Here is a 144,179-nt window from a genome sequence, read left to right as displayed (position 1 = left end):
GTCAGAGGGTAATTGCTACAGACTCTCCCATTCAAAAAGGGGGAGAAACAGGAGGCACCCAGGAGTCGATGGACCATAGAAATTCTGAAATTCAGCTGGGCACAAGCTGGTAGCTCCTTGATTAGGACTTAAGGTCTCAGAATAATCCTGCATGATTCCTGGCTCCACTAAACTCTTGTTTCTGCCATCTAAGTCATCCTTTTTCATCCACGAAAGATAGATTGTATTTTTAACGGAATCGTTTTTTCCCCTTTCTTACTGCTAGTAGATTTGGGTGGGGAGGGGTTGCCCACAGGCCTCTTTTCATTTTATGTGGTCTTGGTCCCATTCAGTCCAAACTGGCAGTAGTTCTGCCAATGTAATAATTTAAAATTTTTTGTGGGTCTATTATTGATCTATTATTGGAATTTCACTCCCTTAGACAAAAGCTATATCCACAAGTCTTCTCTAGATAATCTTTACTCTACCTTGGGATTTTGCTGAGACTGTGGAGGATGAACGGTTATTCTATGAGATTGCTACCAAGACTACACATATGCAAACACACACACACACACACACACACACACAGCTGATCCTCACCCCCTAAACAGTTCCAACATGCATGAATTTCAGTTACCATGGTTTAATTAAATAATACCAGTGCCTCAACAACATAGTTCTAATTTTATTTGCCACAGTTTATTACCAGTGAGTAATTAATTGTATAAAGTACAAACTTCACTGCTAGCGATTTAGTCCATAAATCACCATGTGAATAAGGTGCACATCATGATCAGTGACTAGTCCTGTCACTTCTTTCAAAATCTGTTGGTGACTGGTCATTGTATATCTGTTATTCAATTCACTCACAGCCAGCAAAACCTGTACCTGCGTTTCCTCCTTGTCTCCCAGGGATAAACACGCACGATGTTTTACAAAAATGGAAAATCGAAAGAGAGAATTGGCCAACAAAATGATAGTGAAACAAAGAAACTAGAAATGAAAATGTTAGCAGTGAAACTGGATGTGATTAGATTTGAAGATAGAGACAGCAAAGCAAAGATAGAAAGAGACCTAAACCTATATGAAGCTATACTGCAAATCAGACTGAAAAAATCTTGATGAACATGAAAAAAAACAGGTAAAGGCACTTTAACAGCTTTTAGTTTAAACTGCACAAGAAACGGAGGCACCTGGGTGGCTCAGTTGGTTAAGCATCTGACTCTGGCTCAGGTCATGATCTCATGGTTCATGGGTTTGAATCCCGAATCGGGCTCTGTGCTGACAGCTCAGAGCCTGGAACCTGGCTCAGATTCTGTGTCTCTCTCTCTCTCTCACCCCCTCTCTCCATCCCCCCCTCAAAAATAAACATAAAAAAAACTGATTCTCTCTCTGCCCTTCCCCATGTACACGTGTGTTCTCTCTCCCTCTAAATAAATAAATAAATAGCACAAGAAACAGAAAGCCATTTATTTGCACTTTTTTTTTTGATGTTTATTAATTTTTGAGAGAGAAACAGGGCATGAGTAGGGGAGGGGTAGAGAGAGAGGGAGACACAGAATCCAGAGCAGGCTCCAGGTTCTGAGCTGCCAACACAGAGCCTGACATGGGACTCGAACCCTCCAACTGAGAGATCATGACCTGAGCTGAAGTCGGATGCTTAACTGACTAAGCCACCCAAGTGCCCCTATTTGCACTTTCGATTGAAGAACATAATAATTTTTTCTGAATCAGTTTGGCTAGCGTTCAGGCCAGAGCATTGAAGTTAATAGCCACACTGGAAGAAAACAATCATTGCAAGGAGACTGAAGAAAACCCCTCGACTGCTGGTAATGGCTGGTTCTACCATTTCAGAAATCAGCATGAATTGATTAATATTAAGCTAAACTGGTGAGACTACTAGTTCAGAGAAGGGTGCTGCTGTGAAATTTGCACCCCGATTCCAAGGCAGGTAGTTGTGACAAAAACATGAATGTGTCATCGAGGAAATGATGCTGGCAAAAAAGAGTGAATGTTAAGGGAGCTCTCAGAGAGATTTCATGACACTGAAAGCTCAGAGGATAAAGTGTTGGAAACAGACCCAAACTTAGAAAGGAATCGGACAGTTCAATAAGCCATAGAAAAGACGCTTGCTCTAGAAGTTACATGATTAGAAGGCAAGCACTGTTGTTTTTTACAAAGAAATAAAACATTTAAATTTTTCAATGTTTCTAAACAACTGTGTGCTAAATAAATATTAACTTTTCTTTTTTCATTTTCCTAATACACTTTTAACAGTAGCTTTTAATGTTTTGACCAAAATATTTAAAGGTCATAGAACAATCGTACTTTTTCTCACTGACTATTCAGATGGCTTTGAATGGTTTCAGCTTGCACTGTCTTTTTTACAGTCCTGCATTACCATGCAAAGCAAAGACTGCCTGTACATATTTATTACAGAGATTTGACCTTATTTAATTGTTAGCTGGTTAAGCAGTTTCTGGAAAGCTGTTGTCTTCACATCTGATGCAGCTTGAAATCTAAAGGGCAGGCATTTGGGAATGGACAATGGTTATAAAGTGGAGGAGACCACAGTAAACTGTTACTCGCAAGTGTGAGCTGAGGCCCATGACGACCGGCTGAAGCTCACGTCAGTTCTTGTTGCCTCTAGTGTTGATGGTGTGGGTGTGCTACAGAAGCCAGGGCTCTCTGCACGGAGCTAATCACCCACACCTGGCCCAGGAGTCAGAGAAGGTGAAGGAAGATTCAGGAGAAGGCAAAGCAGTTACATGCATGCCCACTGCCCCATGCTAATGAGATGAGACAGCAGTTAATTGGCAACATGTGTCAGCTACAAAATGGCTGCTGCTTCACTTCCGCCCTCTGAAGCTCCAACAAGAATCGCTCTTGTGGCCCATGCTAATTGGAAACAGACTGGAAGGGGAATTCTGGGAAATGTAATTCAGCCTAGCCAAGCCGTCAAACTTAACTCTATACCTTAAAAAGTTATGAACACATGTCCTGGAAGTCAGATTTCCCAGCTTTGAATCACAGTTCCTTTAACTCAAGCTGTGCATCCAAGAGTAAGTTACTTAGTCTTTTTGTGCCTCAGTTTCCTTGTCTATAACATGAAAACAGGACTTACCTTAGATTTGTGTGAGGTTTAAATGAGATAGTATATGTTAGCCGTTGATACTATATATCAGTATGTTATATATACCTATCAATATTGACCTTATATATTATATATCAATAAATTGTTATATATAATATCAATATATATAATATTGTTGATACATAATATATCTTGTTGATATATTATCAACAAGATTTAGCCCATGGGGAAAGCTCAATAAATATAAATTATTATCAGTTGTGTGATCATGGGAAAAATCCTTTAATCTTTTTGATCCCCAGTTTTGTTTTTTTTTCTTCTTCATCTGTAAAGTGGGGATAACTTCCTTGGCTCATTTCAAAGGCTTCTGCTAAGAATCCCATGAAATGACCCATCTTAAAGTCTTATTCAAATGTGAATATTGGTGATGGTGATGATAAGCTCCTCTCTTAGCTCCTTCCAGCCTCAGGGCTGATACCTGCCCCAAGGTGACCAATCTTATGCGGGCTCTTCAGTGATTATTCATTAGAAAAGTGGTTCTCCAGGGGCACCTGGGTGGCTCAGTGGGTTAAGCGACCGACTTCGGCTCAGGGCATGATCTCTTGGTTTGCGGGTTCGAGCCCCACATCGGGCTCTGTGCTGACAGCTTGCACAGAGCCTGGAGCTTGCCTCTGATTCTGTGTCTCCCCCCTCTCTCTGCCTCTCCAATGCTCATGCTCTCTCAATAATAAATAAACATTAAAACAAAAATTAAAAAAAGAGAAAAGTGGTTCTCCAAATAGATCATATTAATGTAAGATGTTGATAATAGGGGAAACTGGGTGTGTGTGGGGGGGGGGGGGGGAGGGGAACTCTTTGTACTATCTTCACAAGTTTTCTGTAAAACTGAAAGTGCTAAAAAAATATTTTAAAAATCCAATCTTAAAAATAAATTAAAATAAAACTTGGGGCACTTGGGTGGCTCAGTCGGTGAAAGCATCCAACTCTTGATCTAGGCTTGGGTCTCGATCTCAGGGTCGTGGATTCAAGCCCTGCCTACTTAAAAAAATAAAATAAATAAAACGTTAAAAAAGAAAGTGGTTCTCAAACTGTAGCAGGCATCAGAATCCCCTGGAGGCCTTGTTAAAATACACCTCGCTGGGCCCCGCTCCCAGAGTAGTGATTCAGTAGGTCTGGGGTGGGGCCAGAGAGGTTGCATTTCTAATAAGCAATGCTGACTTTGCTGATCTGAGGATCACACTTTGAGAACCACTGACTTCAGATTTCAACTATATGGGCTTTCCTGTGTTTCCCTTGAACAGAGGCTCCCATTCATCTTAACCTGTCATTTCTTGGCTCATTCTGCCCGTGACATCACCCAACACTGACTTACCCGGCAAGAAGAAGAAAAGTGATGACCAACTTAGCCACTCAGCAGTACAGTTAAACAGGGCCCAGAAAATCCCCTTTACCTTCTTCCCCCCTTTCTCCAACCTTTTCAAAGCTCTAGGCCATTGTAATAAAAAAACTACGAATAAATAACAAATAAGTCAACTACACTTCAATTTAAAAAAAGCTCTAGGCCATGGATCAAGCCATGCTTAAACTAATGCACACACATACATATTTAAATATATAAATTTCACTGTAAAGAAAATTGTGCTCATGGAGGAGAATTAAGAAAAAGTAGAAAGAGGAAAAAAAAAAATTTAATTACCCACGGTTTTCCCACCCAAAGATACTCACTTAATATTTTTGTATATTTACTTTTTGAATTTTATTTTAACTGTATGTTTGGAGGTTTTTCTTTTTTCTTTTTTAAGTGTTTTATTCATTTTGAGGGAGAGAGTGAGAGAGCACGAGCAGGGGAAGGGCAGAGAGAGTGGGAGACACGGAATCCAAAGCAGACTCCAGGCTCTGAGCTGTTAGCACAGAGGCTGACGCCGGGCTCAAACTCATGAACCGGGAGATCATGACCTGAGCAGAAGTCAGACGCCCAACCAACTGAGCCACCAGGCGCCCTGAGGTTTTTCTTTAAAACACTGTTGTTATCAAAAAGGACACACATTTTTGTATACTGCTTTTTCACTTAACATTATATCATAAATATTTTTATATTATTATATAGTATTTGTAAACATTAGGGGAGTCTGGGTGGCAGTGAGTGGAACAGTTAAGTGTTTGACTCTTGATTCTGGTTCAGGTCATGATCTCCCAGGTGGTGGGATACAGCCCTGTGTGGGACTCTGCACTGGGTGTGGAGCCTCCTTGGGATTCTCTCTCTCTCTCTCTCTCTCTCTCTCTCTCTCGCTCTAGCTCTCGCTCTCGCTCTCCCTCTCTCTCCCTCTACCACTCTTCACTTAGGTTCTCTCTCTCTCTCTCCCTTAAAAAAAAATTAGAAAAAATTAAATGATTGCATAACTCTGCAAAGTTCCCCTCTTAATGTTCCAGTTTTCTTAATTTTTCACTATTGTAAAAGGAGGTCCAAACTTCACAGTTACAAGAAATCAGGTGAGGAAAAACAGAACTTTTTTTTCTTTTTTTTTTTTTAATTTTTAATGTTTATTTACTTTTGAGAGGGAGGCAGTGGGAGCAGGTGAGGGCAAAGAGAGAGGGAGACACAGAGGGTGAAGCAGGCTCCAGGCTCTGAGCGGTCAGCACAGAGCCGGACGTGGGACTCGAACTTGTGAACCGCTAGATCGTGACCTGAGCTGAAGTCGGACACTTAACCAACGGAGCCACCCAGGTGCCCCTAACTTTATTTTCTTATAACTGAACAAGTTTCCTTCTTTTTAAAAAAAAATTTTTTTAACATTTATTTATTTTTGAGAGACAGAACACGAGTGGGGAGGAGCAGAGAGAGAAGGAGACACAGAATCCAAAGCAGGCTCCAGGCTCTGAGCTGTCAGCACAGAGCCTGATGCAGGGCCCGAACTCACAAACCGTGAGATCATGACCCGAGCCAAAGTCAGTCGCCCAAACGACTGAGCCACCCAGGCGCCCCCAAACAAATTTCCTTCTTAAGCCCCCAGTCTCTAGAAACAAAAAACGTAGGTAGGTTACTTCCAGGTAAACTCAGTCATACTCAGAATCTTTCTGCTCCTCTCAGCTCTTTACCTCTCAATTACTGAGACACTTAAGGAAATGTCACCAAGAAGTAAATGGGGAGGGGACAACCTCTTGATTTTCATCTGCTTTGTCCCATGGCGGCCTCCTGTTTCAATGGAGCGGGCAAGCCACTCCTGTCCTGCTCGTGGACAGGCCACAGTGGTGGTGGTGTGGCAGTGGGAGTTGGGAAGCATCCCTCCTCTATGCTGACAATCTGCTGATATATAGCCACCTCCTCATCTGTCCATGTGGCATCCTCCTAACCCATCCGGGAACCCCTCCAGCCCTTCCTCCCACGAGGAGGAGAATCTAGGGGAATCTGTTCCTGATCTCAAGCCTTGCCAGGCCGAGCTCTCATTTCAATTCCATGAAATCTGTGCCATAATGCTGGGAGATTTGTAGAGAAGTCTTATTGCCTGACAAGGCCTTGCCCCGGAATCAAGGTCTTTTCAATCCCCAATGAAAGTGGTGTGCCAAACTCCAGATGGGGCCAGGTGCATAGCCCCCATTAGTTTTGCTTCCGCTTCCAACTCTCCACCTGTCTTATTCTGTAATAAGGTCTTATCTTCTCTGGAGTGGAGGTGGGGTTTGGACATGTTTTGACAGGTCTCTTCCTACATCTCTTGGTCTCACATTTAAACACATGGCTTTGAGTTTAAAGGCTGAAATGTTGCTGAATTTCTTGTGGGGTTCTGTTCTGCAAATTCTTTACATAGCGTCAAGCCTTACAAACTAAAAGGGAGGGTGGTGGTATTGGATTAAAAAGAAGTTGGGGAAAGGGAAAGAAAACACCAGTTATCATCAGATCATTATCCTTCCTAATAAACAATGCTGCAAATGGGCACATGTCACCAGCGACCTTTGAAAGAGTGGGGCAGACAACTGTGTATGAACTAAAGCCTCATGTCATCGAGGAAGGTAGGGGAGGTTCTGGAGGCTGAGGTACACAGAGTGGCATAAGCAGGGGGTCCATCCTTTGAACATTGGTGGTACTGTCCTAGGTATGATGAGTAATCCCCTGCCCCTCCTCCCTTTGAGCAAAGACAGAAGGCCCTGACACAAGAATGCCCTTCCCAACGCACAGGGACAGTGAGGATCTTCAAAGCAATTGTCCAAAGCAATTGGTTTACTCACACAGCCCCCGATTCCCAAAATCTATTGTGTACCTACCTATTATTTATCTACCTATCAGCACATACTTCTTATATGTGTGTAGTTTAGACCCTTTCTTTAAATATTTCCCAAGAGTGGAAATACTGAGTCAAAGGAGAAAGCTTGTATAATTTTGATGTTAAAGGAGAGATGGACAGCCATGGTATGTGGCTTAATATATGGTCTTAGTACGAAAAATGCCAAAGCTGTTTAAATCCCAAAAGGTGATAAAAAAAAGAAAACAAACAAACAAACAAACAAAACAAAGGGTGCCTGGGTGGCTCAGTTGGTTGGGCGTCTGACTTCGGCTCAGGTCATGATCTCACAGTCTGTGAGTTCGAGCCCCGCGTCAGGCTCTGTGCTGACAGCTCAGAGCCTGGAGCCTGCTTTGGATTCTGTGTCTCCCTCTCTCTCTGCCCCTCCCCTGCTCGTGCTCTGTCTCTGTCTCAAAATAATAATAATAATAATAAATTTTAAAAACATTAAAAAAATTAAAAACAAAAACAAAAACAAAGGGTGATCAAGCATCAGACATTGGTACAGAGATTTAATTGGTACAATCTTTCTGCAGGGAAATTTGTCAATATGTCAATATATACCACTATTTGACCTAGCACCTCCACTTTGGGAAATTTATTGGAAGGAAGGATGTATGTGCTAGGATGTTCAAAGTAGCATGTTTATAATAGTTAAAAAATAGACATTATTCAAATAGCTAATAAAGGGTTGTTGCATAAAAATAGTACATCCACATGAACGAAGAACATGCCATCATTAAAAATGATGATAAGAAAATGGGGTGCCTGGGTGACTCAGTCGACTAAACGTCCAACTTTGGCTCAGGTCGTGATCTCATGGCTCGTGAGTCCAAGCCCCACATCGGGCTCTGTGCTGACAGCCCAGAGCCTGGAGCCTGCTTTGGATTCTGTGTCTCCTTCTCTCTCTGCCCCTTCCCTGCTTGTGCTCTCTCTCTCTCTCTCAAAAATAGATAAACATTAGGGGCACCTGGGTGGCTCAGTCGGTTAAGCGTCCAACTTCAGCTCAGGTCATCATCTCACAGTTCGTGGGTTCAAGCCCCGCATCGGGCTCTGTGCTGACAGCTCAGAGCCTGGAGCCTTCTTCACATTCTGTGTCTCCCTCTGTCTCTGCCCCTCCCCTGCTAGCACTCTGTCTCTCTTTCTCAAAAATAAATAAACATTAAAAAATTGAAAATAAATCAACATTTAAAAATGACAATAATCAATATTGACTGAGAAGAAAAAATATTCATAATGTAATGCTCAGTGAAAAGAGCAGATTAGAAAAAAGCATGTACAGTATTATCTTTCAAAAAATTATATAGCGTAGGGGCCCCTGGGTGGCTCAGTCGGTTAAGCTTCTGACTCTTGGTTTCAGCTCAGGTGATGACCTCACGCTTCATGAGTTCAAGTCCCGTGTGGGGCTCTGTGCTGACAATATGGAGCCTACCTGGGATTCTCTCTCTCCCCCTCCCCATCTTGTGGTCTATCTCTCAAAAATAAACAAACTTAAAAAATTATATAGTGTACATATGCATAAAATAAAAAACCAGAAAGAAATATACCAACGTGTTGATGGTGGTTATCAGTAGGTGGTAGGATTATGCTGATTTCTCTTTTCTTATTTACTCTTTTCCGTATTTTTTACCTTATATTACTTTTTAAACCTAGAGTGGGGGAGGGGAGGGAACACAGAAAGGTAGCGTATGTAATTAGGCTACTTGGAATATGTTATTTTATACCTTCTAATCTGTTATTCACACAAAATTCTACCTGCACTGAAATAGAGTTCTTGGACTCTATGCCTGTTTTCACTTTATGCAGCTCAAGCCCTGGTCTTCCTTTGAGCTAACTCCAGAGTTCTCTACTCTTGTCCCTTCCTTGCCTCTGCCTCCTTCCACACAGGAGCCCCTATTCTATTCCAGCCAGCCTTCCTTAGTCCACATTCTTTTGGAAAGTGGGCCTTGCCCTCTTGTGACACCACTGTGAAGTGGCTCAGCCTGGGAAATCTCCAAGGATCGTTGCCCTTTACTGACCTTCACTGCAGCCAGACTTGGAAGTCACAAGTCCCCTGCAGTGTGCCTGGCATGGACAAGTCTACCAGCCAAAGTGGCCCTTTTGGGGAGGAGGGGAAATAACCAAAGTCCACTGCCAAGTAGTCACCTGGGCTGGGCCAGTAATGGGTCCTGATAAGCTGGTAGGAAAGTTTGGTCTTCAACCCTTGGACTCCGGCCATGGGAGGACTCAGCAGAACTCAAGGTTCTGCTCATTCAGCTGGCTTTGGGCGTCAGATGTGCCAGCTCCTGCCCTTAAACCCGGAACCTGGGAGTGAGGGCGGGACAACTAGGAGGGACACCTCCTGTGAGTACAGGATGGGATCAAACCTCTCAGATGCAGCCCCTTCACCCACTGAGGGCATTCGCTTTCCCTTCTGATTTACTTCTCCAGAAAAATAGGGCTGACGCCTTCGTGGTGACTTTGGAGCGTAGGCTCATATAGGACCTCAGCACTGGAAAGGCCATCAGACATCATCTTCTCCAAGCCTCTCCCTTTACAGCACAGAGAAGCACGGCGACCTGCCCAGTGATACTGTTTATGATGCAGCACGTACAGAGCCCAGATTTCACGTCTCCTAGCTCAGAGCTCTTGCGTTAGTATAATTCCATTTATCTTATTCACAAATGGGGTGTTTCTTTTTTTTAATCTTTAAAAAGTGTTTATTTATTCATTTTGAGGGAGAGAGCACGTGCACGCATGCACAAGTGAGCTGGGGAGAAGCAGAGACACAGAGGGAGAGAGAGAGAGAGAGAGAGAGAGAGAGAATCCCAGGTAGGCTTCCTCCTGTCAGCGCGGAGCCTGATGCGGGGCTCAAACTCCCGAACTGAGAGATCATGACCTGAGCTGAAATCCAGAGTCAGATGCTTAACCGACTGAGCCACCCAGGCACCCCACAAATGGAGCATTTCTAAAGCAAACTGTCTTATGCTTTGTGTCGTCTTACTCTGAAAGATTGGGTCAACACTGACCCAATATATGACTGTAAGCCATCAAAACTAGAAAATAAATGGATCTAACCTATTTTACAAATGAGAAACTGAGGCCCAGAGAGATTACCCAGAGTCACTTGGCTGTCCAGTTTCAGAGCCACATCTCTAGTTTATCCACAGCTATTTCTATTACTGACTGCCCAGATTCTTAGCCAACAAGGACTGAGAACCATGGAAAGCAGTTCTATGTCTCCAGGTGTACATAGTCACCAGGAACTCCTTCAGCAGATAACTATTCTCTGCCCTTCTGTTGTCTTTCTTTTAACTGACTGTTCTTGTGTTCAATTCCTGGAAAGATGAGTGACCCAGCATCTGTGGATGTTGGTGTTAAGGAATAGACATCTCACCTATGAACGAGTAACTGAGAGGTAGAGCTAAAGCTAGGGTGTGTGTGTGTGTGTGTCTGTGTGTGTGTGTGTGTCTGTGTGTCTGTGTGTGTCTGTGTGTGTGTGTTAGGAGGAAAATTTAGGCTGAGTTTGAGGGTGTTATGGTGACCACATTTTCCAAATAAAATATTGAGACTGAGGTCTAATGCTTCATTTTATTAAAGGGCAGAATATTTTGAAATCAGGATTGTCTTCTTTGTAGATAGTTTGCAATTCTGAAAGATACCTGTGAATGATTTGTTTATCTGCATCATCCAGGCCAGACAATTGCCAAATGTCAGAGCAGAAAATGACAATGGATCAATACTCTGTTCCCAGCTTCTAGGCTGGTAAATGTCTTAACAGTCCAAAATAAATGGCTGTCCCCTCCCTATTTGATGGCTCCAGAGAAATGATATCACATCCTGGGGCACCTGGGTGGCTCAGTCAGTTAAGCATGGGACTTCGGCTCAGGTCATGATCTCGGAGTTCAAGCCACGCTGGTCTCTGTGCTGACAGCTCAGAGCCTGGAGCCTGCTTCAGATTCCATGTCTCTCTCTCTCTCTCTCTTTCTCTCTCTCTCTGCCTCTCCCCCGCTCACACTCTCTCTCTCTCTCTCTCTCAAAAATAAACAAACGTTAAAAGAATTAAAAAGAAAAGCTCCTACGTTTGTTCAAGGGGCTTGCTCTTCTCCAGGATGCTGCAAAATTCTCAATTTTCACCATCATCATTTTTGTGCCTTGCTGAACACCTTCATTCTTTCATTTCACCAAAAACACTGTATGCCAAAAACTCTGTGTGCAGCAGACTTTACTGAAGATTTGAGGTAAGAATCGCAACACTTTACAGTCTGGGTTCCGGCTCAGAATTGAGCATTAGACATCAGTGCCCTAGAGAGCCACCTGCCATTCCCCCAGCTGAAGGCATTTCTTGATGTCCGTGTGTTTGCCATTTTCCCCATGCCTGCCCGCTAGCCTACATGGTGACTTCATGCCAATTAGAAAAAGATGCCTCCTCTGAGTGGGGTTGAGGTAACACCGGCCCAAAACGAACGTGTGTGGGCAAGAATGTGTGGGCGACTGAAGAGTTTATACTCCAACTTACCTGGGCAGCTGCTACTCCATTCTGGCCAATTGTAGCACTGTAGAAATGCAAGGTAGCGTTGCCAGGCCTTGCAGAAGAAAAAAAAAAAAGCCAGAAACCTAGGTTTTCATTTCAAACTCCATTTGTTAATAACTAATAGGCAAATCAAACTATTGATTTTTTAAAAAGTATTTATTAAGTACTCACTATATGTCACTAATGCACTTACTTCCTTAAGCACCTTAGAGATATTAATTATTTGGTCTTTATAACACCTATGAGGTGGTTACTATCATTATCTGTACTTTAGAGATAAAAAAAAAAAAAAAACTGAGGCAGAGAGATTAAGTTGCCCAAAGTCATATGGATAATAAGTGGCAGAAGCGAGATTTGAACTTGGGCATCTGGCTCTAGAGACTACCTCTTAAACATCATGCTTTGCCACTATGTACTAAATTTCGCCCATGCTTTGCAAGTTTTGATATTTGTTAGAGCCCAGTGCAATCCAACAGTCTTCTACGATGATGGAATGTTCTGGTGTGTGCTGTCCAGTATGGTAGCCTCAGCCACATGTGTCTTGTTGAGTACTTGAAATGGGGCTGGTGCAACCGAGGAACTGAATTTTTGATTTCATTAAATTTTAAGAGCCTCAAAAATAAATAAATAAATAAATAAATAAATAAATAAATAAATAAATTTTAAGAGCCTCCTATGGCTAGTGCCTACCATATTGATCAGTGTGGCACTAGACCCTTCTCTCTCAAACTATCAGTTTTTTCAATCCCTTGATTTTTAAATTTAATGTTTCAATGCCTTAATTTCTACCACTTTGTCCTCATTTTCTTTGTTTTGTTTTTTGTTTTTTGTTTTTTTTTCAAAAACACTTTCCTTGTCTTCAAACCATGTTCTGCAGGGACAGGGGTGGAGGCAGGCAGAGGAATGGAGTGACATTTAGTATTCATCCTCTCACTCATGGGGCCCAGCAAACCGTTTTCTTCCACGAAAGAATCACCACTCAGACGGGAGTCATGCTACTCTCTCCTAGGGGCAGAAATGTAGCTGTCCCAGCCTTTGTTTTCTGGATCGTATTTTCCTCTCTTTGATGTATATTGCTATGCATGCACAAAGAAGATCAAGAAGATATATAGCAAAGTGTTAACGGTGATGTTTAGGTAGGAGAATTATATATCACCTTTATTTTCTTTCTTACGCCTTTTACATTTTTCCACAATGAGCAAGTCAGACTTGTGCAATCATATAAAATAGTTATAGAACAATTCTCTTCAGAATTTGAGGTCAGCAAAGGAAAGACTCAGGAAAGGAGCTTTGCAAACTGTCCAGGTGGGGGGAGGGGCTGCAAGAGGGGTGCACCGGGAGTGGTGGGGGTGAGCGGAATTGAGGGATTATCCGACAAGTTTGACTGTGCAGAAAATTGGATTGAGAGGGCTTTACGGAGTCCTTGGAGGGTCTGGGAAGACTCACAGATTCAAACAAAGCTGAGCGTGTGACAAAAAGAGAATTAACTCCAGGAAAACAAAAGAGAAATGTACTTCAGTCTGTCATCGTCGATATTTACTGTTCTAATAGTGAAGCCAGGATGTATGGCTTTAACCGAAATTGTGTTAAAAGACATTGAGAAGGGAGAGGAAGAGGTGGAGAGTTAAATCCTTCAAGTCCTTAACAGGGAGCCCATTCTGCAAATGAAATTTTCAGAAATAAGCTTGTTACTAGAGGTTATGTGTGTAAAGCCAGAAGAAACAGCTAATAAGGAATTAAAAGTGGCTGGATCTGACCCGCTGGACTTGAGGTGGGAGTGAGAGAGCACAAGGCTGCTGTTTTTCCTTTAAGCCTTTTTCTTCTATTTCACTTTTTAGCTTTTTAACTCTCTGTACCCATATTATTTTATAAAAGATAAAAAAATTTTAGCGGAATTAAAAAAAAAAAAATCCCTTCCATGACCAGAAAACAGGTGTGGCACTACCTTGGCTTTCTCTTCTGGTGATGTCAAATGGATCCCTGCTTCCTGCTCTAGTCCTGGTTGGGTCACATTTTTGTCAGGGATGGTGACCAGGATGGGACACCTCACCCACGCAGGTTGACTGACTAAGAGGGCGGGAAAGGACTTCCCCACACGCATCCCTTGGGTTCTGAGTCTTGTCTTGCTCAGGCAGCCACATTGCAGAGGGCATTTCCACAAGACGATCAAATCGCTACGGCTTATACAGCAGCAGGACTGTCACTCTCGGGAGGAACCCTACGGCCAGAGGACAGTGGCAGGAGTGTAGAGGAAGGAAGAAGCCCGGGTATAGTTCCGTCAGCTAACTCTCCAGGCCCTGCACACCTCACTGGGGCCCAGACAGGGTGACAGACAGGATCTAGTGCGTGTCTGCTCCCCCTGATGAAGAATCCAGAGACCAGGGCAAATTCACCACGTCCTCTCTGGATGATCCAGGCCCTTCTCCCCACCCAACCTCACTGGAGGCAGAGTGCCTAAGGAGGACAAGACAAGGTGACTGGACAGATCTTCTCTTCCTGCTTTTTCACTTTCTCCACCCCGGAAGCCCAGCCTAGGAGTCCTGCCGGAAAACACTTTTTTTTTTTTTTTTTTTTTTTGGTATGTGTGTGTCACAAAGTATGTATAACATACAATGAAGCATCGTAATCATTCTTTTTTTAAATTTTTTTTTTTAATGTTTATTTATTTTTTTGAGACAGAGAGAGACAGAGCATGAACAGGGGAGGAGCAGAGAGAGAGGGAGACACAGAATCCGAAACAGGCTCCAGGCTCCGAGCTGTCAGCACAGAGCCCGACGCGGGGCTCGAACCCACGGACCGTGAGATCATGACCTGAGCCGAAGTCGGACGCCTAACCGACCAAGCCACCCAGGCGCCCCAAGCATCGTAATCATTCTTAAGCGTGCACGTCTGTGGCATTAGGTGCCTCCATATTGTTGTGCCACCGTCATTAGCATCCTTCTCCAGAACGTGTTCATCCTCTCAAACCGAAACTCTATATCCATTAAACGATAACCGCCCGTTCTCCCCTTCCCCAAACCCCCGGCAAATAGCATTCTGCTTTCTGTTTCTATGAAGTTACTCTAGGAACCTCGTGTAAGTGGAATCCCACTGCCTTTGTCCTTTCGTATCCGGCTTCTTTCACTCGGCATCATCTCTCCAAGGTTCACCCGTGGTGCAGCGCCTGTCAGAATGTCTTTCCTTTGCAAGACTGGATAACGTCCCATTATGTGCATATACCACATTTTGTTCCATCTTTCCATGGGCAGTTGGCTTACTTCCACTTTTTGGCTCTTGCGAATAATGCTGCTGTTAACACAGGTGTATCTGTTTCCTGTCCTGCTTTCACCCCTTTTGAGTATTTTCCCAGAAATGGAGTTGCTGGATCATACGGTAATGCTGTGTTCAATTTTCGAGGCATTGCCATACTGGTTTTCATGGTGGGTGCATCATTCCGCATTCCCATCAGCCATGAACGAAAGTCCCGATTTCTCCACACCCTTGCCAACACTGGCTTCTGTTTCGGGGGGTTTGGTTTGGTTTTAAAAAATAGCCATCCCAGTGGGTGCGAGCGCTGATTTTTTTTCACTATCCCTTCCTACTTGTTCTAGGAGTGGCTTAGTTATAACGAAAGACTGTGGGTTGAATGAAGCTGCGGTGGTCTGAGGCGGTCTGAGGTGCCCAGCCTGCACTGGGGGGTGCTGGGCTGACCGGGGACGGGTGGGCAGGAGGAGTAGAGGAGGTAGAATTTGCCACTTTGCACCCTAGTCCCGAAGGGGCTTGAGTGACGGCTGGCAGCTCTGATTTCTGTGCCAGAGCCCGGTTCAAGTCCTCGTTCTGCTTTCTCCCAGCCTGTGACCTGGAGCAAGACGTCAGCCTCTTTGCACCGCAGCCTCCTCCTCTAAACAAACGGATAACCTGAAACCTCCCTTCTAGAGCAGTTCTAAGGTTTAGGTGACAATGCCTAGAACACAGCGGGTACTCAGTACATGTCATTTGTTTCTGTTAACTCTGGCCAGGAAGTGCTATAGTTTTTAGGTCCCCCCAAGCGGCACCAAGGCCCCTGCTGTGGTCTGAATGTCGGTGTCCCTCCAAAATTCATAGGTTGAATCCTAACCCCAAGGTGATGATATTAAGGGGTGGAGGCTTGGGAAGTGATTAGGTCATGAGGGTCATTAGCCCTCATAAATGAGATTAGTGCCATTATAAAAGATTCCAGAAAGATCCCTCACCCCTTCCACAATGTGAGGCTATGGTATAAAGATGGCCGTCTGTGAACCAGGAAATGAGCTCTCACCAGAAGGTGAATCTGCTGGCAGCTTCCTCTTGGACTTCCCAGCCTCCAGGACTGTGAGAATTAAATGTCTATTAATGTTCTCAGCCTGTGGTATTTTGTCATAGCAGCCTGAGCTAAGACAGCCTCCTTTCCACATTTGGTCCACAAATCCTGGCGGAAAGCACCACGCTAGGCACAGGAGACACAGTGATGAACAAAATCAGACAAGGGCCAGCCCTCATGGAGTTTCTGATCTAGTGAGAGGGAAGATTTTAGCTGAATGATCACCTTAAATTTGAGAGTATGATTACAAAACAAGATAAAGGCTACTGCAGCAGAGACTCTAGTAGTCCCTCAATACCCACTCTGCCCTTCTTGATGAGTAATAGAACTCTCCATTTCCAGGTGGACGTATAGTTACCTAGAATAAAGACTACATTTACCAGCCCTCTTGCAACTAGGTGTGGTCATGTGGTAAATTCCAATCAATGGGGTGTAAGCAGAAGTGGTGGGTATTACTTCCAGGAAATGTTTTTAAATGCTGGATGCTTGCGTTTTCCCCTCTTTCTTCTTCCTGCTTGTGAGAATGTGGATGTAATGGCTGGAGCTCCAGCTGTTCTCCTGGGTCAGTAGGGGACCTTGGGAATGAAAGTCATGGGTAGTGGAGTAACAAGATAGAAGGGCACTATGGAGCCCAAGATTTCTGAATGCAAGAGAGAAATGAGCTTTGGTTTCGTTTAAGCCATTGTATTTGGAGTTTTTCCGTGATATGCCGCAGTAAGGGACGATAGGTGGTTTTAAGCATGTATAACATGGAATCTGACCCATACTGGAGGGCTTCTCTGAGGAGGTGATGCTTGAGTTGAGTTAGCCCAAAAGAGAGTGGGATGCAAAAGGTTTTCAAGCAAAGAGAAAGTCCCATGCAAAGACCCTGAAGTGGAAAAGAGCTTGGGCGTGTTGGAAGGAAGAGAAGGAAAGCCAGGATGGTTGGGACGAAAAAAGCAAGGAGGGAAGTGACACAAAATGAGGTCAGAAAAATGACCACATAAGGCCCAATCAGTCTGCTAAGGCTTTTGTCTTTATTCCAAGAGTAATGGGAAGCCACAGAAGGGGTTTCAGCGAGGGGTTATGGGGTCAGACTTGCTCTCCCTGAGGCTAGTGGTTGCAAACACCAGGAACACAGTTAGCATCCCCCAGCCCCAGAACATCCTTGAGGTCGGGACCAAATATTGTGAATAAATTTGTTTGTTTGCTCTTTCTTTTTGAACTATTTCATTGTCGTGGTAAAATATAGAAGATAACATTTGTCACTGTAGCTATTTTAAGTGTGCAATTCAGTGGCTTTAATAACATCCACCATGTTGTGCAACCATTTCTACAATCTATTTCCTTTTTTTTTTTTTTTTTGTGAATGAACTTTTGCACTTAGTAATCATTTACCAACTGTTGTCTTGGCTTGAACCGAATCATTGTAGCCGAGATTGTGTACAAATTCCTAGAAAGTAGACTGTGGGACGTGTGGAGGAGATGACCACGTCAGAGACAGCTGGGGCCAGTCTGAGGAATGTCGCGCCCTGGGTCAGCAGCACTGCCGATCAGTCAGGGTCACCAGACAGGTCATCTGGTATATTTTACTTAATAGGCAGAAAGAATGCATCTCCTGAACGGGAACCAGGGTAGAAACTGAAGTTAACTGATGTTTGGTCTCTTCCAAGGTCTTAGGAAAAACATCGAGCGCTGGTTGATCTACCAGAGAATGCGAGAGACGCGAAGAACAGATTTTGTGCGCGACACCGTTCTCTGGACATTCACAGTGGCGCGACCCGGACACACAAAGCCCCAGGATGGACGTGATGGGAAACAGTTCGCTTGCTTTCATTTTCAAATAAATGTATAGGTATTTGGAGACAGAAAGTATGTTATGAAGTTAGAAGGTAAAATATAGGGGCGCCGGGGTGGCTGAGTCGGTTAAGCGTCCGACTTCCACTCAGGTCATAGTTTCACAGGTTGTGGGTTCGAGCCCCGTGTTGGGCTCTGTGCTGACAACTCACAGCTTGGATCCTGCTTCCGGTTCTGTGTCTCCCCCTCTCTCTCTGCCCCTCCTCTGCTCACACTCTGTCTCTCTCTTTCTGTCTCAAAAATAAACATTAAAGGGGCGCCTGGGTGGCTCAGTCGGTTAAGCCACCGACTTCGGCTCAGGTCATGATCTCTCGGTCTGTGAGTTCAAGCCCCGCGTCGGGCTCTGTGCTGACAGCTCAGAGCCTGGAGCCTGTTTCAGATTCTGTGTCTCCCTCTCTCTGACCCTCCCCCGTTCATGCTCTGTCTCTGACCCTCCCCCGTTCATGCTCTGTCTCTCTCTGTCTCAAAAATAAATAAATGTTAAAAAAAAAATAAACATTAAAAAAAAAGATAAAATATAAAGCTTTTATGAGATTATACTTGCTGCTTGGGGTCTTACTCTCAGGTTTCCAGGGATATTTGTCCCGTTCCCCTGCTAACAGTGGTATTTGAGCATAACATAGTGATTATAAATAAACCTCTCAAACCAAACAGCCCAGAATCAGACTCTTGCTCTGACATTTCTTAGCTATGTCATCTTGGGCAAATTATATAACCTGGCTGAGTCTCAGTTTCCTCATCTATAAAACAAGAAAAATGATTGTACCTAACTCATAGAGTTAGTTATGTGTTAAATACTTAAAAAAATGCTTAGCACATACAAAGTAGTCAATAAGAGGTGTTTTGTTTTTTTAGTTTATTTATTTATTTTGAGAGAGAGAGAGAGTGAACGCGAGCAAGGGAAGGGCAGAGAGAGAGGGAGGGAGAGAGAATTCTAAGTAGGCTCTGTGCTGTCAGTGCAGAGCCAAATGGGGAGCTCGAACTCCACAAGCCATGAGATCACGATCTGAGCTGAAATCCGGGGTCAGGTGCTTAACTGGCGGAGCCACGCAAGTGGCCCTCACTGAGAGTTTTCATTATTGGTAGTAGTGGTAGCATCAGATGGAAATGCTTCAGACCTTTGGCTCTTTTTTCATTTTTTTTTTAATTTTTATTTAAAAAATTTTTTTTTTAACATTTTACTTATTTTTGAGACAGAGAGAGACATAGCATGAACGGGGGAGGGGCAGAGAGAGAGGGAGACACAGAATCGGAAGCAGGCTCCAGACTCTGAGCCATCAGCCCAGAGCCGGACGCGGGGCTCGAACTCCCGGACCGCGAGATCGTGACCTGAGCTGAAGTCGGACGCTCAACCGACTGAGCCACCCAGGCGCCCCTCTTTTTTCATTTTTAAACTTACGGCACTAGCAGTCTTATCTGCTGATTGTAGAACATTCAAACAATGTGGAAGTAAATATTGGAAATGAAAGCAACTGTCCCCATTACATTCCAGTGACTAGACCAGAGACAAACACAGATTACTGTTAGGTGTATGTCCTTTCTTCTAAGCATTTAAAAAAAAAAAAACCACAAACGTTTTTAACTCATTCATTTTTTTTGGGGGGGGGGAGGGGCAGAGATAGAGAGAGATACAGAATCCGAAGCAGGCTGCAGGCTCTGAGCTGTCCACACAGAGCCCAACACGGGGCTCCAACCCACGGACCACGAGATAATGTCCTGAGATGAAGTCAGAGGCTTAACCAATTGAGCCACCCAGGCGCGCCCCCCATTTTTAAAAAATTTGAATCATTCATTGAGCACCAACCATGTACTTTGTATCATTACATTAAAAAAAAATTTTAATGTTTTTAATTTATTCCTGAGAGAGGGAGAGGGAGAGAGAGCATGAGCAGAGGAGGGGCAGAGAGGGAAGGGACAGAGAATTTGAAGTGGGCTCCACCGTGACAACAGAGAGTTCAGTGCTGGGCTGGAATTCACATGAACCATGAGATCATGACCTGAGTGGAAGTCGGACACTTAACTGGTCGAGCCACCCAGGCGCCCCTCATTGTTACATTTTCAATGCCGTTCTTCTGTTGTCTTCTAGGGCGTTTTGGCCATGATGCTGATCATGGCCTTCTTCCGGAAACATGTGACAGGTGGCATTCCTGAGAATGAATGAAAAAGACTGTGCTCCAGACCCAAAGCTGTGAGCAGTAGGCACTCTGTCCACAACCTCAATCTGGGAAAATCACTTCCACAGAGGATCTTTTATGAAGAATGTGATCTGATGAGACTTTGGGAGACTGGGGAGCCTCAGGAAAAATGGCCTTGTCATATTTCTTTTGTTCTGCTCGACTTCAGAGTTCTGTCTTGATTTTGTGATTCCATGTTTAATGTGTGAAAGGAAGCTGATTGGAATTTGAAAACTGATTGAAGTTGGTAGGTCTTTGACTTCGTTTCTCAGCGTTCCCCTCATCCTCCCCCTCCCTTTCTACCCATTGAGAAGCCACAATAGAGAGAGTCGCAAGACTCCTTGGCAGTCACTTCCACCAGGCAGTTTTGCCTATGTTTGTCACCCAGTGTGCCTCATGCGTCCCCCCACCTGCTTGCATGGTGTCCCCTAAACGTTGTTGGGGCTCCAATTGCACCGCATTGTGCTGTTAGCTTCGCTGTCTGTGTGTTCTTCCCTACATTAGACCTTCTTGAGGACAGAAAATGTTTTGTCTTCTCACTAGGTCCTAGCATATGGCACTTGATATTTACTAAATAAAAAATATATTGAGTAGGTGGTAGGGGTGGTCATTTGTTTACAAAGATGGCTGCAATAATTTTTCCCATCCTACCTGCAAGTCCATTTGCAGTGACTCTGCACTCCCCGTCGAGGGGTGGGGGTTAGTCCTTCACTCCTTGAATCTGGGCTCGGCCAATGGACGTTAGCAAATGTGATGCAAGCAGAAGCTTAAGAGCCGCTTGCACAAAAGGGCTGGCCCCTTTTCGTCTGTGTCCGTAACCCTGAGACTGAGATGTGAACAAACCCGAGCCAGTTCCACAGAGGCCATACGCAGGAGAACTAAGGACGCCGGACAGCAGGCCGCCTGTATCCAACTGGCCAACTGCGGACAAGTGGGTGAGGCCACCTTCGACCATCAGCCCCATTTAAGACCCCAGATGACTACAGACAGATGAATGACTCCAGACGGGACCAGCAGAAGAACAGCCCAGATGATACCAGCCCGAGTCGCTGACCCACGGAATCATGAACAAGCCAGTAAATTTAGGGGTGGTTTACATTGCAGCAATAGATAACTGCCATTGAAGCGATTTTATAAGTGATTCTTCCTTTGTACAGGTTCTCTTCCTACTTTACCTTTAATGGCTACCTCTTGGTTTTGCTGCCCAGACTATTCACTTTCTTCTCGTAGCAGCAAGTAGATATTTTCAGTGGCAAAAATTCTTAGAAACGAAAATTCTGTATCAAAGTGTAGTAGACATTTTGATTTTCTTTCCAGCCCAAAATTTTGATAGGCTTAATGGTGGTAATTTTTCTTTTTTTAAAAAATGTTTGTTTATTCATTTTTGAGAGAGAGAGAGAAAATCAGAGTGCAAATGAGGGAGGGGCAGAGAGAGGGAGACACAGAATCCGAAGCAAGCTCCAGGCTCTGAGCTGTCAGCAGAGAGCTCGACACTGGGCTCAAACTCACAAACCGGGAGATCATGACCTGAGCCGAAACCAAGAGTCAGCTGTTTAACTGACCGAGCCACCCAGGCACCCCTATGGTGGTAATATTTTCACACGCACACATGCACACACACATACACACACACATGTCAAAACTTACAAAATTGTGTACTTTAAATTTGTGCATCTTATTTGTATGTCACTTATACCTCAATAAAACTCAAAATTTGGCAGGGCAAATAAATATAAGCTTTGATTTTACTATTTTAGGTGCACAGGTGTGCTGGACTGGCTCATCTAGCTTGTGGGATATAATATAATGTTATTATATTATTAATCATATATTAAATATATAATGGTGTGCTGTTGTACCTCTCTTCCCAACTCCATGTTCAGTGATGTCATTTTGGAAGCCTCAAATTGGCCATGATGGGAGTATTTATACCGTAGAAATTGGAAAACACTACAAATCAGGGCATCCCTCCCACCCCCAAGAACCAACTAGAAAAGATTTGCTAGCACTGTGCTATTTAAGGGTAACCACAAGGAAAATAAAAATAGATGCATCATTTATTTATTTATTTATTTATTTATTTTAATTTTTGAGTAAGAGAGAGAGAGAGACAGAGTGGGAGCGGGGAAGGGGCAGAGAGAGAGGGAGACACAGAATCTGAAGTAGGCTCCAGGTTCTAAGCTGTCAGCACAGAGCCTGATGCGGAGCTCAAACCCACTGAACAGTGAGATCATGACCTGAGCCAAAGTAGGATGCTTAACTGACTGAGTCACCCAATTGCCCCAATAGATGTATCTTCTAAATCAACAATAGAGAATTTAGTCTATACAACATAAGGCACTAACAATAAGAAGAAAAAAAGAAATATGATAAGTAGAAAACACAAATTAAAGGGCACCTGGGTGACTCAGTAGGTTAAGCATCCAACTCTTGATTTCTGCTCAGGTCATGATCTCAAAGTTCTTGAGATCGAACCCCCCATTGAGCTTTGCATTAACAGTGCAGAGCCTTCTTGGAATTCTCTCTCTCTCCTCTCTCTGCCCCTCCCCTGCTCACTCTCTCTCTCTCTCTCTCGAAATAAATAAATAAACATTAAAAAAAAAGAAAATACAAATTAAGAGGCAGAAATAATTTATTTATAATATAAATATTTATTTGTAATAACTATAAATGTATTGAACTCATCTATCAAAAGAGATTGTAACTGTATTAAATCAATCAAGCAAGTGCTATCCACAAAAGACTTATTTTTTTATTATTTATTTATTTGTTTATTTTTGAGAGAGAGAGAGCACAAGTAAATAAGGGGCAGAGAGAGAGGGAAAGAGAAAATTCCATAAGGGACAGAGAGAGAGAGGGGGAGAAAGAAGGGGAGAGAGCATGCAGCCCAAAGGGGGCTCACCCAATGTGGGGCTCGGACTCACAAACCATGAGATCGTGCCCTGAGCTGAAGTTAGAGGCTTAACTGACTGAGCCACCCAGGTGCCCCAAAGTTTTTTTTTTTAATAATACTGTAAAGTTGAAAGTACAAGAATAAAAAAAAGTTAAACATAGAAATATGAAACAAAGGGAAGCCATGGTAACAATTTTAATATTAAAATAGACAAAACAGAGTTCAAGGGAAAAAAAATGATAGTAAGAGGCAAACAAGAACAGAAAGAGACAATAGATCAAGAAGATATAATAACTACTAACATACATGCACCTAATTATATAGCCTCAAATTCTATAAAGTAATAACTGGCAGAACTACAATCACTAACAGATACATCAGCACCACTTAGGAACTCGTAATTCAAGCAGAAAAAAATAAGTAAGGATACAGATGATTTGGATAAAGTAATTAATCAACTCAAACTAGTATATGTGTATAAATAAATAAATATGGTAATATATGTATTATATGTACATGCCTCTCCTCAAAATAACACCCCCAAAAGTATACAATCTTTTTTTTAAAAAAAATTTTTTTTTTAACGTTTATTTATTTTTGAGACAGGGAGAGACAGAGCATGAACGGGGGAGGGTCAGAGAGAGGGAGACACAGAATCTGAAACAGGCTCCAGGCTCTGAGCTGTCAGCACAGAGCCTGACGCGGGGCTCGAACTCACGAACCGTGAGATCATGACCTGAGCCGAAGTCGGCCGCTCAACCGACTGAGCCACCCAGGCGCCCCAAGTATACAATCTTTTTAAGCACACTAGGAATGTTGGCAACACTAATAAGGTATCATGTCTTTAAGAAAACCTCAATATCACATATACTAAGATTTCTGGCCAGAATGCAATAAAAAGAAAAATCAGTAAAAAGATAACATAAAAGATGCTCATGTCTGAAAACTAAAATTTATACCACTAAATACATCTTGTGTCAAAAGGAAAATTGTAATTTGTATTTATGAAATACTTAGATTTGAATGACAAAACAATATACATCAAAATATACAGGACATAGTTAAATTAGGGGCGCCTGGGTGGCGCAGTCGGTTAAGCGTCCGACTTCAGCCAGGTCACGATCTCGCGGTCCGTGAGTTCGAGCCCCGCGTCAGGCTCTGGGCTGATGGCTCGGAGCCTGGAGCCTGTTTCCGATTCTGTGTCTCCCTCTCTCTCTGCCCCTCCCCCGTTCATGCTCTGTCTCTCTCTGTCCCAAAAATAAAAAAAAAATAAAAACGTTGAAAAAAAAATTAAAAAAAAAAATAAAATAAAATAAAATAAAATAAATAAATAAATAAATAAATAGAGGAAAATGTGTAGCCTCTTAGTTTTATGTACATTTATTAGAAAGTAAATAAGCTAAGGGGCATCTGGGTGGCTCAGTCGGTTAAGCGTTTGACTTCGTCTCGGGTCAGGATCTCATGGTTTGTGAGTTTGAGCCCCACATCAGCAGAGCAGAGCCTGCTTGGGATTCTCTCTCTCTCTCTCTCTCTGCCCCTCCACCACTTGTGTGTGCACACACATACTCTCTATCTCAAAATAAATAAAATTTTTAAAAAATTAAAAAAATAAAAGTAAGATGTTAGAAAAAAGTAACAGAGTAAACCCAAAGGAACAAGAAAGAAGGAACGCAAAGATAACAGATTAATAAAATGGGTTATCACAAGAGAGAAGATTAATAAAAAACAAATGGTGGTTTTTCAAAACATATGAATACTAGGAGCACCTGGGTGGCTCAGTCTGTTAGGTCTCAACTCTTGATCTCAGCCTCAGGTCTTGATCTCAGGGTCATGAGTAAGCCCTGTATTGGGCTCTGTGCTGGGCGTGGAGCCTACCTAAGAAAAAATAATAGGGGCGCCTGGGTGGCTCAGTTAAGTGTCTGACTCTTGATTTTACTCAGGTCGTGATCTCATGGTAGTGAGGTCAAGCCCCACATCAGGCTCTGCACTGATGGCACGGAGCCTACTTAAGATTCTCTCCCTTTCTCCCTCGACCCCTACCCCCTAAAATAAAAGATGTTAAAAAAAGTTTTTTTAAATACTACAAAATCTCTGCTTAGGCTGCTCATGAAAGAGATGATACAGATAAAATAAAAACATAAGAGGGAAAATAATACAACCACAATAAATATTTTACAAATAATTAAAGAATATTATAAATAAATGTGTGCTGATAAATTTTATAACTAGATAAAAGTAAATAAATTTCTGGCAAAATCTAAAATGATAAAACTGTTATAAGAAAAATAGAAAACTTGAGTAGAATAAGCATCAGTAAAAAAAACAAAAACAAAAACAGGTAATAAAACACCTCTACCTACTTTTACCCACCTGAAGCAATCCAGATTCCAACAGTTTTGCAGGTGAGTTCTATCAAATATTAAAATAATAGATACAAAAATAAAACTAAATAACAGTAATAAACAGACTGAAAACTTTTTAACTCATTTTAGGGCTTAATATCATTACGTTTGTTTGTTTGTTTGTTTGTTTGTTTGTTTGTTTGTTTTAAAGTAAGTTCTATGCCCAATGTGGAGCTCAAACTCACGGTCCCAAGGTCAAGAGTCACATGCTCTATTGAGTCACCCAGGCTCCTACACTATGTGTCTAATTCAGATGATGACAATTAAAACACACACACACACACACACACACACACACACACCACAAAAAAACTAAGATCTATGTCACTTAGGAACATAAATATGAAACTCTTAAATAAAATATTAACTAACAAAATCCATTTGTATGTAGAAGTAATAATACATCATGATCAATTAGGAATATAAAGATGATATGGCATTAGAAAACCTAGCAAGGTAATTCATTAACAAACTAAATAAAGTAAAGCATGGGATTATCTAAATAAATGCAGAAAATAATTCGATAAACTTCAACACCTGCTTATCACAAGAATTCCCAGAAATCTTAGAACAGAACTTCCATAACTTTGCTTATCCATCAAACATCTACAATGTACAAACATAATACATAACAGAGAAACTTTAGATAACATTCCTTTTAAGATCAGGAATAAAACAAGGGTACCTACTAAGGCTATTGGTGGTCAACAATTTGTGTCTTTACCAACACAACAGGAAAAATTTGAAAATTAGAAGTATAAGGATGTGAAGGTGTGGTAGATAGAATAGCTCCCAAAGATGTCCATGCCCTAGTCCCCAGAATTTATGACTGTTGCCTTTCATGCCAAAAGGGACTTTGCAGATGTGATTACTTTGAGGAGTTTGAGATGAGAGTATCTTGGATCATCTGGGTGGGTCAATGTAATCACAAGAGTACTTGTAAGTGAAAGAGAAAAAGAGGGGCAGAGTGATGCTATGTCCAGCATACATTAGGGACCAAGGGTGGACATGTGAGGAAGTCCGGGATAATAGTGCTTCAGGAGGTCTTCGAAGTAACTGATCTATGTTGGAGCAGGAGGATGGAAACTTTCAGTGGTAGCATTACCAAGACAGCTGTGTTTCACTTAGATGGAGAGAAGTTTTAGAGGTATTCTGCAGACTTGGAGCATGTGATAGGTACCTAGAAAAACAAACTAAGTGAGGTCATTTTTAATGCCAGGGAAAATACAAAGTCGTCAAAGAAAGGACATGGCATACAATATGGCTCAGCTGTGAACAACATTACATGGTTATAACAAGATAAGCACTGAGTGCCAATTTTTAAAAATGGTAATAAAACTATATTGGGAAGATGTGTATGTGAGTGTGTATCTGCGCGTCTCTATCAGCTATAAAATGGAGCAACATTTTATTTCTATAGTAAGGGGTCAGTAGGTAACATCTAAAATAGGAATACTTAAGGGGCGCCCCGGTGGCTCAGTCGGTTAAGTGTCCGACTTTGGCTCAGGTCACAATCTCGCAGTTTGTGAGTTCGAGCCCTGCATCAGGCTCTGTGCTGACAGCGTGGAGCCTGGAGCCTTCTTTGGATCCTGTGTCTCCCTCTCTCTCTCTGCCCTTACCCCACTCATGGTCTGTCTGTCTCTCTCTCTCAAAAATAAATAAACATTAAAAAAATTTTTTTAAATAGGAATACTTAAAAATGACAGTGTAAATATCTTGTTTAGAGGTATGAGAGACATAGCAGAAGAAGGAGCTAAGGAGATACAAGGGGTAGTTTCTGGGGAATGGAACTTAGGGTCAGGGAGGGATAGAGCGAGGAACAGCTGAACTTTATTATGAACCTTATAATTTTATTTTATTTTATTTTAGTTTAGTTTAGTTTAGTTTAGTTCAGTTTAGTTTATTTATTTTGAGGGAGAGAGAGAAAGAGAGAGAGCAGGGGGAAGGACACACGAAGAAGAGAAAGAATCCCAAGCAGGCTCTGTGCTGTTAGGGCTGAGCCAGACACGGGGCTCAATCCCACGCACTGTGAGATCATGACCTGAGCAAAATCAAAAATAGGACACTCAACTGACGGAGCCACCCAGGCACCCCTTTATTTTATTTTATTTTTTAAGTTTTATTTAAGTAGTCTCTACATCCCATGTGGGGCTCGAACTCATGACCCTGCAATCAAGAGTCACACACTCCTCTGACTGAGCCAGCCAGAGCCCCTAGTTTTATTTTATTTTAAAATTTATGGACTTTTACTACTTTAAAAGTCAATTCTCCCAAAATTTACCTATAAATTAAATGCAATTCCAACCAAACCAAAATTCCATCCGAATTTTTTGAGAAATTGAACAAACGTATTCTTGCTAGAATACCTAAATTAATTTTAGAGACAAAGCAACAAGAGGGGATTGTCTCAGTCACATTTTATGATCTACTATAATAGTCGTAAAACCAGAATGGCAATGCTACAGGAATGGATGGATCAACCAGAGCAACAGAGTTGAGAGCTCAGAAACAGACCCATATATCTATAAGGAATTTGATATCAGATAAAGACGACACCACAAGTCAATATGGAAAGGATGAATTTCCCAGTAGATGTTGTCAGGAAAACTGTCTCAGTATTTGGAGAAAAATGAAGTATGATTTCTATTACCTACTACTCCAGGGAATTGAATATCTATATGTGACAGCTAAAAGAACACGGAAAGGGGTGCCTGGCTGGCTTGGTCAGTACAGTGTGTGACTCTTGATCTTGGGGTCATGAGTTCAAGCCCCACATTGAGGAGTAATTGTACTTAAAATAAAAAACAGTTAACACACACACACACACACACACACACACACAGGAAACCCACTAAAGTAATGGGTTACTAGAGTAATGGGTACCTCACAGATGGGGAAATGCAAATAATTCACAAGAATAAGAAAGAGATGTTCAAACTCCCTTGGTAATCAATGAAATGCAAGTTAAAACAATGAGATATCATTTTATACCTATCAGGGGCAAAAATTGGAGCGTTAAAAAACAGCAAGTGATGGGGAGAATCAGAGAAATGAAAATCCTCCCGTGTCATTATGGGAGTACAAACTGGTGCAGATATTCTGGAAGGAAATCTGGCAGAATTGAGGACGTCAAAGATGCAGAATCAACAACCAGCAGTCCCAATCCAGGGTATGTACTTCAGAGAGTTTCCAGGTCTATAAGGGATCACATACAAGGATATTCGCTGCAGCTCTGTTGTGAAAAGGAGGATTTGGGGACATCCAAGGTGTCTGTCATTAGTGAAATACTGGGGGGCGTCCTGTGCTCTTCAGCCGTGGACCTGTGAACTAGCTGTACGTGCAGCAGCATGAGCAGGTCATAAAAACAGTATTGGGCAAAGAAATAAAACAAAACCATCCTTAGACCATTACTATTCTGTCAATTTAAACATCTGCACAAAACAGCCGTATGTATTTTATGAGAATATATACATACATTAACACATCCAGAGGCGCATTTCAAACACATAACTGTGGGTTAATGTTAAGAATAAGGGAGGGCTAACATGCCTTACACAGACCATGTGTACTATGAACTGAGGAATCTGATGAACTCTACTCTCATCATGCAAGGCCTCCCCAGCCCCCGCTATTTTCAGCAAAACTCTCAGTGGAATTTCTTGCGGACTTGGCGACATAATTCTAAAATTTTTCCAAAAGAATAAATAGTGAAGAAAAGATCAGAAAACCTTGGGAAAGAAGAGCATCTAGTGATGAGTTGGCCTCCCAGATAGTTCAATGTATAAATAATGCAGCAGTCACCATAAGAGTATGTTACTGGCACAAGGATGGACAGGACAATCAATAGAAAGGACATAAAGGGAGGAAATAGACCCAAGAACTTAGCAAAAACTTGATGGTAAGAGTGGCATTCCCATCGGTGAGGGAGATGCTGAATTTCACAGCAAAATGTATTTGCAAAATTGGCTAATGATTTTGGGGGAGGGAATTAGAAAATAGATACAGCGATAATTGCTTCTCGGCCTTTTGGCTAAAATCAAGTGTAGAAAATATATACCGTGATAATTAAGATGTGTAACTAGATAGACGTAGGGTTTGAATGCCAGTTTTGCCACTGTTTAGCTGTGTAACTGCAGACAAGATACTTAACCTCCCTAAACTTCATTTTGCCCAGATTTAAAAACAAAGTAATAAAAACAAGTACATCATTGTGAGGATTAAAAAAAGTAATGGGTGGTGAAAAATAAAAACACGGTGCCTGTCACATAAAATGTGCCTCATAAATGTTAGCTATTATTATTTCTACCCCATACCACATGCAAAGTAATGTGCAAAATGAAACCATAAACATTCCAGAAAGAAAATAAATTGAGCATTATTATAATCTGGGGGAGCAGGAAGACTTTCTAAATATGACCCCAAGGGTGGAAAACATGAAGGAAAAGATAATAGTTCAGACTACAAACAAACAAACAAACAAACAAAAAGAACCCCAAACATAAAAATGTCTTTATGCCGAATCTCACCACATTCAAAGTTAATATACAAATGACAAACTGGGAGAAATATTTGCAACATATGCAATAGACAAATGGTTAATAATCTGTTACTAATCAACAAGGAAAAGGTAGATACAGCAGTAGAAAAATGCACCAAGAATATTAACAAATAAACAAGCAAAAAAGAGATTACAAATAAACAGAGGGGGAGATGTTCTGAAAACCCAAAAGAGCTCTGACTAAAACACAGCGTTGCTGAGACAGAGGCAAATGGTTGCTTACGTATATCTGGAGGCCAATAGCAGACACTTTCAAAGCAGATCCCGATCCTCAGGATAAAATTATGGAGCTGGATGGAACATAACCCTTTTTCCTTTTTTTAAGTTTATTTATTTATTTTGAGAAAGAGACAGCTCGTGCTCGGCGAGTGGAGGAGGAGCAGAGAGAGGGAGAGAGAATCCCAGGCAGGCTCCCACTGTCAGTGCAGAGCCTGACGATTCGTGAGATTGAGACCTGAGCTGAAATCAAGAATGAGACGCTTAACCGACTGAGCCACCCAGGCTCCCCAGAACATAACACTTTTTAAGTTGAGATACGATTGGCATATAATATTGTGTAAGTTTAAGGTACACAGCATACCGATTTCATAATTGAAATTGCAATGATTGCCGTTCTCAGCTAATAACCTCTATTGCGTCACATAATTGTTTCTTCTAGTGGTGGGGACATTAAGATCTAGGCTCTTAGCAAATTTAACATTGATAATACAGCTTTGTGTATCATACTGTGTATTCGATCTCTGGGATTTATTTATCTGCTAGTTGCAAGCATGTACCCTTGAACAACATCTTGCCCTTCCCCCTACCCCTCAGTCTCTAGTAAACACCATTCCACTCTTTTTCTGAGGGTTTTTGTTGTTGTTTAACATTTCACAAATGTAGGATATCATGTGGTATTTGTCTTTCTCTGTCTTATCTCATTCAGCATAATGTTCTCAAGCTCTTTGCATGTTGCAACTAGCAGGATTTCCTTTTCTCTTATGGTGAATAGTATGTCATTGTGTATATATGAACCACATCTTTATCCATTCATCTTTGATGGACACTTAGGTTGTTTGCAAATCTTGGCTATTGTGAATAACGCTGCAATGAACATAGGTGTGCAGATATCTTTTCGATCATCTGCTTTCATTTCCTTTAGATATATACCCAGAAATGAGATTGCTGGGTTGTATGGTAGTCCTATTTTTAGTTTTTTTGTAACATAACTGTTAAAAAATTTTTTTCATGTTTATTTTTCAGAGAGAGAGAGAGAGAGAGAGAGAGAGAGAGAGAATGAGTGGGGGAGGGGCAGAAAGAGAGGGAGACACAGAATCTGAAGCAGGCTCCAGGCTTTGAGCTGTCAGCACAGAGTCTGATGTGGGGCTTGAACCCACGAACCAGGAGATCATGACCTGAGCCAAAGTCAGACGCTTAACCACGGACAGAACCACCCAGGCTCCCCTTGAAACATAATATCTTAATGAATGTTCACTATGTATACTAAGTGCTTTACATATATCATATCATTTTATCCTCAAAACAACCTGAGATTAAAATTTTCCTGTAGTTATGCAAATATTGTATCATTATGTTGTTGCACCTGGAATTAATAATGTTATGTGCCAATTATACCGTAATTTTTAAAATTCCTATGCTTATTTTCTAGATGAAGAAATCGAAGCACTGAGAAGTATGACTGACACAGCATTGCTCATCCAAAGTTCTACCTGCTCTCCCGCATGTCCCAGCCCCTTGCAGTTGGGTGGGACCGGAGGTACTGGCAAAGTAAAGCCTGTGCATGATTCTCCCACTCTTCTCCTTCCCTGCATGGTGCCTAGAAGGGTGGTGTCCACATGAGGTAAGGCACAGGGTGGTGGAGCTTCCATCAACCTGGTACTTTGAGAGTATTTCAGAGCAGAGCCCCCCATGTCCTCCACCATCCATATTGCATATCAGATATACAATGTAAATAAGAAAGAAATCTTTATTGTGCTACCAATATTTTGGTGTTTTGTTTTGTTGCTTTGGTTTTAGCTGTAGCACAACCTGGCTACTCTAACATATCCAAGTGGGTTTGCATAACTTACCCAAGGAATCACAGCTGGTACATGGCAAAGCCCAAATTCAAACCCAGCTCCACCTGTGCTCTTTTTTAGAGGCAGTAGTAAAATAGAGATAACATAAAATTTACCATTTAAACCGTTTTTAAGTGAACAATTCAGTGGCATGAAGTACATTCACAAAGTTGTACAACCATCGCCACTTTTCACTTCCAGAACTTTTTCATCACACCAAAAAGAAACTATGTACCCAGTAAACAATAACTCCCATTCCTTTTTCCCTCCCCCCCCCCCACCACCCCATGACCACTACTCTACTTCCTGTCTCTATCAATTTGCCCATTCTAGGTAACTCATGTAAATAGAATCATACAATATTTGTCCTTTTTGCATGTAGCTTACTTTATTTAGCATGTTTTCAAGGCTCACCCATGTTGTATAGTGGCTTGTATCAGAATTTCCTTCCTTTTTATGGTTGAATGATATGCCATTGTATGTAAACACCACATTTTGTCGATCCATTTATCTTTCGATGGACATCTGGATTGTTTCTGCCTTTTGGCTAACGTGAGTAACGCTGCTATGTCTGTTTGAGTCCCTGCTTTCACTCCTTTTGGGTATGTACCTAGAGGTAGAACTACTAGACCATATGCTAATTCTACGGTTAACTTTTTTTTTTTTAACGAACTTGATTTTTATTTATTCATTTTTAAAATGTTTTTATTTTTTAATGTTTATTTATTGCTTATTTTGCGCGCGAGAGAAAGAGAGCACACAAGCAGGGGAAGGACAGAGAGAAGGAGAGAGAGAATCCCAAGCAGACTCTGCACCTTCGGAGTAGAGCCTGACGCAGGGCTCCAACTCACCAACTGGGAGATCATGACCTGAGCTGAGATCAAGAGTCAGACACTTAACCTACTGAGCCACCCAGGCGCCCTAACAAACTTGATTTACAAGAAAAAAGTTTATTTATTTTTGAGAGAGAGAGAGAAAACGCAAGCAGGGGAAGGGCAGAGAGAGGTAGGGACAGGATCTGAAGTAGGCTCTGTGCTGATAGCACAGCAAAGAGCTAGATTCGGAGCTCAAACTCTGGAACTGAACTGTGAGATCATGATCGGAGCCCAAGTCCAGCTCAATCAACGGAGCCACCCAGGCGCTCTCTTGTTCCATTTATAAAAGTCAAGTTTTAGGGGCACTTGGGTGGCTCAGTTCGTTCGGCATCCAACTGTTGATTATGACTCAGGTCATGATCCCAGGGTCATGAGAATGAGCCCTGAGTTGGGCTCTGTGCTGACAACACAGAGCATCCTTGGGATTCTCTCTCTCTCTGCCCCACCCCCACTTGCATGCATTCTCTCTTTCTCTCTGTCTCTCTCAAAATAAATAAACATTAAAAAAAAGTCAGGTTTATTAAGGAATAATTTACACTCAGTAAAATTCAATTTTTAGGTGTACAATTTTATGATCATTTTCCAACACACGAATCATGTAACTACCACCACATCAAGGGATAGAACAGTACCATTACCCCAAAAAGATCCCTCTGTAGTCTATACCAAGCTCATACACCTGTCAGCTGCTGATTTAATTTCTTTTCCTATACTTTGACTTTCCCAGAATGTCATACAAATGGAATCATTGGAGCCTGGCTTCTTTCATTCAGCACAGTTGACCTGAGAGTCATCTATGTTGGTGTATCAATAATTTGCTCCTTTTATTTTTTTTTTAATTAAAAAAATTTTTTTTTAAGTTTTAGAGAGAAAGAGTGCAAGTGGGAGAAAAGGCCAGAGGGAGAGGGATAATCTTAAGCAGGCTCTGTGCTGTCAAAATCAAGGGTCGGAAGCTCAACCGACTGAGCCCCCCAGGTGCTCCCAAAATTCGCTCCTTTTAATAGGCAATAGTACTCTCTTGTATGGATATACCACATGTGTTTATCCAATTCACCAATAGATGGATATTTGGTTTGTCTTTAGTTTATGGTAATAATGAATCATGCTGCTGTAGATATTTTCCCGTAGTTCACTTTGCACACCTGTGCTCTAATTTCTCCAAATAAATAAGTCAGAGCAGGATTTCTGGGTTGTACGGCAAGTGTATGCTTAACTACTTTAAACTGCCTATCTGACCTTTTGGGATGAGCACTGGGTGTTGTATGGAAACCAATTTGACAATAAATTTCATATATTGGAAAAAAAAATAAACTGCCTATCTGTTTTGTGAGAAACTACCAACTTTGCATTCCCACCAGCATGTATGAGAGTTTCACTTGTTCTGTATCCACTATGACATTTGGTAGTGTTAATTTACTTTCATTTTAGCCATTTTAATAGGTATGTGATGTGGTATTTCATTATAGCTTTCATCCTTCATATCCCTAATGGCTAATGATGTTAAAATTTTTTCTATATGCTACTTACTTACCATCTTACTTGGTGAAGTGTCTATTCAAATCTTTTTCCCATTTTTGAGTTGGGTTGTTTCCATATTGTTGAGTGCTGAAGTTCTTTATATATTCCGTATACATATCTTTTTATCAGACGTGTGTTTTGCAAATATGTTTTTCCATTCTGTGTCTTGTCTTTTCATTTTCTTAAGTGTCTCTTCAAGAGCAGAAGTTTTCATTTTAATAAATCTAACTTATCATTTTTTCTTTTATAGTTCATGCTTTTTGTTTCTTTTTTTAGTGTTTATTTATTTATTAATTTTTAATTTTTTTTTAACGTTTATTTATTTTTGAGACAGAGAGAGACAGAGCATGAACGGGGGAGGGTCAGAGAGAGAGGGAGACACAGAATCTGAAACAGGCTCCAGGCTCTGAGCGGTCAGCACAGAGCCCGACGCGGGGCTCGAACTCACATACCGCGAAATCGTGACCTGAGCCGAAGTCGGACGCTTAACCGACTGAGCCACCCAGGCGCCCCAGTGTTTATTTATTTTTGAGAGAGAGCATGAGCAGGGGAAGGGCAGAGAGTGAGGAATCAGAGGATCCAAAGCAGGTTCTGCCCTGACAGCAGAGAGCCCAGTGTTGGGCTTGAACTCACGAACCATGACATCATGACCTGAGCCAGTTGTACACTTAACAGACTGAGCCACCCAGGTGCCCCGGTGCTTTCTTATTTATGAAGTTTTGCCTAACTTTAAACCACAAATATTTTCTCCTCTATTTTATTCCAGAAGGCTTATTGTTTTAGGTTTACATTTAGGTCTATGATTTATTTCAAGTTCATTTTTGTATATGGTATAAGGTATGTATCAAAGTTCTTTTTTTTTTTTTTTGCACAATTTATTGAAATCAACCTATTTATTTATTTGTTTGTTTGAGAGAGACAGAGAAAGAGAGAGAGAGCAAGCATGAGCAGGGGGCGGGGCAGAGAGAAAGGGAGAGAGAGAGTTCCAAGCAGGCTCCAAGCTCTGCATGAAGCCCCACAAGGGCTTGATCCCATGACCATAACATCATGACTTGATCCGAAATCAAGAGTCGGATGCTTAACCAGGTGAGCCACCCAGAGGCCCTGAAACCAACCTGTTCTTAACTACCATATTATGTTGTAATAAATCTCTTCTCATTTGTACCAAAATGTGATGAGGCTTGGAGATATACAGGTGATACTTGTACTATTCTTCATAGCTTACACAGTGCTTTTGATTCTATAACCTCATTTTGAACCACAATCAACAATTACAATGAAGAGGCCCAGAGAAACTGTGTTTGACCGAGATGACAAAGCTTTTGGTGCTACGTTCAATACATTATCAACCATAAATAAACACTGAGCTGCCTTTTCCAAGATCCAAGGTATTCCCACAGCTCTTCCCAGTTACTCAGGAACACTGGAAGCAAAAGTCAATACTCATTGCTTAATTTTGAGTTTATCAGTCTTTGAAAACTGGAAAGGTTAAGATATTTGGTGTAAGGATGGTCATTTGGACCACCCATAAGGAGGGGTCACATATCTCAACCCTGCTATGTGAACTGGCCATAGTCATGTAAACTTTATTCTATAAAAATGCAATCAGAAATCTTTTCTTTAAAATATTACTGAGCTTCATCAAGAAACAATTTGTAGCCAAATAGTCCAAGTATTAAAGCAATAAACAGATTTGGTTCATGCTTTGGTCATTTCTTCAGCCCCCTACCATCCCCCTCTCTTTGGGAAGCATACTCACACATCACATCATTGGCATGGGCTCTTGGGAGCCATTGTGCTACCACCTGATTCTGTCTTTGTGCCCAGGGGTGGACATGTCGCTCAGGGTGATAATTAGATTGTTTCTTTGGAGAATCTAGGATTGGACTGAGAAACAGATCATCAGCCTGCTGTTGGCTGGAATTTTAACTTATGCACTGGGAGATGCACTGCAGCCATATTCCGTCTGTCACGTGAATCAGAGAAGAAATTAAGGCAGATACGCAGAGAGAAAAACAGATACACAGAAAGAAAAGGAATGAAGTAGGGAGGGAGAAGTAGGGTTTACTTCTTTTTTTTTTTTTTTTTTCAACGTTTTTTATTTTATTTTTGGGACAGAGAGAGACAGAGCATGAACGGGGGAGGGGCAGAGAGAGAGGGAGACACAGAATCGGAAACAGGCTCCAGGCTCCGAGCCATCAGCCCAGAGCCTGACGCGGGGCTCGAACTCACGGACCGCGAGATCGTGACCTGGCTGAAGTCGGACGCTTAACCGACTGCGCCACCCAGGCGCCCCAAGGGTTTACTTCTTTAGGAGGAGAAGTAGGGTTTACCCAGCTTTACTGTTTCTGATTTCAGACTATCTCGGTGGCTTCACTGCACACCTGTCCTTTGGTGCTGTGAAAGCACCTCTCCCTATCCTTTAAAAGTTGCCCCTTTTTTTCTTAAGCTACTTATAACCAAAGAATCCTAACTAGTACAACAGTGGTAAATTATCAGGGAGTAGGAAGATATGACCTTGAACTGGTTAATGGGCATCTAAAAACAGAGCTGACTTTTGGGACAATGGGTGCTATAACTGGGAGAAAAAATCCCCCACCCTTTATTCTTTATAATATAAATTGCATGAAAGGTTTGGGCCGAGTGAGCATCAGCTTATACAATGAGGAAATGGAGAGTGTTATCCAGGTCGAATTATCATTTGTTTCCCACTGGGAAGGAGTAGGGAGGAGGAGGAAGAAAAAAAGTAGGGTGGGAGGGAAGGCAGTGAGTGGAGGAAGGAAAGAAAAGTCTGACATGATGTAGTGCCCAGAAAGGTTTTATACATTTACATTTGGAGACCCCTTTACCTTTGGATGAAAAATGCTGATCAACTGCCAAGTATTATTTTGTAAATTAGATGCTCTCTGTGAAATTAGCCTTCTGACACATTTCCAGCCATTTTTCTGAAGCAGCCTCTGTGAAATCCTGACTCTTTCTTTACAGGCAGAACTAAATACTGTGGCCTTGTGTTCTCCTCCTTGCCCAGAGTCTCAGTTTTTTGTTGTTGTTGTGTGGGTTTTTGGTTTGTTTTTTTTTTTTTTTTTTTTTTTTTTTGCCATGTTCCTGCCTTTGCCATTAACTTTGATGAACAAAATAAATGATGCAAAGAAACGGGTGGGACAATGAAGCTGATTCATGGTTTGGGAAAACAGGGAATTGTCACAGAGGAAACACTGGCCCTCCTTTTTGCTGGGGACACTGCAATGTTTGGCTGAAAGCATCTTGTTTGGATTCTTCCAACCAGTGGATAAGCATCTAAATGACAGGCACAATATGGGGTTCCCAGGGTTCCCAGAGTCCCCAGGGGCGCTTAAAATAATCCTGAGATACCCTGGCAGAGCTTGTGATCTTTGTGAACAGATAGAGAGAGGTTATTCAAATAGCCCTTAATTTCATTAAAAAGTCTCATTGTAAGTTCCCCAAACAGGCATTTATTTTTATGTCAGGATTATCTCCAAGTTTTATATTTGCATTCACTCCTGGTAACTTAGCTGGGATGTCAGGTGCTAAGCTTACATTGCATTGATGTTTTGGGTTGGCCTTCAAAAATAATTTACCTTGATTATTAAGGTAAGCTCAGTTGATTAAGCTCAGGTCGTGATCTCACAGTTCATGAGTTCTAGCCCCCATCAGGCTCTGAGCTGACGGCTCAGAGCCTGGAACCTGCTTCGGATTCTGTGTCTCCCTTTCTCTCTGCCCCTCTCCCACTACTTCTCTGTCTCCCAAAAATACATAAAAATGTTAAAAAATAAATGATTTACCTTTAGACAAACTTTGAACAAAATAAATTGATGGGTAATTTAGAAGAATCTATGTTTATATTGGTATCATATTGATATGCAGTTTTATGATATTTTTCATTGAGCAGTATAATATGAAAATATGAAATTGTCAACAAACTTTAATCTACAATATAACTACTAATAGATGTGCTGTGTATGACTGTATGAATGAACCATCATTTATATAACTAGTCCCTTGTTGGACATTTAGGTTGTTTCCAGTTTTTCATAGCTATAAACCATGCTTCAGTAAAAATTGTAGCTAAATCTTTGTATATTTCCTTATTTCCCTTGGAAAGAAATCCTGGATTTTGATTGCTCGATCAGATGTGATGCATATTTTTAGTGTTTTTGACTCATACTGAAATACTGCCTTCTAGAGTATAATATATACTTCCTCCAGGTATGAGAGTGTTTTCCTTCAAACACACCCAGCTCTCTGGTCTAAACATTACTCAGGTAATTTTTTTTTTTCCAGGTAAGTGATCATATAATCTACAAATAATGCAAATAATGAATTTTTTTTTTCTTTTTTAGAAGGCAGACTGCCACATGCAGCACCTCGTTTGGATGTGTCTCGAGTCTTGGAAGCTTGAATACCCTACGTTCTCCTACAAATAGACCTTGAGAGCTTGTTTGGAGGTTCTAGCAGGGGAGCGCAGCAGCGTATATATACTCTTGACTAGAGAACAGTCCTCATCCATTGGGGAAGGTCATCCTCTTCAACCAAAAGTGCAGCTTCTGGAGGGACGCACATGGAACAGTGAGGGAGGAAGGGGACACACATCTAGCCAGCCAGATCACTTGAATTAACCCTGGCGATCAATGGGGTGACAGATGTCACAGCCAAGATTGCCCTCACATCCATGACTTTGTTTTTTCCTGTATCTGCCAGATGGGCAAAAGCTGCAAGATTTTATCTTTGTTGATGAGAATATATATATATATATCTTTGTTGATGAGAATATGGATAGATGGATGCTTTCAAACCCTATACCTGGGAAGAATTTTTAAAGGATACCTTGAGAGTATCTGTGAAAAACGTTAAATTGCATATCCTTTGACCTAGCAATTTCAATTCGAAAAGACTATCTTTCACAAGTGAACAAAGATGTATGTATAAAGGTTTCATTGAAGCACTTTTTTAATAGTAAAAAAACTAAAACAACTTAAAACTCATTAGTAGAATATAGTTAGGTGAATTATAGCACATTTATGCTATGATATACTGTGCAACCATGGGGCGCCTGGGTGACTCAGTAGGTTAAGTGTCTGACTTTGCCTCAGGTCATGATCTCACAGTTTGTGAGTTTGAACCCGGCGTCTGGCTCTGTAATGACAGCTCAGAGACTGGAGCCTGCTTCAGATTCTGTCTCCTTCTACCTCTGTCCCTTCCCTGCTTGCACTCTCTCTCTCTCTCTAAAATAAATAAACATTAAAAAAAAAAAAAAAAAAGGAATACTGTGCAGTCATTAAAAAAGAATAAGGTAGATCTCTAGTAGCAACCTGGAACTCAATCCATGTTATTTTGTTAAGTTTAGAAAATATATTGCAGGATAATAATATATTATGATCCCAATTTTATTTTTTAATTTTTTTAATGTTTATTTATTTTTGACAGAGAGAGAGAGAGAGACAGAACATGAGCGGGGGAGGGGCAGAGAGAGAGGGAGACACAGAATCCAAAGCAGGCTCCAGGCTCTGAGCTGTCCGTACAGAGCCTGACTCCAGGCTTGAACCCACGAACTGTGGATCACGACCTGAGCTGAAGTTGCACACTTAACTGAGCTACCCAGGCTCTCCAGTACCCTGCTATTCTTATTCAAGTAGGAGATTTTTATTGAATACGTTTATTGAGTTTTATTAAGGATTTTTTCTTGTCATCCATCAGGGTGATCATGTAATTTTTCTCCTTAAGGTAAAATAGTATTATGAATTATATTACTACATTTTCAAATGTGAAACAATCCTATAGAATAAATAATTGTTGGTGATAGTGTTATTATTTTTAATGTACTTGATAAATTTGATATGCTAATATTTTTACTGTGGTAAAAAACACACAACATAACCATTTTTAAGCAAACAGTTCAGAAGTGTTAAGTATATTCATGTTGTGAAATAGATCTCCAGAACTTTTCATCTTGCAAAACTGATACACCCATTAAAGAACTATTCTCCTTTTCTCCTTCTCCCCAGCCTCTGGTAACCACCATTCTACGTTCTGTTTCTATAAATTTGGCTACTTCAGATAGCTCATAAAGTGGAATCATACAGTATTTGTGTTCTTGGGATTGGTTTATTTTACTTAGCACAATGTTCTCAAGGTTCATCCATGTTGTAGTATGTGACGGCATTTCCTTCCCTTTTTCAGCCTGAATAATATGTCTTTGTATGTATATGTTACAGTTTCTTTATTCTTTCATCCATCCATGGACATTTCGGTTGTTTCCGCCTCTCAGCTATTGTGAGCAGTGCTGCTATGAACATGGTAAATATCTCTCCAAGACCCTGCTTTCAATTCTTTTGGACACCCAAAAGTAGGATTACTGGATCACATAGAAGATCTATTTTTAATTTTTTAAGGACCCACTGCACTGTTTTCCACAGTGGTTGCACCATTTTACAACCTGTCACCAACAGTGTGTAAGGGTTCCATTTTCCAATTTCTCCACATTTTTGCCAACACTTATTTCCCTATTTTTTTGATAGCAGCCATCCTAATAAATGTGAGATGATATCTCATTGTGGTTTTGATTTGCATTTCTCATGATTAGTTATGTTGACTATCTTTTTATATGCTTCTTTACTATTTTTGCAGACATAGAAAAATCCATCCTAAAATCCATGTGGCATCATAAGGAACCCCAAATAGACAAAAAACAAGAGCAAAATTGGAGGACTTGCACTTCATAATGTCAACATTTTCTAGCCACAGTAATCAAAACCCTGTGAAACTGGCAGAAGGAAAGACACGTAGATCAATGAAACAGAAGAAAGAACCCAGAAACTGATGCATATACGATCAGTTGATCTTCAGTGGGGTGCCATGATCCTGCAATGTTGAAGGTACAGTCTTTTCAACAAATGGTGGTGGGAAAACTGAACATCCGTGTACAAAAGAATTAAATTGGACCCTTACCTTACACCATATACAAAAATTATCTCAAAATAAATCAAAGACCATTTTGGACTTGACGTTTGTAAATTATAAATTCAATATCCCTAGTAGGGCTATTTGAATTGTCTATTTCACATTGGGTGAATTGGGGTAGTTTCTGCTTTTAGAGGAACTGGTCCATTTCATCTAAGCTGTCAAATTTATGTGCATAGAATCTTTCATAATATTCCCTTATTATCTCTTTGGTGTCTTCAGAGTCTGTAATTATATCCCTTTTTTCATTTCTGATATTGGTAAATTGTGTCTTCTCACTTTATTATAACTTTAAGACTTCCAAAAATATATTTCCAGGCCCAAATGGAAATCAAACTTTTAAAGAAAAATTAACATCAGTCCTCCATAATCTATTCTAGGAAGTAGAAGGGAACACTTCCTATTTCATTTTATGAAGCAAGTATTATCTTTGTCCCCAAACCAGAAGAGACAGTATAAAAAACAAACAAACAAAAAAACACTATACACCAATATCCCTCATGAATACAAACCCAAAAACCTTTAACAAAATATTAGCAAATAGAATTCAGGAACATATAAAAATAATTATACATCATAACCAAGTGGGATTTATCCCAGGAATGCAAGGCTGTCTCAATATATGAAATGAATATAATCTACTATATTAACAGGTTAAAGAAGAAAAATCACATGATCATAATAATTAGTGCAGAAAAATCATTTGAAAAAATACAACACTCATAATTAAAATCACAAAAATAGGAATAGAGGAGAACTTCCTCAACTGATGAAGCAACCTACAGAAAGCCTAAATGCTTTCCTCCAAAGACTGGGAACAAGTGAAGATGTCTGCTTTTATCACTCTTAATCAACGTAGTTCTGTAAATGCAACAGGCATGAAAAAGAAATAGAAAGCAAAAAATCATGAAGGAAGAAATAAAAATGTCTCTATTTCATATAACATAATTGTCTGCATAGAAATCCCAAGGAATCTCCAAAGAAAACATCCAGACTAATCAATGACTTCAGCAAAGTTTGAGGATAAAAGATAAACATACAAAAATCAGTTCCATTTATGTATACTAGCAACAGTAGTTACCAAAATTAAAAATACAGTGCATTTATAATCACTCCAAAAACGTGAATTACATAGGTGTAAGTCTAACGAAATGTGTACAGGACTTATATACTAAAAACTACAAACTGCTGAAGGACATAAAGGACATAAAGAAAAGAAAAGACATATGATGTTCATGAATTGGAAGACTCAAAGTAAAGATGTCCATTCTCTCCAAACTGATATACAGGTTTAATGCAATTACTACTAAAATCCCAACAAGATTCTTTTTTTTTTTTTTTTTTTTTGTAGATACAGATAAGATTCTTCTACAATTTATATGGAAAGGCAGAGGAACTAGAAGAGCTAAAACAATCTTGAAAAAGTAGAATAAAATAAGAGGAATCACTTGTCTCAATGTTAAATTTTGCTTTTGTTTTTGTTTTTTGGGTTTTTTTTGTTTATCTATTTATTTTGAGAGAGACAGAGAAAGAGAGAGGAAAGGAGAGGGAGGGGCGGAGAGAGAGAATCCCAAGCAGGTTCCACACTGTCAGCATGGAACCAGACGTGAGGCTTGAACTCACAAACTGAGATCATGACCTAAGCTGAAATCAAGAGTTGGATGCTTAATTGACTGAGTCACCCAGGTGCCCCTCAACATTAAGTTTTATCATGTAGCTACATAATCAAGACTGCGTAGTATTGATGGACTGGTCTATGTAGATCAATAAAGAACCAAGAAACAGACTCACACAACTGATTTTTGACAAAGGTATAAGAAACAATTCAGTAGAGAAAAGATAGTCTTTTCAATAAATGGGGCTGGAGCTATTGAACATTTGTCAAAAAAAAAAAAGAAAAAGAAAAAGAAAAAAGGGGCATCAACCTAATTCTCACACTTTATGCAAAAAGTAACTTAAAATGGGTCATGAACTTAAATATAAAACTATAGTAATTTCAGGAAAAAAAAATAAGAGAAAATCCTTGCGACCTAGGGCTAGGCAGAGGTCTTAAGCTTGACACCAAATAACACAGTTTATAAAAGGGAAGATTGATAAATTGGATTTCATCGACATTAAAATCTTTTGCTCTTTGAAACACCGTGGGAACATGAAAAGAGAAGTTACTAACTCTGATAAAGTATTTGCAAACCACATATCAGAGGACTAGTATCTAGAATATATAAAGAAGTCTTAAATTTAACTGTAAAATACAAACCAATTAGGAAGTGGGCCAAATACATGAAGAACCAATGTACTGAATTGGTTCATACAGTACTGAATACTGAAGAACCATTTTTTTTTTTTTTTTTTTTTAAACGAAGCATGCAACTATCATGTGATCCAGCAATTGCGCTCCTGGACATTTGTCCTAGAAAAATGAAAAAAAAAAAAATTAAGATTTTTTTTTATGTTTATTTATTTTTGAAAGACAGAGAGAGAGAGAGAGAGAGAGAGCGTGAGCGAGCGTGCGCATGCGAGTGACCGAGTGGGGGAGGGGCAGAGAGAGAGGGAGACAGAATCCGAAGCAGGCTTCAGGCTCTGAGTTCTCAGCACAGAGCCTCACGTGGGGCTCAACCTGGGAAGAAGTCGGATGCTTAACCAACTGAGCCACTCAGGCACTCCCAGAGAAATGAAAACTTAATGAAAATTAAGAGAAATGAAAATGTTCAAACAAAAACTTCACACAAATTTCAGAGCTGCTTAACTCCTTTTTTTTTAAAGTTCATTTATTTATTCTGAAAGAGAGAGAGACCAAGCACGAGCAGGGGAGGGGCAGAGAAAGAGAATCCCAAGCAGGCTCTGCACTGTTAGTGCAGAACCAGACTCAGGGCTTGAACTCCCAAACTGTGAGATCATGATCTGAGCTGAAATCCAGAGTCGGATGCATAACCAACTGAGCCACCCAGGCACCCCAGAGTTGCTTAACTCATAATGGTACCAAACTGAAAACAACCAGATGCTCTTTGACAGGTGAGTTGTTAAACTGTGTTATTATATCCATACAGTGGGAGTAACACTCAGCAATAAGAAGGAATGAACTACCGAATATGCACAGCAGTCTAGATTAATCTCCAGAGAATTATGCTGAGTGAAACAAAAGCCAATCTCAAAAAAACTGGCTTATATACTATTGAGTCCCATTTATAGAACATTCTTAAGTGAACAAAATTCTAGAAATGAAGAATGGATTTGTGGTTGTCAAAGGTTAGGAAAGGGGGTGGGATGGGTGGGAACTATATAAGGGTAACAGGAGGGATTCTCCTGCTGATGGAAATGTTCTGTATCTTGATTGTATCAATGTCAATACCCTAGTTGTGATACTATACTATAATTTTGTAGGATGTTACCAAAATTATAGTACAATATCACAACTGAGGTGGGGTATAAGGGATCTCTCTGTTATTTTTTACAACTGTGTGTCAATCTATAATTATCTGAAAATAAAAACTTGAATTAAAAATATAAAAATAGAGAACTGTCCCATCCAAAATGCCAATAGTGGTCCTGTGAAAAACATTAATACAACCTTAAAAAAAAAAAAAAAAACACTCCAATTTTACAAGGAAGAAGTCTGGGACAAAATTTTACACGCTTTTGATTTGTATTTATTTAATATTTTATTTTAAGTAATCTCTATACCCAATGTGGGGCTTGAACTTACAAACCCGAGATCAAGAATTGCATGCTCTACTGACTGAGCCAGCCATGCACCCCAAAATTTTACATGCTTTCAAATATAGATGTGTCCAAAGGGATTATAAGGAAAATAATATTATTTTAAGTATTGTACACTGGAATCCAGGAAGAAATAATAAATTCTAGATATGTAGTCATAACCTACTCACCTTTAAAAAAGGATTGAGTTAGTGTACTAATTTTTTTTAATGAAGAAATGAATGTGGTGTGAGTTGTCAATGTTGTCAAAGATACACAGTGAGATGATAGAAACTTCCCTCTGTTGGTGTAGTATGATGGAGGGGGTGTCAGTTTGTGTCCCTAAACCCCTACTTCAAACAGGGAAGCTCTGTTTTTTGTTTATTTTTATATATACAGACATTCTATATAATATTTTGTTTGAAAAAATAAGCCTTGCGGCATGTGGGGGGCTTGGTCAGTTGAATGTCTGACTCTTGATTTCAGCTCAGGTCATGATCGTGGGATCAAGCCCCGAGTTGGTATTCTCTCTCTTCCTCTCTCTCTGCCCCTCCCCCCTCTCTTTCCCTCTCTCAAAATAAATAAACATAAAAAAAGAAAAAAATAAGCTTTGGAGAAAAAGAAAGTACAAAAACCATGATTTAGGGTATGTCTTGTTATAACTTAGCATTAGTGGTTTTTCTGGACCATCATTTGGAGACTCAAAATTCAGTCCTTCCTTTTTCTGCACAGTCAATAGGGGAAGGAGAGACAGTAGAAATAGCAACTGAGAGAGAAAAGGTATACTATTGAAGGGAGTCAGGAAAGTTCTCCTTGGAAGATGAAGGCTATTGGTTTATGATCTTACACAAAAACAATATAAGCAGCCCCATAGCCAACAGGACAGTCTAGCCATCAAGATACTCAAGACCTTGCAGTCCACATTACCTTTCCAGTCTTACAACCCATGTATTTCTCCCTTCTTCCCTCTCCAACCCTCCATCTGCCTTCCATGCCTCTCTCACATGCACCAAATTCCTTTTCAGCTACACCAGAGCCATTTTTTGTTCCCAGAACTTGCCTTCCACATTTATAGCTCCATATCCTTGCTCGAGTCATTCTTTCTACCTAGATTGTACTGTCTAGTATGGGATATTAAAAACTTGAAATGTGGCTAGTGTGGATTGACATATGCTATAGATGTAAGTATACAACAGATTTCAGAGTATGAAAAAAGAGAAAATGAATTCCATCTCTTTTTACTTTTAAAAACGTGGCTACCACAGAATTTAAATTTACATTTATGGTTTATATTATATATCTATCAGACAGTGCTACCCTAGACCCAGAAAGTTTTGACCCTTATATATTGACCTTAAGAACATGATACCTCAGCATTTGCAAATCCAAGTGATTTAATCAGAATTATACCAACTTCAGGAAATTTTCAGGGAAAGTATATTTATCAGAACACACTCTACTTAAGCAATGTAATTATTTGATCAATTCTCTATTTAGCAGAGTTAAACCACCTCCAATTTTTCTATTTTCATTTTTATTTTAATGAAATTATTTTCATTGGCATCGGTTCTTTCTTCTAATAATTTTACAAAGGAAATTTGACTTGTCAAGGTTTTTTTATAGTCTCTTTTTTTTTATGTTTTCTATTACTGTGAATATCCTTTTGTGGTCATGATTTTGATCATATGCAATTTTCCTGGGTCAAATTTTATAGACAAAAAATTTACTCCAGCTCCTGGGTGGCTCAGTCTGTTGAGTGTCCGACTTCAGCTCGGGTTCATGAGTTCGAGCCCCATGTCTGGCTTTGCGATGATAGTGTGGAGCCTGCTTCTTGAAAAGCCTGCTTCGGATTCTCTGTCTCCACTATCTCTCTGCTCCTTCTCCACTAGTTCTCTCTCTCTCTCTCTCTCTCTCAAAATTAAAGAAACATTAAAAGTTTTTTTTTTACTGTTTGCTATTTTAGCCATTGCCACTTACATGCTGTGCAAATCACTTCTATAGTAATATTCATTTTAATTGGATATAAGACCAATCATTCACACTAATTTTTAAAGTAATCCATGAAAAGTTGTGGGTAGATCTCAAGTGATCGAGGATAGTTCCTTTAAAATTTTTTTTTTTTAATTTAGTATTTATTTTTGACAGAGAGAGAGGCAGAGAAAGAGGGGAGACAGAGAATCCCAAGCAGGCTCCAAACTGTTAGTGCAGACCCTGACGTGGGGCTCAAACTCAGAACTGTGAGATCATGACCTGAGCTGAAATTAAGAATCAGACACCTAACCGACTGAGCTACCTACGTGCCCCCCTAGGATAGTTCTTTTGTCCAAGATTGCTTAACTGAATTGCTTGTCCAATTTCTCTATAACTTCTGATCACTCCATGGTTTTGGTGAGGCAAAGATCAAAGGACAGGGTCAAAATATCCTTAAGGAATGATTGTTATTATTCTTTTAAGCATAATAATGGTATCATGATTAAGGTTTTTTTCTTTTAGACATACTATTTTTTTTTTATTTTAATGTTTATTTATTTTTGAGAGAGTACAAATGGGGGAGGATCAGGGAGAGGGGGACAGAGGACCCAAAGCTGGCACTGCACTGACAGCAGTGAGCCTAATGTGGGGCTTGAACTCATGAACGGGGAGATCATGAGCTGAGCCAAAGTCAGAAGCTTAACTGATTGAGCCACTCAAGGGCCTCTAGAGATACTAAACTATTAATGAGTGAAATAATGTGATATCTAGAATGCACTTCAAAATAATATGGCGGGGCACCTGGCTGGTGCCATGATCTCGGGATCATGAGTTCAGGCCCCATGTTGGGCATAGAGTTTACTTAAAAAAAAACCCAACATATATATATACGTATATATATACATACATATGTATGTATATATATATATATGGAATATATATACATATATATACATACATATATATATGTGTGTATATATATATGTGTATATATATATATATATGGAAATGAATGGGATTATATATGAAACAAGATTAGCCATGAGTTTATAATTGTCAACCTGGTGACAGGTTTATGAGGGTTCATTATATCATGCTGTCTATTTTTATATATATCTGAAATTTTACATCTTGAAAAGGTAAAATAATAACAATTATTTTTTTAAAGTTTATTTATTTATTTTCAGAGACAGAGAAAGTGCAAGTGGGGGAGGGGCAGAGAGAGAGATAGAATCCCAAGCAGGTTCCATGCTGTCAGCACAGAGCCCCACATGGTGCTCGATTTCACAAACTGTGAGATCATGACCTGACCTGAAAACAAGAGTCAGATGCTTAACCAACCGAGCCACCCAGGTGCCCCAACATAATTTTTTTTTAAGTCTTTGAAATCAAAAGTCAGGGTCAAAATGTGTTTGTTTTTTGTCTTTATCCACAGCTACAAAAATGAAATCCGAGTTCTCTCCTATGTTCTCAAGGTCCTGGTCTGATTCCTACTTGTCTTTCTGATCTTGTCTACTTCTTTCCTCTTCTGGGCTATTCAGAGAATAAAATGCGAATGGTGTCCCCTAGACCAGTGTAGTCGATAACACACCGTGCTGGAAGAAGCTGTAGGAAAAGGGGCATTTGCACTGTTAGTGGGTGTGCAAAGTGGTACAAATGCAACGGAGAGTGATGCGATCATATTGGTTAAAATGTGAATGTACATTCCCTGTCTGCCTGGACCTTCTTTCATTTCCTGGGACACAGCAAGCATTTTCCTGCCTCAGGGCCTTTGCAGTTATTCCTTAATCTGGAATCCCTTGGCTACTCAAGTCTTAGCTTAAATGTCATTCATTCCTCAGAAATGTTTTCCCTTACCACCCTCACTAATATAGTCGTTCATATTTTAACCATCTCAATACTTTTATTGCTCTCAGAGCTTTGTCACCTTTTTTCTGTGTCTTTTACCAGAATACAAACTCCATGATCTCAGGGATTGTTTGTCCTGGTCATTGTGTCTGGTACATAGAAGGCACTCAATAAATATTTGCTAAATGAATTATAATTCTAGCCTTTTTTAAGGTCTGCTTTAAATCACCTCCTTCATAAAGCCTTCTTTGAGTCCTCTTGGTGAGAATCTTTTTACTCTACTAGGTTTACAAACAGACATAAAGGGGAAGCTGGCCTGTTTTACTTTTCTCATAGTCTATTGTAGTGACATCTAGAATAAATCTGGTATGTCCTTTTGTATTTTTTCTTTTCTTTTTTGTTTATTTATTTCGAGAGAGAGACTGAGCGAGCGCAAGCTGGGGAGGAGCTGAGAGTGAGGGAGACAGAGAATCCCAAGCAGACTCTGCACTGATTGAGCCCTGGTGCAGGGCTCAATCTCTTGAACCATGAGACCATGACCTGAGGCAAAATCAAGAGTCAGATGCCTAACTGACTGAGCCACCTAGGTGCCCTGTATTGTTTCTTTATGTTAACATTTTGCAAATTATTTTTCTATCTAAATTTTAAAAGGTTTCAGATTACGAAGTGCTGCTTCTAAACATGTTTTCTACGTCCAGGTTGAGAGTTTCACCTTTTTTAATAGTCTTTGTTTCTATGGCCTCCCAGCGTTCATGACACATGAGGATGTCATGATGCTGAGATGAAGAATGACTGGTTTAGTGGGACTTGCCCTCATTGACATGTCCATGCTTTGGGGAAATGCAGGTACACAAATTAATCAGCTAAAATCTCCTACAGTGCGTCTCTTGCCAGTTGGGTCATGGTTCTCTTTGAAATGGGGCTTTGATTCACATAACTTATATACCTGAAAGCACTCTTGTCACCATTTGCTAATTGCTTCCTATCAAATATGAACATATAGCAATGTGCATTTGCCTATAAACAGAGGACACTTTAATTCTCTAAGTTTTAACGTGTGTGGTGATTGTCACACCTAAAACTAATGTAACACTGTATATTAACTATGCTGGAATTAAAATAAAATTAAAAAGTAATATTTTAAAAAGAAAAAAAATTATGCTCATTGTGAACAGATTTTAGAAGACATTTTGTCCTCTTCCCAATAGCAGTATTTTTGGAGTGGTTCTTCCAGTCAGCTTATTTGCAGAATTGTTTAAACTAACACTAATTTTACTGCAGCAATTGAAACAAATGTTTCCATTTTGAAAATGTCTGCTGGAAAAATAAAGATCTGCAATTCAAATGAATGGGGAGGTTGTTACATTGTGGTAAGTAAGATGGATGTTTATACTTACATTTTTTTTTCAAGAAACATCATCCAAAAAATTCATTATTAAAAGTTTCCTGGATGGATGTAGCAGGTTCTATATAAGTCTTCATGGATTATGATTGATAGCATAGATATCCTAATTCTCTAATCTCAAAAGACAAGTGTTTATTAAGACGGATCTATCATTTCAGCAACTGAAAAGAAAGTGCATAGAACCATAACACATCACTCCACAACAAGTTAAGCACATAACACGGTTTTATTTCTGTTTGGAAAAATTATAACTCAAGAAAAGTTTTCATACATCCCTCCCAAGAGAGTCTGTGTTTTAAAGGATTGCTACAGAAATAAAACTTGATCTCAATTTAGTGTGTAATTACATAATAACAGATTTTAAAGATTCTAAATACAGGAGTCTATGAGCTCAAGGTTTATAGCAGTTAGTACTACCTATTTGTATTAAATCAGTGTTTATCAATGTGATTCTGATTTCTGGGCAATTTTGTTGGCTTTTGAAATATTCATTTTAAAAATAACTGATTTACTCAGCTGATTAAATATTAAGCAGTGTGATATCACACAATAATAAATATTTTAAAAGGTAAAAATGAACCAAAAGTGGATTCTTCGAACAAGAGAGGTTAATTTATTTCATGTTTACTGACTGTTACTGGACATAGCACAAACCAAACCCCTGTGCCTCCTCTTGCTGTCCTTGTCTAATTTGAGAATTCCAAAGCTGTAAACCTGGAAAAGACCTTCCAGAGACCCTTTGATTTCCCTCCCTGGCTTCATGAAGAAGAAAAACCCAAACCCTCCAGGCAACCAACCCCACTCATGCTCTTCCTGAACACCTCAAGGATAGAGACAACCTTTCTTTACAAAAGGAAACTTTGCTTTGGTATCAAGCAACAGTAATGGTTACATGAGATACCTACGTTCCTCACCACGGCAATATCTTACACATGCAGCGTCACCTCTCCATTTCTCACAGAAGCCTTATGAATTAGCTATTTATTAGGTCTGTTTTATAGAGAAACTCAGGCCAGAGAGTAATTTAGTCAAGGTCACACTTCTGCTAAGTGGCTGATCCAAGATACATACACCCAAGTTATCTCTTTCATTAACTCAGCTGCCTCTCAAAGGCAGCGTTTACATTTACCTACATAAAGGGAAGTAATAAAATCAGTAAACGTAAGCTTAAACCTATGTTTTAGGAAAAGAGTTTCCTTGTACAATATAAATTAATAATTAGATAATCACACCAGATACCTCTTATTAAGAGTATATTCCATATTGAAAGATTCAGAACCTCAAATCTGGCCTGTTTTAAATCAAATATCCCGGTGCGGAATAAAGAGACTACAAATCCCCAAGACTTCTTTGTCATCAGTAGGTCAACTCATAATTTAGCAAGCGGGCGCGCACACACAGGCGCGCGCGCGCGCGCGCGAACACCTTGTGAGGATAAAGTTCCAGGTCTTTCTTTGGGCGTCAGTTTCCAGACTTCAAGTATCTCAAATGTGTGTGGGACTAAGGAAAAGAATAGCTGAATCACGGCTAAAAGCGAATCCTCCCAATTAAAAATCTATAAAAAAAAAAAAAAAAAAAGAAAAAAAGAGAGAGACAATTAGGCATTCCATCAGCTTTTTACCCTCGACAGCTCTTCTCTCCAAGCCAACCCAACCTACTTCCCTCCTCTTTGCCCCCACCAAACTGGGAAATAAATCCGAAGGCCAGAGGTAGAAGGGGCCTCAGCCTGGCCGGGGCTCCACTTTATTCTGAAGCCTATCGGGGCCCGGAATCCATGGGTACCAACGGGTCCCCGCTGTTGGCCGGGAGAAGCGGGGAGAGCTCAATTTGTGAGCAAGAGCAGAGCGGGGAGGTGAACAGAGCCGGAGTTCATGAGGTGCCTGAACAGGCAAACGAGGGTCTAGGTAATGGGAGACCAAGGTTCCAGAGGCAAGCAGAGCGCGAGAAGGGGAGCAAGCTAGCCCTCCCGCCACTCGGTACCGCCAAACCGCAGAGCCAGCGCGCCCGCTAAGCGGAAGGCAGCGCGACTCAGGGCCCGGCCCAGGCCTGCGCATGCGCCGCAGCTCCTCTCCTCTCCCGGCCCCCCTCCCTCCCTCCCTCATCCCGGCGGGTCTGGGGCGGCGGCGGCGGCGGCGGCTGCGGCGGCGGCGGCGGCGCGGTGACGTCAGGGCGTTGGGGCAGCTCCTGTGACAGACGGAGCTGGAGCGGCGGGGCGGCGGCGGAGTCCGGCGGCTGAGATAGCGAGTGAGCGAGCGAACGAGCAGCGATCCCGGGGCTCAAGAAGCGAGAAAGAGAAGGAGGAGCGCTCGGGCGCGAGCGAGAGGAACCGCGAGCGCCAGGCTTGGGCTCGAGCCCCGGAACGGCTGAGGAGCCCGCCCGCTCCCCTCCCCTCCCCCTCCCCGGGACCGGGCCCAGCGCGCCATCCTCCCCCTCCCTCCTTCCCTCCCTCCCTCCTTCCTCCCTTCCCTCTCCCTCTCCCCCTCCCCCGCCGGTGGATGGGAGTGAAGGACGGAAGAGGCCCTGCGGAGGCGGCGGTGCAGCGCTCCGGTAAGGCGGCGAGGGTCTGCGCTCTCCCCTCTGTCTTCTCCTCCGCGCTCGGGCTGCTGCGGGCCGGGCCGGGCGGCCTGACGAGGTGGCTGCGCCGGTCCCCTCCCTCCCATTCTCCCCTCCCCCTGCCGCCGCCTCCTCCTTCTTCTTCTCCTCTCCTCGCTCTCAAAATGGCGGCCGCGACGGCCGTTGAGTGAGAGACACGGGAGGAGGGGGGACAGGCCGGGGAGGGCGCTGTCCTCGCTCCCCTCCTCCCCGGCCCGGGTTCGGGGGGTGCCGGGGCTGCCCCGACTCCACCCGCGGCCCTCCCCGGGAGGAGATCGCCCTCCTCCCTCAGTGACTTAGCAAGAAAAGTATTCTTGGGTAGGAAGGGCGTGGAGAGCAGGTCGCTCTCTGATCTTGGGGAAAGGGTTCGGCCCTCCTCTCCCTGGCCGCGGAAGGCGAGCACCGCAGTCCCCACCCCACCGGTGGTTGGCGGCTTGGGGACCGGGCTCAGCCCCGCGCGGCCTCGGCACCCATAGGCCTTCAGGCGTTCCGTCCCCCACCTGTCCTTAGGATGGGATTGACCTAAGGAGGCTGGCCCAGCCCTTCTCTGGTCCCTCTGTGCGGTGGTCCAGCCTCTACATCCACTAAAGAGGAGCGGCCGACCCACCGAACCATCCGCAGCATCCACCCACCAAATCAGGCAGGATTTTCTTTTCTGCCACTAGCTCCTGAAACGGGAGTTGCCTTTTGACGTTGTAACACAGCTTCGAGGCCCTCAGCCATTCCCCTTCATCTATCTCCCCACTCCTTTAGGAAACGCAGTGTCTTCTTTAGTCTCCCAGCTGAGAAAATAGAGAATGTCTTTGAGGTGGTGGGCAGATTTTAACTCTCTCTCTCAACATTAGAGAGGAGAAAGAGGTTTTCAGTGTCTTAGATAAGAGAGAGCAGGGTGCCTTGGCTTTATTTGTTTTTCTGCTTTTCTTCAGTGACTTAGCAAGAAACTCCCTGGGAGGAGGGCAGGAGATTTTCTTTTGGGGTTGGGGTTTGAGTCCAGATTACATCAATCCTTTGGTTAAGAATTTGTACTTTTGAAGAGAAGAACCAGATTTGTGGTTTCATTCTCAATGGGCGATGTCATGCCAAGGTTCCCCCCCCCCCCTTTCCTTAAGAGGCAATCGGGAGAGAATAAAGATATTACTGTTGTTCTGACCTCTACTTTAACACGTAACCCTCGACATTCATAACGTTTTAAAGGGTAAACAAATTTGTGCCATTTTTGGAAATTCTATTTTTGTTGGTAGGTGGGTTGTTTTGTGTGAATTTCATTTTGAGTCTAGGGCGGAGGAGACATAGCTTGGGCCTTTAATACCAGTAATGTCATCCATCCCCTTTTGCCTCAGTAGTATTTACTTAAAATTTTTTTCTTCTTTCTTTTTATCCTTTTTTTTTTTTTTTTTTTTTCTCTTTTCTGCAGCAGGGCTTGATTGCTGCAGGGTTCAGCCTCTTATTCAAGAAAATTTCCTGCCTGGGTTATGTCGGCAGTGATATAATATTGACTGTATAAAAAGCTTTTACTTAAAAAATTCTGATTTGGTTCCAAGATATTAGCTAGCTTTTAATCTCTCATGGGTATCTTTCAGGACACAATTTTGCAAAATAACTGGCAATTGCAAATTGCAGTTTTTATTAAAGCAGAAGTGTAATCTGTATTTAGGGTGATTTATTCTTGTTCTATTATAAATGATCATTGTTTGAACTGTTCAGAAGGGGAGGATCTCTGAAAACAAATCTGAACCTGTTATTTTTTATAAATCAAAGGAAGGAACACAATTTCTCACACAATATTTCTGTGTATATTAATTTTGAGAAAGATTGCCCTGTTTTGGTACCCACTCCCTCCCCTTTTAAAAATGGGCTAATATTTGTGGATGCTGTGAACAGCCATTGAGCTGAGGAGACTGGGTGGAGTAAGAGAGCAGAAGCTGTGAAATGCTAGATTGCCCTTTCATAGCATTTTTCTCTTGCTTATGTTTTGTAAGGTTATTTGATACTATTTGGTGCTACAACAAAGGCATTTCTCTGTGGTAAATCTTAAAATCTGTTGTTTTTAGTTTCGACCATTTTTGCAAGGTGAGTGTTGAACGATTGGGGTAAAAAGCAATGCCCCTGCTCTTAAGCAGACACTTATTGTCTCTCTGTATTTGTGTGTATACACACACACATACAACCCTTGTTCATGTTTTTTATTCTTTTAGTAAAGTAAGTGTAAGTTAATAATGCCACAAATATTTGGCGAGAAATAGTGGTAGAAAATATGGCAGAAATCTAAATGAGAATACTGTATATGTCTTCTTTTACTTTAGTTTGCACTGAAACATTAAATCTATGATTTTTCAAATAACATCACTGAGTAAAAAGGGATAAGATAATTTGTGTTAAAGCCTATTTATAAAGGCTTTCTTCTTGTGTTGTCCCTTGAAAGGGACCTTTTGTAAGGTACTACCATAAGAGAGGGTAGGTCGCTTTAACATCTTGCATTGGGCATTCATGTGAATAGACATCTTCAGAGAATGTCACATTCATGTGGTAAATATGATTTTGATGAGCCTTAAGACTGTTTGTCAGTGTATGATATATTTTTACACTTTTGTTATTTTTAATGTGATTAGAAGGTAGAAGGGTTCATATGGTGAAGGATGGGTAAGGTTAAGGATGGTAATTCACTATGTTATGTGACATATTCCCATCCTAGTATTTTAAGGTATAAAAGCGCACTAAGAGTGGTGATTTTTCAGTAGACTATTAATTACTCAAGAGCGTAAAATAATTTAACTTAAATAAGAGAGCTGTAGCTCCAAATATGTATCTGTGAATATATGAATGTTTCTGATACATGTGATAGGATCTTTAGCTTAATTTAGAGATCAGTTTTTAAAATTCTTCATAATCCTGTATTTATAAAACTTTTATGAGATTGGGATAGATTTCTTTTTTCTTTTTCTTTTTCTTTTTTTTTTGTAGAATTATTTGGTATCTATTTTCCAGATGACTTTACTACATAAGAAATTTGGAGATGTTTCTGGAAGGGAAAAATCAGTACCACAATTTTTCATTTTATAGCTAGAACATCCATGTTTCATTGTATTTTTTTTTTCAATGTAAATGTTTCCCTCCTATGTACTCAATAATACACATACATAGATAACATGCATATACGCCTTATGGCTCATATTGTAGGTACCCAGAAAAAAATAGGACCTTACTTTTTGTTTACAAGTGGCTCCCCTTATTCACATCTTGTCATCTTAAACAAGTGATAGAAACTATATGGAAGTTGACAACATTAGTATGGATGTATCTTTAAAAAACTCTGGGCGAAACCTTAGGGCAATCAGAATGAATTTTCCAATTCTTTCCATTGAATTCTGCGGCAGTGAGTCACACGCTCTTTTGCCAAAGAGACTTAAGGCCCAGTTGGTTTTGAACTGAGCTAGCCATGTCTGCTGTGGTCCTAAGAGAGATTTTTTAATTTGCTTTTAAGTCTCTGTTTTGAATATATCATGACAGGCAACCTGTTTTCATATCATATATGTTGGAAAAAGAGAAATAGTTAAATTGAAATGGAAATTCTTTGCCACTGTTCTTAAGTCTTCTACAATAGGACTGTAATTGTTTTGTTTTTACATAAAATGTTGCTCTATTTAAAATAAAACTAATGGTATGCAGTGAGTTCTGAAAAGATAAAGGAAAACCTAGGCTGAAGATATTAAGCTGTAAAGTGAATCCTAGTTGCTGAAGGCCAAGTGTTTTGAGAAATCTGTACTTCATGAAGAAAGATACTATAATATAAGCCTAATAGTTAACTACAGTGAAGGTTTTTTGGATTACTTAGCTTTGTTGCTGGTTTGGCATGACACTTTCGGGTAGTTATTAAATAGAACTGTGTTTTATGTGTATAAATGCTATGTGTATAATTTTTAACTTTGCCATGGCAGTTAGAGTTAATTGATATTTGTGAAATGCTTTATACTCATTGGATGCGGGCATCATAAGTGCTTATTATTTAGATTTATTGCTTTCTCTTTAAAAGATGGTGGCTTTTGGTTGAAACATACCTAGTTAGCATTGATGTGTGTATTCATTAAGGATACTTCTGGAAAGGTATCCTAAAGTTACTGTCATTTAACATTGCCAGAAACATTTCCCTCGAACTTTGTAAATATATTGAATGTAGTACTTATTTTCATTTGTTCTGTCAGCCACTTTTGGGCAGATTGGTATTCTTATGGATGAGAGAACTAAAATTTAGAGAATGTCTTTCCCTAAGGTCACATGTTGGGTTAGCAGCTAGAATGAAGTAAATATAAGCACTGAACCACTTGGGTATTTATTGCCTTGTGTGATCAAAGAAACATTCCTTATTCCTTTGACAAAACGGACCCTTCTTATGTGTTTGTGAATTTCTTTCTTTTTGAAAATGGTGAAAATCCGTAGCATTTATTGTCTGCATCATATAAATTTGCATTTATTAACTTTCAGTCTTGTTAACTATTTTGCTTGCATAAGGCTTTAGGCATTTGAGTAGGGACTCCCAGAAATTGTCTACTACAGCTTTACAGTAGTATTAATAAGTAAATAAATACTTGGTGCATACATGCAGGTAGTATTAATAAGCAAATGTTAATTAAATAATATTTAATATTAAATATTTAAGTAAATATATAAGTAGTATTAATAAGTAAATACTTGTTGCAATAGATTGAATGCAGGATTATGTGAAAGGAAATGTGCTGTGTTGTAGTTCTTTGTAATAGCTAACTTCCAGCGATCTTTCAGGAATTGAAGTGAAGGTGGGAGAGGTGTTTATCCTTCCTTTACAGAAGTTTCATGTGTCCCACGGAACAGAGACATGTTCCTGACATACTTGTATCAGGGCCACAAAATTCTCAACTTAGTGAATTAACCCACCTGGGTACCTTACATTTGCATCTTGTAGTTACTTGTTCTTTGCGTTTTGATTATCTTTGAGCTCTTATGTGTTGACAAGAGTTATTGACAGTTAACTAAGGCTGTTAATAACAAATTTTCTGAGAGACTGTCTTTTGATAGTCATAAAATTAAGTAAGAATCTGGGAAATTTCCAAAGACTTTAATTTTTAAAACCATACGAAAGTTTCGTGTTTATTAAGATTTTGCATATTGTTTAATCCACTTTTAGTCTCTGGCAAAGATAGAAGGATATGTTTTATGATTTTATTGCTCTGTATGCATAAGGCATATATTTTGTCTATTCATCTTTCTGTATTTGTTTTTATTTTATCAAAAATATGCTGACTGCAGGACACCTGGTTGGCTCAGTTGGAAGAGTGTGTGACTCTTGATCTTGGGCTCGTGAGTTCGAGCCCCACATTGGGTGTAGAGATTACTTAAATGAGTAAATAAAATAAAAACTTTAAGAAAAATTATGCTGACTGCAAAAGAAGGGAAGGTGCAGATGAATCGGTGTTATTAATTATTTACCTTTTTTGGTTAATTTTTATTTTTTAAGGGTGGGGAAAGTTCTATACATTTAGTATTATCACAGAAAATAAATTAAGGCGTTGACTAAACCATATATGAATATTTTAGTAGTCCTAACTCCACAATTTGCCAGCTATGTGCTTTGAGTAGAAGCTTCGATTTCCTTTTCTATAAATGGATAATATTGACAGTATCTAACTCACAAAATAATGGCTACTATTGAATGATGAATGGCCTGTAAACCCTTCATACCTATTTTTATCGTTGGAGACCTTTTTTTAAGAAAGAGAATATAACATACAGTTTAATCAAGTAAACAGTCATTAATATATTAATATAGTAGCTTTTATAGTTGTAAGTATATTTTTTAAGAATTAGTATTGGGTTTTTTTTTCCGCTTCTTTGGTATCCATTATGTGTATCTGAATCCTGTAATGGCTTCAAAGTTTCATAATAGGTAAAGAGTGCTATGTAAATCAATGCTAAGTGGAATACTTTTTTTTAAATGTAAAAAGCATGTTGCAAATGAGCATTTTATTTAAACCGAAATATGGTTTACATCTATTTTAACAATCAGTATTTTTGTTTGTACTGTTAAGTATTATTAATTTAAATAATCCCACATTTTTCCTATTTTTTTTTTTAAACAAAGTTTTTATTTTGGAATAATTTTAGATCTACAGACAAGTTGTAAAGATAGTGCAGAGAGTTCATACATCCCTGAGCCCGGTTTTCCCCATTGTTAATACCTTATGTTTTTGAGGTACATTTGTCAATCTTGGTAATTACTATTGGCTACACTCCAGACTTTATGTGGATTTGACTAGTTTTTCCATTAATGTACTCTTTCTGTTCCAGATCCAACCCAGGGTACCAAATTGCATTTGGTTATGTCACTCCAGTCTCTTCTGGTCTGTGACAGTTTCTCAGTGGTTCCTTGTTTTCCAGTACTATCTTGACAGTCTTGAGTAGTTCTGGTCAGGTATCCAGTAAAATGTCTCCCAAGCTGGGTTTGTCTGGTGTTTTTTCATTAGACTGGGGCTATAGGTTTTTGGAAGAAATACCACGTAGGTAAATGGCACTTCTCATCACATCATGTCAAAGGCTACATGATACTCACTAAACATCACTGGTGGTGTTAACCTTCATCATTTGGTTAATGTAGTGTGTGCCCATTTTCTCTACCCTAAACTTACTGTTTTTTCTTTTTCTTTATCCTTTGGAAGCTAGTCAAGTTCCATGTAGAGGGTGAGCAGTGTTTACATATGTTAATTGGAATTCTTCATCTCCTCTTCTCCATTTATTAAAAAATTTACATCTTTGACTATCAGAAAAATTTTGTTTAGGATTTTAAATATTAAATAATCCTAAATTTTGCCTGGTTTCCTTTTTTTTTTTTAATGTCTATTTATTGAGAGAGAGAGAGAGAGAGAGAGAGACAGTGCAGTTGGGGGAGGGGCAGAGAAAGAGGGAGACAGAATTCAAAGCAGGCTCCAGGCTCTGAACTTACAAACCGCGAGATCATGACTTGAGCTGAAGTCAGACATTTAACCACCTGAGCCACTCAGGTGTCCTTGGATTTCTATTTAAAAAGTATCCAGCACCATTACATATCTTTTTCTTCTAAATGTTTATCAATTTTTCTGTCCAGCAAACATTTATCTATATTGTATCCCAGGTGCTGAGGATACAAACATGATTGTCAGTCCCTGCCCTCAAAGATCTTAAAGTATATAAGTATATATTTAATATGCAAAGGTAGCACAATAGTGCTGTAATCAAAATATGTACTTGGTGTGATGAGAGTCCAGAATTTTCAAGGAAGTCTTCACAAAGATGTTGAACATTTTTGAAGAAACCTTGTCACATTGTTTGGGGTTCCAGGCAGAGGAAGTGATTTGTGCCCAGTCTCATGAGTATACCTTGGTTGGTGAGGAAAGGTCCCAAGTAGTTAAGTATGGCTGGAGTGATGGGTTAGTATAGAGGAGTTGATCTGGCCTGATGACATTGATCTGGCCTATAAAGTAGGGTGTTACATGGACCGTCTTCATCAGATGTAGGTTTTTATCTATTAAAAATGGAAATTTCCAGGCTCCATCGTAGACTTAAGCAATAAAAATTCCATGGGGAGCACCTGGGGTATCAGCATTTTCTTTTTTCTTTTTCTTTTTAATTTGGATTTTCAATAAGCTTCCTAGTTGATTGAGAACCACTGTTTCTGCTCTTGAACTGCCAGTGGAGGATTTTGTTATGGTAAGTGCCTTTCTTTAAAAAAAATTTTTTTTTTAATGTTTATTTATTTTTGAGAGAGAAAGACAGAGTGCGAGCAGGAGAGGAGCAGAGAGAGAGGGGGAGACACAGAATCTGAAGCAGGCTCCAGCCTCTGAGCTATCAGCACAGAGCCTGACAGGGGGCTCGAACTCACGGACCGTGAGATCATGACCTGAGCCAAAGTCGGCCGCTTAACCATCTGAGCCACCCAGGCACCCCTAAGTGCCTTTCTTTAGGAAAAGCTGCTGTCAGCAATGTGTAAGATGCAACTATGGAGTGGATGGAGGCAGACAGACCTGTGAGGAGACAGTTTAAGTGGCAGCGCAGATTGAAAGAGTAGATTTGAGAGAGATTCAGTCTGTTTAATATTAGTAACCAGTTAGATAATGGGAAGTGAGGAAGATGAGGGAAGTGAAGAATTGAAGTATTTTGTTTTGATTTGGGCTATAGAGAGAATGTCAAGAAGGAACAAGGAAGAGTTGAGAGAGGATCTAGGTTGAGGAAGGTTTTTTTGTTATGGTTGCTTGTGTGTGTTTTAACTGGATAACTGTTAGGTGTACTGGAGACTTGAGTTCTAAAACCTTTGGTGTTTTTGTGTTTCATATGTTTACCAGTGTAATTAATAATAGAGAATTTTTGTTTTTTTGTTGCTTACAACGTTATGAGGCATTAAAAAATTGATTCTCTAATCGGAATGTATTCAGTGTACTCTGTTGTAGGAACCATGCTGAGGTACTAGAAGGTGCTCCAGACAGGGGACAGCAGAAGTAGAATCATAAAGGTCACAATGTGGGGAGAAGGAAGACCTACATTTCATGATGCTCAGTGTGTGAGCAAAGTGGGGCTTGATTAGAAATGAGACTTGAAATGTGGGCAGGGACCAGCTACTAATCGAAGGCCTTATAAACTGTTTTAAAGCATGTAGACTTTAGGAAGTAGGGAGGCAGCATAGTTCAGTGATTAAGAGGCCTGATAATGGAGCCCAGATGCTGGGTTCAACTTTCAGCTCTGCTGCTTACATAGCTGTGTTATTTATATTTTACACGTGTGTGTGTACACACACATGCACACTAAATAAAAGCTAGTTATTTAAATTCTCATAGGTAGTTGTGAGAAGTAAATGGACACTTGTAAAATAACTTAAAGCAGTGACTAGCATATAGTGAGTGCTATGTAAAAAATAGGGAGCCTATGAAGGTTTGTTTTTAAGTAGAGAAGTGATATGGTCAGATTGTACTTTAAATAGATGGCTTTGGGAGCTCTATAGAAGGAAGATAGATGTTAACGGGCCAAGACTGGATTTAGGTAGACCTGTTGAAATTAGTCCAAGTGAGAGGTGATGGTGTGAACTATGGTAGTAGTGGTAAGGATAGACAGGATAATTCAACAAATATTGAGGAGATAAATTTGACAGATCAAGGTAATTGGCTACAGAGGAAGAAATAAAAGAGTTAAGGTTGACTGCCATATAAAGTATTATTTCTAACATTTCTAAAGGGATACTTTTTTTTTATAGCTTTTAAAAAAAAATTTTTTTTTTAACGTTTATTTATTTTTGAGACAGAGACAGAGCATGAACGGGGGAGGGTCAGAGAGAGGGAGACACAGAATCTGAAACAGGCTCCAGGCTCTGAGCTGTCAGCACAGAGCCCGACGCGGGGCTTGAACTCACTGACCGCGAGATCATGACCTGAGCCGAAGTCGGCCGCTTAACCGAGCGAGCCACCCAGGCGCCCCAAGGGATACTTTTTTTTTATTTTTTTAATTTTTTTTTTATTTTTTTATTTTTTAATATATGAAATTTACTGTCAAATTGGTTTCCATACAACACCCAGTGCTCATCCCAAAAGGTGCCCTCCTTTTGTAGCAAGGGATACTTTTTAAAGTACCTTGGATCTTAGCTATTCTCTGTACTAGTGGTATTTGAAGCTTTGGGAGTATGTTGTAAGCTTCCATAAAAATGAGAACTAATGGGGTGCCTGAGTGGCTCAGTCATTTAAGCATCCAACTCTTGATTTCAGCTCAGGTCATAATCTCACCGTTTGTGGGTTCGAGTCCCGCATCGGGCTCTGCACTGGCAGTGTGAAGCTTACTTCAGATTCTGTCTCCCTCTCTCCCTGCCCCTCCCCTGCTCACTCTCTCTCAAAACAAACTTTAAAAAAAAAATGAGAATGGTCATACTTTTTAATTTCTCTAAATTAATAGGCTTTTGTTTTCTTCTTAGTCAATAGAGATAAATTTTTCTTAAAGGATATACTGTTAGGCAGAAAACTTACTTTACTTAGGTCAAGTCCAAAGAGCCGGAAATCTTGAATAATAATATTATTATATATTTTCTGTGTTCTCTTTATGTTGAGATTTGTGATTATAAAGATAATAGCACCATGGTGTAATACTTTAAAAATTTGAAGTACTGTTCAATCTTTGAAAACATTACAATTTGGGGGACGCTTGGATGGCTCAGTTGGTTAAGCATCTGACTTCAGCTCAGGTCATGATCTCACAATTCGAGAGTTCAAGCTCTGCGCTGGGCTTCGTGCTCACAGTGCAGAGCCTGTTTGGGATTCCCTCTCTCTCTGCCCCTCCCCCACTCACGCTTTCTCTCTCAAATACATTCACTTTAAAAAAAAGATTAAAATTTGAGGTCCCTGGATGGTTCAGTCAGTTTAAAATGTCCAGCTCTTGATTTCAGCTCAGGTCATGATCTCATGATTTATAAATTTGAGCCCTGCATCAGGCCCTGGGCTGACAGTGCAGAGCCTGCTTGGGATTCTTTCCCTCTGCCCCTCTCCTGCTCTCTCTCTCTCTCTCTCTCTCTCTCCTAAAAATAAATAAATAAACATTAAAAATACCATTAAAATTTGTTAGTTCTGTTACATCCAATTTTTTCATTGTTTATTCACGTGATAAATAAGCTTTTTTTGATAAATAAACTTTGATAGCTAGAATATTTAATCACATTCATTTCTTGGGTAAATCTTAGTTTGCCTCCCTATTTCTAGATTTGTTAGGTTTGGGGAGGGGGGTATTTTATTTTTTATTATTATTAATTTTAATTCCAGTATAGTTAACCTACCGTATTAGTTTCAAATGTAAGGATTTGTCAGATTTTAAGAATGGCTTTTTTTTTTTTTTTTTTTTTTTTGGCCAGTTTTATATAAAGGGGGTGGGGAGCTTGATTGAAATTAGAACTTTTGGATTTGAATTTTCTCTAGATTATTAGTGAAATAATTAAATTATAGGAAATTTAGTATCCTTATGTAGTTTTTTTTTTTTTTTTTTTTTTTGTTTTTTTTTTTTTTACTCCTTTATGTAGTATTTTAAATCTGGGTCCTGGATTATAGAGTATCTGTCCCTTAGGGTGTTGCAGGCCCATCAAATCTCCCCGCTGTTGAGAAAAATGATATTTAAACTGACTCTTGAATGAATAATTGGAGTGGACATGGAACATTTTAGGTAGAGGGAACAGCAACATACACAGGTACAAAAGCATGAAAAACGATTGTGTATTCTGGAAAGTAGTTTGGCAGAGGGGATTTGTATATACATACCCTTATGTATAGATATGAGGCTGGAAAGGTACATGAGTCAGATTGATAGACTGTGTAAAATTGTATTCTGTATACATACATTGTAGGCAATTTGGAAGTCAACAAACAGTTCCAAGCAAAGATGAGCATTATGATCAGATGTGTATTTTAGATAGTTTATGTGGGTGGAGTGAGGGATATAGATTGGAGTTTGAAGGTCACTTGGGAGGCTTTCTCAGGAAAGAATGATTAGTGCTTGAAATAAGATCATGACAGTGAAGGTTACTGATGGTAGAAAGGTTTAGGAGGAAGAATTGTGAATGAGTAGTGTGATGGGGAGAGGGAAGTATCAGAAGATATCTCAGATTTGTAGCTTGGGTGTCTGGGTAAAATTGAGAAACTGGGTGTTGCTAGCCATAGAGAATAAGAGGAGGAATTATGTGGGATGTTAAAGCAGCCAGATTAATTTTCCTGAACCATAGTTCTGAAATACTTGGCCCAAACCCAGCTTTTTACTGTCTTTAGTGATCAAAAACATGAAAATGCAAAGCACACATTGGTGGACACATGGTATTTAATAGATATCAGGTTAATCCCAAGTAGGTGCTAAAGGACTCTTCTTGTGTTCTGGCTCATCGTCTCATCCTTTTTCTTATTGCCTGCCATGTATCCTGTGATTCAGCCTTATGAAGATACTTCCATTGCTTTAGGTGTTTTCACTCTTTACCACTCCTTTTCTCTTTTCCTCTCTGTATCCTCTGCCTGTCAATCTTTTGAAAGTGTGCATATACCAGATTCTCCTTTTCCAGGCAACTTTCCCTAATTTTTTTCACCTGAAAGAAATTTTGTTTTCCTTTGAGTTCATCATCTTATGGCATGTGTTACTTTTTCTCTTGTTCTAGCTTACGTCAAAGTTTATCTGATGTATCAAATGAGCTAATGCATTTAAAAAGCCTAGAACGGTGCCTAGTACTCACTAGACAGTAAATGTTGGTCATTGTTATTATGGTGATGATGAAGATGATTAAGATGAGTTAATAATAGTAATAGGGCAGTCCACCTTTACTTTCTGCCATCTTGTGATGGCAAAACTGATTTATTCTTGTCTTGGACACTAGGAAAGCAGTGTCTCTTTTACTTTGCTTATGTATGTAAAAGTGCAAAAGGTACTGCATCATATTGTCGTCTTCAAGGTGAAATTATCTCTATCTTCACTATTCCTGAGCTCGGTTGAGGTAGCTGAAATGGTAGACAAGTCCTTAACACTGATTATCTCATTACGCTTTGCCACAACTCTTCGATGTGGGTAGTAGAGCTTCTTTTATAAATGATCAAATAGGCTTAGGAAATTTGAAAATTTGCCCAAGGTCACATAGTTTATAAGTGGCCAAGTTGATATTTGAACCTCCACTATTTGACTCCAAAATACTGCACAGTGGGACCTCAAAAGTGTAGGATTTATTCCTTCAGTGCTTTCATATCATTTACATAATCAGAGGGCCTATCATGGGACGTATAGTCAGAAAAGTGCTTTTTGTTTTTTCTTTCACATATTTCCAGTTTAATTATGGAATATATCAAACATGCAGGAAAAGTACCTGTAGTAATGTAAAAAAAAAAATCCACACAAACTACTACCAGAATTGACAGATGTTAATGTTTTTGTCATATTTGCTGTAGTTTAAGAAATAAAGCATTATTGGGGCACCTGGGTGGCTCAGTTGGTTAAACGTCTGACTTCAGCTCAGGTTCTGCTTAGTACTTCTCACAGTTGGTGGGTTTGAGCCCTGCATCGGGCTCCACACTGACAGCGTGGAGCCTGCTTGGGATTCTCGTTCTTTCCCCCTCTCTCTCTGCCCCTCCTCCACTTGCGTTTTCTCTCTCTCTCTCTCTGAAAAACAAACTTAAAAGAAAAAAGAATGCATTATGATAGTCACAGTTGATGTCCCTTTTATACCTCTTTCTAATCCCTTTCCCCTCCCTTGCTCTTCACAGTGGTAAAGTTCTCTTAAAGTTTGTATATATCCTTTGATCTGTCTTTATACTTTTACTACACATATATGTATCCATAAACTATATATAATGATGCTTAAAATTTACATGAATGTTATATGTAAATGTAAATATTATTGTACAACTCGATGTTTTTAACCTAACAAAATGTTTTCTAGATGTGTTATTAGTATATGTAGATCTAACTTATTTTGTTGTATAATTTATTATATACGCTTATACTGTAGTTTCTTTATACTACAGAAATAGGCATTTAGGTTGTTTCTAAATTTTTGCTATTACAGATAGTGCTTCAGTAAACGTGAAAGTGTCTGTGGATAACATGATAAAATAGCTTTTTATTTGGTTTTGCGTTACAGAATTTATCCTAAGGTTAAATAAATATTTGTTCTTCCATAATTTTTATGCTTTTAATTGAATAAATAGAACAGATTGTATTGTTGGCATTGTTTTTTTTTTTTTTTAAGCATAAATTCCTAAATCCTGTTCTACTTTCTTCAGTCTCTTCAACTGTTCAAAAACCATATCAAATCAGTACTGAGCTGGGGATTTGCACATTGGTTGGCTGCCTTTAGGCAGAATGAAATCTGTAAATGCATTTCTCTTTGCCCTGCATTGTTAAAAAAATTATTTTAAGTTAACATTTAAAAATTAGCTATTTTGCATAAAGTCTCTATTTTTGGATTATCCTGAAAAATTAAAAGCTCTTGCAACTGTGAGGCCCACATTTTCCCATGACAACATTTGGCCTAAGCTGCATCAAACTGCCCTCCTTTAGATGGGCATAAGCTCGCCAGTGAAACAAGTTCCTACCACTTATTACTGTTTATTATTGCCCTTGCACTGTTTTTTATGGTGAAGAAATACTTCTCTGTTGGTGTTTCTATAAAACATGGGAAAAAATGGGGCACCTGGATGGCTCAGTCAGTTAAGTGATCAACTCTTGATTTTGGCTCAGGTCATGATCTCATGGTTTGTGAGATTGAGCCCTGTGTTGAATCCCTTCTTGGGATTCTGTCTCTCTGTCTCTCTCTCTGCACGTTCCCCGCACGTGTGTGCTTACAAAATAAATATTTTTAAAAATGGAAAAAAGTATAGTGGGACGACTGCAGTAGTCAAGAAAAGTAGAATAGAGCATATATGTCTGGAAAGTGAATATATTGTAATATGATTTATATGCAAACAAAATGAGGCTTGTATGGAAAGATTATAATCTTGCTATCATTTATATCACCTGCATTGTTCTCTGTAGACATGTGCTTGTGATCTCTGCATTTTTGTGTAAGTAGCTGTGAGAACTGCTGCACGGTGCAGGTGAAGATCAAAAAGATATGAAGACAGTTTATAAATCATGAAGTTCTGTGCAAATAAATGCAAGATATATACCTGTTTTGTTTGTTTTTTAAACCTGTGTTATATATACCCTTATTCTAGAAAGGTTTTAAACAGAGGGGTTGAAAACTGGTTTAATATCCTCAACGATCCTACCTTTTACCAAGTATATTTATTAAGTACCTTATCCAGAGGCTACAAGTGGATGGTCCAGAGTTTTCTTTTTTTAGGATTTTTTTTTTTTTTTTTTTTTTTAAGTAATCTCTACACCCAACACAGGGCTTGAACTCACAACCCTAGGATTGAGTCACAAGCTCCATCAACCAAGCCAGCCAGGCACCCTAGATCCAGGGTTTGGATCACAAACATGTTTTGTCTGCTCAGTCTTCTATTATTTTTTTAAATTATTATTATTTCTTTTTTAGAGAGTGTGAGCATGGGGGAGTAGCAGAGTGGGAGAGAGAGAATCCCAAGTAGGCACCATGCTCAGTGCAAAGCCCAATGCGGGGCTTGTTCCCACAACCCTGGAATCATGACCTGAGCTAAAATCAAGAGTCGGATGCACAACCAAGTGAGCCACCCAGGTGCCCCTCAGTCATTTTATTTTTAATTAAACTTATATTAAAAACCCAGTTCTATCACTGTTGTCTTATTTTTAGCTGATTTGCACTTTTACCTAGTCTCTGTATTTGATTTGTAATCCTTTAAGGCAGTTGATAAAGATGCACAAACTGCAAAATACCACAGATTATTAAAAGTAAAGAGAAAGAAGAAACAAAAATAAAGGGTAAGGATAAAATGTAATCAGAATCTAGGGCAAAAAGGTATATTACAATGTTCTTGCTACAGGCAGAGCACAAATTTAAGTCTTAGCTTTCTGTGAGCTAGCAGGAGAAACAAAAAACCTGTTAAGGTTATTTTCACAATGTTCTTACAGTAAAAGTAAGCTAGTTAATTCAAAAGGATAACTAACCACTTGGCACTATCAGATTAGAATTTCTCACAAGGGTCTTCATAATGAGGATCATGTACTGTTTTCATTACCCTCATCAACATCTCTAAGGTAGATGGATGTTTAGCATTTAATAATAATATGGAAAGACCAACCCCATCATGTGAGAGTCAGTCTGAAAAAGTGGGTAGATTGTCCTTTGGTGTCTGACCAATGGATATAATTTCTCTTAACCCAGGTTTTGATACATATTGAGATTGTAAATCATTGGCATGTACCTAAAGTGCAGATGTTGCATACATCAAATACAGACCATTTATAATGTAAGATTTATTTTATCTTTTTTTAAGTTTATTTATTTATTTTGAGAGAGAGCGAGAGCGTGTGCGCACGAGTGGGGGAGGGGCACAAAGAGAGGGAGAAAGAATACCAAGCAGGCTGCATGCTGTCAGTGAGGAGTCTGACATAGGGCTGGATCCCACGAACCATGAGATCATGACGTGAGCCGAAACTAAGAGTTGGATGCTTAACCAACTGAGCCATCCAGACACCCCTATATATGTAGGATTTAAATGTTTTTGTGAAAACTAAGTTTTACCCAGATAGGATTTGCGTGAATGCTTGAAGCTTAAGGTTTTTCTTAGAAATTTTAAATCTGCTACACAACTCTCTTGTTTGAAGGTACACAAAGCAGTATTCTTCCAGAGTATCTCCAAATGGTAAAATCATTAAGAAGTAGACTTAAAGAAAAAAGGGGACAGTACACAACCCTATTTTATGCTGCTGGAAATTGACTCAGCAGACCATTTTTTACTTTCATTTTATTTTATTTTATTTTATATTTATATATATATATTTTTAATTTTTTTTAATGTTTTTTTATTTTTGAAGGAGAGAGAGACAGAGTGTGAGTCAGGGAGGGGCGGGGGAGGGGGACACAGAATCCGAAGCAGGCTCCAGGCTCTGAGCTGTCAGCACAGACCCGACGTGGGGCTCGAACTCACAAACGGCAAGATCATGACCTGAGCCAAAGTTGGATGCTCAACCGACTGAGCCACCCAGGCACCCCTATTTTATTTTTTTGAGAGAGAGACAACAGAGTGTGATTGGGGGAGGGGGAGAGAGTGAGGGAGACACAGAATCTGAAGTAGGCTCAAGGCTTGGAGCTGTTGGCACAGAGCCCAACATGGGAACCACCAAGTGCGAGATTATGACCTGAGCCAAAGTCAGACGCTTAACCAACTGAGCCACCCAAGTGCCCCAGCAGAAGACCATTCTAATGGATCAGGACTCATGATAGTTTTTGCATAGCTAAATGTAAGGAGGTATTTTTATTTATGTTTGTAATAGATATGGTCTCTACCCTCAAGAAATATACTATATGGCTTTGCCCCTTAAAAAGATTTTTTTCCTTCAGCTGTAGTAGAACTGCAGTTCTGTATCTTGTTACCTTCACTACTGAATCTTTTGAATTCAGGGTCAAAACCTATTTTCTGATGAGTGCCCTTTGTATTTCTCAGTTTGCCATCTTTAGCCTCAGCTTTCAGCAATACTGTATTTTCCAACTGCTTAAAATAATTTTGCATTTGGATATTTTAATGTCCTATTTTATTTAACATTATTTTTCCTTCTTCTAAACCCTGCCTCAAAAAATTTCCAGTCACTTCCATTTTTTTAGTCTTTCAGTTTATAAAGCTAACTTAGTCTTTAGCTCATGTTATATTCTCTTTATCACCTTCTTTCCTGTCCCCTCCTTCCCACTTTATTTTTAATAGATTGTACATTCATTTAAGGATGGATTGCATTTCTTTCATCTGTCATCTTAAAACCTCATAGCACTGAGCCTAACATAATGGTTAATGAATGAGTTAAAGGATATGTATAGCTCACGGCTTCTAATTATATTCCATTTATATAGGTTTCTTATGGGCAGGAACTATTTCTTAACATTGCTTTTATGTCACATGTAACTCCTATGTGGTGAGCTACATGGGACACAGATATGTATTGTTGGGTTTGAACACTGGGTACTTGGTAGATCCTCGGTAAACAAATTGAATAATTGATACCCAAGAATATAGTCCTCATGTATCCGTTTGAGCAGAGATAAACATTGCTGTGGATAATAGTAAACTGGAAATCAGTTGAGAGACACTGCAGGTTTTCCAGTGTGTTGTCATAACACCTGGGCAGTTGTCCTTGGATGTAAACAGGGAATCTGCCTTTAGGACCAGAGAAGGTCCTCTTCAAGACCAAGAGCAAATAGTGGACCGTGTCAAAAAATAAAAAAAAAATAAAAAAAAAAATAAAAAATTCCACTTTTGCTTAATTGCAGTTTGACCATAAAGCTCTTTTTTATTTTTTTTTTAAATTTCTTTTTCAACGTTTTTTATTTATTTTTGGGACAGAGAGAGACAGAGCATGAACGGGGGAGGGGCAGAGAGAGAGGGAGACACAGAATCGGAAACAGGCTCCAGGCTCCGAGCCATCAGCCCAGAGCCTGACGCGGGGCTCGAACTCACGGACCGCGAGATCGTGACCTGGCTGAAGTCGGACGCTTAACCGACTGCGCCACCCAGGCGCCCCAATAAAGCTCTTTTTTAAAAAAAATCATTCCCATTGGTGGCTCAGTCGGTTAAGTGTCCAACTCTTGATTTAGGTTTAGGTCATGATTTCATGGTTCCTGGTATCTAGCCCTGAGCTGGGCTCATCGCTGACAGTACAGAGCCTGCTCGGGATTCACTCTCTGTCCCTCTGTATCTGCCTCTCTCTCTCTCTTTCAAAATAAACAAACATTAAAAAAAAAAAAATTCCCATTGCTTCCATCCCAGTCCAGGCCTCTGTCATCTTCTACTTTCAGCTTCCCCTTGCTTTAATATGTCTTATGTATTATCTCCAAAACAATCACCGTGAAATACCAATTTTAGAACATTGTTCCTTTGCTTAAGAATTGCAGTGTTTTCGGGGCACCTGGGTGGCTCAGTTGATTAAGTGTTCGACTTCGGCTCAGGTCATGATCTCACAGTTCATGGTTTGAGCCCCACATCAGGCTCTGTGCTGACAGCTCAGAGCCTGGAGCCTGCTTCAGATTCTGTTGTCTCCCTCTCTCTCTGTCCTCCTCTGCTTGTGCTCTCTCTCAAATAAACAGACATTTTTTGAAAAATTGCAGTGTTTTCTGCATTGTCATAATTCCTTCGGGCTATCTGCATTAGGATTCACCAAATCTTATGCTAAAAAAAAAAAAAAAAAGGCACTTAGCACAGTGAGTCTTCTATTATTTGTATGACTGGAAGTATTAGAAAACTGTTTTCTTGATTTTTAACTTAAAAACTGTTGTAGCTATGCTTGCTTAATTGTTCCCTGATTAGCATTTGTAAGCAGAAACCAGAAAATATGCATGTTAGAATGTAAAAAGGTCTTTAATTTTTAAAGTTTTAGTATAAAGTTGAGACAGCCAATTGATTTTCTATAGGATTTTAAAATTGATGTACTTTATCTGATAAATACTAATCAGTGTTCAGCCTTTAAAAAGAAAAAAATTATATGGAAACCAGCCCCAGGGAGCTGGACTTTGACTTTTGCCCATATTTCAGAATTTAAATTGTTTGGAATTCTAAAAAAGAAGGATGAGAGTAAAGTGATACAGTGCACCTTTACTTCCCTGAACATAGTAGATTTTAATCTGTTTTACTACGATACCTGTAGAAGTCATTTAGAAACATCTATTAGATACCAATTGTGTGTCAATTACCATGATATTTGATAGAGATAACAATGAGGAATATGTCAAGGTTGGGGCTTTGGAGGAGTATTGTTGAGGAAACATCAAGGCAGATGATTACAGTGAGTGTGAGAATTGTTAACTATGTGTATGCATAACTATGAAATCACAGAAGAGGGAGTTACTCTGCTTAAGTTTTTGGTTAAAACTGTAAATAAATTCCTCAAGTTCTGCTATTTATGCTAGCTACTGTAACTTTGCTAATGTTCTTTTTTTTAATGTTTATTTATTTAGAGAGAGAGTGTGAGCAAGGGATGGGCAGAGAGAGAGGGAGAGTAAGAACCCCAAGCAGGCTTCGTGCTGTCAGCACAGACCCGGACTTGGGGCTCAAGCCCACAAACCATGAGATCACAACCTGAGCCGAAATCAAAAGTTGGATGCTTAACCGACTGAGTCACCCAGGCGCCCTGCTAATGCTCTTTAAATACCCTTAATAAGTACTAGGTTGAACCTGTGTAATTGCCATTATTGGCAATTTAATATGGTTTAACCCTAATAGTATTTTGGTATGGCAGTTAAAACATGGTTAATGGCTTTTGCCAATACTGTTTGATAGTTGTTGAATAATTGATATTCTGTTAAAATAAAGCCTTGACTATTGAATAAATGCCATTTTGGAAAACATTTTAAAAACTTCAGCTTCGTTTCTCTTTTTAAGAAGATATTATATTATATATGGGGGTGCCTGTGTGGCTCGGTCAGTTAAGTGTTGACTTTGGCTCAGGTCATGCATCTCATGTTTCGTGAGTTTGAGCCCCACATTGGGCTCTGTGCTGTGACAGTGCACTACACGGAGCCTGCTTGGGATTCTCTCTCTCCCCCACCTTCTCTCTCAGCCCCTTCCCTGCTCAGGTACTCTGTTTCTCAAAATAAATAAACTTAAAAAAAAAAGAAAATGTATGAAAGAATTTCATTAAGTATAAATTGCTATGCAATTATAAATTATTTTATAATTGCTTATGACTGTGGAAATACAGTTAATTAATTTGCAAAGTTTTGCTTTCAAAGCTTGATTCCTTACAAACATTTGTTGAGTGCTAAGACCCTATGCCTGGTTCTAGAGAAGCAAAGAAATCAGTTCAGTGTTTGCCTAAAGAGGTCAGTGTGGTACTAGAGACAGCATGTATATAATTACTTAAAAAGAATGTGAGAGGCAGCACAAGGTAGCATCAGTGATTTTTCAAATTTATCTTAACAGTGGAAACTTTCCCCCAAAAATCTCTTATGCAGAAACTCAATATATAAGCAGATAAAATAGAATTTTGCCTACCTGGCCTCCTCTCTGTTCACATTCCTGCTGTTTGAAACCATTGCTGTGGGAGTCCAAAGCAAACCTGGCTTGAATCCTGGCCCTGCCACTATCCAGCTGTTTAACCTTGGATACATGACTTCTTTATCTGTTGAACGAGGATATTAGTTTTTTTGCTGGGTATTGTAGGAATTAAACATTTTAGGAAAGAGGTGTAGCATGTCATGTCGGTAAATGGTAATTAGGATTATAACATAGATGGCACCGTGAGACTTTAAAAAAGAAGAAACCTACTTCTGACAAGGGGGGTGGGTTAGCCAGGGAGGGCCTCACAGAGGTAGTGATATACTGCTTTCAGGCTGAATCTTGAAGGGGAGGAAAATTGCAAAACATGGTAAAGGGTGTGTACCCCAAATAAAACATTTTAATAATGAAGACTTGGACATGTGGAATCTGCCTCATTACACCTTTTTGGAGATAATGACCTCACCTGTGTTCTAGGTAGCATTTCCTTACATTCTTTGACTCACATTTTAGTATTAGTCTGGGTCGGGCCAGGCCAGAGTAAGAATCACTAACTTTCTTTAGCTAGCTAGTTAAACTGATTACTTAACTAAAGGAAAAAAAGTACCCTAAACCTGAATTTGTAAACCATGCCTTGGTTATAATGTAATGGTGCATTTACAGGGAAGTCCTTCCTTTTTTAAAAAAATTTTTACTCATTTTTTGAGAGAGAGAAAGAACAAGCTGGGGAAGGTCAGAGAGAGAGAGGGAGAGAAATCCTAAGCAGTCTCTGTGCTGTCAGCACAGAGCCAGACATGGGGCTCAAACTCACAAACCGTGAGAGCGTGACCTAAGCGAAAACTGAGTCAGATGCTCAACTGACTGAGCCACCCAGGCACCCCATAGGCAAGTCCTTCCTAAATGCAATTGCATTAGTGTGTTGGGAATTAGGAATCTTTATGTCCTCCTCTGAGGTCTTAGTATGTAGGTAAGGGTTGTTTTTTGCCTGAGATTGCAGTTAATGGGACTGCTGCTATGGATAAATTGCAGGTAGATATTTGCTTTAGATTTTTTGGAAAGAGAGCTAGAATGTTAGTTTCTAGGAAAAACTATTGAATCATTATTATTATTATTATTATTATTTTATGTTATTTATTTTTGACAGAGAGAGAGAGAGAGAATGTGAGCGGGGAAGGGGCAGAGAGACAGGGGGGCGGACAGAGGATCCAAAGTGGGCTCTGTGCTGAGAGCAGAGAGCCCAATGCAGGGCTCGAACTCACTGAGCTGAAGTTGGAAGCTTAATCGACTGAGCCACCCAGGTGCTCTTAGTGAATCATTATTGGATACTTTTTTCTTCCTCAGCAATGAAGGATTTTTCTTTTTATATAAATCCGATTTTATTTGTTTTTAATTTATATCTTGTTTATTTTTTTATTTTTAGGTTTTGGAGAGAGCACGCACAAGCCAGGGAGAGTGGGGGGTTGAAGTGGAGAGAGAGAAAGAGAGAGATTTATTTTGAGAGAGACAGAGATGGTATGGGGGGAGGGGGGAGGCACAGAGAGAGAGAGAGAGAGAGAGAGAGAGAGAGAGAATCCCAAGCAGGCTCCGTGTTCAGTGCAGAGCCCGACAGGAGGCTCAATCAACTGTGGGATTCTGACTGAGCCAAAATCAAGAGTTGGATGTTCAACCTACTGAGCCATCCAGGTGTACCTATGACAATCAGATTTTAGACAAAACATTTCAGTGTGATAGACAAATACATTGAAGGAGTATTAAAGTGGGGGAGATATAGAAAGAAATTAAGGTATAGATACATAAAATCATATAACACTTAGTGTATACCAGTCAGTGTTGTAAGTACTTTACATGTAATCAACTCTTTTAATCTGTCTGACAGTTCTGTGAAAGAGATACTATTAGTAAAAGTAGCCTGTATCAGTTAACTTAATTTGTTTGGCTAAGGGAGTTTGCAAACTATGGCTGGCAAACCAAATCCTGCCTCTGCTACTTATTTTTGTACAGCCTGTGAGCTGAGCTGAGAATGTTTTTTACAATTTTTAATGGTTGAAAAAGCAAAAGAATATTTTGTAAAATTTGATTTTAAAAAATTGCATGAAATTCAATGTCCGTAAAATTTTAGGAACAGAAACAACCTATTTCTTTTCACATTGGGTTTTTTTAATCATCTTTTTTTTTTTAAGTTTTTATTTAAAAATTCCAGTTAACATACAGTGTAATACTAGTTTCAGGTGTACAGTATAGTGATTCAACACTTAAATACATCACCCTGTGCTTATCACAAGTACACTCCTTAATCTCCATCACCTATTTAACCACAAACCTGTTTCTTGGTTTGCCTCTCTCTTTTTCCCCCTTCGCTCATTTGTTTCTTAAATTCCACATATGAGTGAAATTGTACAGTATTTGTCTTTCTTTGGCTTATTTCACTTAGCATAATACTCTCTAGCTTCATCTGTGTCCTTGCAAATGGCTTTTACATATTGTTTATTGTTGTTTTCTTGCTACAGAAACTCTTAAGGTTAGCAAAACCTAAAATATTTACTTTCTGGCTCATTACAGAAAGTTTGCTTACCCCCTGGTCTAGGTAAATAGGGGAGAAGATATGATTAAAATAAAAGGTGGGGCGCCTGGGTGGCTCACTTGGTTAAGTGTCCAACTCCTGGTTTTGGCTCAGGTCATGATCTGTCTCACAGTCCTTGAGTTTGAGCACTGCATTGGCTCTTCGCTGACAGTGTGGGAGCCTGCTTGGGATTCTCTCCCACTCTCTGTGCCTCCTCCCGCCTCCCATACCATCTCTGTCTCTCTCAAAATAAATCAATAAACTTAAAACAAATTGTTTAAAAATAAAAGGTAATAAAATTAATATAGATGCAAAAGAATGTGTCTTTATTAGAACATACCAGGAAGACTAGTTATATAATGAATAAGTCAGCTGTATTTTCTTCTTGAAAAATTTTTTAGAAATCTTCAACAGAAGCTTAACTGTAATGAAAAATGCTTGCTTATTTCAAAATGTTGGACTGATGTCTTTTTCCTATTAATATCTCTTCAAGGTATATCTGAGGAGTCTTGTAAATATGTATATTATGTTGTTTGTTTTTGTTTTTTTTTTTGAGAGAGAAAGAAAGTGCATGTGTGTGTGCTCGCGCGCATGTGGAGGGGAGGGGCAGAGGAAGAAAGAGAATCTTAAGCAGGTTCCATGCCCAGGGTGAAGCCCAATGGAGGAATCCATCTCAAGACTGAGATCATGACCTGAGCCGAAATCAAGGGTTAGATGCTTAACAGACTGAACCACCCAGGCGCCCCTTGTAAATATTTTTTTGAATTTGAGTGGCAGTTGGAATTATCAATTAAATCTGAGTACCTGGACCTTGTAATTTGATTTTTGCCGTTAGAGCCCAGATATCATTTTCTGACACTGATGATTTCTTGATGAAATATTCATAATTTTGCTTTTGACCCTCTAGGACTGGCTGTGGTTTATACTGTTGAGGGTATGGTTCTCTACTGAGGATGTGCATCAGAATCACTTGGAGACATTTAAAAAATTTAGATGCCTCCTCAGAATCTCTGGATAAGGCCCTTTACCATAATTATCTTTAGGAAATTCTTCAAGTGGTTCTAATGTACACTCCTGGTTACTTCCTTCTTCAACTATTTTAATAAGTCCAATTTGACAAAAATATGTGTGTGACATTTATTGTTCTGTTTCCCATAGATGTTTTTCAATCTAAAGAATCATTGTCTAAACTGATACAAACTTGCAGAGGTCAGTGGCATCCGTTTGTTGAATTCATTTTCTTTTGATGTTACTTAATCATCTAATAGAATGCAAGTTGAAAGATATTTATATTAGAGAGCAAGAAGTATAATTCAGTATTCTTCATTTTTATAAGATATTTATTTGGCATCATGGAATCCCAGAGATTCTGGAAATAATGAATTTGATAAAGTAAAACACAACTTACATGAAACAAACATTTTTAGGAGGAATAATTTATTTATATTTGAGAACCATTTTGTTTTGTCAGTGTTCTTATCAGGCTGTGTGTCTGTAAAATAACCATATAAATAGATGTTTTTGTTTTCATTTAAGTAAATTTACAAGAAAAAAAATGACCCACAAATCTCTAAAATCATATTAAAACAAGAAATGTTTGTCTTTTTTCACATTCCCTTTTACTGTTGATAGGCATGCACTGTTGTACCATACAGAACAGCTGGTTTGCGATGAAAAGCACTGGAAACTATATACAATAAAATCCAAGTAAATCAGAATTTGTTTCTTTGGAACCTTCAGCTGTTCAAAGTGGCTACATGCCTTAAGTCAAAGAAGAGAAGGAAACCTTTATTTGTTTGTTTGTTTGTTTATTTATTTAAATGCTTATTTATTAGAGAGAGAGAGAGGGAGTACCAGCAAAGCCTGGGAGGGGCAGAGAGAGAGGAAGACACAGAATCTGAAACAGGCTCCAGGCTCTGGGCTGTCAGCACAGAGCCCGATGTGGGACTCAAACCCACGAACCGTGAGATCATGACCTGAGTCAAAGTTGGACACGTAACCGACTGAGCCACCCAGGTGCTCTGGAAACTTTTTTTTAATCCGTGAAGAAGCAGTATTAGAGCACTCATCAACAAGTAAATACTGCTCTGATGAAGGTTATATCTAGCATGTTTGATGGGTGTGCCATGGGAATGTGAAGATGCATCCTGATCAATGTCCATAAAGGGAGAACTAAGAAATGGTGAGGGAGACAGGCCAAGAAAGAAGAAATCGGGAGGAAAAAAAAGAGGAAGCATCAGCAGTAATGAGATGGTGCTTATAAATTCTAATGGTAGTGAATATCAAAAACTTCGTGGAGAGTATGATGAAAATAAAGAGGGGGTAGGATGAGTTCTCAGTTACCTATTTTGCATGTCAGTAGCCCTTATTTGGATATCTTTCTTGTTTGTTGTAGGTTGGAAGCAGTTTTTTACTTTTGGTAACCCTTGAAGGTTTTAATTTGCCTGGAGGGTATCCAGGGTGTAGAGTTTGAGCACTGTGAGGGGTGAAGAGTATTCATTCAAGTAGAGTTCATTGACCAAGTCTATAATAATAAAGGCTGCTATATTACAACAGAACTGAGGATATGGGGATATATTAGGGTACTCCAGAGAAAGAGAACCAACAGAATGTTATATATATGTTTAAAAGGAAAAAGTAACAATCTCTCTCTGTGTGTCTCTGTCTCTCTGTCTCTGACTCTTGGGGGGGGGGGGGGTTGGATAGATTTTAAGGAATTGGCTTACATGATTGTGAAGGTTGGCAAGTCCAGAATTTACAGGGTAGGCTGCCTGGATGGAGATCCAGGGAAAAGTTCAGTTGCATCTAGAGTCCAAAGACAGTCTGCTGTCAAAATTCCCTCTTCCTCAGGGGTAATGTAGGTCTTTTCTCCTCAGGTGTTCAACTGCTTGGATGAAACCCATCTACATTATGAGGTTGGGGGGAGTGGGTAATCTGCTTTACTCAAAGTCAGCTGATTTAAATGTTAATCTCGTCTAAAAAATGCCTTCATAGCAATATCTAAACAAGTGCTTGACCAAATATCTGGGTACTGTGGCCTGGCCAAGTTGACACATAAAATTAACCATCACGGGAGGTATAATAGAAACCATCTCATAGCATGATTTCAGTCTTGTAGTGACAAGCAAAAAACAAAGGCAAAAAAGATTGATCCTAAGATGGGCATCTAGATATGATTTATATTGTGTTACTTAAGTCTAAGTCTGTTGGATTTCAAAGTTCAAAAACTATTTCTGCTTTGTTTCTTTAGATTCATAATCTAGCTATGGAGCATCTGTTTGCAACACTTGCCTTTAATATTAGAGTTACTAGGGTTGAGATTGGTAGGAATAATTTTCAGTGAAAAAGTGGTATCTTAATTATTGGCCAAAGGCTAACTGAAAAATGCAAGATATTTTATATGTACCCAGATACTTATCTGATAAGTGATTTAAATCTTTCAAATTGAGATGTAGTTGTTGGCTGTAACTGATAGAAAGTGAGGAGGTGGTGTAGCTGTTTGAAGACTTTTACTTTTTCAGTCAACTGTGTGCCTGAGCTTAGTCTGTCCCTCAGTGATGAATCAACCTAGTCTTGTTTTTGTTATGGCCTGCAAACACTAAGTCCCAATGAATCATGGGCCTCCAGGCTGAAGCAGAGTAAGAACAAGTAGACATTAAAGCCCAGATGTTTGATTAAAAACAATCAGTGATCTAATATTTTCAAATTGTGGGCATGGGAGAAGCTTTATACTTAATTTTTCACACAGAGCACAAGATACTGCAAGGAATTAAAATTTTGGTTAATTTTACCACCTTCATTTTTATTAGAAAATGATTTCAGAACTCTAGAAACTTATCTCTGTAGATGGGAAAGTAAGGAAATTATAAAGATTGATTTAAGGAAATGAAGGTCCTCTTAGGTCCTTTTTATATGTGATCTCATGGATTTAAACTATATACTGGGGTATTTTTCAGCATATTCAGTGCATTGACTTCATAGATAAGTTTATTTCTTTTTTAATTATTTGCATTGCTGTATAGCACTAATGATGCAATTTTAAGTATTTTTACCTAGAATAATACTCAGACTCCAGTATTGAGAATTTAAAGAAACATATAATCTGGTATTAAGTCTGATGTCGTGTTAAGGAGCATCATCATGATAAAGTGATAATTTTCAGTAACTCTCAAAATACCCACCACTAGTTCTTTAAGTGAGAGATGTTCCTTCTTTTAGCCCATACCATGGGAACTGTGCAAATCAAAACACATATGTATGTTCTGATAGGTTAGTTACACATAGATCAGAATGATTTGGATGGTGCAGACAGTTCAGAGACAGCGAGGGGAAAAGAACATGGCACAAGTGAAAAAAAAATTGTTTTCCAGAGGGCAAGACCGTGTGTGTTTTGGGAGAGGATTGTTTCAGTTTTCATTTCTCAAAATTTATAGAACATCAGTCATGTGGCACTAACCAGATCATACACATTCTTCATTATACTATATAAAATTGTCAAAAATTAAGTAACAAATGAAAAGATGGTCAACGTCGCTCCTTATCAGGGAAATACAAATCAAAACCACACTCAGGTATCACCTCACGCCAGTCAGAGTGGCCAAAATGAACAAATTAGGAGACTATAGATGCTGGAGAGGATGTGGAGAAACGGGAACCCTCTTGCACTGTTGGTGGGAATGCAAATTGGTGCAGCCGCTCTGGAAAGCAGTGTGGAGGTTCCTCAGAAAATTAAAAATAGACCTACCCTATGACCCAGCAATAGCACTGCTAGGAATTTATCCAAGGGATACAGGAGTACTGATGCATAGGGGCACTTGTACCCCAATGTTTATAGCAGCACTCTCAACAATAAGCCAAATTATGGAAAGAGCATAAATGTCCATCAACTGATGAATGGATAAAGAAATTGTGGTTTATATACACAATGGAATACTACGTGGCAATGAGAAAGAATGAAATATGGCGTTTTGTAGCAACGTGGATGGAACTGGAGAGTGTGATGCTAAGTGAAATAAGCCATACAGAGAAAGACAGATACCATATGGTTTCACTCTTATGTGGATCCTGAGAAACTTAACAGAAACCCATGGGGGAGGGGAAGGAAAAAAAAAAAAAAAAGAGGTTAGAGTGGGAGAGAGCCAAAGCATAAGAGCCTCTTAAAAACTGAGAAGAAACTGAGGGTTGATGGGGTGTGGGAGGGAGGTGAGGGTGGTGGATGGGTATTGAGGAGGACACCTATTGGGATGAGCACTGGGTGTTGTATGGAAACCAATTTGACAATAAATTTCATATATTAAAATAAATAAATAAATAAATAAATAAATAAATAAATAAAACTAAAAAAAAAAAATTAAGTAACAAGAACTTTGATAAGAAAACTTGTGTCATGGGGCACCTGGGTGGCTCAGTTGGTTGGGTGTCTGACTCCTGGTTTTGGCTCAGGTCATGGTCCCAGCTTGGTGGGATCTAGCCCCTTGCCGGGCTCCACACTGAGCATGGAGCCTGCTTAAGGTATTCATTCTCTCTCTCTCTTTCCCTCCCCCCCCTCCTTCTCTCTCCCCCCACCCTTCCTCTCCCCCTCTGTCCCTCTCCCCTGCTCTCTCTCTCTAAAATAAAATTAAAAAAAAATTTAAAAACCAGTTTATTAAGTAGGAACATTATGACATACAACATGAATAGACGACTTGATGTCTTTTTTGTTGGATGCCGGTTATCCTGTGCTCTTTAAAAAACCTTGGTCCGATTCTTTTGAAACATAATATGTGGCCAGCATAACTAAGAAAGTAGCTTTTAGTTTTCTAAGTCAAATTGAGATCTTAATTCATTAAATTATAGACAATAATTTTTTCATCCTTTTTTACCACCATGTAAAAAAAAAAAAGGTTAGCTTTATTTTGCTTAATTGAATTATTGTGTACGAAATCTATGTAAGGATATTAGGATAAAATGATAAAAATAGTTGTAAGTATCAAGACGGGCATATTTGTAATATGAAATAGTAACGCAGTTTAATAAAATATCTTACGTCCCATTATTGACTTTGAGAAAAATTCTATTTTTTGTTACTTTGCTATAAACCTAATGATTTGTAGAGTACCATGTAGCATGCAGTTAATTGGGAAACAACAAATTTTATTGAACTTGTGAAAATTAACTGTTGTGCAAAGGTACTCAGTAAATCTTGATTGACAGTAGTTTCTGCCTTGCTTCATTGCTGTATGTGGACAATATTGTTTGGATTAGGATTAAGAGCTATAATTTAATATGTGCTATTCAAGCAAGGTAGATAATCTGCTAACGCTTTTTAAATAAAGCATTGTCAAGTGACAATTTCATGAGAGCAGGAGCCACTGGAGCCAGCTGGAGCCATACTCCAGTTACTGTAGTATATGACTTTGGTGGCTCTCCTTTTTTTTTTTTTTTTTTTTTTTTTAAGTTTATTTACTTTGAAAGAGAGCTGCGGAGGGGTGGAGAGAGGGACAGAGAGAGAATCCTAAGCAGGCTCCATACTGCCAGCACAAAGCCTGATGCAGGGCTTGAACTCAAGAACTGTGAGATCATGACCTGAGCTGAAATCAAGAGTTGGATGCTTAACCGAGTGGGCCACCCAGGTGCCCCTTTTTGGTGGCTCTGCTAAACTCTTAGATCTACATATAATAATAAATAAATCTGATGATTTCTACTTTTTATGCTAATGTGTACTGTTATTTTTATGTTTTCCCTTACACACATCCTTTATTTTCTGTATTTTCCTATTTCATAAACTCAGGGTTGGTAGGTAACAATGTACAAAATAAATTCTTAATGAAATAGGTCATAAAGCTTGTTTAGATAAGTGTGAAACCTATGTTGTTAACACATGGAAACTGAAAAAGAAAATAATGTATTTTTTAATGTTTGTTTATTTTTAAAATTTGAAAGTTATGTTGAGAGAGAGGCAGAGAGAGCGAGCTGGGAAGGGGGCAGAGAGAGTGACAGACTGCATTGACAGTGCAAGCCTGGGCTCGAACCCAGGAACCATGAGATCGTGACCTGAGTTGAAACCAAGAGCTTAACCAACTGAGCCACCCAGGTGCCCCTCCCCCTTTCCTCTTTCTTTGGTGAGGTACTTAACACAGGCAGTAAACATTTTTGCCTAGGAGAGTTGCATTTGTGTAGTAGATAAGCAGGTGTAACATTAGAATATACAATGGTTAAGAATTCTTCATTCCAAAAAACCTACTGAAGCTTCAGTTTCTAGTGCTTAGGCAACACAGATCCCATCTCTAAGAACGTCTGGATGTTGACATGCAAATGAATAAATGAGACTCCTCTTTGAAATATGTTTGTAATATATACAAGTAGCTTAGAAGGGATTATTGAAGTGCTGCCAAAATACATTTCAAAATGTTAAGTCTTTTCATTCATTATGTTGACTTTTAGAAGGATTTGTAAACTGCCTTAAAATGCATAGTAATAGTTTATATGTGCTTCTTTGAGGGAAGAGGTCTTGACTTTATTGACACTCCCTCCCCTCCAAAAAAAAAAAAAAGATTAAGAATTCTTTTACCAGGTGGTATGAAAATATTGCTTGGTTTATTTGTACTGTTGGTTATAAGTATGGATTGTTCATTGCAACATATTCTAAACTGTTTTGCTCCATTTGAAAACCATTTATTTGTGTTGTCATGTGGTATTTTGCAATTATATATTAAAATATTACGCTGAAAGTTAACAGAAGGTAAATCAGAAATACTTTATATTCTTAGGTATAATAGCTCAATTACACTTGTGATTTCTGATAGCCATATATTATATATGTAGGAAATTGATAGAGGATGAAATAAGTAGATATTATCTACTTATTTCTGGGAATGTTAGATGAATTACTCAGGGTTATAGAGTTGATGACAGACTTAAACCCACATCTTCTTAATATGCATCTAGTGCTCATCATATTCATTGTCTCTCTTTACCATTTGTCATCAATACTTACCTTATGATAAAAAAGTTATTAACATATAGTTAATAATAACATAAAGATAATAATAGCTAATAACAAATTAGGAAGTCTTAGATTTAATCATCCTATTTTGTATTCTCTGATTACAGCCTTCGGGTGTTCTCCCAGAATATAGAGACCTCTGCTTTCTTGATCCCTCTACTCTCAATTTGCCTTTCCTGTTTTCAGTTTCTGTACAATGCAGTTTAAGCTCTTAGATCCATTATTTTGACTCTCATCATCCATTCATCGCACAAACCTAGCAGACCCTCAACCCAACCCTGGATCTCTAAATGTGTGATTTTGTGTCTTCAGGCAGAGCTTATATATTTGCTAAACAAGAATCACATACCTTTGTAGATGAGGACCACTAAAAATTCAGTCTCCAATCTAAAAAAATGTACTTCCTATTCCATTTCTTTGTCCTCATTCTTCACAGCAGCTGTTTCAAGTCTCTAAACTTAATGCTTTCTTTCTTACTACCCCTACTCAGCAAATGACCTTACTTCCTATTTACTCAAAGTATAATAAAACATATTTGCATCTATTTTTGAGAGAAAGTGTGAGCAGGGGAGGGGCAGAGAGAGAGGGAGACACGGAATCCGAAGCAGGCTCCAGGCTCTGAACTGTCAGCAGAAAGCCCAACGCGGGGCTTGAACTCACCAACTGTGAGATCATGACCTGAGCTGAAGTCGAACACTTGACCAACTGAGCCACCCAGGCGCCCCTCCTTTCTTTCTAACACAGTGGAAGAGGCGACCCATCTGTATGTGTAAGACTTCTCCTTGTGGGATCTCATTCCTTTCTCATCCTCTTCCCTTAGTTCCTTGTTTCATTAAGTATTCCCCTCTTCTGGTTTTAAAAACAGACTTTATTATAGAACATGTCAGTACATAAATAAAGTTAGAGAATACTGTAATGAATCCTCTTTGTACCATTACCCAGCTTCAACAGTTACCAACCAAGATCAGTCGTGTTTCCTGTTATCTTCCATGCACACTCTTTCCACCCCAGTGTTTTTTTTTTTTTAAAGATTTTATTTTTAAGTAATCTCTACACCCAGTGTGGGGCTCAAACTCACAACCTCGAGATTAAGAGCCACATGCTCCACTGACTAATAAGCAAGCTAGGTGTCCCACCACTCACATTTTTTCATGCATATTCCAGACATAACATTTTATTGATAAATTTTTTGTTGTATATTTCTAAAAGATTTTTAAAAATAAGCACAATACCACATTGACTCTTGAAAAATTCATAATTATTCTTTAATATCATCAGACATCCATCCAGTGTTCATTGTCCCCCAATTTTTGTTCATTGATTTGCAGGTTTTTTTTAAGTTTATCATTTATTTGAGAGAGCGAGTGAGCACAAGCGGGAAAAGGGCAGAGAGAGAGGGAGACAGAATCCCAAGCAGGCTCTGCGCCATCAGCACAGAACTTAATGCAGGACTCAAACTCACAAACTGTGAGATCATGACCTGACCCAAGATCAAGGGTTGGATACTTAACCGACTCCACTACCCAGGCACCCCAGCAGTTGCTTACTCTTCAGTTTTTTTAAAATCCAGATATAAATAAGGTCTGTAAATTGCACTTGGTTGATATGTCACTTGTGTCTTTTAATCTATAGGTTTCCCTTTCGACTTTTTTTCTTCCTTTCCTTGGAATTTGAGAAAACTGGGTCATTTATTTTATAAGACTTTTTACAGTATTTTATAAGGCTTCACAGCTATTGGTGGTTATATCCCCATGATGTCTTTAACATATTCCTCTTTCCTCTGTACTTCTTGCAAATAGATGGTTGGAGCCAGAGACTTAAACAGATTCAGATTTGATTTGAAGCAAGAATATTTTATAGGTGGTTTAGTGTTATTTTGTCAAGGGATATATCGTGTCTGGTTGTCTGTTTGCCTTTGGTTGATTAGGGGGTGAAAATATTGATATTAAAATTCTTCATTCCCTTCTTCATTTCTCCTGTGTCATTTTTTCCTCCACCAGTAGCATTTAAGCATCTCATTTGCTTGAGAAAAACTCCTTTTCAGCATTTCCAGCTATTTCTAAGATACTTATTTATGGTACTATCTTTACTTCATCTCCCTCATCAGCTAATTTAAACATGGTTTCTGCATGTTAAACCATATCCTTATCATTTTACTGAAACCATTCTCATCAAGGTTATCAGAGCTCTAGTCTGAATGGAGCAGACCCATTTCAGACCTTATTTTGCTTAATAGTTGGATACTTTTGGATACTGTTGATTGCCTCTTCTTCATGAAATACTCCCTTGGCTTCTGTGACATACTCTCTCCTGTTTTTATTTTTTCCTCTTTGACTCCTTCTCTTAGCCTCGGTTGTAGACTTTTTTTTTTTTTTTTTTTTTAAGTGTTGGTGTTGTTCCGCCTGGCTCTACTAGTCCCTCTGCTCATCTAGCTCTATGCGTTCTCCGTGGGTCCTCCATTGTCATGGGCTTCAGTTATACCATCCCTAAGCTGATAAGTACCAGACCTTTTTTTTTTTTGTAGGTCAGTTCTCTTCAGGGCAGACTTGTTTGTACTACTCCCTACTAAAAATCTCAGGCACCTTGGAATCAACATACCGAAAATGGAGTAAGTCCTACTTTCCTCATCCCCTCACACACAGGAATTTGCTGTTCAACTTAGTTCTAAGCCAGAAATCTCTGCAAGTTATCCTTGACTCCTTGCCTGACCTTTCTCACCTTCTTGCTACCCACATCTAGTCACCAATCCTGTAAGACCTGGTAAATGATTTAAATCCATCTAATTCTCTTCATTCACTACTGCTATGCTACTGTGAATCTCCATCATCTATCACCTTCATTACTGTAAGTCTCCTGTCTGGTCTCTTCCTTTCCTGTCTTTTAGGTCCATTCTTCACTACATAAGCAAGAATAGTTTTTATGAAAAACTTACCTAAAGGCACCCCATTGTGGGGCGCCTGGGTGACTCAATTGGTTAAGCCTTTGACTTCAGCTCAGGCCATGATCTTGTGGTCCATTGAGTTCGAGCCCCATGTCGGGCTCTGTGCTGACAGTTCAGAGCCTGGAGCCTGCTTTGGATTCTGTGTCTCTATCTCTCTCTGCCCCTCCCATGCTCACGCTCTCTGTCTCTCTGTCTCTCTGTGTCTGTCTCTCTCGCAAAGATAAATAAACATTAAAATGTTTTTAAAAAGCTGTCCATTGCCCTGAGGATAAATGTAAAGAAGACCTGAGCTTGTTTTGTGATATACACCCTGCTTACCTTCTCAGCTTCATCCTGAATCATCTCTCCCTATGTGGTAATACTTGTCCTGCTTTTTGTACTATGTCAGCTGCCTGTATCTTGGCTGACTGTTCCAGTAGACTGTGAACTTCTTGAGGGTAAAGACCAAGTATTTTACCTTATTAAACCTGGTGCCTGGTACATAGTAAGTGTTTGGCAAATGTTGAATTAATAAGTTGTGCAGGGCACAATTACACGTTCAGTGATTTGTTTGTGCCTTGGTTTTATTGTTATTAGATCATCCTAGTATTCCAGAAGTGTTGTTATTCATGTACATTGATAGGGTTTATTGGCTAGAGGTGGTCTCTCCATCATTAAACTGGGCCTGTGGGTTACCATTGTCCCAGATAATAGAAGCCTGTAGGCAGTTCAGATACTCGCCACCATCAGAAAAGCCTCACCCTAACATGAGTTCCTAGATATGCTTGGCTTGGTGAGGGTTAATACTTAGAAAAGTGAGGCTTAAATAGTTAGAAGTTGTTAAATACCAAAGAGAGATAGTTTTCTGGGTTGTCCATTGTGTTTGGTTCTCATTCCACTACTTATTGCTGACATTAGTCATATTTTTTCTGGATTTAAACAGATGTGGTGGTTTTCAGCTGTCATTTTAGCCAGCTGATCTCTAGGTTGGAAGAATCATTAAAGATAATAAAATAAATTCCAGATTATATATACTAGAATTGCTAAACAGAGAAGGACCTTCATCAAAGTCAGTAGCTACCATTGGGAACATCTGAGCACTCACTTTTTGACTCGGGGCTTGTATTTAAAACCAGGGTTTGTTCTCATTTTTCCTCCTTGACTGGCTTGTTTGCCACTATATATATCCCCTGTGCATGGAATAGTGTGGCTGGCATGGTATGAAAAAGGTACTCAAGAAATGGTCTCTTCTGTCCATGATTTGTCTCTTGATAGGTGGTCCCGCAGGCCTTTCATTAGATGTTAATTTCATTTTATTTAGAGGATGATTTCCTGTTTCTTTTTTCTTTAATTGTTTTTAATGTTTATTTATTTTTGAGAGACAGCATGAGCGGGGGAAGGGCAGAGAGAGAGAGGGAAACATAGAACATGAAGCAGCCTCCAGGCTCTGAGCTGTCAGCACAGAGCCCGACGTGGGGCATGAACTCACGAGCCACGAGATCATGACCTGAGCCGAAGTTGGACGCCCAACCAACTGAGCCACCCAGGCGCCCCTGATTTCCTGTTTCTTTAAAAAAAATTTTTTTTTTAATGTTTATTTATTTTTTGAGAGAGAGACTGAGTGCCAGCGGGGGAGGGCAGAGAGAGAGGGAAACATAGAATCTGAATGAAGCAGGCTCCAGGCTCCGAGCTGTCAACAGAGAGCCAGAGCTGGGCTCAAACCCACGAACTGTGAGATCATGACCTGAGCCAAAGTTGGACGCTTAACCATCTGAGCCAACCAGGTGCCCCTCAAATATATTTTCTAAATACAGTGGAAATTCTGTCTAGCTGTTTTTGTACAGTGTGATAAATTAAATGAAACTTGTTTTGTAAAATAGGAAACTTGAAGAATAATTTTTTAAGAAGTAATTCTTTGATTTTTCTTAACTTTCACCTACATTTACTCTGATTGAACTGATTACAATACTTTTTAGATGTTAAGTAGAAATTGATTTTATTTTGTTACAAATATAAAGGAAAGACTCTGAAATATTGGGTAATATTATCCAAAAACTAGGTTAGAGAAATTGAATTACTATGTGAGTACATAGACTCTAGGGGGTAGTCCATTAAGGTTTTTGTTGTTGTTCTTGTTTTTTAAGTTTATTTATTTATTTGAGAGACAGCCCAAGTGGGAGAGGGGTAGAGGGAAGGAGAATGAATCCCAAGCAGGCTCCGCCCCACCAGCGCAGAGCCCAGTGCAGGGCTTGAACTCATGAAAAGGTGAGATCATGACCTGAGCTGAAACCAAGAGTCAGATGCTTAACTGACTGAGCCATCCAGGTACCCCTAAAACACATGCCTCTAAAGAACACAAAATAAGTTGAAATAAAATTAAATTGTTTCTTCCATTAAATGCATTAGTTAAGAGGGCATGTGATTGCTAAGTAATTTACATTATAAATAATATCAACTAAGATTATTAGTGACTAATACTCAGTCTTGAAGATTATCAGTTACGGTTAACTTCTTTGGCTTGTGGACATTGAAATCCTTTTTTCAGATTATGTGTTTTTTGTAAATTAGAATTTGTATTTTTTTTGTCTTTTTTAAGATTTTATTTTTAAGTAATCTCTACACCCAACATTGGGCTTGAACCTATAACCCCAAGATTAAGAGTCACATGTTCCACCACACACCCTGATTTTTTTACTTTGAGGGAGAATTATAGTCTGGAGAAGTTATATGTTAATATTTGAATTTTAACAAAATTGATATCTATATTATCTGGCTGGTGACATCGTTGGGAATGGGTAAATTTGAAAATAGTGCTATTTAAGCTCAGTAAAAAGATAGTTTAAAGTACGTACTAATATGATCATAACAAAACGTCCCCTACCATTCATTAGCATCACAGTAAATCGTCTTTGAAAGTATAAACTGCAAATAGTAATGCAGAAATAATTTAAATTCTAAGTGAAAGAAATTATCTTCTCTTTCTCTCTTTTTCTCCTTAGGTGGAATGAACCCTATTTGTTGACTATCTCCTGATTACTGGTTGGATTCACTTGTAAAAGAATCGTCTTCCCCTGTGTGGACGCCACTTAGTGGCATATTTAATTATAAATCCAGGGATCACAACGCTTTTTGATTTCCCAAAGGAGGGACATACCACTATATCAAAGAAGCTTGATATTACAGCCAAAATGGTGCTGTCCCAGAGACAACGAGATGAACTGTAAGTCTCTCTGTTTTGTGTTTTTAAAAAAATCCTTTCATAAAAGACAAAGTAGTAAGTTAAAATAACAGATTTGGGAGATCTATTCTTAGATTCCTAAAGTATTGTTAGTGTTCAGATACTGGTTTGGGCAGTTAAAACTGGGTCTTATTTTGAAATAGTGTTATTTACCCTTACAATTTTGTTGTGTAGAAGTTTAAAGCAGAACAGACAAGTAAGTTACTTGGGATAAGTTTTATCCTAAGCTTGTCTTAAATATGTTCAAGTAGGAAGATAGAGGATTCAAAGCTCTTCTAAATTTTTTTTTGTCTAGAATCTGTGTATTCGGAAAATGAAAGCTTTTTTTGTTGTGGCTAATGCCTTTCCTTTGCCTTCTTGTATTTTTTATCTTTTATCAGCCAGTGGCTATTAGAGAATTTGATCTTTATGAGGTGGATAACATAGTATTAATGCAAATGCATTAATGAGAGCCATAAGATGATTTGACCACTGCTATTTTATAGTATCTTATAGCATCCCATATTTTATAGCATTCTATTTTTATAAGGTAAAGAATATAGAGGAGTACTTTTGCTTCATGTTCTAAATTTTTAAAAAAAATTTTCTGTGGCTTTTTATAAAACTTTAGTTGGAAATAATTTCAAATTTAGAGGTAAGTTGTAAGATTGGTACAAAGAATACTTAATTACATTTTATCCATTTCACTTGTTTTTTTGTACCATTTGTTTTATCATTTGCAATCTGCACCCGTGTGTGTCTGTGTGTGTGTGTGTGTGTGTGTGTGTGTGTGTACACGTGCAGTGTTTTTTTCTTAAACCATTTGGGAGTAGGTTGCATACATTAAGGATCTTTACCCCAGGGGCACCTGGGTGGCTCAGTCGGCAAAGTATCCGACTCTTGATTTAGGCTCAGGTCATGATCTCACACTTGGTGACTTTGAGCCCCACATTGGGCCCCATGCTGGCAGTGCAGAGCCTGCCTGAGATTCTCTGTCTCTCTCACTCTCTCACTGCCCCTCCCATGCTTGCATGCTCGCTCTCTCTCTCTCTCTCTCTCAATAAATAAACTTTAAAAAAAAAAAAAAAGGTCTTTATCCCAGATACTTGGGCGTGCAGTTCCTAAGATTAAGGATATTCTATAAAACCACAGGACAGTTAGCCATTTGTGTAAATTTAACATTGATACATTTATTGATTTAATCTGCTTTGCATATTCCAGTTTTGTCAATTGACCCAATAATGTCCTTATGGCAAAGTTTCCCTCTCACCCCCCACCTCTTTTCTCTCTAGTATATTCTCTAGTAACCCAGTCCAGGGTTAGGTAATGTATTTAGACATTTATTTGAATATCTCCTTAGTCCTTTTTTTTTTTTTTTTTTTTTAATTTTTTTAATTTATTTTTGAGACAGAGAGAGACAGAGCATGAGCAGGGGAGGGGCAGAGAGAGAGGGAGACACAGAATCCGAAGCAGGCTCCAGGCTCTGAGCTGTCAGCACAGAGCCTGATGCGGGTCTCGAACTCATGGACTGTGAGATCATGCCTTGAGCCAAAGTCAGATGCTTAACTGACTGAGCCACCCAGGTGCCCCACTCTTTAGTCTTATTTAATCTGGAACATTTCCTCAACCTTTTTTTGTTGTTGAGGACGTTAATAGTTTTGAAGAATAGTTTTTGTTTTTTGGGTTTTTTTAATAGAGTGTTTCTCATTTTGTATCTAATGTTTCTTCATGATTAGATTCAGGGTATATATTCTTGGCCAGAAAACTACATAAGTAATTTGTCTTCTTAGGATATCATGTCTAGAGACGCATAATGTCTATCTGCCCCTCTGTAGTGATGCTAATTTTGATCCCTTAGTCAAGATGCCTGATTTCTCCACTGTATAGTGTATAGTTACTATTATTTACTTTTCCATAAATATAAGCAGACCATGCAAAACATTCTTATTTCCATCAAATATTCCCCCACTAGATTTAACATCCATGGATAATTCTTGCCTGAACCATTCTTTACTACAGTGGTTGCAAAGTGATTATATTCTTTACACAACCACTCATTCCACATTTACTAGTCATCACTCAGCATTTTACTGTAATCAAGGGACTTTTCTTCTACTCCTTTTTATTTACTTGTTCTTTCATTATTGGTATGAACTCCTCTAAATTTTCAGTAGCTCTTATCATTCATTACTTTTCTTATACTTTTGCTGTTTGAATATTCCAGACTTCCATAGGAGCCCCTTCAGTTGGCTCTTATATATGGCCCTGTCTGTGGGCACTTTCTTACTTTCTCGCATCACAAGGTGTTCCAGGCTTATTGTGCACCCATCCTGCATTAATCCTAGAATCAGTCATTGCTCCAATAAACCTTGGTTTCTCTTAGTGAAGAATGGTATTAGACATCAAGTTATGGGTACTAAGTATACTTACTGGTACTGGGGTGTTTGCTTCTTGGTCCTTAAAGTAGACAGAACCAAGAAATATGTATTTGTAAACACATATACAGGTACCTTGGTACACATGTGTATTAAGGTTTCTCACTCTTGGCATTGTTAACGTGTTGGGCTGAATAATTCCTTGGTGTGGGATCTGTCCTGTACACTGCTGGTTGTTTAGCAACATCCTTGGCCTCTACCCAAGGATGCCTCTACTAAATGCCACAATAAAAATGTCTCCAGACATTGCCAACTCTCCTCTTGGCGGGGGAGGGAAAATCTCCCCCAGTTGAGAACCACTGATACACAAAGGCATGTACACATACTTATTTTAGAAATCATTAGGCTATCCTGATACTTCTAATTTTCAGTCTATTCTCACTATGTTGTTTCTTGTTTTCCTCCCTACCATATTTGTATCTTCTGTAGCAAGACCCTGTCTGCCAGCAATAGCAAGGCTTTGACTCATTTGCTCAATCCTGTAGTACTTCCAGAATAGTTTCAGAGTTGTTACACTCTTACTACACATCCTGGAAAGGGTTTAGAGTTTGTATGTAGTTCTTTCTCTCCCCACCGCCCCCACCCCCCCCCCCCCACCCCCATCCACTCTGCTGTGTTTGTAAATTACTTGGATTAGTTGGAAACTCGCCCTGGTTTCTCTCCCTCTTCCCATGGTTTTGTTATTCATTTGAAATGTAGTTGGGTTCATAGGTTCTAGTTTTTTTAGTTTTGTGTGTTTTGCATTTCCTCTGCCTTCCTATCCTTGTTAATTTAATATTTTGGATATTTAGAACATTATCTGTACAAAAATGTATACTCAGAAGTATTACTCTTCTGAATCCCTTCTAAGTTCCTCCCTCCTTGCCCCATGTAGGAACCAACTTCATGCATTGTTTAATAAAGATAAGAGAGATACATGTATGTTTTCTTGTTTCTCCTTTCTTAAGCAATAGGTAGCATACTATAAGTGCTCTTTTGCACCTGGCTTTTTTCAGTTAGCAGTATCTCCTGCAACTCACTCTGTATCAGTTCATAGAGATCCTCTTTTTTTTTCCCCCTTTTAACAGCTAGATAGTACTCTACTCTGTATATACCATAGTTTTTTCAACCATTCACCCATATTTTAACATTTAGGTAGTTTCCACTATTTTGTAATTAGAAATATTATAAGTAATAAATCTGCATATGTACTTTTGTGTTATTGAAGGTATGTCTGGTTTTTAGTCATTCTTGTTTCTAAGTCAGTTCAGACTTTTTTCTTCTAGATGCCTTGTGTGTGCCTTATTACCCTCATAATCAAAATTAATATTTAAACATTATGGCCAAAAATAGAGATTTTAATTTGAATAAAAATCAATTGATGAGAGAACCTAATTTCAGGTGGCTAAATTTGTAGAGAATTTTAGGGAAGAATTGACCTAAAAGTGCTCATTAAGCAAAGAATATTTGTCTTAGATATAAATGTAAATTTAGGGAATTTACACTTAGGAATTTGGGGAATAGAAAAAATCTTGGAGTTTTTAGTAAGGAAATAAAATGATGGTTTTTGCTTTTTCTACCATTTTTGAAAGTATTATGGAATATATATTACGAGAGGCAAAAACAAATGTTTATATACTTCTTACAAGTAAGATACATTTTGGCATTCAGTTTGCCTTTGTAACATTTTAGCATTTCTAACAGGTTGGATACCAATTAGTATTAATTAATTTTGAGTAGTATTAATTAATTTTGGGAGAGGCAAAGAACAAAGAGGGGAGGGGCAGGGAGAGGGAGACATAGAATCCAAAGCAGGCTCCAAGCTCTGAGGTGTCAGCAGAGCCTGACGTGGGGCTCGAACTCACGAATCGTGAGATCATGACCTGAGCCGAAGTTGGACGCTTAACCGACTAAGCCACCCAGGTGCCCGTATTTATTTTTTCAATTTACATTCAAGTTAGCATGTAGTGCAACAATGATTTCAGGAGTAGATTCCTTAATGCCCCTTACCCACTTAGCCCATCCCTCCTCCCACAACCCTTCCAGTAACCCTCTGTTTGTTCTCCATATTTAAGAGGCTCTAATGTTTTTGTCCCCCTCCCCGTTTTTATATTATTTTGCTTCCCTTCCCTTATGTTCATCTGTTTTGTATCTTAAAGTCCTCATATGAATGAAGTCATATGATATTTGTCTTTCTCTAATTTTGCTTAGGATACCTTCTAGTTCCATCCATGTAGTTGCAAATGGCAAAATTTCATTCTTTAATTGCCGAGTAATACTCCGTTGTATATGTATACCACATCTTCTTTATCCATTCATCCACCAGTGGACATTTAGGCTCTTTCCATACTTTGGCTATTGTTGATAGTGTTGCTGAAAACATTGGGGTGCATGTGCCCCTTCTGTATCCCGTGGATAAATGCCTAGTAGTGCAATTGCTGGGTCGTAGGGTAGTTCGATTTTTAATTTTTTGAGGCACCTCCATACGGTTTTCCAGAGTGGCTGCACCAGCTTACATTCCCACCAGCAGCACAAAAGAGATTCTGTCTCTCCGCATCCTTGCCAACATCTGTTGTTGCCTGAGTTGTTAATGTTTGCCATTCTGACAGGTGTGAGGTGGTATCTCATTGTGGTTTTGATTTGCATTTCCCTGATGATGAGTGATGTTGAGCATGTTTTCATGTGTCGGTTGGGCATCTGGATGTCTTCTTTGGAGAAGTGTCTATTCATGTCTTGTGCCCATTTCGTCACTGGATTATATGTTTTTTGGGTGTTGAGTTTGATAAGTTCTTTATAGATTTTGGATACTAACCCTTTATCTGATATGTCGTTTGCAAATATCTTCTCCCATTCTATCGGTTGCCTTTCAGTTTTGCTGATTGTTTGCTTCACTGTGCAGAAGGTTTTTTAATTTGATGAGGTCCCAATAGTTCATTTTTGCTTTTGTTTCCTTGCCTCCGGAGACGTGTTGAGTAAGAAGTTGCTGCGGCCAAGATCAGAGCGGTTTTTGCTTGCTTTTTTCTCGAGGATTTTGATGGCTTCCTGTCTTAAATTTAGGTCTTCCATCCATTTTGAGGTTATTTTTGTGTATGGTGTAAGAAAGTGGTCCAGGTTCATTTTTCTGCATGTCGCTGTCCAGTTTTCCCAGCGCCACTTGCTGAAGAGACTGTCTTTATTCCATTGGATATTCTTTCCTGCTCTGTCAAAGATTAGTTGGCCATACATTCGTGGGTCCGTTTCGGGATTCTCTGTTCTGTTCCATTGATCTAAGTGTCTGTTCCTGTGCCAGTACCATACTGTCTTGATGACTACAGCTTTGTAATACAGCTTGAAGTCCAGCACCAATTAGCTTTTAAATACTTGGAGGGGCACCCAGGTGGCTCAGTTGGTTAAGGGTCTGACTCTTTATGATTCTTGATTTCGGCTCAGGTTGTGATTCATGGTTTCTGGGTTCAAGCCCCACATCAAGTTCTGCGCTGACAGCGCAGGGCCTGCTTGGGACCCTCCCTCTTTCCTCTCTCTGCCTACCCCTCTCAAAAGTAAATAAGTAAACTTTAAAAAGAATAAATAGAGGCGCCTGCCTGGGTGCCTCAGTCAGTTAAGCGTCTGACTCTTGATTTCGGCTCAGATCGTGATATCATGGTTCCTGAGATTGAGCCCTGCATCAGGTTCTGTGCTGATGCTGTGGAGCCTGCTTAGGATTCTCTCTCTCTCTATCCCTCCCCTGCTCATGTTTCTCTCTCTCTGTCTCTCCCACCCTCTCTCAAAATAAATAATAAATGTTTTTTAAAAAGAATAAGTAAGTTGGAGTTGCTTGGGTGGCGTCCAGTCAGTTAAGCATCGGACTCTTGGTTTCAGCTCAGGTCATGATGTCAGAGTTTGTGAGTTCAAGCCCCGCATCAGGCTCTGCTGGTAGTGCAGAGCCTGCGTGAGATCTTCTCTCTTCCTTTCTCTGTGCCCCTACCCTGTGCACGTGTGCGCTCTCTCTCTCTCTCTCTCAAAATAAATAAATTTTAAAAAATTAACAGGATGAGGTATTTTGGGGGTAAAAAATGAAAAGAATTTTGATGTGCTGGAAAACAATAATTTGATCGGTACTAATAAGTGTGACTCAACTCAGCAAATGTATATTGCCTGCCTTCTTTGTTTTTACCACTCTGGGGCATACAAATATTGAATAATAACAAAAACATTTATGTGGATATGACAAATATCTTTCTTTTACAGATAAATTGAGGATGGGAGAAATTAAAATTACCAGTTTCATGACTAGTATTAGAGTCAGAATGAGTTTCCTAATTTTAAGTTCACTATTCATTAAACACAGTTCTATCACCAGAATTAACATGTGTCAAAATGCAAACATTGCTCCCTCCTCAGTTTTTCAGTCCTATTTTCCAACGGTGGCCCCCATTGCCTGTATATTACAGTCTTTTCAGATATTTTTCAAGTATTTGCAAAAATTTCATGAGCATCTTTTTTTCTTAAGATTTGTAAAATAGAATTATACTTTACAATCTCTTTTTAATATTTTTTGTCACTCTGTGAACTTGGAAATGATATTACCTGTTAGGTCATCTCATAATTAACTCTTAACAAAATAAGCTTACACCTCTATTTTTGTATGAGATTTTACCCATTGATCTTTCTCCATGAAAGATGAAGAAAGTCTGTTTTGTTTTGTTTTAGGTTGTCCTGGTTGATAATATTTGTACTTTGTTTGATTTGTTGCTCATCCCTAATTCTTTTTTTTCCACAACTTTCCCATTCTTGTATTCCTTTTTTGGTTAACAGCTATATTGTAGTATAATTGACACAAAGAACTGTACATACTTAATGTATACCATTTGTTGAGTTTGAAATATTTTGCTAATTTTTTTTTTAATGTTTATTTATTTTTGAGAGATAGACCGTGGGCGGGAGAGGAGCTGGGGGCAGGGGGAGACACAGAATCTGAAGCAGGTTCTAGGTTCTGAGCTGTGGGCACAGAACCTGATGCGGGGCTTGAACTCCTAAGCCATGAGATCATGACCTGATCCAAAGTTGGACACTTAACCAACTGAGCCACCCAGGTGCCCCAAGTTTAGAACATTTTCCTATTCTTCTTTTGATTACTGTGTTAGTTGGGTGGATTTTGTCATTACATACCTTTTTCAAGATGGGCTCCTAAATGGATTTCTGTGAGCCTTTTTTACATGTTAGGGGTTAATTTTTTTTTCTTCCATAAGTGAATGGCAAGTAAAAGTTGGATGAACAATTCTTAAGTTACACACTTTTCCCACTTAGAGTTACAGATACTAAGGAAAAAGTTCCCATGGATAGGACTGCAAAGAAAAATCTCAAATTCAAAAAATGCAGAAATCTCATAGGACTCATTTGCTGACTGTAATGAAATAAAATGAAAATTAGTAGGAAAAGGAGAGCTAAGAGAAATCTATCCATGTGGATGTTTTAAAATGTAATTCTAGAGGCACCTGAGTGGCTCAGTCGCTTAAGCATCCAACTTCAGCTCAGGTAATGATCTCAAAATTCATGAGTTCCAGCCCTGCATTGGGCTCTGTGCTGGTGGTGCAGAGTCTGTTTGGGATTCTCTCTCTCTCTCTCTCTCTCTCTCTCTCTCTCTCCCCCCCTCTCTCTCTCTCCCCGATTGTGTGCTTTCTCTCTCTCAAAATAAATAAATAAACTTAAAAAAAATATTAAAATGTACTTCTAGGGACACCTGGGTAGCTTACTTGGTTAAGCATCTGACTCTTAATTTTGGCTCAGGTTTGATCTCACAATTCATGAGTTCAGGCCCCACGTTGGGCTCTGTACTGACAGCATGGAGCCTGCTTGGGATTCATTCTCTCTCTCTCTCCCTCTCCCCCCCTTCTCTCTCTCTAAATATTTTTTTTAAATATACTTCTAAATACTTGAAGTCCAAAGAACAGCATGTAACTTAATAAATGAAGACATTGATAATAATGAGGGTACTTACAATAAAAACCTATAGGGTGTAGCCAACAGAGCATACAGAAAATTAGATAGTCTAATGAATCTTTTAAAAAAACAAAGGTCAGAAATGAACCACACATTCAGTTCAAGAATAAGACAATAAAATAAGCCCAACAGAAGCAGAGGGAAAGAATTAATTTTTTTAAAAGCAGAAATTAATAAAATAGAAAATATAACCTGGTAAACTTGATTGGCAAAATTAAAAACTATCTTTTAAGAAAGACCATAAAATAAAATATAAAGAAACAAAGAGCATAAAATAAAACTGATGAATAAAGAGAAAAGACATAAATGAACAGTACAGTAACAAAAAAGGCAACATAAAATGAACTCAGAGGAAGGGCACTTGGCTAGCTCAGTTGGTAGAGCATGCAACTCTTGACCTTGAGGTTGTGAGTTCAAGGCCCATGTTGGGTGTAGAGATTACGTTAAAAAAAAGAAAAAAGAATCAGTAGTTAGAATTAAGTCGTTTTTGTTTTGGGGTAATGTTGTAAAAAAGACTTCTTTGCCCTGTTTCTAGTGAAAATAAATGAATAGTGGAAAGATGTCAGAGCTCCCAAATTATTAATAAAGTTAAATACAATCCCAATTAAAATCTAAACAGAATTTTTCTGAATTTGACCAGATTGATTCTGAAGTTCATCTGGAAGAGGAAAATGCAGAAAAATAGTTAAGGAAAAATTTAAAGGATTAGTGAGAAAGGAACTAATTGTACCAGATACCCAAACATTGCTGTAAAAGTAGTAAGTAAAATATTTTTGTAATAGGCGCATAGGTTAGGGGAACAAATAATATTCAGAGACAGGCTCATTTTATCTATGGAAATTTAGTATATGTTACATGGCATTTCACATCGATAGGAAAAAGTACTGTTCAGCAAATAGTACCGTAGGTTGTACTAAATAAAACTTGAATCCAAAGGATGTGAAAGCCCAAGTGTTAAAGTAACAATATAAAAGTGGTAGAAAAAAGTACAGCCTTTGGTAGGAAAGGACTTTGTAAAGGTACCAAATGTGGAAACCAGGAATAAAATAGATAAATGTGACTATATCAAAATATAGGGAGCACCTGGGTGGCTCAGTTGGTTAAGCATCAGACTATTGATTTTGGCTCAGGTCAGGATCTCACTATTTGTGTGTTTGAGCCCCATGTTATCCTCTGCTCAGACAGTGCAGAGCTCACTTGGGATTCATATTCTCTCTCTGTCTGTCTCTCCCTCTCCCTCCTTCCCTCCCTTCCCTCCCTTCCCGCCTTCCCCCCCCCCCCAATAAATAAACATTAAAAAAAATAAAATTTCCATATGAAGATTTTTCTGAGTCCTCAAAGAGAGATTTAAGTAGTCTCAGTTTGTGGTATATTTAATCTTTCTATTCTTTGAAAACTGATTTTTTATTGAAATATCTCATTCAGTAGAATGCATCGTATTCTGATTATTCCAGATAACAAGTAACCTATTCCTCTTTTATATTCCCTAGTATGAAGCTGGGAATATAACAGACACTCATCCCTTCCCTTATTCTCCCTCCCCTACCTCTCCCCTTTTTCTTTACTTTGTCGTTTTATAGTGAACATTTGCTTTACATTTTAAAAATGGAAATATTTCAAACTTACCAGTATATGGTAGCTATATTGCCTATCCTTATTGTACAACCTGACTTTTTTTGGGTTTTTTAAGTATGCAAAATAATTTTTTACAGAAATATATTCTAAGTGGGCCTCATAATTAAATAAATATCTTATAATTACTATATAGACTTACACTTAAGTTAGAGGAAAGAGGAGAAAATGTTTTAAATGTTTAAAAATTGTACCTTGGAGCTGAGGCAAAATCTCCATTTGTTTGTTGACATCACTGACTTCTGACTTACAGTAGGTCATGCAACTTCTTTTTAAATGTCAGTAATAAATGTGTGTATCATTAACTTGAAACAGCATAATCAGAAGTCTAGCCTAATTAGTGTGAAGTCGTATTATAATTGTACCTTCATTTACCTTAGTTTTCAGTAAGGTTCTTTTCTTAACAGGTTAAAGTAGTAAAAAAGAAAACATAAGGAAGAGGATCAAAACATATCTGCTCAGTGATGTTTCTGCTTTGTGATTCTGTAACTCAGAAAAATTTATCTAGGGGCGCCTGGGTGGCTCAGTCGGTTAGGCATCTGACTCGGGCTCAGGTCATGATCTTTTGGTTCATGAGTTCGAGCCTGGCATCAGGCTCTGTGCTGACAGCTCAGAGCCTGGAGCCTGCTTCAGATTCTATGTCTCCCTCTATCTCTCTCTGCCCTTCCCCTGCTCACGCTCTGTCTCTGTCTCTCTCTCTCAAAAATAAATAAACTTTAAAAAATTTTATCTAAATGTAAGAATGAATAATGATGCATATTTGTGTGATTTTTGTTTGTTTGTTTGTTTTGCCTTAAAGAAAATCCAACATGGTATACTTACTTGGTAGATAGTTTTGTTGCTGCTGTGGTGTGGAGAGGGAGGGGTAAATACTACCTCAGACCCAGATCTCTGCTGAAGAGAAATGAATGCCAGTATACCAGGCATGTGGTATTTTCCTTAATGGTGAAGCTGAGGGTCCACTCGTACTGACTCACCCAAATTTCATTCTATTTTACTTCATCATTGCCAGGATAAAGTCTCATTGTGACCTCTTGCTGTGCGTGTACTTGTCCCAAGACTAGTAGTTGTTGAATCCTGGTCTACCTTTACAAAGTAGGTACATCTTTTCAAGTGTGATAGTAAAGGATGATCATTGTAACCCTTTGTCATGGCACATGTGGCTAGCGAGGTGTAAGACCTCCTCAACGTTTGTGTTGTTCAGTGGGCAGTTATAGTATATTTAAGAAGTCATGCATGGTACCTGTCTGAAACTTGGTTGCTGTCCAATGGCAGCAGCTTATGGGATGATCCTCAGTAGTGTCTCTGCTTGAAATGAACTTTATTCCTGTCTTCCCCAGGGACTGTGTAGTTCATCTTGGTTTTTGTCTAAAATGGCGCAGCCTAAATAAGTAAGTAAGTAAAGTAAGTAAGTAAGTAGCCTAGCTGGTATGAGGGTTGTCTTCTGGAGCAGGGCACTAAAGATGACAGTGTCCTCCTAGTGTTATGAACTTGATTGCTTGATCCCGCCTGGTCTCTTCTATTATCTTAACAGTGTGCCTTCATAACCCTTCAGACACCCCAGATTTATTAGGCCTTTTAGAATAAAGCATGTTAACTCCATTGCTTTTCTAATTCATGAATATGTGAGCTCCGCGTTTTCAGTGTATCTCTTTTAATGGGCTTGGTAAGAAAACATCTCACTCACGGGGCGCCTGGGTGGCTCAGTGAGTTGAGCCTCCGACTTCGGCTCAGGTCATGACCTCGCAGTCTGTGAGTTCGAGCCCGTGTCAGCTCTGTGCTGACAGCTCGGAGCCTGGAGCCTGCTTCCGATTCTGTGTCTCCCTCTCTCTCTCTGCCCCTCCCCCACTCATGTTCTGTCTCTCTCTGTCAAAAATAAATAAAAATTAAAAAAAAAAATCTCAGTCTGTCAGTTTTTGACTTAACCCTGTTTCTCCTCACATAAACAATGAATTTAAAATAAAATATATATAGAATTCCCAGAACATTTTTATTCAGCCTTAGAGTGCTAGAGTACACAGTTTGAAAAACAGTTACCATTGTATTGGCTTTAAAAGACCCAAGTTTAATTCCTAGCTCCACCCCTTGCTAGCCAAAAGGTCAGTTAAATTCAGGGAGCCTGTTTCTTTATCTGTGAAAAACATCTTCTACCTCAGTCTCCTCTAATGCATGCTCTGTAATTTCCTCCGCTCTGATTTAAATTTGTAAGAGATGCTGAGGACCCTGAAGTATTCTGCTTTTAGTGTTGGTGCAATCCAATCTTTTTAGACTGGTTACTGTTTAACTAGTAGTTCATAGCATTTACAGTAACTTTAAAAAATCTTACCAGCACTCCTGGGTGGCTCAGTTGGTTGAGCGTCTGACTCTCGGTTTCAACTCAGGTCATGATCTCACAGTTCCTGAGATCGAGCCCCACGTTGGGCTCTGTGCTGACAGGGTGGAGCCTGCTTGGGATTTTCTCTCGCCCTCTCTCTCTGCTCCTCCATCCGCTCAAAATAAATACATAAACTTAAAAAAAAATCTTCCCTCCCTTTGTAAGCGTAAGTGTGTATGGGTTGGTAGCAGTGGGTGTGATATTTCAGCTACAAAAATTATGCTGGGGGATAAAAGAATAATGAAGAGAGTGTAGGAAGTCAGCTAAAATGCTTAAAATCTAACCCTGGCATTTTTTTTCCTTTTTTTTATTTTAGAGAAAGTGCTCGAGTCAGGGAGAGGGGTAGTGGGGGGGGGGGGAAGAGAATGAGGGAGGGAGGGAGGAAGGGAGGGAGGGGGAGAGAGAGAGAGAGAGAGAGAGAGAGAGAGAGAGAGAGAGAGAGAGAATCAATCCTTAACAGGCTCCACGCTCAGTGCAGAGCCCAATGCAAGGCTCAGTCCCATAACCCTGAGATCATGACCACAACCGAAATCAAGTGTTGGACGCTCCATTGATGGAGCCACCCAGGTGCCCCTAACCCTGGCATTTATAAACCTGGAGTCGTTTAGAAAACACAGGGGTGCCTGGGTGGCTCAGTTGGTTGAGCGACCGACTTCAGCTCAGGTCATGATCTCACGGTTTGTGAGTTCCAGCCCCGCATCAGGCTCTGTGCTGACAGCTCAGAGCCTAGAGCCTGCTTCAGATTCTGTGTCTCCCTTGCTCTCTGCCCCTCCCCCACTCATGCTCTGTCTCTCTCTGTCTCAGAAATAAACATTAAAAAAAAAAGTAGAAAGCAAACACAGATCTCACTTGTGATAGTTTCACTAGAGTATTTCCATATGTAAGCTAAGCTCTGTGTAGCCATTCTGTTTGTTCATGGATAAAAGTCCTTCATCTCAGTTCTTCCCTTTGATTTTAACCATTTTCTCTGATTTGTATATGAGGTTACTGGTTTGGATCTACTCAGAATTACCTTTTATGTTCTGCATGAATCCTGCTTTGATTCTAGTGATTAGTTGTTTTTCTGCATCTCTTGAGACTTAATAGATTAATTTAAATCATGTATATGGAGTTTGTTGGAGAGATGATTATAAACTTGTGCCTTGATGTCCACTCTTCCAACCTTAATAAAACTGCTGAAAATCAACTCTAGATCAACAGCTGAAACTCTGGAAGCACGATTAGGCTGTTAGAACCTAGAGATTCGTCTGTCTTAATTTATTCTTAGGTTAAGTGATTGTGATACACCTTCCCTGACAGAGGTTCCACATTCACTGGGTTCAGCTCTCCCTAATGGCGTCAGACTCATTTAAACTTAGGTTCTAATTTGTTTGCTATATTTTCGTATATGTATCTTGCTCTTTGGTTGTTCTTTGTTATATTAGTAATGCTATGTGATCTCTCTTTCCAAACTTTCATAGATATCATAGTGTTAATGAAACATTTAACAATAAAAAGAGAATCCATCCCTGATATTCTCAACTCACTGCTGCTCCCTGACTCCAGTGCTCATTTGAAACCTTAGTGTGGAATGGAATACTGAGGCCACTTAGGTTCTGACACTGTACTTGGTAAAGTAGACAGGCAGGGACGTCTTAGTAGCCAGATTACTTGGACACTTTTTAGACTCTGGATGACCTCTCTCAGATCTTTGTCACTGTTACACATCTCCATTTCTTTGAAACTTCCATCTTCATTGGCTTGCTGACATCTCTTAATTGTCTTACTTCTTGAATGTTGGTATCTGTCAAAGTTCCATCAGTTACATTCTAGTCCTTCCCCCCCCCCCCCCCTTCTTCTGAATTGTCTGTCACCACTTACATTGTTCAAATCACTGCTACCTGTTTGCTGATTTTCCCAGTCCTCTTCTTATGTCAGGTCTCTTTCTCAAACATGTCACCTGTACGTCTAGTTACCTCTTATGTCATGTATCTTTACTTAAATATCTTATAGCTACTTCAAGTAAGAAGGTTTAAAACTGAACTTGTCATATGCCTGCCTCTTTTTCTTCGTTCTCTTTTTCCCCTGTCTGTCCAAGTGAGTGGTACTACAATTCACTAGAAACTTATGAATCAACTGTGTTCTCCCGTCTCGCATCTAGTCAGTTACCAAAACAAAAGCCTAGTGGTTAAGAGTGTGAGTCATTTTTGGTTTCAAGGATTTGGGTGTAGGGCTTTTTAAAGAGCAGTATAAGTCCATTTTTAAAGCACTTATGAAAAAATACAATACATGGAAGTATATAAATATGGGACAACTCCAGTTAAAGGAGGGAGGTGCAGAGCTCCACCTACTTAGCTAGTTTCTTCCCCATCCACTCAGTAAATGTTTTTTGGAATTATTATCCTAAATTATTTCACTACATGCTAGTTTTGTGGCCTTAGATAAATCAGTCTACCAATATATAATTCAGGGGTAATATGCTTTTGTACCTACTTTAGTAGAATTTTTTTTAGGATCAAAAGAGACAATGAATGTTTTTAAACAGGATTTAACATTTTTTAAAAAGTATAAATGTGGCAGTGCCTGGGTGGTTCAGTCAGTTAAGCTTCTGAATCTTGATCTCACCTCAGGTCTTGATCTGAGAGTTCTGAGTTTGGGGCCCATGTTGGTCACTGTGCTGGATGTGGAGCCTACTTTAAAAAAAAAAACAAAAACCTGTAGGGGCACCTGGGTGGCTCAGTTGGTTAAGCGTCCGACTTTGGCTCAGGTCGTGATCTCACGGTCCGTGAGTTCAAGCCCCGCGTTGGGCTCTGTGCTGACAGCTCAGAGCCTGGAGCCCGTTTCAGATTCTGTGTCTCCCTCTCTCTCTGACCCTCCCCTGCTCATCCTCTGTCTCTCTCTCTGTCTCAAAAATAAATAAACGTTAAAAAAAAAAAAATTAAAAAAACCCCAAAACCTGTAAATGTGACATACAACTATAATGAGGTGCTGCTTTATGCATATTTGGAGTCATCTACAACTTCTAATTGATTACATTTGCCACATAACTTTTTAAAATGCAAATGTTGGGTTAAGCCACACAGACCTTAGAAAAATGTTGCACAAGTTTTAAAAATTTAACATTTAATTCACTTTTTATAAAAGTTACATAAACAGAATCAAAGGATAAAAACTGTTGGTTTTGTGTTTGTTTCTAAAGTTTATTTATTTATTTTGAGAGAGGAAGCAAGAGAGAGAATCCCAAGCAGGCTCCACACTGTCAGCACGGAGCCAGATGCGAGGCTTGAACTCAAGAACTGTGAGATCATGACCCGAGCCGAAATCAAGAGCTGGACCCTTAACCGACTGAGCCACCCAGGCACCCCAAAACTGTTTTGTTTTGTTTTTTAATCAGTAAAGGCTAAACCAAATATTTGAAAAGTAAAGATGGTGAAGGGATGGCATTCATAACTGCTGTTAGGAATATAAATTGGTACAACTATGGAGAGCAATTTGAAAGTAGCTATCAAAATGTACTAAAAATGTATATAATTTTTGTCTCTGTCCAGGCTACTGTAATAAAATACTGTAAACTAGGAGGCTTATAAACAACGGAGATTTATTTCTTACAGTTCTAGAGTGTGGAAAGTCCCAAGATCAAGGCACTTGGCAGATTTACTGTCTGGTGATGCTTGCTTCTTGGTTCATAGTCTTTTGCTTCCTGGTTCATAGTCTTTTTTTATAAGGGCATTAATCTCATTCATGAGGGCTCTGCTCTCATGACCTAAGCACCTCCAAAAGTCCCGTCCCCAAATATTAGGTTTCAGTGTAAGAATTGGGGTGGGTGGATATAGGAGGATAACACACATAACATTCAATTTGTAGCATCATTTGACTCAAATGTAAAGATGTGAGAAAGCCTTTATATGAGTGTTTGTTTACAACATTGCTTAAGATGATGAAAAATTAGAAATAGCCTTGAAAGTCCAGCAATAGGTAATTGCTTGAATAAAATTTGGTCCATCTACATCATGGAGTATTGTGTTTGAGTATTAAATAACTAGGATGTCATGGATGAACATTTACTGACAAGGTTAAGATTTTCATGACATGGTGAACAAAATTAACAGATAATTTATTTAATTAAAAGCCATACATACGTATCCATGGTGATGTGAATGTATGGGCAAAGAACATGGTATGAGAAGACTATACTGAATGAAGGGTTAGCAGCGGTAATCTGAAAATGTTGGGACTTTTTTTTTTTTTAATAAGGAAAAGGAATAGTCGCTTTGCATTTTTCTCCTTTTACTATTCTTACCTGAAAAGTACCACCATTTATGTATCTTTACAAAAAAATAAGTCCATTAAGATCATAATTGTTATAATTTGTGCCATCTATTACATGTGCATATTACATGTTTTATGAACTTCAAGGTTGTAAGCTGTGTGCAGTATGTTTGGGCAGTTTCAGGGATTAGGGCTTGACCCTGAGGTAAGAGCTAGGTAGGAACATTAAGTATTTACAAGTTCTATATATTATTTGTTTACCCTTGACATTTTTTAAGAAGAAAATAAAGCTAAGAAATAGGTATGTCTTTTAACTTCTTTGTTTCCCTTATTATTTGGGATATTCTAACCAAAGGGAAATTTACTTTTGTTGAAGGTTTGTAACACAGGCTTTGACAACACAATATTTGATGGAATATTTTGAGAGATCCACTGCCTTCCTATTTTGTATTCTTTCGGAAGGCCCAAGTAGAACTACGTGGTGGAAATTAAAACGAAGTAGATTTCAGCTCCATGTAAAGAAGACACTTCTTACGAATCGAGTTATCCATTAGTAGAACAGGCCAGAAGGTACAGGCTATGATATGAGCAGCACACAGACACAGACTCACAGTAATAGTAAGAATTTACCTTTCCTCAGCCCCTGTGTTCATGAATGTGATGTGCTTGACCCTATCTTCCACTAGTTATTAATGCTTTAATTTTTGGTATGCTAATAATTACCTGGAATATATAAAGTGTTTGATATAACTCCCTATTATCTTTTTCTACTGTTTGCTTTATTTTTAGCATGCCATTGAATTAAAACTGGATTCCACCAATTCGACAATACTACTAGAGTGTTTTTATTTCCTAAAGCATTAGGTGGGCAGTGGCTTTGAAAGGGTAGTCATAGCAGCATTGTTTGTGGTAGTAAAAGCATATGTCTCTATAATGGAATACAATATTTTTTTAAAAGGCAGATTTATATCTGCTGATAAAGAATGATGGTTAAGATTAGGTGGGTGTATGGGATATTGTTTGTAAGACTTTTTATATATAGTGTATTGCATTCTGTTTTAAAAAACAAATATTGATTACCTCTAGAAGAATATGCAGGAATGTGTGTGTATAGGTAGATTGTCTCTGAATATGCAAAACACTAATAAAGTGGTTACCTCAGGGAGGTCAGTGGTGGAATGGATATTTTATTGTGTACTTATGTGTTTAAACTTTGTTTAACCTTGCATACATATTAACTTTCAAATTATTTAAATGAAAATGTTTTACAGGAAATCTCAAACAACTATTTGTTACAGTGGTAGTTAGGGCTCAAAAAAATTGAGAGACATTGGAATAGGTTGCTTTAGGAGGGAGGTAGTTGATTTTCTCTTTGAAAAATTATAAGGAGAGCATAAAGAGGCATCTGCTAATTCAGCTTTTCTAACCTTTGAGTTCTTTCTAATTCTAAATGAATGTCTCATACTGTGATATTGTACTAAGTTTATAGCCTGTGCCACCTTTTTCGTCCACTCTAATGGTTTAAAGTTATCTCTTATATTAAATGCATATTAATTATAATTTATCAGAACAATTCTGTGTACAACTAAATTTCAGTTGCTAGTCCTTGAGCATCTGCTAAACATAACAAGTAGTAAAGGAAGGCTAAATGTAAACATGAAAAAAATTGATGATTACTGTCACAAATTGATAGCTGTTATATAAGCCATATCTTGATCCATAGAGTGCCCACATCTTGTAAGGTAAGCAGTACATTAGAAACTTACAACTAAAAGCTCAGGAATAATGTTACAGTATTTTGGACGTACTATGGCAGGGCTAAATGTTTTAGAGGCTTTTGGGGAAGGTTCCTTTTTTGTGAAAGACTTGGATTTGGAAGGGAATACTCTTAAAAGAATGTCATAAGATTTATGAGATTTTAAATGAAATATTTCTTTAACATGGAAATCAGATTTGGTAGAAGTAAAAATTTGAATTTGTTTTCTTTCAGAAATCGAGCTATAGCAGATTATCTTCGTTCAAATGGCTATGAAGAGGCATATTCAGTTTTTAAAAAGGAAGCTGAATTAGATATGGTATGTTTGACCTTACAATTATTCATATAGTACTTAATAGGTGGATTTTTACTCAAGTATTAGAGGTTAACAGTCACCTCAGCTGTTCATAAATCTTTTGTTATTGTGGTTTACTTTGGTACTAGGTTTTCACCCCCCCTTTTTGGTATAATCAGATATTTATTAACATTTGGGCTTAGATGAATGGTCTGTATGGTTTGAACTATTGTAGGTGAGCCATTTTTCAAAAGGTTCTCATTTTTTTCTCTAGAATGAAGAATTAGATAAGAAATATGCTGGTCTTTTGGAAAAAAAGTGGACATCCGTCATTAGATTACAAAAGAAGGTATCTGTATCTTCTTTCTTTAAAGTCACTTGTATTTGGAGTGTTAACTATATAAACTTTCTGAAAATATTAACATCAATTGTTCTGCATTAATTAATAATTATATTTAATCTTGAAAGGTAAATGAAAATACATTTTTATGCATTAAAAAACTTTGACCTAGACAGGTCATTGCTGATACATGCTAAATCATGCATCCCAGGTATTGGGCTCCATTTAATCTACACAACCCTGACTTCAGGGAATTGATACCAAAAAGAACTCATTTGTGCACTTAGAAGGGAAGAAAGCATGTAGCCAACATGATGTTGGGGAAAGAACACTAAAGTGTGCTCTTAGACAAGTCATTTTCATCTCTGAGCTTTTATTTTTTTATTTATTTGTGGGGTTTTTTTTTTTAATGTTTATTGTTCAGAAAGAAGAGGGAGTGAGCAGGGGAGGGGTAAAGAGAGGAGACAGGATCTGAAGCTTTCAGCACAGAGCCCAATGTGGGGATTGAACTCATGAACTGTGAGAACATGACCTGAGCTGGAGTTGGACACCCTGCTGAGCTTTTATTTTTATCTGTAAAGTGAAGGCAGCAAATAATATTCTGGTCCTAAAATTTATACCCTTAGTAGGTGAAGTTAGAATAAATAAATACCATTTTTATAACATGAGTTAATCCAGAAAAGGCTCTTAGAAAAGTAGCCAACACATAGATGCATGTTAGCTTTTATAAAGGTGCACTGTCCTTCCTTTAATTGGTAGATATAAATTGAAAAATATTTTTTTCAGTTAAATATTTGACACAATTGGAGTGAATTTTTCTCAAGTTTCAGTTGTATCACACTACTAAAATTTTGGTGGTATATCATATAGGTCATTTTCAGTTAAAATTGATGAATGCGGGGCGCCTGGGTGGCTCAGTCGGTTAAGCGGCCGACTTCAGCTCAGGTCATGATCTCGTGGTCCGTGAGTTTGAGCCCCGCGTTGGGCTCTGTGCTGACAGCTCAGAGCCTGGAGCCTGTTTCAGATTCTGTGTCTCCCTCTCTCTGACCCTCCCCCGTTCATGCTCTGTCTCTCTCTGTCTCAAAAATAAATAATCGTTAAAAAAAAAAAAAAAAAATTAAAAAAAAAAAATTGATGAATGCTTTGTAAATTACCAAAATTTTTTCGAGAATCCTGCAAACTGATTTTTAAAAATATCAAATATCTTCTTTTTATCAGAATCTATCTGTATATAACTATGTGTTCCTTCTTAAGGTTATGGAACTAGAATCAAAACTAAATGAAGCAAAAGAAGAATTTACGTCGGGTGGACCGCTTGGTCAGAAACGAGACCCAAAAGAATGGATTCCCCGTCCACCAGAAAAATACGCATTGAGTGGTCATAGGAGTCCAGTCACTCGAGTAATTTTCCATCCTGTGTTCAGTGTTATGGTCTCTGCTTCAGAGGATGCTACAATTAAGGTAACTTTTTCAAAATTAAAGATGTACAATAGGATAATTGTTAAAAGCAGAGTAACATTAATTGGGTAAAAGAAATAAAACGATCCTGAAGATGAAGACCTGTACAGGACAGGAAAGACAGGAAGGACTCTTCAAAACTGTGATTGGTTCTAAGCCTTAGACAGAATTAGAATAAAATTTCATTATAGCTCCTGAGAGGCAAGCTGCCAACTAAGTTCACTGATGAATTTGAGAAAATTGGGTGTCACTAGTTTAGTGTTGGGTCATAAGTCACCTAGTATGTGAGTAATAATTTTTGTTCTTGGAGAATGAAGATATACATGTGCCTTGCTTTTAAGCAGAGATGATAGATGAAAATACAAGGTTACAAAATTAGTACTTCAGAGGGTGAATATATTGTGCAAAAGAATTCACTTATTTAAATTGGACTCTCCTTGTTGTGTTTATCTATCTATTTATTTATTTATTTAATTTGAGAGAGAGAGCACGAGTGGAGGAGGGGCAGAGAGAGGAGGACAGAGGATCCAAAGCGGGCTCCACACTCAAAACAGTGAGCCCCGATGCAAGGCTTGAACTCACAAACCATGAGATCATGACCTAAGCCAAAGTTGGACACTTGACTGACTGAAACACCCAGGCGCCCCTCTTCTTGATATATTTTAAATACTGGCTTGTTCTCTTCAGGGGTGTGGGAATATGGGAGGTTTTCACTTTGTAAGTTATATATTTCTCTCATTTTTCTATTTTTTTTACAGGAAGTGTACACATTTCAGTGTTCTTTTTTTTTTTTTTTTTTTTTAATCCAGTGTTGGTACTAATTTTTTTTAATGTCTTTTATTTATTTTTGAGAGAGAGGGAGGGTCAGAGAGTAAGGGAGACAGAGAAGCTCAAGTAGACTACACAGTGTCAGCACAGAGCCCAATGCAGGGCTCAAACTCATGAGCGGTGAGATCATTACCTGAGCTAAAATCAAGACTTGGCCACTTAACGACTGAGTCACACAAGTGCTCCTAATGTTTTATCTTTTTGTCCAGAAAAAGGTTGTTTTTATAATTCCCTTTGATTCAGACGTAGTGCAGTGACAGTTGTATAAACTATCTGCAGAAAGCTAAGTAAAATATAGTTGAAAGGTTTGGGTAAATTAATTTATTCGTTCATTTAATTTTATTTGTTTATTTTGGAGAGAGAGAGCACGGAAGCGGGGTAGAAGGAGAGAGAAGTCCAAGCAGGTCCTGTGCTGTCAGTGCAGAGTCTGACACGGGGCTCATTCCCACAGATGGTGAGATCACGACCTGAGCCAAAATCAAGAGTCAGACACTCAACTGACTGAGTCACTCAGGGGCCTGTAGATTTCTCTGTTTTAAGGCTTATTTCAGATTAAGTTCTAGATTTTAAGAAGTTTCATTTATAGAGGTATAACTAAGAAAACATGAGTATCAGGTTTTGTGTTTTTTTTTTTTTTTTTTTTTAACGAGTATCAGTTTGTTAAGACTAGACATATGTCACTTAGCAGCAGCCCAGCATAAAATACAGGAATGACTTAAACGTGACTATACTTAATTTGTTCTTCAAATTAAACATTGTTTTATGTTTTCCTTATGTGGTTGCTTTAGTTTCTAAATCAGTGGCTTCCTTCCATCCTGTGGGTTGGTGATCCATGCAGTGGACGGCAGAGTAACTGGAAAAGAGTCTTAAAATCACATGTATATGGTGTAGGCTGAAAATACTTAATACAGTGACCAATTGGGTATTTTTCCAATATAAGTAGACATGAATTTAAATTACTGATTTCATGATAGTCTTGTGTACTATAAAACTATACTGCTGTCATGAGGCGTAAGGGTGAATTTTGTATCAGTGGTATAAAAGTATAAACAAAATTGTTAACGTGCCATCTTAAAATACATCTATTGAGGGGCGCCTGGGTGGCTCAGTCGGTTGAGTGTCCGACTTCAGCTCAGGTCATGATCTCGCAGTCTGTGAGTTCGAGCCCCACGTCGGGCTCTGTGTTGACAGCTCAGAGCCTGGAGCCTGCTTCAGATTCTGTGTCTCCCTCTCTCTCTGCCCCTCCCCTGCTCATGCTCTGTTTCTCTCTGTCTCAAAAATAAATAAACATTAAAAAAAAAAAATTTTTTTTTTAAATCTTAAAAAAAAAAAGATGTTTGTCAAGTTTTTAATTGTATGGAAAAATCCTCATGGTGAGAAGCAAAGGGAAAATGGGGTAATGAAGTACAACACCGTCATTATGCTTAAAAATAACGTAGAAAGAATGGAAAAACCATGCCTTGGGTAGGATAATGGATATTTTTTATTGCCTTTATGTAAGTACATTATAAATGGTTTATCATGAGCATTTATTTTGTGATCATACAAAAGGTAAATATCAAGTAAAGGAAAAATAAAATTAATTCTTACTAATTCTTGATATTTACAAACTATAACTAAAATGCCTTGTTTGCTCACCATTTATGAAGAGACCCAGTTCATTTTCTGGATATATTTATTTTAGAGAAAATGCTCTAGTGTTATTTGACAAATGCATGGAAGGAAAGTTAACTGATCCCACCTTATTTATTTTTAGCATGTCAGGTATTCACTGAATTCTTAGTGTCAAAATTAAACTAAATGGGACAAAAATCTTACAAAAAAAATTATTGACCAGTATAGTATCATTCATGAACACATATGCAAAATCCTTAACAAATTACAAGTTAAATCCAGCGATTTATAAAAAGGTTAATTAATATGACCCAAGTAGGGTTTATCCCAGAGTGCAGGATTGGTGGAAAACTGAATGCTCCCTCCCTTATTGGGAACCAAGGCCAGGGTGTTCAGTGTCAAACACACTTATATTCATGTTTGTACAAGAGTGCCTTGCCAGCACAGTAAGGAAGAAAAATAAAAACCATACAGATTGGGAAGGAAGAAATGAAACTGTTTATTTGTAGACAACATGATCTTCTATGTAGAAAACCCAAAGAATCTACAAAAAAGCTACTTAGAACTATGGCTGAATTTAACAGAATCACTGGATGCAGGGTTAATATTCAAGTGGTAATTGTATATCTATAAAGTAGCAATGAATAATTTGAAAATTAAAAATTGAAAATGTCACACAGTCGCATCAAAAAAACCCCAAAATACTTAAGGATGAGTGTAACAAAATATGTGCAAAATTAGAAGTCATTTCTGTGTAGAAGTACTTGAATATATGATCAAAAACTCTGTTTATATTAAGAAGAGTATGTACATTTTTCTGTAAAAGAAATGGGTTTTAGAAGATGGTTTTTCTTAGGTGAGGTTTTTGTATTCTTTTTTACTTTATTATATTACATGTGTGTCATAAGTTCCTTATAATTGCAAATCTTGTATCTGCTTGGCCATTCCCCTAATGTTGGATAGATTGTTTCCAAGGTTTCAAAATGCATTTTCTAAGTTTCTTTAAATTGGTTGGTATATATCCTACTACTGATAAATTTGAACCCATAATAGGTTTAATGATAAATTATAGGAAGAATGGAATCAATCATTTGATTTTAGAGCATGTAATTGGTGTTGGGTAAAGATTGACTACATTTGGCCACCAGAATGAAAGTTTAGTATGTTCTTGAGGTCTGTTTCTAATACTTATTCTTGATAGCTCATTATTTCCATTATCTTAGAAAAAACTAACTTTAAAAGATGTGGCAGTGGCTTCCCATTTTTGCATCAAAATGATGTAATGCGTTTGTTAATTTACTTATTCATTGGCAGTAACATCTTGTGAAGTCTTTCCTTTGCCTCTTAGATGTCTGAGTTCTGCTGTGTATTAGAATTGAACAATCTTGGGGCACCTAGGTGGCTCGGTCAGTTAAGCGTCCAGTGTCAGCTCAGGTCATGATCTCGCTGTTGGAGTTTGAGCCCCATGTTGGGCTCTATCCTGACCCCTCCCTCACTTGCACTGTCTCTCTCAAAAATAAATACACATTAAAAAAAAAAAAAGAATTGAACACTTTTTATTATCCCCGAATACCACCCCCCAGAACTTAACTCCTTAAATTTATTTGTTTACATGGCTGTTGTCTCCTGTCAGACTGGGAATGGACTTTGTCTTTTGGCTTTATATACCTACCTGCTAGTATTATTAGGTATATGATAGATGATGTACTAGAAGTGTGTTTTAGTAATTACAACTTCAGTTTCTCTATAGAGAAAAGACCAATTTACACTTGAAGATTGCTATTTCTAAGATAGTTACCCTTTGTCACTTGCTCATACTGGCCTGCTGAGTGCTAATGTGAAACAAGAAAGAAGGGATGGGTTGATGTTAACTAACTTTCTGATTATTTGACAGGTGTGGGATTATGAGACTGGAGATTTTGAGCGAACCCTTAAGGGGCATACAGACTCTGTACAGGATATTTCGTTTGACCACAGTGGCAAGCTTCTGGCTTCCTGTTCTGCAGATATGACCATTAAACTATGGGATTTTCAGGGCTTTGAATGCATCAGAACCATGCACGGTAAGGGGTAGAGGATAATATTTTGATAGTGATTTGTAATGTGACATTCCAGAGAAAAGAATATTGTTTTCTAATAGTGTGCGGGTTCCCTGCATTCGATTCTTAATTGTATCAGTGGAAGAGCATATGATGTGTAGCCCGTGGATAAACCACAGTAGTTGAGAGTTGTTTCAATTATAAGGTTTTAAGTATCTCTTAGTGGTTTATATAAAATACTTAATTCGCTTTCAGGAATATTTTTGGATAAGAAAAATGAAGTTATTGGGGAATTTTTTGTTTTGCTTTTTGTTTTCTCACCTGGGAAACAAGTTCATAGAAAGTAGATACAGTAAAAGCTGGAACCTAGCATTTCTTGCTCACTTTATAATGTTGTACATACACTGTAGAATGTGAGCTTGCTTTCCTGGTTCTTGTCATAGAGACTATTCTCTGAGGCACTTGGGCTTTGTGGGAAGAACATGGGCTTTAGAATCAGATATCTGGGTTCAGATCCCTACTTGTTTACTTGTGGCATTGGGAAATTTCAGCTTCTTTCATATGCAAGGTAGAGGTAATAATACCTGTCATAGGATTGTTGTGAGGATAAAATGAGATCATATACATAAATCACCTTGGTTTAGTATCTGGCACATAAGGGGTGCTCACTAAATAAGGATTTTTGTTGTTTCGTTGACCATGATAAAATTTGAAGGTTTGGATTTTGTATAAGGAATACATCCTGTGTTGGTAATAAAAGTTTTTGGTTTTTTTTTTAATAGATAATTCAGTGATGTAAGCTATGTGTTTACATAGGAAGTGTAATTTGAAGGGTGTGTTTCCCCCCAAATTAAATGGGGAAGCTTACCAGTTAAAGGAATTCTGTTGAATCCTTTCCTAAAAACTAGTGTTTATGTTTCTTTAAGTAGCCTGTGTCTTGTTGCTCTGACTTAATGAAGAAGGAAAGTAGGAGATAGAGGCCTCCTGTTACGGAATGAGTAAGTCAAGGGAATAAAAGGCACAGTATGAGGAATATAGTTAAAGACACTGTAATAATGTATAGTGACAGATGGCAGCTACGCTTGTGATGAACATAGCATAATGTATAAACTTCTCAACTGAAACTAATGTAACATTATGTGTCAACTATACTCAAAAACAATTTTTTTTTAAGAAGAGTTCTTGGGGTGCCTGAGTGGCTCAGTCAGTTAAACATCTGACTTTGGCTCAGGTCATGATCTCATACTTTGTGAGTTTAAGCCCCGCGTGGGGCTTTGTGCTGACAGCTCAGAGCCTGGAGCCTGCTTCAGATCCCGTGTCTCCGTCTCTCTCTGCTCATCCCCTGCTAGCACTCTGTCTCTCTCAAAAATAAATAAACATTAAAAAAAAAAAAAAAAAAAGAGTTCTTTCTAACCATTGTATATGTTCCTGAAAATAATGATATTTATGAGGATTCTCTAGGGCTTTTTCCACAAAGGATAACTAATTAGGAATAATGCATATAGAATAATGCATTTCTTTTTTACCCCCATTAACATCAACAACAAAATTTTTCAAACACTATTTTTTTGGGAAATGTTTACCTATTTTGAGGGAGAAGAGAGAGTGAGTGGAGGAGGGGCAGAGAGAGAGGGAGAGAGGAGCCCATCATAAGGCTCAATCCCACGAACCATGAGATCATGACCTGAGCCAAAATCAAGAGTCAAACACTTAACCGACTAGGCCACCCAGATGCCTTGGACCACTGTTTTAAATATGGAACCAAATGTGGGGCACCTGGGTGGCTTAGTTGGTTAAGCGTCCGCCTTTGGCTCAGGTCGTGATCTCACAGTCTGGGAGTTCGAGCCCTGCATCAGGCTCTGTGCTGACAGCTCAGAGCGTGGAGCCTGCTTCGGAATTTGTGTCTCCCTCTCTCTCTGCCCCTCCCCTGCTCATGCTCTCTTTCTGTCTCAAAAATAAATAAAAACATTTTTAAAAAATTTAAATATGAAACCAAATCTCCATTTTTCTTATTCTTCTGTTTAGCTCTGTAAATCTTATCTCCAATTTATATCTTAGGATATCAACCATGGAAATTTTTGTGTTTTTCTACTGTTCATATATAAACATTCAGCATATTAAAACATCCAAATGCTAATGACACTGATGTTAAAACAGTTTTGTGGTCCTAAATTGAGCTAGCTGCTTTTCATTGTGGATTATTTTAATAAGCTATTATTTTAATAGCTAGCTGCTATTTCATTGTGGATTATTTTATTAAGTTGCTAATTCCTAAACTTTTTTGTGTGTAAATCCAAAGTTTCTTATCAAATTTATTAAAACCCAGTGTATTTAAAGTTGCTGTGGTATTTGAAATCCCATGGTGAAATCTCATGGTAAACTGAGATTTAATTATGCTATAGATCACTTAATACATTGCTGTGTTATGTTTTAGGCCATGACCACAATGTCTCTTCAGTAGCCATCATGCCCAATGGAGATCATATAGTGTCTGCCTCAAGGGATAAAACTATAAAAATGTGGGAGGTGCAAACTGGGTAAGTAGGTTTGGTTGAAATGGTGTCAGCTAAAGAGATATTAAACAACCAAACAAAATGTGTTCTGAACCAGTTATTTTGACTTTAACCCAAAATAATTATGGTGCTGGTTGTGTTATGTACTATAAAATGAGGTTTGAATCTCTAAATGTTTCCCAAAAAGGAATAGAGAAATTATTAAAAAAAAAAAAAAAAAAAAAAAAAAAAAAATTCGTGTCCTCGAGAGCCATTTTCTATGCAATGGCTTATTATCTCTGTGGTCTTCTTTTAGGTGATTTCTCTATGGGTTGAAATAAAATGTAAATAACATTTGTGCAGGTAGGCCCCTGTTAGGCTTAATTTGGTTGTGCTTAGAATCACACATGATTGTTATAATAAAATCTTAACCTACTACTAAGTAGTTTTACCCAGATTAGTAGAGTATGCCTTTGTCTCAACAAAGCTATAAATATTTTTGTTAGGTTTATTGTGTGTGTTTAGTTTTAGAAGATTTTATTTCTCTCTATATTTTACCTTCTAGAATGTGTTGATTGGTTAGCTCCTTAATGATACTTCCATCAGCTTATTTTGACTGATGTTTGATTTTCCGGCCTGTCCCCATCTTTCATTAACCATGAATGTACATTTATTGTGCTGACTCACATATGATTACCCTAACATGGTGCCGTCCTCTTTATTCCAGTACGTACGTAGCTAGTTTTATATTGCTCCTGGGAAGTATCCCAGTGATTGCCATTCATGATGTAGATTATTATTTGTTTTGACAGCTACTGTGTGAAGACATTCACAGGACACAGAGAATGGGTACGTATGGTGCGGCCAAATCAGGATGGCACTCTGATAGCCAGCTGTTCAAATGATCAGACCGTGCGCGTATGGGTCGTAGCAACAAAGGAATGCAAGGCTGAGCTTCGAGAACATGAGCATGTGGTAGAATGTATTTCCTGGGCTCCAGAAAGCTCATATTCTTCCATCTCTGAAGCAACAGGATCTGAGGTATGTGATTTATATATCATTTCATGATTTGATTGCTGGTATCAGAATCTTAGATAACTTCTGATTCTCAGTTTCAGGGCAGTTAATGCATTGAAAAATCTGTATCCCAGAATTCTGAATCTTGAAACTCTTTACTCTTTCGAACTTGCAGAAATGTTTATATTTTTTAACTAGTGATTATTATTGCTGTCAGCTGACCTGTGATTTGGGCTGGGGATGGTGGACCCGCCTGAAGAGTAAAAGTGGTCATTAAATTTATAAGAAATGCCATTGTTGTAAGAGTATAGCAACTGGTGCAAAATAAAACTTATGGGAGAAGTTAAAAGTTACCTTTTAGAAGAATAGCCTTCTTTAATGAGCGTAATTATTTATAAATTTATGGTGGAATGCAGTTCAGTATTTAAATATTTATTTTACACAGAATTATTTCATATGAAGGCCTCTTGATACTCTTGATCACTAGAAGCACTAGCTGAATCTGTCTGGAGTTTTATTTATTTGTGTGTTTTAAGTTTTTATTTGAATCACCCATCCTCCACCCATCTCCCGTCTGGTAACCATCAGTTTGTTCTCTATAGTTAAGAATCTGTTTCTTGGTTTGTTGCTCTCTTTTTTCCCCTCCTTTGCTCATTTAAATTCCACATGCAAGTGAAATCTTACGATATTTGTTTTTCTCTGACTTATTTCACTTAGTATTATACTCTCTAGCTCCATCCATGTCATTGCAAATGGCAAGATTTCATTCTTTTTTGTGGATGAATAATATTCCATTGTGTGTGTATGTATGTATATATATCTTCTTTATCCATTCATCAGTTGATGTACACTTGGGTTGCTTCCATAGCTTGGCTATTATAAACAATGCTGTTGTAAGGGTGCATGTATGTCCCTTTGAATTAGTGGAATTTTTTTTTCTTTCTTTCTTTTTTTTCTTTCTTTCTTTCTTTCTTTCTTTCTTTCTTTCCTTTTCTTTCTTTCTTCCTTCTTTCTTTTTTCTTTTCTTTTCTCTTCTCTTCTCTTCTCTTCTCTTCTCTTCTCTTCTCTTCTTTTCTTTTCTTTCTATTCTTTGGGTAAATACCCAGTAGTACAATTTACAATTACTGGATCATAAGCCGTTCTATTTTATACTTTTTGAGGAACTTCCATACTGTTTTCCAGAGTGGCTGCACCAGTTTGCATTCCCACCAATAGTGCAAGAGGGTTCCCCTTTCTCTATGTCCTCGCCAACACCTGTTGTTTCTTGTGTCTTTTATTTTAGCCATTCTGACAGGTGTGAGGGGATACCTCATTGTAGTTTTGATTTGCATTTCCCTAATGATAGTGATGGTGAGCATCTTTTCATACGTGTGTTGGCCAACTGTATGTCTTTGGAGAAGTGTCTGTTCATGTCACCTCATTTTTTAACTGGATTTTTTTTTTTTTTGGGTGTTGAGTTATAGAAGTTCTTTATATTTTGGGGGTACTAACTCTGTATCAGATATGTCATTTTGCAGATACCTTCTCCCATTCGGTAGGTTGCCTTTTTGTTTTATTGTTTCCTTTGCTGTGCAGGAGCTTTTTATTTTGATATAGTCCCAGTAATTTATTTTTGCTTTTGTTTCTTTTTCTTTGCCTCAGGGGACCTATTTAAAAGAAAAAAGGTGATACAGCCAGTGTCAGAGAAACTACTGCCTATGTTTTCTTCTAGGATTTTTATGATTTCAGATCTTATATTTAGGTCTTTAATCCATTTTGAATTTATTTTTGTGTGTGGTGTAAGAAAGTGGCCCAGTTTCATTCTTTTGCATGCTGCTGTCCAGTTTTCCCAACACCATTTGTTGAAGAGACTATATTTCCCTTTGGATATTCTTTCCAGCTTTGTCAGAGATTAATTGACCATATAATTGTGGGTTTGTTTCTGGATTTTCTATTCTTTTCCATTGATCTATATGTCTATTTTTGTGCCAGTACCATAGTGTTTTGCTTACTACAACTTTGTGATAAAACTTGAAGTCTGGAATTGTGATGCCTCCCCAGCTTTGCTGTTCTTTTTCGGGATTGCTTTGGCTGTTTGGGGTCTTTTTAGACATTTTAACAATATGTGCTCAGTCCGTGAACATGGAATGTCATTCCATTTCTTTGTGTTGTCTTCAATTTCTTTCACCACTGTTTTCTGGTTTTCAGAGTACAGATCTTTCACCTCTTTGGTTAGGTTTATTCCTAGGTATCTTATTATTTTTTGGTGCCATTGTAAATGGGATTGTTTTCTTAATTTGTCTTTCTGTTGCTTCATTATTGGCTTTTAGAAATGCAACAGATTTCTGTACTTTTTTTTTTTTTTTTTTTGGTATCCTGCAACTTTACTGAATTTGCTTATCAGTTCTAGAAATTTTTTGGTGGAGTCTTTTGGGCTTTCTACTCAGGAGTTTTATATTTCGTCATGGTTCTTAATTTTTACTTTTCATGATTTCATTATTTATGATTAATAACTTAATAATAAATTACAGACTGTTTCTTTGAATAAATTATATGAGCCAAAATTGACCATGTTCCTTTTTTATAGAGACAGTCCTATCGTGGATATTTTAATTATATTTTAATAAATGAATGAAAAGAATCTTCTTCCCCTACCCCCACCCTTCACCCCCCAAAATTAGTTTTCTGAAATGAAACTTCTGTAGTAATCTCTTAAATTTTGGCTGGCTGTTTGGTTGCATTTTCAAATTCTTTTTACTGCCCTCTGGTGGTGGTTACTTACCATGTCATAAAGTTGATTCTGGCTTGGATGTTATATAAAGACTGAATTAGTTTTCAATTTTTTTCTTGATTCCAGAAGTCTTGAGCAATAAATTTATCATCTGTTAGTGTTATAGAAACTGAGTCTTAACCTAAATGGAGATTTTCTATTTTCATATTATCTGGGTCCTTCCTGTGTAGCCTACATATGTCAAAAGACTTGTGTATTTCGATAGAGGAAAATAAAATGAGTAAGTCCTGGAGATCTAATTGTACAGCTTGGTGACTATAGTTAACAATACTGTGTTGTATATACGTGAAATTTGCTAAAAGGGTAGCTCTAAAGTGGGGGATGGTTATACGAGGCAATGGATATGTTAACTAACCTGATTATGATGATCATTTTACCATGTATATGTATCTCAGTATCAAATTGTGTATAGTAAACATACACAATATTTATTTGTCTCCCAAAATTGCATTTCTGTAAAATTGAAAATATAGATCATTGTTAGAAGTCGTCTAAAGTCTTCACTTAACTTCTTACATGGGAAACTTAATTTTTGTATGTTTTCTATAGACTAAAAAAAGTGGCAAGCCTGGGCCATTCTTACTGTCTGGATCCAGAGACAAGACTATTAAGATGTGGGACGTCAGTACTGGCATGTGCCTTATGACCCTAGTAAGTTTGCATAATATTAACTGCTTCTTTTGAAGCTTACTGTGTTTATATTTTGGGGGGTTAGATGCCTTGTGATATCTTACTAAATAATCTGAATTAGTCCAGGCTTTAAAATAACTTCTTTATAAAGATAATTTTTCTTAAACTTTTGTAATTCCATTGTTAACAGTGAAATGAAAGTTATTCCTGTAGGGATGCTTGGATGGCTCAGTAGGTTAAGCTTCCAACTTTGGCTCAGGTCATGATCTCACATTTCATGAGTTTGAGTCCCGCATCAGGCTCTCTGCTTCGGATCCTCGGTCCCTCTCTCTGCTCCTTCCCCACTTGCACTCTTTCTTTCAGAAATAAACACTTAAAAAGATAAAAGAAAATTACTCCTGTAGAATGTCATGTTATAAAAAGGATCTACAAAGCCATTAATGCTAGGAGGGAGATCCTAGCTCACTTTATCTTTAAAAATTCTATATCTCCTATGGGGAAAAATAGTATTATTACAGACCCATTCATTTTTTAAAGTGTTTGATTCTGTATTTCACTGTATTTAATTTTAATATGAATCTTATTGACATATTTGTTCTTCTTTATTTGTTTTATTTTACCATTATGACGTTAATGTTGTTACCTAGCTTTACGGCTTAGAAATGTTGATTTCATTTTCAGGAGCGCCAGTATTTAATATTAGGATATATAAATGATAGTACAAGATTGTGGGCATTTTTATTTGCCTAAGGGAGCAATAAGGGGATCTGTGGGCATTAACAATTTTTGTTAATTAACAATTTTTGTAATTTGGCATCCGTTTGTTTTAGAGACGTTTTAGGTACTAACCATACCTTGAAGTGATGGTCTCTGTAAGATATGGTAGACACTTTGGAAGTATCATCAAGAATTGATTAGAAAATTAAACTCTCCTCTAACAGTATTCTGAGCTGAGTTCAGATACACTGTATCACTATTTAAAAAGGTGATCTGCAGAGCTACCTGGCTGGCTCAGTCGGTAGAGCATGCGGCTCTTGATCTCAGGATTATGTGTTTGGGACCCACATTTGGGTGTAGAGACTGCTTAAAAATAAAATCTTAGGGGCACCTGGGTGGCTTGGTCTGACTTTGAGTGTCTGACTTTGGCCCAGGTCATGATCTCACGATTTGTGAATTTGAGCCCGCGTCAGGTTCTCTGCTGTCAGCACAGAACCCATTTCGAATCCTCTGTCTCCCTCTCTCTCTCTGACTCTCTTTCAAAAAAGAATATTTAAAATAAAATCTTAAAGAAAAGAAGGAAAGCATGTGCTCTCCTCCCCTGTAAGAACAGAGGTCACCTTAATTTCTCCCGAGGTTTCTGGCTCCTGTTTTTCACCTGAAGGATAGTACTTTTTACTGCTTTATTTTGGTGTAGCCATGGAAATGTGATTTTGTATTTTACTTTTAAAATACATTTTGTATTGGGGTGCCTGGGTGGCTCAGTCAGTTAACCATCCAACTTTGACTCAGGTCACGATCTCTCAGTTCATGAGTTTGAGCCCTGCATCAGGCTTTGTGCTGACAGCTCAGAGCCTGCTTCTGATTCTGTACCTCTCTCTCTCTCTCTCTCTCTCTGTCCCTCCCCTGCTGACGCTGTCTCTCTCTCTCTCCCTCAAAAATAAATAAACATTAAAAAAAATTGTTTTAAATAGATTTTTGTACTTTTGTTGAGACTTCTACCTCTCGTCATTGGTGACTTTTATAGGTCACTACAGTAGAACAAAGTATTTTATTTATTTATTTAAGTCTATTTTGAGAGAAAGTGGGTGCAGGGCAAGGGCACAGAGAGAGTGGAAGAATCTCAAGCAGGCTCCACACTGTCCGTGCAGAGCCTGATGTGGGGCTGGATCCCACGAACTGTGATCTCATGACCTGGGCTGAAACCAAGAGTTGGATGCTTACCCGACTGAGCCATCCAGGCACCCTGGTCAAAGAATATGTTACGTTGGTCATCTGTCTTTTTTTGTTTTTCTTTCTTCTTTCTTTTTATTTTTTTTTTTTATAAACTCCCCTTGGGTTCTTTTATAAAAGCAGTATGGTTATTTACATTATAGAAAAATTAGAAGTATACAGAAAAGCTAAAAGAAGAAAATAAAAGTCACCCATATACAGCTCTGTCATACCTAATAAAACCTACCAAGTTTGTTTAATTATTTACTTATTTTGAGAGAGAGAGCAAGCAGGGTAGGGGCAGAGAGAGAAGGAGACAAAGGATCTGAAGCGGACTCTGTGCTGACAGTAGAGAGCCCAATGCAGGGCTCAAACTCACCAACCGTGAGATCATGACCTGGGCAATGTCAGAAACTTAACTAACTGAACCATCCAGGTGCCCCTCTTTTCTTTTTTTTTTTTAAAGTAATTTTTTTTTATGTTTGAGAGGGAGATGGAGTACAGGCAGGGGAGGGGCAGAGAGAGAGGGAGACACAGAATCTGAAGCAGGCTCCAGGCTCTGAGCTATCAGCACAGAGCCTGGTGTGGGGCTCAAACTCAGAGTGTGAAATCATGACCTGAGCTGTGAAGTTGGCCACTTAACTGACTGAGCCACCCAGATGCCCCTCCCCCCAACCCCCCACCTGCTTTTTTAAAAATGTTTATTTATTTTTGAAAGAGAGAGAATCCAAAGCAGGCTCCAGGCTCCGAGCTGTCAGCACAGAGCCCAATGTGGAACTCAAACTCATGAACCATGAGATCATGACCTGAGCCGAAGTCAGACACATAGACCATTGACTGAATCACCTAGGCGCCCCTACCAAGTTTTCTTTTTTTAGTCTAGGGTTGTCCATAGAACTCTCTGTGATGATGTTCTGTATCTGTACTATCCATCATTATAGCTACTAGCCACATGCAGCTGTTGAGCTCTTGAAATGTGGGTAATGAGACTAAGGACTCAATTGCTGATAGTATTAATATTTTAGTTTATATTTTAAAAACTACATGTGACTAAATGGCTACCCTGTTGGACTGTTCAGCACCAAGCCATTGTCTTAAATTTCTATGTAGAGGAATATGGTGGATATATATTTGGCTCCAAATATTTTAACATATATCTCCTAAGAATAAAGAATAACACCTTTATTCTTAAGTTTCTTGATTATACTCAAGAAACTTAACATTGGGGTGCCTGACCGACACAGTCGGTAGAGCACATGACTCTTGATCTTGGGGTCATGAGTTTGAGACCCACATTGGGCGTAGACATTAAAAACATGATTAAAAAAAAGAAAAGAAACTTACCATTCATACTACATATTCACATTTTCTCTAGTTATCCACTAGTGCCCTTTATAACTGTATTGTAGCCACCACCCAGGAGCCAGTCAAGCATCACACATAATATTTACTGGTCATGCCTTATTAGTTTCCAGTTTCCTTTAATCTAGAAAAATTCCCTACACTTTTTTGGGGGGATGTGGGGTTCTTTTTTGGCACTGATGTTTTGGGTACATGTAGCTTCACTGCTTTGAGTAATGACTGAACTATTTTCTTAGATGCCGTTTAAATATTTTATCCCTTTATTAAGTTGAACACCTTTTTTTTTAGGTGGGTCATGATAACTGGGTACGTGGAGTTCTGTTCCATTCTGGGGGAAAGTTTATTTTGAGTTGTGCTGATGACAAGACCCTCCGTGTGTGGGATTACAAGAACAAGCGATGCATGAAGACCCTCAATGCGCATGAACACTTTGTTACCTCCTTGGGTATGTACGAGTAAGGAGATTTCTTAACAAGTAGATTTTGGAGTGCGAGACACAAACAGTTTTATGTAATCATGAGGAATTTTCCAGGTAAGAAATGACCTGTGCTTTCAGGACAGACTAGAGAAGACAGTTTAAAAACTTTGTGGATTCCTACTATTTGTTTTAAATTCTCCTTTCCTTAACTCTCTCTTTCCATCATCAGCCTTATAATAAAAAAAAAATTACTTTCTCCATTGCACAACATTGGTTTTGGAAACTAGGATTGTGAAGAGGATGCTTACTAACCACTCTGATGGGTAATTTTCTTCCCCTACTAGTTTGTAAGTTTCTCAAAGGAAATCTTACTCAGCCTTTTTCCCTCCGGCAGGTTTATACTCTCATGTACTGGGGACTCACTGAATTAAGTCTAATAAACAGCCTCAGTGTCATCTAGACCTAAATCTAGAATATAAGATAGTGAATACATTAAAAATATAATACACCCAGGGTATGATGGATCTAATGATAAAAATAAAGCCTCAGTAGAATAGGACCAGTGCCTACCTCATAGGATTGTTAAAAGAATTAAACATGAATATAATGCATTAGTACTAAGCCTGGAACATAGTAAGTTAAGTAAGTAGATACATTAGAGCTACCCTTGTTAGATTCGAGTGAAACATTCAGCCTTAGTTGGGATGGGGGTAATGGGCGTAGGTATTTTTATTGAAGTGTTAATACAGGATTTAATCATTAAGTCTCAGCTTCGCTAACCCAGGGGTGTATGTGTGGGTGTGTATAGAAAAAAATGAGCATTCCTGGCACTTGGACTTGCTTATTTTGTGGCTTGTTAAAAATTTTATCTGCGTTTAAAATAAGCCTTTTCTTTTTCTTTCAGATTTCCATAAGACGGCACCATATGTGGTTACTGGCAGTGTAGATCAAACAGTAAAGGTGTGGGAGTGCCGTTGATTGAGTCTCATTTGGCCCCTCCTCCCATTTTTCCTCTGGATGCACTCTGATGATACCATGGTTACCCCATTGAGCTCTGTTTAAATAAATATTGTCCTTTCATGTAAATTATTCTGGATGTAGATTGAGCTTATTAAATGTTACACACAAAGTATTCATGCATGGTGAATCCAAATTGTATACTGTAAATTTACATACGTTGTCTAGAAGTACCATAGGGTTTAAAAACCTGGGCTGGCATTGGTCACACCAGGCCTAAGAAGGCAGAAGTTGAATAAATTGAACTAGGGCACTAAACTGAATAGTTGACAGTGTCATTTTATGTTGGATTATTAATTCCTGTTTTTCTTTCTGCTATCTGTTGGTGCCTGACTTGATGGCCTCATTTGGGGAAAAGTGGTGATTATTAGGGCTTTTTCTGAAATGTGTATCTATGTAACATCACTTAAGTGTGCTTAATAAATCTTCTTTAAGGATGTTAGATGATAAGGCTACAATTCAAAATCTTCTGAACCATCTATGTAATTAATGGGGATTACACATTGGAATTTTTGTCATGACACATTTGCCAAATCAATAGGACACATTTGTTTTGGCAGCCTATCAGGCAGAGGCTAGTGGTATATTTATGTACGGAAATGACTGTAAATCTCAAATAAGAAAAATCTCAGCAGCTAATAGCAAATCATTTCTTTCATTTGGGTCCTAATGCTTTGTAAACAGGTTGAAAAACACTGTAATTCTCTAAGCTTCTATTTTTCACACTAGACACACTTGTAGTTGTCTTCTCCATGCTGTTAGACTGTGCAGTGACGTGACTCCCAAGTAGAATTTAATCTTCCCGTTGAGTGTGTCATGGTACAAATCACTATTTGTTTTCGATGTTCTTTAGGGATGTGCAATGTGCATTACATAATGACAAATACGGAAAAGGTTATGTTTGCCCATCTGAAGGGAGTGGGAGAAATACAGCAGTTTGTTCTTCAACACAAATCTGATACTGATTTGAACTGTATTTAACTTACAAGTTGAAAACAAGACAGGGTTTAATGGAGCATGCATAAAAATGTACTGTGTTTTCACCTTTTGTTTATATATAAATGTTATATGGGCCTATCTGTAAGTGGATAAGTCTGTATATGTATATCACACACATACAACCTCCATATCCTTGGATCCTGGGCTTTCGAAGAAGTGCTAAAATGTACAAGTAGAATAAATTTTGCCGTGGAGTACCATGCTTTAGAACAAACCCTTTTTGATCCTAATGCTTCTGAAAACTAGGTCTGACTCTGTGGGAATTGTTCCCAGCTAAAAGGAAAAGCACCCCCCGCCCCATTTGGCTGTTCAGCATTTTATGCATCCTTGATATATTGTATATTGTGATCCAAAGTTACTACAAGTAGGCTTAAGAGAATTTTTATCTATGACTTTGGAAACAATATTTCATTGCAGATTATTAAATAATTCTATTGCTTAGCTAACCAACAGCTTTTTTTTAAAGGTCATTTGAAAAGTTAACAGAACAGTGAAATAACAAGACAGTTTAACAAAGAAACTTACTCTGAATTGCATTTTATTCATTTGCGTAATGTGATTTTTAAAATGTCCCTTTTAGTATTTAATGGATATTTGGTTCTTGAAAAAGACAAAGGGTTAGAGTTAATGTCCTGTAGATACACACACAGAGACTAGGCCTTACGTTTACTAGAAGCAGCTTTACGTCTAACTTGTGTCTTTTTGTTTGTTTGCTTTGTTTTTAATAATTCCTGAGAGACGTCTCTGGAAGGAAAAGTGTTTTGAGAACTAATGGCTACTTTTGAAGACAAAAATTACAACTTAAGCTAATTCCTTACATACAGTAGAATAACTTTCAGGACAATATTGCCTCACAACCCTGCTCACATTGAGAAGTCTTTTTTGTTTGTTTGTTTCTTTTTAGCTGTTCTGACTGGATTTTTCTACAAATGCTATGGAAGATATCTTTGTTCTCGTTTGCTGCTATTTCCTGTCCTATTTTAAGAAATATAAATACATAGAAATGGTGCATCTTAACATTTGTTTGTACATGTATAAATGTCTTGTATTTTAATTCATTTTTAGCATGTAGCAACACGAATTGTTTAAGGGTAAGCCACAACATCTAGAAATCACTCATAGATACGAACAATAAAGGAAAAAAATGGTACCGATTTAGGAGGAAACAAAGCTGCTGTCCACTGGGTTTTCCCCCCTGCAGCACACAGTGACTTTCATTGACGAAGGAGGAGAAACAATATTACTCTGTAAACAAAGTTATCCTTACTTGGGAGATTGCCACAGCCTGCTGCTTAGTTGAGTTACCAGACATCCTCCGTTTAAGAAGCAGCAAACATTGAATCTCAGGGATGGTCCTCAACTGGATCCAAATGTAACGAGCCCTGTTTGAATAATGAAGGGGGGTGGGGGAGAGTGGATCCATCCATAATCCGGAATCGGATGTGCAGCGGTTTCCTGCACTGTCGTTTGACGCTGCCCTGTTGATGCCCTTTCTTCCTGTTTCCTCCGTTTTCTCTGTCTGCTGTCTAACCCTGTGCCTTGCCTGGGATAAGTACAATGATGAGGTTACTGGTTTGGATTGTAAGTAGAGGAATTTATTAACTGGTTTAGAGGTTCACTGCTGCTTTGTCACTTTCTCAATCAAATTGGTCACTTAATTTAAGAAATAAAAAGCTGGTAGAATTGCATCCTCAGATGATTATTTGACTTTGTGTGTGTGAAAAGACATTCCAGTGCCACCCTGATATAATGTGCCCAAGAAGTCCTAGCTGCACTCTTGGAAGTGCCAGCCACAGAAACTGTGGTTTAGACGTTGCTTGGAGAATAGTTGCTTTTTGACATGGCATCTTGCACTTTAGGAGACTAAGACCGTCCTGTTTTGTCTGTGTGTGGTGTGACCAATGGTGTGCCCAGAGCACTGCTCTAAAAATCACTAGTGTTAGCAAGTCGTCCAGGCTGTGGAGCGCTCGCTGTAGTCTTCGGAAGCTTTGGCTCTAGATCACCAAGCCCAGTCTCCTTACTGTCAGTGCCCTGCTCTCCTGTTTGCCTCTTTCTGTTTCTGTGTGAACTTCCAGGTAAAATCACGCATTAAATAGTTTTCTTTTAAATTCACTTAAAGAAAAACTATTTAAAAGTAAAGGATATTTTGTTTTGTTGACAGTGGTGGCTTGATAATCCTTAAGCAACTGAAGTTAAAATTGTTGAAGGAAAAGGCACTTAAAATGGTTACTCTTTCTGTCCAGCTGTATATAAGTCCAATGTGTTAATTAATCTAGATGATGCAAAGAAGAATCTCCTGGTAGAGAAGCAACATGTACAAAATTGGTGAAAAAGGTTTTTGGGGTTTTTTTTTTTTTTTTTTTGGTTTTTTTTTTTTTTTTTTTTCTTTTCAGTGGGGGGGGGGGAGGGCAAGCTGGATTTACAAGTCACAACTGGACTGGACTGGCCTTTTTATCTTTCCACTATATCATGTAAGTAGCTGCTTTCTTGTCCTGCCTATCCTTCAGGCATCCCTAAAGCTCACTCTGAAGATGATAGAAACAAACACAAAATCTTCGAGTTAGAAGTTGATCTGACACTGACATGAAGGCAAGCATTGATTTCATATGAATGTTGCAGAGGTGGTGGTGATTGGAGAAAACAGTTCCCAGATTGTAAGAGTTAACTGAAGATATTGACACAATTAAAAAAAAAATCAGTAAAGGAATGTATATAATATTGCTCTTGTGTTTTACAGTAAGATTTGTTGCTCTCAGACTGTGTAAAACAAAATTTATTCATGTTTTCTGCATATTAAAAAATCCTATTGTACCAATTGGTAAACTATTAAATGCCTATAAAACTAGATGTGATTTTTTTTTTTTTTTTTTTTTTTTTTTTTTTTGGTGTCCCTGTGCAGAGACTTAAAGCTTTTTAGTGGAGTCCTCATTGGAGATGGGGCTGTGTTCAACACCTGTCGTAGAGTCAGATGCAAATTGGTGGCAGGGCCTTGATGGAAGTCTTTTTCTCTAGGGCAGCGGTGGCACTGCCTTTACTGTCTGCTTCCTTCACCTTATTAGGAGATCAGGAGCGAGGAGTGGTGGCTGCAGGAGCTCTTGCCATGGTGGTGGACTTGCAGAGCTCAGACTGTTCTCTGAGGCACCACCCTCCCCTCCAGCAGCCCTTTCCGACAGGGACTCATCTGCCCAGGCACCGGAGAGCTGATGATGCCAGGAATGACCTGTTGTAAGCCGCAAAAAAAATCTCCCCCCAAGAAGACTTGCCCCTCTTGTGGTCAGGGCCCAGAGATAAGGGTCCTGTCCCCTTTGTTCTGTTAATGAATGAGCCTCTTGTTCTGGCCAGTGGTCTTGGATTCTTGGAAGATTCTAAGTATTTTAAACTTGGGTTGAAATGTCAAAATCCTCTTCACTCTTGCCCCAGATGCCCCGTGGCTTTCCCTCTGCTTTATACATGTTGCCTATGACCTACCTTCTGTCCCCTACTACTGCTCGGCACCTGTAGTGGCCATGAAGTCTCCAGCCTTTTTCATGTATTAAGGACAAGTTGAATGATGTGGCTCTTCCAGCCCGGTTGTTTGCTTGCCTTCTGTTGGGAGTAGCCTCTCCCCTACCTCCCCACCCCCACATGGGGAGCTGGGCCAAGAGCAACAAAAGTAATTTGCTTAGTTCGAGTTTTCTGGCTTTTGCAGCTTTTCCCTTTCTCCGCAGGGTTCCTCTTTACCCCCAGCTCAAGATGCAGAAGGTGAGCCTGACCACTCTCCCTAGGGGTAGGGAATCCTAGCTGTAGTGTCATGATTCTGAAATGCAGGTAGCTATTCAAAACTAACTCACTGGTCTATCACATCAAGCTTCCAATATTCATGGTTGGGTGTGTCCCCGAGGTAGGATGAGGGATAGGAAATGGAAGACTTGATGGAGAAATGGTGCTGCATCCTAGATGTGGCAGCTCTGTCGCTGTTTCGGCTTTGGTTTGCGTGCAATTTTTTACTGCTGAGAGACCTACCAGAATTCTCTAGGAAAATGACTCTCAGTGTTTCCCAGCAGGCCAGCAGCAGCACTTGGGAACTCATTAGAAATGCAAGCTCTTGAGCTCCAGCTCAGACATACTCTATCTGAAACATCTATCTGAAAAATCTGTTTTAACCAGCCACCCAAATGATTCTGATGCAGGTTCAAGCTTGAAAACCACTAATTCAAGCAACTTCTCCTTGAATAAGAAATTGGGACGAGTGGCCCCACAGCTATGATGTGAATTCTTGATCGCCATCACTTTGACACGTGGAGTTTTGCCTTTGTGAATATTCTGTATGATCGTTCCTACTTGGGTTGCTAGCCTTTCAATAAAAGTGGAGGGGCTGGCTCAGTTGGAGAAGCATGTGACTGACTCTTGCGGTCGTGAGTTCCAGCTCCATGTTGGGCATAGACTTTAAAAAATTTAAAAATAAAAGCGCAGGGGCACCTGGGTGGCTCAGTCGGTTAAGCGTCCGACTCGATTTCGGCTCAGGTCATGATCTCACAGTTGTGGGTTCAAACCCCAAGTGCTGATGGTGCAGAGCCTGCTTGGGATTCTCTGCCCCAGACAAAAAGTGGAGGTGGAGGGACTAGGGGAGGGAAAATAACCTAACATTTTGAATGCTTCTTAGGTGCCAACACCCTTATTTTCAACACACTTATTCTCCCTGCTGGTGGACAGTAGTACATTTCTATGGGCAAGAAAACAGGTTCACTTGAGGTGAGGACATAGAGCAAGGGTATTAAGCTAATCTAGAGTTGAGACTCAAACCCAAATGCACATGTTCTTTCCTTTATCTGGTTCTGCCCGTGTTAAGCATCTTATTAGCTAAGTGTAAGGACCTTGTGACATCTTTCATTCAACTTGTTAACCTTCAGTAATGCAGGAATGACCCTCATCCCATCCCTGAGGCCCTCTACCACTGGCACCATGTGGGAGGGCCATTAGGAAGGGGTGGAGCTTGGGAATCGGTAAACAAGGATTATCCTTGCTTACGCTTGTAATTTAGGAAAAACTCCTGGGGCGCCTGGGTGCCTCAGTCGGTTAAGCATCTGACTCTGGGTTTCAGCTCAGGTCACAAGCTCCAGTCTCGTGTTGGGCTCTGTGCTGGCAGCTTGAAGCCTGCTTGGGTTTCTCTCTCTCTGCCCCTCCCCTACCCATTCTCTCCTCAAAAATAAACATGAAAGATTTTTTTTTTTTAAAAAGGAAAGCTCCTAAGCCATTCTATATGAGGTGACTTTATTAGGATAATTGGGTCCTGCATGGTCTGCATCTCGGTGTTATTTTTTTAGTGTCTTTTCTAAGCAATGGGTTTGCCTATTTAGTGGGGGTATTTCAGTTTGCATCTGAGGAGGGCCACTTGTTCTCTGTAGGTGTCCTGATTATGCCTGCCTTGTTTGATTTGACAGTTTAGACTCTGGCAGCAGGAATGTGGAAATCCGCTTATTCTCAGCTTCAGGATATATAGGAATTCCTCGGTGAAGTCCAAGTTCTTCCCAATACTCATTTCACAATGGCAGTTTGGAGGGCAGGAGTGGAGACAGATGATACAATCTTAAAAGCTTAATTTGGTGATAATAGTTTTTTTGTTTTTGTTTTTTAAGATATTTAACTTGGAAAAGTAACATGCATATGTTAAAAAACCCAAATACAGAGTTTTGGAAAGCAAAAGGCTAGCATGGCATCCTTGAGAGAGGGGAGTTGTGGCTCATACAAATTAATTTCAGATCCTGAACAGCTGCCCATCAACACAGACCAGGACCCAAAATGCTAGTTCTCACGCTAACCCTTTCTGGACACCATTCTTCACCCTTTTTTTTAAAAAAAAATTATAATCTGCCAACTAAGATAAGGGAAAAGGGTGGATTTCACATTTAGAGGCTTTTGTTTCCTTTAAACAGTCCCTTGTCATCTGGGTTGTCAAAAGGTAGCAGACAGCACTAATACACGTGAGGGATCAACCATGAAAACAGGCCTCTCAGGTGACTGGTAGGTACAGTGGTAATTAAACCCGATCCATTCCTCAGGTTTCCAAGACGATGCCCCCATTCGAGAAGTGCCATGGAACACATGGCTGGTGTTCACAGGATAAAGGCTATAGGAAGGAATGTTCAGAACACGACCTTGAGACTGTCAAGGAAAGTGGTGGGGGGGTGTGGGGAGCAAGCAAACATCAAGCATCAATGGTGACTCGATGGCATTGCTTAGAAAATTTCAAGGTCGGAGGCGCCTGGGTGGCTCAGTTGGTTAAGCATCCGACTCTTGATCTAGGCTCAGGTCGTGATCTCATGATTTTTGTGAGTTCGAGCCCCACATCGGGCTCTGTGTTGACAGTGTGGACCCTGCCTGGGATTCTCTGTCCTCTCCCCTGTCTCTCCCCTACTTGCACTGTTTTGCTCTCTCTCAAAATAAAACGTATTAAAAAAATTTAAAAACACCTCAAGGTCAAGAATGTCTTCAGTTGGCTCAGGAAAAGGAACAGATGTTAGAACTTCATTTTTCTTTTCAGAGAATATCAGACACACACACACACACACACACACACACACACACACACACTCTCCAAGAATTCAAAAAGATACTGAAGTATGCATGTTGCTGAGCCCACCCGCTCAAGCTGGCCAACAGCAGCCACCAGTTATGAGACCTCCCCTCTTCTGGGCAGCAGGCCCCTCACAGGCACCCTCCCATCTCCGAGGCCCTGCCCCTCGAGCCCACCTACATGGTAACCCCTTTCCCTGAGACCTGGCTGACCTGAAACTTAACCCTAGGGTGGCAACCCTCAGACCCCCCTCCATTCCAGGGCTCCTAGTCCCTTGGGGGGGTACTCCCAGTTCTCCTGACTCCGACGAAGGGACAAGAGTAGATGCCACAAATCTGGTGTTCAGCAACCCATCCGGGCCAGCAGGCACAGGGCCTGGGCCCCCACCCCACAGCACCCCTCACCCCAACTGGCCGTCACTCTAACACGTACCACACGCAGCTCTATGGAGGAGAGATTCCCAGCCTCTAATTCTGTGACCAACAGGTGACATTTATCTGTTGGGCCATTCTTCTGGGTCTAATGACTGGCAGGTAAACCCTAGCTGGGTGCCTGTGACTCTACCCTCTCCTCCCACTTCAACATTATAAGGACAATGTTGAATTTAAACTAATTGATATTCATATGCTTTAAAAAACTCTTCTAGGGGCGCCTGGGTGGCTCAGTCGGTTAAGCGTCCGACTTCAGCTCAGGTCACGATCTCACGGTCCGGGAGTTTGAGCCCCGCGTCGGGCTCTGGGCTGATGGCTCAGAGCCTGGAGCCTGCTTCCGATTCTGTGTCTCCCTCTCTCTCTGCCTCTCCCCCATTCATTCTCTGTCTCAAAAATAAAAACATTAAAAAAAACCCAAAACTCTTCTATTTATATGTAAGTGATGAATCACTAAATTCTACTCCTGAAACCATTATTACACTATATGTTAACTAACTTGGTTTTAAATAAGATTAAAAAACAAAACAAAACACCCCTTCTACTAGTAATATTTCTGGCAACAACAAGACTGGTACAGAACACACAGGAGAGGCTGGGGCAGCAGGTTTCAAAAACTCACTTTATTCCAATGTGAAATGAAGACGTGATGGTTTAAAAACAAGAAAAAGTTCTTGATCAGCGGTGGGGAGGCTTCGCTTGCCAGCTCACACCCACTGCCTTTGAAACAAGGTATCTGGACAGACCATACCCATCCGCAGCTCCCCACAAAGCCCCCGGGGCAGAGGCCCAAGCCCTGACCGGCTCCCTCAAGCTCACCAGGGCGGCGAACCCCCCACCCCACCCCATCAGGGCTCCAACAGCAGGCACAGGGAAGCGGCGCAGGAGGGCGGGAGAGGGAGCAGCTGGGGCTCATGGGAGCCACTACCTTCCACGGTGGCCCCCCCCCCCCACCCGCCCCAGAGCTACTCTCTGTAGGAGGTGCTTGTGTGACAAGGACCAGGTAGGGAGCTGGGCTCCACAAACAAGTGGCAATCACTCCTGTATCTAGTAAATTCCCCTCAGGATCCATGATTCAGCCCCGGCTGCCCCAGCCCCTCACCTGCCCCGGCCCTACTGTGCGTCAGGCAGCTCCGGTTAAAATGGGGAGAAGGATACATTCAGACTGTAGCCCCTAAAATTATCTCCTGCTGAGGGGCAGGAAGTGGGGAGGCATTGCCTCCCGCTGGGGCCCAAGGGCAGACAGGCCAGGGCCAGGAACAGGGTGTCTAGGGAGCCACCACTGCCCCCCCTTTCCCCCTTCCCCCCAGCCCGGCAAGGCAAGGCCCAGTCACAACCGGTAAATCCCCCGCAGCTCTTGCCTCACCACAAAGCTAAAGTGCACCCCCAACCCTCCAGCCCTGCCACAGAGCTCGGACCCCCCCTCCCAGGACACAGGAAAGCTCCCCTCTTTTTGGCTTCAAACCTGGACTCTAAGCCAGGCTGGGCCCAGGGGCAGAGGCAGCAGAAGCAGCAGCCATAATGTCAAACATTCAAATGACCTGAGAAATCTCATCTTCACGTCATCCACTCAGAACCGACACGGGGCTATGTACAAGTTAGGAAGGACGGATCGAGACACTCACGGGCACGGACTCGCTCGCACACACCTGCTTGTGGATGGGGGGGCCGGAGGGGGCACCTGCCCCCCCGACTGGGAGCCGATGCCCACACACTTCATTTGCGTGTCTTCAATTAGGCCTCTGCATCGTATATTCATCGAACCAGTGCAAAAACATCTTTGGGGGGGGGGGGCAGTCAGGCCAGGCCAGGGTCCCAGGAGGATGCTGGGGTGGGGTTGGGGTTGGAAACATGGCAGAAGAGGGACTGGTTTCCTCTCCTGATCTGTAGGGCACGCCCCCCCTTCTCCTGGAGTCTGGATCACTGGGTAACGGGGCAGCTGGCTGACTGTCCGTCTGTCTCTCCCTTCCTACCCCTGCAAGCCCGGGGAAGAAGGGTCCTTGGCGGCCTGGGGCTGGGAGGCTGAATCCTCCGGGACCCCCGCTGGCTCAGGCTCGGTGGCCATGGGCTCCTCAGCCTTATCCCTGTTTTTGCCGGCCTCCTGGAGCTGGTGCCGCCGTGCCACCTCGGCTTTCAGGTTCTCCAAGTCTTTTTGGCTGAGTAGAAGGACAGGGATGAAGGGCAGGTGTCAGAGCAAGCCTGGGCCCTCTGTCACCTTACTGGCCTTGGTTAAAATTGAACCTGGGGTTGGGGCACCTGGGTGGCTCAGTCGGTTAAGCGTCCGACTTCAGCTCAGGTCACTATCTCGCGGTCCGTGGGTTCGAGCCCCGCGTCAGGCTCTGGGGCTGATGGCTCAGAGCCTGGAGCCTGCTTCCGATTCTGTGTCTCCCTCTCTCTCTGCCCCTCCCCCGTTCATGCTCTGTCTCTCTCTGTCTCAAAAATAAATAAACGTTAAAAAAAAATTTAAAAAAAAAAATAAATAAATAAAATAAAATAAAATTGAACCTGGGGCAAGATCAGGCTCTGCTCTTTGCAGTGGGGGGGAGAGACGTGTGGAACAAGCGCTCCCCTCCGCAAAGCAAAAAGGCCCCTAAGCACGAAGACAGTAAGAACATGGTGCACTCGACACAGCCTCCAGTTAAGGCCCGGCTCCTGCTCAGCCTTTACCCTCACTTCCGATCCGCAGCGCCACGTGGTCTGTCCCACAGCAGATCACACACGGAAGGTGGCGGGGGGGGGGGGGGGCACGACACATGCGGCAGGGACGCTGTCAGCGCCCCAGCCCCTGGCTGACCGAGCCCACGTCCTCCGCCGGTGGAAGGGCAGCAGGACCGAGAAGCCCACGAAGGCAGCGCTGTTCTAAGAGCCACAGCGGGACCCTCAGGGTCCAGGTGTGAGACACATCCCCACACGGAGGCAGCGGGAAACCAGAGAAAGAACGAAGCTGCTCTTACGTACTGACAAGGAAAAGGCTGCTAAGGGACAGTAAGTGCAGAAAGATATGGCCACGTGCGCGGTCTGCTACAATTTTTGTGCAAAAAAAGGGAAAAGATTACAGACATGTGCTTGCTCAACTACGTGGCTATTTCCTGAAAAGATTCACAGGGAACTTCTTACCACTGGCTGTGCTTCTCAGTTCTGAGCCACAACAACCAATTCCAGATTTTAAAAAGAAAAACCGAAAGCCCGCTTCCACGTGGGAGTTGAGTGCAAGCGGAGCGGGGGCCTCACCTGAGAGGAATGAAGAGGATGCCGTTGATGACGTTGAGCTGTTCCAAGACACTGGCCATGCTGGGGGCTGTGAACTGAGGGGCGGCGCCAATGAGCCGGTGAACGCGCGGGGAAGCCGGAGGGTGGGGGGTAGGGCGGGTGCACATGCAGTTTGGGGGGGGGGGGGGTTGTACCTTGAGGGGCGGGATGTTGGCGCTGGAGCCGTTGCGGTAGATCTCATTCATGGTGCGCTGCAGGGCCACGGCCTGCTGGGTCAGGCACTTGAGGTACTCGGAGCTCTCCTTGGTCTTCTCGTGGTCCTCGCCCAGCTACGGGGTAGGTGGCACAGGCGGGAAGGGGTCAGCGAAGCCACGGCCCAAGGGCCCGGCGCCACCCCCTCAGCCCCTGCCGCGGCCCACCTGGGTCTTGTAGATGGTGTAGCCCTCCTTCTCGTGCTGCAGGGCTGACCGGAACTCGGCTTTGCTCTCGTAGACCCGGGCGACAAGGTGGTGGCTGCAAGGGGGCGTGCAGGGCGCAGAAGAGACACGAGTGGGCCTGGCGCAGGGGCTCGGACTACTCTAGATTCCCCTCTGGAATCCACCCAAGGGCAACAAAGAAGCCCGGGACTCGGAGAAGAGACGCAAGTTGAGAGAAAATCCCTCAGGAGTCAGATGGAAGACAGGCTGCCGGATCCCATGTCCACCCTCAATCGAAGTGCCTTCCGGGACCATGTCCCTGCGGCCCTGGGCGTCCCATGCCCTTAACCCAGCATGGGCTCTCACCTGAGGGCCACCTTGAGGGACTTGGGCCCGTGGTACTTGGTGCTGACAGCCAGCGCATTCTCCAGGAAGCGCAGCGACAGGTCATATTCCATCACTCCGTGCAGCACCAGCCCGATGTTGTTCTGGGGGCGGTCGGGAGGGCCCCGGTCAGTGCCGCTTCGCTAGGCCGAGGGCTAGCCCTGCTGCCCCTCCCCAGCACTCACGTCCAGCAGCGCCATCTCGGGGTGGTCCTCCCCGAACACCAGCAGTGTGAGGTAGCGGGCGCGGTACAGCAGGCTCAGGGCCGTGGACAGCTGGCTGCTGGCGAAGCAGTACAGGGCCAGGTGCATCTGCAGGGGCAGCGGAGTCAGGAGGGGGTCCCGGGCCCCGGCGCAACCCCCCACCCACGCCCCCAACTGCTCACATATTCCTGGATGGTATTGGGGTGCTCGATGCCCATCACTCGCTCGCTCATCAGCACAGCCTTCTGCTGGTTACTCAGGGCCTGGGAGAGGTGGGGAATTGTCATCCCAGCGCGGGTACCGCCCCACATCAAGTCTGCCAGGCCCCCAAGCAGCCCCCGAGCAGCGCAGCCTCCTCAGCAGAGAAGTGTTCACAACTCAGCTGCTGTGAGCATGGAAGGCCAGGCCCCACTCCGAGGCATTTTTAAATAGCTCGCCTTGAGTCTCTCGCCCCAACAAAATCTATGCTTAGGTATAAATCTAAAACAGTACTAATAAAAAAAAAAAAGGCATACATAAATGAAAGAGTCTACGGTTGAAGGACAAGCGGAGGCCTACGGTGCACCCGCCCCATGACAAGGCAGGTGGTCCCCAGCAGGCCAAGGAATGCTTAGCGATGCTCCCGACAGCTTCCCGTGGCTCTTACAAGGCACCCGGCACCGTGAGCCTCAGACTATCGTTCCCAGCGTCCCCAGGAAGCACTCCCGTCTGCGAGCGAGGCAGCTCTCCCAGGCAGGACAAGCAACTCCCCGGGGTCTCCCTGGTCTCTGCCTGATCCTCCCAGGGGACCCCCTGAGGAGAACGGTGTCCTTGAGCCCCACCGTTGGGGCTCAGGTCCCCAGGCCTGGGCTCCCGCCTCCTGCGGCACGGAGTGAGAACATGGCCCCGGCTCCCTCACTTGCCATCCCCCAGCGCCAGGCCGGGCCCCACGGCCTCTGTGGACACAGCCCGGAGGGTGCTCAAGGCCCACCTCGGCGTAGTCACCCATAATGTAGTGGAGACGAGCAAGGAGGCGCAAGCAGGCACAGATCTCCACGTGCATGGCTCCGTACACGTTGTTAAACAGGTTCAGGGCCTCATTGATGAGCTCACAGCCCTCCTTCAGGAAGCCTGCAGGGCACCCCCAAGGGCGGCAAGGTCAGGGCCGGGCCAGGGGACCCCCACCCCCCAGCCACACCTGGCCACGCACCCTGCTGTACTTTGGCCTGCCCACTCTGGAAGAAGTGGAAGGCATCCGAGGCCTTCGGGTTGACATGCTTGACCACGGGGAAGATATTGAGCACATCCTCCTCGGTGAAGGCGGGTTTGTGGCGGCTGTCAAAGCTGTACTCCTTCAGCAGGATCTGGGGGACACAGCCCAAAGCCCGAAGGTGGCCTCAACCCTGGGCTCAAATGGCCAGCACCTCCCGACTGAGCACCCCACGTCGAGAGAAGGCCACTTCCCCCCACGCTCCTGCCGACCCTGCAGGAGCTAGGAGGGACCCCCTGAATCATCCACACCTGGATTCCGGTTTTCAGGGAGATTTCCCGCAGCAGCGTTATCTTCTGCAGCCCATAGGTCTCCACAGCCTGGTCCACGGTCTCGCTGTGGGGGGAGGTGGCAGGTGGGCCTGGGTGGCCCAGCCCCCGTCTCTGCCCCCTGAGTCAACGGCTGCCTCCCCACCAAAGGACCAAGCCCAAGTACCAGCTCCCATCCCCTCATCACCCTGGCAAGCAGCCCTCCACTGCTCCCTCCCTCCAGTCCCAGCCCCCACCCTGCAACCGCTGCCCCCGCGCCGCGGCCTCGGAGAGCCCAACACCCCGTGCTGCCACGCACCACTCGAGGCTGAAGCCAAAGTAGTTCTTGGCCTCCTGGCAGATGTTCTTCCAGAGCTCCTGGGGGGTCATGACAGCCCAGGCCGTGTTATCTGCTGCCCCCGGGGGGCGGTTTCTCCTCCTCCTGTTCCTCTTCTTAGAGATCAGCTCGTCGGCGGGCAGGTGGGCCACAGGGTTGGGGTAGGAGCTCAGGAAGCAGTTCAGAAAGTGGCTGATGGCAGCCGAGAGGCCCGAGAGCTCCACTCCCTGCGAGGAGGTTCGACTCAAGTCACAAGGGCCCTCAGGCCCCAACCCAGGGCTCTTGCCCATCCCACCCGCCACCCCCCACCCCCCACCCCCAGGCTGTGGTGGGAACAGCAATACCTGTAAGTAGGTCTTAAAGATGTGCTTGGCAGAACGGGTGATGAGCTCTCCAATGCCAATTTTCTGCAAGGGTTCGAGAAGGGAGTCTTGGTTGGGCCCCAGGCCTCCATCCAGCCCCAGTGCCTCACGGCCTGGCCGCCCCGAGCATCACTCACATAGATGTGGTCCAGCTGTTCTCGGGCCGGGCTCCGGAGCACCAGGTCCAGCACCTTGCCCAGGTAGCGCATGTTGATGCCACGCTGGCGCATCACCTCAGCCAGCGTGGCCCCATCCATGGGCAGCACCGCATGGTCTATGCAGTCCTTCACCTGCGGGCTGCAGCAGGTCAGGGCCCCCCAGCCTGGGCCCTCTGCCTCCTCCCACCCTGGGTCTTCCGGGGGAAGGGAGTGGGGAGCTCATGCCATCCTGAGGCCCTGAGGGAAGGAGGGGACTAAGACCCCAGCTCCCAGTTGGGAAGAGGGACGAAAACAAAGCGGCAGCCAGGACGTGAGAACGTGCCCCCCCCAGCCTTCTGCACAAGCGACAGGAAAATGGGATGGCAGTCACAGGGAAGCAGGTGCTTCCCAGCAGGGGAGCAGAGGTGAGGGAACCCCACTGGCAGAGCCCAACAGGCAGCACAGGTTCTCCCCGGACCACGCAGGATAGGGCAGAGGCAGCCACTTGGGGGGTCACAGCTCTGTCAAGCCTCAGGACAGGCTGGGGGCCAGGGCAGCTGGCACAGAACACTGAGCTCATAGATCCGAGACCGGAGTGCCACCCGACTGTGGGGATACCTCAGTAGGGAGCAGGCGCTCCATCATCCCAGAAGCCTATGTACTAAGCTTACGAGGTTGAGGACAGGACCCACCCCCCACCTTTTTTTCCAGATGCCCCGGTGCCCCCTCTGTCAGCTGTCTCATCACACAGGGACTCGGAGGACCAGACCCCCAGCTGCTGGCCCCTGAGGCGGGCCCAGCGAAGCAGAGCCTGCGCCTGAGGCCTCCCTTGGCCTCTCTGGGTCAGCAGCCCCATCTGTATGTACGAGGGTGACAAGCACTCTGCCCCACCTGCCTCACAGATCAGCAGGTCTAAGGGAGTTACTCCTGCGAAGGTTCCACAAGCTTCCAGAATCAGATGGATGAAGCACCAGGGCCTTTAACAGCATGCCCTGTGCAGCCCCCCACCCTTGTGGCCCCTCCCTCACCAAGCCGGGGATCTGGCAGGACAGCAGGAAGGCGGCGGCGTCTTTCAGCAGCTGCTTCTGGTCCCGAACTTCCTCCTGGCAGGACTCGGGGAAACGAACCCCTGTGGGAGGGCCAGCAGAGGCCTGAGCCAGGCAGAAGGGATGCAGGGGTGGCAAGATAAAGGCCAGCACCCGCCAGACCAAGGGCCCCAAGATGACCCCCACGGTATCCTGCCCGTCCTAATATAACACTTGCCTGGTGAGAAGATGTCAGGGTTGAAGCGGACGTCAAAGGCTGTGCAGCTGATGGAGCCCACTGCCTTGCACGCGTTGCGGATCACCTCTCGGCTCCGAGGGTCTGCTGTGGAGACACGGCCGGCTCGGAGGTAGCCCCGCCCCCCCATCAGAGGGGGGAGGCTGTGCTACCCCAGGCCTCCCCCGGCTCCGCGCAGACATCTGCCGGCCTCTCTTAAGGCTGGGGCAAGCCACCGCCGGCAGGTGCCAGCTGCCGGGACAGAACCCGGGCTCCCCGCTCCCCCCATGCACAGCAGCCCCACCTGTCCCGTCGTCTGAGGCGATGGTCTCCGCCAGCTCCTTCACCTTGGCGAGACCGCTAGCACTGCCGCCTTCCTCCTCACTTCCTGCCTCGGGCCCCGGAGGGTCTTCAGGCTTAGGTTCCGAGGAGGGGGGGTCACCATTTTCCAGTGTGGTGGGGTTCTCCATCTTGCTGGCTTTCTGCTGCATCAACTGCAGGGCAGCCAGCTTCATGAAGAGGAGGTACCTAGAGCGCAGCAGACGGGGCAGAGCACCAGATGGGAAGACGGTATCCGGGAGCCTCGCCGGCCTGGCAGCGGGGGCCAGGGGCAGGCCCCAGACCCCTGGTCTGTGTCAGCACGCGGACACCTCCCACCCCAGCAACTCCATCAGGTAGTAGCAGGTCACAGCCACACCCGAGATCTTCCCCACAGAAAGAGGACATCTGGAGTATTAGCAAAGGAGCGGCCAGGGGCTTCATGCGGGCCAGGCTCTAAACAGACAGATCCTCCCTGGCATTGTGAGGAGACTGATCGCAGTGAGGGGCATTCGATGTGGCAGACTCCTAAGCACCAAATGCCGGCAGCGGTGACACCGCCTGGCGCTGGAACATTAAAAACACATTAGTGGATTTCCATATGCTCCTCAGAGGAAGAGTGCTGCTTCGGCCGAGAGCCACTGGGCTAGCTGGCTGCTAATTTTCCACCCACATAAAGCTCCTGACGTCCATGTTGCGGAGCGTGAGGTCACAGTGCACGGTGCTGGGGCTATAATGACCGGGGCCAAAGCTGGCTCTTCGTCACCTTCCTTTTCTTTTTTTTTTTTAAATATTTATTTTTGACAGAAAGACAGAGTGTGAGTGGGGGAGGGGCAGAGAGAGAGGGAGACACAGAATCCGAAGGAGGCTCCAGGATCCGAGCTGTCCACACAGAGCCCCACATGGGGCTCGAACTCACAAACCGCGAGATCATGACTTGAGCCGAAGTCAGTTGCTTAACTGACTGAGCCACCCAGGTGCCCCTCTTCTTCACCTTCCAAAGCGTCTCCCATCAAGGACCAGACCCCAGAACTGTCTACTGGTTGGGTGCCCTCAAAAGCCTGGCCCCTCACCTGTGCTCCACAAAGGCGTCCACCAGCTCCTGGCGCAGGCAACAGAGCTTGTGCCGGTGCGCCCGGGGGAAGCCGGCGCGGGTGCACTCCTCGGGCAGCGCCTCGCCGGGCAC

At 40.4% G+C, this 144,179-nt stretch overlaps 2 protein-coding genes and 1 long non-coding RNA gene across 10 annotated transcripts in view; 1 reads left to right on the top strand and 2 right to left on the bottom strand.

The window, feature by feature from the left end:
* Positions 1 to 48,505: 48,505 nt before the first annotated feature.
* Positions 48,506 to 52,514, bottom strand: LOC122207291. The gene is made up of 3 exons (XR_006196760.1): positions 51,632 to 52,514; positions 50,385 to 50,553; positions 48,506 to 48,744 (listed from the first exon to the last, which is right to left on the bottom strand). It is a non-coding gene; the product is annotated as an uncharacterized LOC122207291 (long non-coding RNA).
* A 75-nt stretch (positions 52,515 to 52,589) lies between these two features.
* On the top strand, positions 52,590 to 126,961 carry PAFAH1B1 (platelet activating factor acetylhydrolase 1b regulatory subunit 1). Of its 2 annotated transcripts, none has more exons than XM_042917348.1 (11): positions 52,590 to 52,939; positions 90,060 to 90,280; positions 108,915 to 108,999; positions 109,250 to 109,324; positions 110,570 to 110,776; positions 115,110 to 115,278; positions 117,689 to 117,791; positions 118,559 to 118,787; positions 122,083 to 122,184; positions 125,743 to 125,899; positions 126,777 to 126,961. In XM_042917348.1, exons 2-11 carry the CDS (start codon positions 90,249 to 90,251, stop codon positions 126,848 to 126,850), a joined length of 1,233 nt encoding a protein of 410 aa, XP_042773282.1. In that variant the 5' UTR covers positions 52,590 to 52,939; positions 90,060 to 90,248; the 3' UTR covers positions 126,851 to 126,961. The 2 variants fall into 2 exon arrangements, with proteins under 2 accessions (XP_042773282.1, XP_042773283.1); XM_042917349.1 differs by lacking the exon at positions 52,590 to 52,939 and adding an exon at positions 86,665 to 86,748.
* Positions 126,962 to 135,470: 8,509 nt separating this feature from the next.
* CLUH (clustered mitochondria homolog) overlaps positions 135,471 to 144,179 on the bottom strand; it is a 20,302-nt gene continuing 11,593 nt past the window's right edge. For 5 of the 7 annotated variants that reach the window (XM_042915918.1, XM_042915920.1, XM_042915916.1 and 2 more), the window contains 17 exons: positions 144,067 to 144,179; positions 142,980 to 143,203; positions 142,679 to 142,783; positions 142,444 to 142,544; positions 141,416 to 141,568; positions 141,261 to 141,323; positions 140,899 to 141,143; positions 140,583 to 140,667; positions 140,272 to 140,425; positions 140,053 to 140,192; positions 139,265 to 139,345; positions 139,065 to 139,190; positions 138,862 to 138,983; positions 138,499 to 138,592; positions 138,274 to 138,408; positions 138,101 to 138,174; positions 135,471 to 137,025 (listed from right to left, as the gene is read on the bottom strand). The exon at positions 144,067 to 144,179 is cut by the window's right edge and continues 582 nt beyond it. In XM_042915918.1, the coding sequence (XP_042771852.1) occupies positions 136,839 to 137,025; positions 138,101 to 138,174; positions 138,274 to 138,408; positions 138,499 to 138,592; positions 138,862 to 138,983; positions 139,065 to 139,190; positions 139,265 to 139,345; positions 140,053 to 140,192; positions 140,272 to 140,425; positions 140,583 to 140,667; positions 140,899 to 141,143; positions 141,261 to 141,323; positions 141,416 to 141,568; positions 142,444 to 142,544; positions 142,679 to 142,783; positions 142,980 to 143,203; positions 144,067 to 144,179 (2,202 nt within the window). In that variant the 3' untranslated portion in view covers positions 135,471 to 136,838. The remainder of the gene's footprint in view (positions 137,026 to 138,100; positions 138,175 to 138,273; positions 138,409 to 138,498; positions 138,593 to 138,861; positions 138,984 to 139,064; positions 139,191 to 139,264; positions 139,346 to 140,052; positions 140,193 to 140,271; positions 140,426 to 140,582; positions 140,668 to 140,898; positions 141,144 to 141,260; positions 141,324 to 141,415; positions 141,569 to 142,443; positions 142,545 to 142,678; positions 142,784 to 142,979; positions 143,204 to 144,066) is intronic. The other 2 variants (XM_042915919.1, XM_042915917.1) reach the window with 1 other exon arrangement.

Source organism: Panthera leo, chromosome E1 (genome assembly GCF_018350215.1).
Source record: "Panthera leo isolate Ple1 chromosome E1, P.leo_Ple1_pat1.1, whole genome shotgun sequence".
In the NCBI taxonomy this organism is placed as follows: Eukaryota; Metazoa; Chordata; class Mammalia; order Carnivora; family Felidae; genus Panthera; species Panthera leo.
Note: the sequence above shows the minus strand (reverse complement) of the source record. Positions and strands in the feature narration are given on the sequence as shown.

Bases quoted from the DNA above. Each gene is read 5' to 3' on its own strand.
- PAFAH1B1 (XM_042917348.1), top strand. From the start codon at position 90,249: ATGGTGCTGTCCCAGAGACAACGAGATGAACT. The intron at 90,281-108,914 runs GTAAGTCTCTCT...GTTTTCTTTCAG, and splicing joins CAGAGACAACGAGATGAACT to AAATCGAGCTATAGCAGATT. The intron at 110,777-115,109 runs GTAACTTTTTCA...ATTATTTGACAG, and splicing joins CAGAGGATGCTACAATTAAG to GTGTGGGATTATGAGACTGG.